This window comes from Pleuronectes platessa, chromosome 17 (assembly GCF_947347685.1).
Source record: "Pleuronectes platessa chromosome 17, fPlePla1.1, whole genome shotgun sequence".
In the NCBI taxonomy this organism is placed as follows: Eukaryota; Metazoa; Chordata; class Actinopteri; order Pleuronectiformes; family Pleuronectidae; genus Pleuronectes; species Pleuronectes platessa.
The window spans coordinates 20,871,326-20,979,106 of NC_070642.1; the positions used below are offsets into that span (position 1 = coordinate 20,871,326).

The 107,781-nt window shown below is 42.8% G+C and overlaps 10 protein-coding genes across 10 annotated transcripts; 3 read left to right on the forward strand and 7 right to left on the reverse strand.

Annotated features, from left to right (window-relative positions):
* Positions 1 to 2,852: 2,852 nt before the first annotated feature.
* arv1 (ARV1 homolog, fatty acid homeostasis modulator) lies at positions 2,853 to 9,995 on the reverse strand. Its single transcript, XM_053444846.1, has 6 exons — positions 9,825 to 9,995; positions 6,756 to 6,935; positions 6,049 to 6,168; positions 5,726 to 5,879; positions 5,261 to 5,485; positions 2,853 to 5,019 (listed from the first exon to the last, which is right to left on the reverse strand). Exons 1-6 carry the CDS (start codon positions 9,978 to 9,980, stop codon positions 4,895 to 4,897), a joined length of 960 nt encoding a protein of 319 aa, XP_053300821.1. The 5' UTR covers positions 9,981 to 9,995; the 3' UTR covers positions 2,853 to 4,894.
* On the forward strand, positions 7,587 to 20,610 carry ttc13 (tetratricopeptide repeat domain 13). The gene is made up of 23 exons (XM_053444844.1): positions 7,587 to 7,755; positions 9,212 to 9,306; positions 9,990 to 10,065; positions 10,154 to 10,224; positions 10,660 to 10,725; positions 11,052 to 11,144; positions 11,742 to 11,858; positions 11,942 to 12,052; positions 12,545 to 12,627; positions 12,775 to 12,916; positions 13,030 to 13,204; positions 13,316 to 13,472; positions 13,873 to 14,003; positions 14,087 to 14,219; positions 14,806 to 14,898; positions 15,105 to 15,188; positions 15,442 to 15,526; positions 15,680 to 15,789; positions 15,880 to 16,015; positions 16,630 to 16,709; positions 16,864 to 16,942; positions 17,057 to 17,136; positions 18,335 to 20,610. The coding sequence occupies exons 1-23, from the start codon at positions 7,587 to 7,589 to the stop codon at positions 18,447 to 18,449; spliced, it is 2,481 nt and encodes an 826-aa protein (XP_053300819.1). The 3' UTR covers positions 18,450 to 20,610.
* A 396-nt stretch (positions 20,611 to 21,006) lies between these two features.
* selenol (selenoprotein L) lies at positions 21,007 to 25,261 on the forward strand. Its single transcript, XM_053445150.1, is given in 10 exon segments — positions 21,007 to 21,239; positions 22,244 to 22,322; positions 22,473 to 22,526; positions 22,692 to 22,737; positions 22,837 to 22,964; positions 23,653 to 23,784; positions 23,878 to 23,950; positions 23,953 to 23,991; positions 24,489 to 24,643; positions 24,713 to 25,261. Coding segments are annotated over 10 exon segments (1,017 nt in total). The 5' UTR covers positions 21,007 to 21,097; the 3' UTR covers positions 24,882 to 25,261.
* Positions 25,262 to 25,383: 122 nt separating this feature from the next.
* On the reverse strand, positions 25,384 to 28,841 carry clec11a (C-type lectin domain containing 11A). Its single transcript, XM_053445497.1, is given in 10 exon segments — positions 25,384 to 25,823; positions 25,826 to 25,861; positions 25,863 to 25,952; positions 25,954 to 25,998; positions 26,000 to 26,136; positions 27,006 to 27,090; positions 27,204 to 27,263; positions 27,265 to 27,311; positions 27,442 to 27,562; positions 28,477 to 28,841. Coding segments are annotated over 10 exon segments (870 nt in total). The 5' UTR covers positions 28,570 to 28,841; the 3' UTR covers positions 25,384 to 25,667.
* A 2,733-nt stretch (positions 28,842 to 31,574) lies between these two features.
* c17h1orf198 (chromosome 17 C1orf198 homolog) lies at positions 31,575 to 36,144 on the reverse strand. Its single transcript, XM_053445304.1, has 6 exons — positions 35,798 to 36,144; positions 35,134 to 35,184; positions 34,883 to 34,993; positions 34,372 to 34,539; positions 33,763 to 34,158; positions 31,575 to 33,340 (listed from the first exon to the last, which is right to left on the reverse strand). The coding sequence occupies exons 1-6, from the start codon at positions 36,101 to 36,103 to the stop codon at positions 33,284 to 33,286; spliced, it is 1,089 nt and encodes a 362-aa protein (XP_053301279.1). The 5' UTR covers positions 36,104 to 36,144; the 3' UTR covers positions 31,575 to 33,283.
* Positions 36,145 to 36,547: 403 nt separating this feature from the next.
* LOC128460225 (gap junction Cx32.2 protein) lies at positions 36,548 to 39,259 on the reverse strand. Its single transcript, XM_053445305.1, has 3 exons — positions 39,051 to 39,259; positions 38,170 to 38,303; positions 36,548 to 37,713 (listed from the first exon to the last, which is right to left on the reverse strand). The coding sequence occupies exons 2-3, from the start codon at positions 38,296 to 38,298 to the stop codon at positions 37,066 to 37,068; spliced, it is 777 nt and encodes a 258-aa protein (XP_053301280.1). The 5' UTR covers positions 38,299 to 38,303; positions 39,051 to 39,259; the 3' UTR covers positions 36,548 to 37,065.
* Positions 39,260 to 39,889: 630 nt separating this feature from the next.
* Positions 39,890 to 42,009, reverse strand: gja13.1 (gap junction protein alpha 13.1). The gene is made up of 2 exons (XM_053445825.1): positions 41,849 to 42,009; positions 39,890 to 41,181 (listed from the first exon to the last, which is right to left on the reverse strand). Exon 2 carries the CDS (start codon positions 41,152 to 41,154, stop codon positions 40,291 to 40,293), a length of 864 nt encoding a protein of 287 aa, XP_053301800.1. The 5' UTR covers positions 41,155 to 41,181; positions 41,849 to 42,009; the 3' UTR covers positions 39,890 to 40,290.
* Positions 42,010 to 43,415: 1,406 nt separating this feature from the next.
* gja11 (gap junction protein, alpha 11) lies at positions 43,416 to 45,292 on the reverse strand. Its single transcript, XM_053445250.1, has 3 exons — positions 45,164 to 45,292; positions 44,846 to 45,031; positions 43,416 to 44,018 (listed from the first exon to the last, which is right to left on the reverse strand). The coding sequence occupies exons 1-3, from the start codon at positions 45,290 to 45,292 to the stop codon at positions 43,416 to 43,418; spliced, it is 918 nt and encodes a 305-aa protein (XP_053301225.1).
* Positions 45,293 to 47,639: 2,347 nt separating this feature from the next.
* On the reverse strand, positions 47,640 to 50,559 carry hsdl1 (hydroxysteroid dehydrogenase like 1). Its single transcript, XM_053445771.1, has 5 exons — positions 50,114 to 50,559; positions 49,040 to 49,485; positions 48,765 to 48,848; positions 48,449 to 48,595; positions 47,640 to 48,351 (listed from the first exon to the last, which is right to left on the reverse strand). Exons 1-5 carry the CDS (start codon positions 50,331 to 50,333, stop codon positions 48,280 to 48,282), a joined length of 969 nt encoding a protein of 322 aa, XP_053301746.1. The 5' UTR covers positions 50,334 to 50,559; the 3' UTR covers positions 47,640 to 48,279.
* A 419-nt stretch (positions 50,560 to 50,978) lies between these two features.
* Positions 50,979 to 98,006, forward strand: tbc1d32 (TBC1 domain family, member 32). Its single transcript, XM_053445772.1, has 34 exons — positions 50,979 to 51,073; positions 51,697 to 51,866; positions 51,942 to 52,106; positions 52,381 to 52,558; positions 52,773 to 52,844; positions 53,448 to 53,573; positions 53,983 to 54,061; positions 54,446 to 54,549; positions 54,632 to 54,693; positions 54,881 to 55,016; positions 55,136 to 55,195; positions 55,824 to 55,917; positions 56,678 to 56,809; positions 57,863 to 57,952; positions 58,937 to 59,079; positions 59,623 to 59,750; positions 60,789 to 60,990; positions 62,251 to 62,324; positions 63,177 to 63,315; positions 64,478 to 64,565; positions 65,363 to 65,481; positions 66,372 to 66,491; positions 66,752 to 66,840; positions 72,914 to 73,036; positions 74,613 to 74,721; positions 76,483 to 76,576; positions 76,665 to 76,790; positions 78,946 to 79,029; positions 83,911 to 83,980; positions 86,416 to 86,531; positions 87,168 to 87,322; positions 88,426 to 88,566; positions 93,582 to 93,770; positions 97,703 to 98,006. Exons 2-34 carry the CDS (start codon positions 51,712 to 51,714, stop codon positions 97,820 to 97,822), a joined length of 3,882 nt encoding a protein of 1,293 aa, XP_053301747.1. The 5' UTR covers positions 50,979 to 51,073; positions 51,697 to 51,711; the 3' UTR covers positions 97,823 to 98,006.
* Positions 98,007 to 107,781: the final 9,775 nt, after the last annotated feature.

Genomic DNA, 107,781 nt, shown 5'->3' on the forward strand with positions numbered 1-107,781 from the left:
CCCACCATCATTTTTCTCTTAAAGGTCAAACTTTCAGTGCGAGTTTCTCTAAATCAAAAAAGCGAGGGCTTCTTCTCTCTGGAGCAAAACAATCACATGGAGACATGTTCCTACTGGAGGGGCCTCGATGGACCAGAATGCATCTCCACCACAGGGACGCAGTGTGTGTACACAGCCGTGCTCTCGTGGTTGTTGGGATGCATTCTGGGAAACGTGAAGGTTGTTAAAGTGGCTGCACCAAAAATAGCAAATGGAGACACTTAATCAAAGTTGATGATATTTAACGAGTGGGGTGTCGGGGGGGGGGGGGGCGGGGGGGTTCATCCCTGTAACGTGTGGATCTGTTATGATGGAAGTCGTATTCTGTTGCTTGAAAAACTTGATTTTTATTCCCTGAAAAAGCCTCAAATGTTTTAAAAACACATTCTTTGAAACACAACTTTCTTCTCCAGCTGAATGAAACTGTCCCGTGTGGAGATTTTTCTGTTAAATCAGTCGTGAAACACACAACAGACGCTAACAGATGCTTTTTTACAGCCGGTTTACCAGCATTGACTCACAGAATATACACGTAAACATCCAGCTTTGAATATGTGTGGCTTCATATTTATATACATTCATTAAGTCCGGTATAGCGACGAAAGGTTTTGATGTATTTTGTGTTGTATAAACAAACGTTGTTCAGAGAACATTGTGTGAAGCTTGTGTTGTTGTGATCCCTCATGACTCCCGCTCTTTAACCCCTGATCGACCTTACTACTGTTTCTTGGACGATATAGTCTCTCAATGCTTTCCTCTCATAGTTATTATCCTGATATTAATTTAATAAGTGGTTCCATACTTCTCAGGTCTGGAGTTTGTGTTTTTTTTGGAATAGAAACTGAACTAATTTGGTAGAAATGAGTGAAACTGGAGTGAATGAAGCTTAAATCGTCTCAGATTCTGTCTTTGATGAGAGGAACTTGCAAAATGTTTGTTTCTTTGCACATGTCTCCAACGACCGACTTGCTTAACCTGTCATTCACAAAAACATATTGGTTTTGACAGTAAAATCTTCATCTTGCTCTCTCACAGTGAAAAAAGATTCCTGAGTCCAACCATTGTCTAAAGACTGCTGAAATTGAAATGGGGGTTTTTCTTGATCCGAGTTCTGTGGAAATCCAACAGACAAATGAACAAAATATAAAATAAAACACAGAATGTTTACTATCCTCTTCATCCTCTCACAGACACATTCAACCCCTGAAAGACTCGACTCTCTCTCCATCGTCTTCCTCCTCTCTCTGCTGCCTACTTCTTCTCCTCTCCTGAATGCAGCTCTCTCTCTGACCTGCATGTAAATGCACCGATCTGCATTTTGCAGCAGAGTCGCTGCTGCAGTTCCGCTTTAATTGATCATCTCTGCAGCAGCAGCAGGATGGACGGCTTTGAAGTAGCGTCTCCTCGTGCTGAGATAAAACTGTTTATGTTTTCATATCCACAGACTCTCACAAACCTCCCAGAGAGACTGAAGAAATGGGTCAAGCCTCTATCGTACTAACAGAAATGTGCAGCTTGTTTTTCTGCTGGTTTTCTCCACTGAGATGATCAGATTTGAAGTATTCAGAGTGTTGCAGCTGCAGGAGTCAGAAATGTGTTTCTCAGAACGTGATCAACCAGTTGAGCAGACGACTGGTGAATCAGTCACTCCTGTTCTTCTCCTCTGAGCCTGTTGTCAGTAACCAGTGTACAGTTTGGTTGTTCTCTGTGTACAGAGGCCGTCACTCCTTCATGTGCAGGACTGGAATCCCATGTTGCCTCTCTCTGCTCTGAGCTCTGGTCTCATGCTGCCTGTCCGAGCGTCTGTCGGCAGATTAGAGCAGATTATCATAATCTTGACCGAGCGAGCAAATCCAAGGTGCTCTCACTCTCTCCCCGGGGGACAGATGCCACATCAGAGCCGGACTGTGACGCTCGTCCCTCTAAGCAACATGTACGGAATCTGTTATTCAGGCTGAAAGCGACAGTTTGATATTAAATTCTCTTTATAGTTTAGTTTCCTTTGGTTTGTTCTTTTCATTCCACTGAGGTCAAGTGGTGACTCACCCGTTTGTTTCCTCTTGTTACTGTGCAACATGTTATTAGAATGTTCACACGTCGTGAGGTCAGCTGCACCCAGATCAGCTTTCAATACGTTCTCCATGAGTCAATCAACACAGATTAATCTAATTGGAGGGGTGTGCGTGATAATGATGACAGTGTGGATGAGCTGGGATTATCTCTGATGGGAGAGGACATCCTTTTTAAAATCAACATTTTCATTCGCTCTACAGAGAAAGTTTACGTGTTCAAGCACGATTCTGAAAAAACTACTCGACCTATTACCATGGAACTTGGAAGGATTGGACATGGGACATTCATCTTTCATTATTTCAAGAAATAATTCATAAATCTTGATGGAAAAAAGTACATTAATTTGACTGATATTTATGAATGTGTGAAATTAGGTGCAGCTTGATTGAATTTGAGGAGAAAACCTTGGTAGACGTATCTGCTCTAGTTTCACTGTTCATTACAGATCATGCTATTTGATCGACTCTGTTTTTATTCAGGCATAAACACTGATGTCCAGTCAATGTTTTAAATCAGGCCATTCACTATGTGCACGGAGAAAAAACTGACTTCATGTTTGTTTTATCCTCCAGACCTGCAGGTAAATGACTGCAGCTGTAATCTGATTAGACTCAGATTAAACCGCTGCATGCCACAGTAATGGAACAACACTTTCCAGACTCCAGAAACTCTCTCAGAGGTTTTGTTCACAAATACAAATCACAACACTGCAGAATAAAAACACTGCTGATAACACAAAACATAATTATCATGTTTATTTACACTTGTGCATCGATTTAACGAATCCAAGCTTTAGATCTTTGTTTTTCCTCATTGAGATGTTGTTGATTTCCACAGAGACTCTGTTACAGATCCACCCAGGGCGAGGACACATTCCACGTTCATGTGCTGTATCCTCAACTATTCAGACCTGTAATAACATGTATCCATATGCAGAGGCAGCACACGCAAACACAAAATCACATCACAACCCTGAGCCGCTGTGTTAAAGTGCAAACATTTTGAATTTCTCCTTTCATATCTTGTGAGTGACAGACGGCGCCGGCTGCACATGCTGCAACATTTATCTGTTTCTCTGCAGACTGTGGAGTCGTTTTACATAATTCATCACAGGAACACGTGTCGCACCCAAATGTCGAGAGCTGGTCTTTGACAGAAAGCCACAGCTATTATAATATCATATCTCTCTGCACATTTGAAAAACAAAAAGTAGAAAAATACAAAACAATCTGGTTCTCTGCTAAATAAATTCATTGTTAAAGTATAATTCACATGAAGAAGTGAAAGACTGGCCGCCTCTTTTATTTAAAGGTCAGTTTGAGAGGATGTTATTCTTTCAGCACAGCTTTCTGACTTTATGGTTCTGGGCCCCTGAAGGGTCTCAGTTAGACATTAGACCCTTCATGGGCTCCACAGACAACATCTGAAGACTAAATGCCCAGTTCAAATAAAACTTGAATTAGATGATCCTTACTGGGGCGTCGCACTCAGAGAAGCTGAGCTGAAATACTAACGCTTCAGCCCGTAGTGTGAGGACAAGGACAATTATTAAAGTGTATGCAAAACATATTGCCCAAGGGAAGAGGAACAGCATTGTGAGGTAATAGTCATCAGTGATAATTCTCTCTGTGACCCTTCAGGGGATGAAGGACACGACTCACTCACAATCTACAGCAGCAACAGAACAGTGCATTCGTTTTTGGTCGTTAGGACAAAGTGTCAGAGTTAATGATATATCCACGACGCCTGCAGCAGATTCCACTGAATCTGTCTCTTCCTTTTATCTCCATCAGCAGCAGCAGATGTTTTTGTCCGGTAGAAATTCGGCCTCTCGTCACATGTGCCTCAGTTCATAACAACTTCATGACTCCTGCAGAGACGTGTGGGAGTCGAGACAAGCTCAGCTGTCACATTCCAGCTGAAGTGAGTAAATTCTCCTCATTCCACAAACACTTTGTGCTTCGGACATCTGTTCTGTGGACAGACACATGATCCACATTCCAGGGCTGGTGGGTGGAGACGTTTGAAGCTAATCAACATGTTTCATCATGGTTATTGTAAATCAGACGTCTGGTAAGATTCTAATCAGTTGTCAAACGTGAGGTTTTGTTGCGTGTGCCGCTTTGGCGTGTTCTTAACATGTTAATTCTAATTTATTGGCTGTTGTGTGTCCATTCTGGTGTTTGTTTTGGCTCATTAGCTCATTTACAAAAGTTAAATAAGACAAAAGTCAACAGGTTTTCTTTACTAACCCGAAGTATCAACATTTATCTTGTGTGTGTGTGAGTGAATGTGAGAATTTCACCAATGAGCTAAAGAATGTGAAGAGCGTCCTGTCCACACACAGAACTACTTAGAGTCCATTAACAACCTCAGGCTCTTTGTTTAAGTGACCCAGGAGTTAGAGCATGTTTAACAGTAATGGAGATCATGGGACGCTCCTCATGTCCTAGCTCCTCTCCACGGCTGTCCACACAAAGTAATACATAACAAACACACTGGGATCTTAATATGATTCATTGTCCGCTTAAAAACTTTAAAAACAAGATTAAGGATTCAGCACCTTTTCAGTCTGCCAGTTCAAATATCTGCACTCAATGTATCCTGAGAAATAAATATCTTCTGCTCCTCTTCATCTCCGACTGAGCAGCTTCAACCTGTCGCCACTTCATTAAGGCGTCTGCATCCGTCTCTGCTTCACAGGAACCGATGCTGAAGGTTTGTTTCATTCTGTCACAGCTCGACGATCACGTGTCCTTCCCTGAGATCATTGACTTCAGTCTCAGTCTGTCAACATCTCCTGGAGGCTCCATGAAAGCTTTTTACAGGCCTGAGCCACGCAGGTCTCTGACAGCACGCCTAAACACACAGCCATCAGTGACAGACGTCTGCTGCTGTTCAGGATCACTGCAGAAGAAAAGGAGAGAAGGACGTTAAAGACTTAAAGAAATCACATCTTTTACATATAAAGTTTGAAGTTCTTATTTGATGGATGGATGGAGAAACGCCTCATCAGCACAGTAGAGCATCTCATTGTCTGTTGCTCACAAAGAGCTGGTTTATGTGGCTAACTCCCCTGGATGTAAGTGTGAGGCTGTGTTTCTGTCATGCGGCTGAATCAGCCCTTCAGACAGATGTGTTCTCCTACCTCTGATAGCCTGCGAGTTGGAAGTGAGCACAAACAGTTTGATGAGGCCGAGGCAGAGCGGGGAGAAGTCGTGCTCCCAGATGACGGCGGGGACGAGGAGGACCTTCCCGTAGCAGGAGAGCAGCAGAGCTCGGACGAGGAGGCGCAGCTCCAGGCTCCCGCCCTGCAGACGAGTCACCACCGCCCAGAGGAAGAGCAGCACGCTGCCGCAGAACGCCGACAGCTCTACGGGAGCCACATAAAGACAAGTCACTGACTGACTTCACCGTACAACAAAGAGCAAACTGTTGCATCAACAAGAGTCGCTCTGTGTCAATGTGTCTGCTCTGTAACCCAACAAGCAAGGATTTATCATTCCTTTTCCTTAAGGCCACGTAGTCACAATTTGATGATGGTTTATGTTAAACCTCTGATTTCAGCTTCTAAAACATTATGAATCCCTACTTTTATTTTGTGAATTCTTACCGAGGGCGGCCAATCCAAACAAGCCGTAGAACTCCCACTCCTTGGTGTAGCGTATGATGTCGGCCGGGTCGCTGCTCTGCTCGGAGCCGTGGAGCTGAGACCACCGGAGGTACGCCTCACACAGCAGGCAGAACACACACAACTTCCAGTGGATCTAGAAAGGTGGAGGGGAAAGAGGCACAAACACATGACATGTTTATCAGCATCGGCCCCTAACACTCCATATGGATCGGGCTCTTGTATCTTGGAGTCGATAACAAACAGCCTGGAGCTCAAATGTCTGTGGATCAAAGGGACGTGAATGTAGATGAGGTCACACTTACGTCCAAGTTGGTGTTGAACAAAATGTGTCTGAACGCCTGCGTCTTGCACAAGATGGCGTCAATCAAGATGACGACCGGGTCATACTCTATGTACTTGTCCACTGGCTTTTTGCAGGACTCCTGGAGAGAGACAGAGAGAGAGAGAGAGAGAGAGAGAGAGAAAATTATGTTACTATTAGTGTTCAGTTAGTTCTACAAAATTCAATCTGTAAACAGTTTTGAGAAGTTTTTTAAACACGTACTATTTCGTCAGTACTTTAACTTGGTGTAGTCCTTATGTTTCCATCGTTTTTACTTGTCCTTTTAGTAGTTTTGTATTCTTCTATTGTTTGTGTTACTTCCTATTTTTGTCTCAATGTAAACAACACATTAAAAAGGTGCTTCATAAATAAAACGTCCTTCCTTATGACTATCTGCTCCGTGTGTTATTGATTGGGGTTGATGCTAATTAGCTGATTAAATGGGATGATGCTAATATTTCGTTTGTTATCTCGAATAAACGTTTGTTTTCAGTTCTTACGCTTACACTTATATATTATAAACAAACAGTCGTGTTTCCAAACACAATGACGACACGTGATACCAGTAAATAAACGGTGACATGGAATAAATCAACTAATGAAGTAGCTAGTAGCATCGCTAGCTAGTAGCATCGCGGTTACAACCTGTAGCTCCACTGAGGTTTAACACGTAAATCGTGGACGTACACATATGGTGATCTTCAGGATGCCGTTACTGTAGTCCCGGTGCAGCTCCGTCGCCCCCTCGTTACACTCCACACATCTAAACACGCGTTTCTTCATCTTCTCCTCTGGAGGTTGACTCGAGGAGATGCTAGCTGCTGGGACTGTGCAACCGGAAGTAAGGTGGCTGCACACAGCCCCCGCCTTCAAAATAAAACCACAGATTTGTCAACATGTGAGGGGTTGAGAAAAAAGTTCTATAGATTCTGTGCAATACATTTTTTCCACAGTGAATATTTATTAGAAGATATGTTATATGAAACACACTAGTTTGGGCAGCACTTTCAATGATATAAGGTAAGATAAGGGTTAGGGGTATGATAAAATAAGATAAGATCTGACTTCATTGATTCTGTTGTTGTTGATTAAGTTTATAGCAGTAGCAGTATTGGAAGTAGATGTTATAGTAGTAGTCGTAATAGTTGATGTAGTAATAATAGTAGTAATAGTTGTTATAGTAGTGATAGTAGAAGTAGTAGTAGTAGTAGTAGTAGCAGCAGTAGAAGTAGCAGTAGAAGAAGTACTAACTAAATGTTAGTGAAGGAAATATTTCAGTTCTCTACGTGGTTATGTTTATACCAGACCAAATTATACAAACACAGTATTTCACACCTATAGACCTTGACAGTCGTGTTCTTTCGGTTTTAATCTGAAAGGTTCTAGCGGAAACTGTTTTATTTATTTATGCAACGTGCTGGACCGGTCTGACAGCCGCACGGCATGCCGGGACATGTAGTCCGGTTGCGGAGGTGGGTCTGCGGAAGCTTCTGCTCGGTAGCGTCACACATGAGCAACATGGCCCCCGGTAGCCGGGCCGCCGCGGTGCTCGTCGTCTCGCTGCTGTGCCTGAGCCGCGCCTCCGTCTCCACCGAGCACTTCTCCGCGCTGACGCTGTTCAACAACGAGCTCCACCGGCAGGGCTGCAGCTCGCTGTCCGAGTGGGAGGAGTACGCCTCCGACTGCGGTAAGGTGCCTCCGCGTCGCCGCCGCTTCGCCACGTCCTCCCCGGCACTACCGCGGAGCCTCCCGGCTAGCTTAGCCCCGAGCCAACGCTAGCTAGCTAGCCAGCTAGGCTAATAACAGCTAATGTCAACAAGCGGTGACAGAGCAGAGGAGATCAGCTCGTGCTCGCGCTCTTTTAGAGGTTAAACTGGATTTAAAGCAAAAGTGCAAAAAGCAGAATATGTTAATTTGAATGTCACATGAAAGAAAACAAACCAAACTCCTGTCAAAAAACATGCAATTGTGTGTGACTTACACACACACACACACACACACACACACACATACACACCCACACACATACACACCCACACACACCCACACACAGGTATTAGTAACACCCTGCTTAGGAATGTTATGCTAGTGCAACAATCCTGCAATAAATCCTCCATTCACCGATGTAATAATGCTAATTTATTATTGTAGAGTAAATTATGATGCTGTTGAATTGTGTTACATTATTAAGTCACGCTCGTGTTGACATGTGTTGTGCTGACAGGTGGTTGTGTCTCCTTATCTGGTTCTAAATAGCAGTTACAGCTATTTAGCTTATCAGTGAGGACAGGCTATATAATAATAACTTCCCTGTGAAATACAATTACTGCAAAGAATCCTTTATAATGTCCATTTGTTATTATACAAATATAATAGGGGTTAAATTGTATGTTAATGTTTGAGGATTAAGTTTATGTTGTCTCCACAGAATGACAGATATCTGACACGATCCATAAAGATGAATCACCACCTCTCTTAAGAAACAGCCTCAGCAGGAACTAGAGTTAGAACCTCCATGACAGGAGGATTGATTACAGGATTACACTGCCATCATTTCTGCTTAGCGTTCCTAATAAACTGCCAACTGGATATTAATTATGCACAGAGATGTAGTTTCTGTCAAATCCCAGTTTTTATGGCTCCCTGTGTCGTTTACATTTTGGTGAAATAGAACTGGGAGAACAGCGACTGGTTGTACTGGACGGACGTGCTGCAGCTGATCTACTGAATGTGTGTTGAACTGCAGAGAAACTATGATTTGGTAAAATTCCACAGGAATCATACTTCTTGCGTGTTTGCACCCGAGTGGAACCTGTTTGATGATCAGTTCATCCGCTTTGTGATCTGGTTGCAGCGTCTCAAACATGATGGTCGGCTGATATCATTTATCGTATCTGATGTGAAGCTAAATGTTTGTTTTTTTTAAGCTGATAGAAAAAACCTCTCTGTAATAACTCAGTGAAGAATCTACTGATTAGCTGATGTCCCACATTTACAACAGATAAATTACCAGTTCTTTGACAGGATGGGAGAAGCTTGTAACTTCCCATTTGTTTGAAAAAGTACAAATCCATTCTCATACATACAACGGTCTGAAATATGTACATTAAGTGAAAATTGTGTTGTGAACTTTTGTCTTTCAGAGTCATCAATTTTACAGTTAGAAGACCCAGACTGTGAGGAAGGAAGCAACCCGCCCTGCGAGTCGGTCTTCTCACTTAATGCTGAGAAAATCTTGGTGAGAATACACACCCACTCACACTCACACTCACACTCACACTCACATAAATGCAAATCAAGGGACACCGTATGTTAGAGATGAATACGTTAAAAATAATTTAAATCCAAGTAGAAAAATATTGCTTCACCGGTGGAAGTTTCAACTCAGACTTGCATCATCGGTCGTTTTGTGTGATCATGAGTTTGTTGCACTTGTAGAAGCACTGGACGTCACGTGAAATCATATTTCAAATCCTGAAAGTGAATATTTCTGGAGGAAGTTGAAGTTTAGCAGGGAGAAGTGTGGAAAAGAGAAACGGACCTCGGACTTTGACTGTGGCCCAGCGTCTGAGTTTGTCAGTTTGATGATTTAGCTAGTGTAACTTGTTCTGCTCGTGCTTTCTAATCATCTACACAAAACCATAAATGCTGCCGCTGCAACATTTGCATGCTGTCTCATTTGCATCCTGTAATGGTGAACACGTTGCTCGGTGTGACCTTGAGAGACGCTGAAAAGCTCATTAAAAATCCTTTTACCTTGAAAAAATGTCCTTGATAAATGTTTCTTCCAAAGAGCCTTGAGACTTTGTGTTGTAATGTGTTTATCTTCTGATCTTTCACTTTGTCACAGTGACAGTTGTGTAGTTTCCTTCCTGTGCCGTCCCCTGATGTTTCGTGTTTTTTTTTCTCCATCTCTCACAGAACCAGGCCAAGTTGTTTATAGAGCAGAAAAAAATCCCCTTTCCTGTAGTAAACCACAACACGAATGAAGAACTTGGTAAGTTAGAGAGTTGATCACACAAAATGCATCACAAACTGTATTTATACTCAACTCATCATCATCATCCTCTGTCCTCTCGTTGCAGCTATAGGCTACGTGTTGATCGGCAACGGTCTTTATGATGAAGCCATCAAACATTTCTCCCTCCTACTACAGGTGCGTCTGCATCCAGTTACTATAGCTCTGTTTCTGTGGGCTCAAATCAAAGACTGTGTAAAAAGATGGACGACTGTGACTGTGCTTTAGTACTTGTACTATAAAGGCAAAGGATTTGTCAAATAATTGTCCATAAAGATGTTTTTTGTCATTTAATGTAGTTTTCATCATTGTTTCAAGTGTTGAAGTTTGGTTTTAATAAGTTGTTTGATGCTATAAAAAACCTGGTACCTCAGGTCCATCCCCTGATCGCCTCTGCACAGACTCCAGATCTAAATTACTTATCGGTGCCAGATGGCAGCGTGCGTGTCAGGGATCTTTTGGCTTCATCTCTAGATAGTGGGAGGAAGTGGAGATGTGTCGTCCGTCTCTATTTACAGCCGATGGGTTAAAACCAATAACATTTTTCTTAACGATGAATGTCTTTGTTTACAGGGTGACCCGGAGCTGGTCAGTGCCATTTATGGGAGAGGGATAGCTTATGGAAAGAAAAGTCTACAGGTGAGTTTCTTCAAAAGAAAACAAACATATAGTTAAGGTCTCTAGATTGTTCATCGCAGTTGACTCATACTTATTAATCTATCCTGTTATTGTTTAAAAACTTGAATTTAATTCATTTTCCTTGACTTGTTTAGTTTTGTGCCAAAATCGTCAATTTAAAAGAGGATTAAAACAATTCTACACATTTTCTGAAGGCCACAACTTTATTTGGCAGCATATGAAGGTTTTATGTAAATGTATTTAGTTTTATTTGTCTCAAAATTAAGGGATACACATAATCATTATACCAACAAAATATAACTGCCTTCGCTCTGTCCCTTTGCCAGGACATAAAGAATGCTGACTTGGCTTTGTTCGAGCTCAACAGAGTCATCACGCTGGAGCCAAACTGGCCAGAAGTCTACGAGCAGAGAGCAGAGGTAAGAGCCGACCCTGTTCTCAGCTCTGCTGCCAAAACACATCTATTCACTTTACCCTCTGAAGTTCTTCCAATATCATAAAAAGGTTTTTTTAATGCTCCAGTGGAGTTTTTAATTGACACAACACCCTTTACAGTCGTCAGCTCTTTGCATCGATGGATCTAATGAAGCTGATGAAACCATTAAACTGATTTGATTTTCTAATTAAACAGCAGAAACTATGTTGCCTCATGTTTATGGATTGTGCACAGCTTGAAGTCCAAGTCACCATCGTTCCCTCAGGGTCAGACGAGGGATGATGGGTAGACCAGTAGACGGTCTGAGGACTAGGTCAGAGGGGAGCTGTGGGCCATGTAGGGATTTTATCTGTGAGGGGGAAGATTTTGTAAAGGATGCAGAACTTGACAGGAAGCCGGTGAAGATGGATGAGGGTGGGGGGGGATGTGCTGCCAGGGCTCCCTCAGGGTGAGAACTCTGGCAGCTGAGTTCTGCACAAACTGGAGCCGGTCCACGTCCTTGCTGTCTACCTTGGACATGACACTTAATATCAGCCTCCATTACCATAATGTGTGCTGACTGGTGTGTATGTGTCCTTAGATCCTGTCTCCTCTGGGTCGGATCAGTGAGGCTCTGGGGGATCTGACCAAAGCCATCCAGCTGCAGCCGTCTGCTCGACTCTACAGACACAGAGGAACGCTGCTGTTCATTTCAGAGGTTTGGGGATTATTTTTATTCCATGTGCATGTTTGTGAACATTTACATCTGTGTGCTGACGCTGTGTTACACATTACCACCAGGACTACGTGGCAGCTATGGAGGACTTCCAACAGTCTTTAGAGCTGAAGAAGAATCAGCCCATTGCCATGCTCTATAAGGGCCTCACCTTCTTCCACAGAGGGATGCTCAAGGTGAGTTCTTCAGTGGCTCATTGTCTTTTAAATGTCTTCATTTCCTCACAAAACTTGGAATAATAGTTTTACAAGTTTGTATTTGTAGCACCAACTTTTTTTTAATCTGTCCTATGAAGAAAGGACAATCAAGTTCTCTTATATCTGTTTACGTTATCTTTCTCCTGTCATGTCATTAGATACTGTAAAAAGAAATCATCCTCACGGAAACAATGACGTCCTTGCATAATCCACATTTTATCAGCACAAACTGTGAATCTGCTCTTTGTCTGCAGAGTCAGTTCATGTCCTTTGTTCTCCTCATGAAAGCAGGGATCACGTGGTCATGCTTGTTTCTATCTTTGATGCTGCTGTATGTAAAGAGTTTGCAGTCTGTTCTAAAATAGGTCTGAACCTGCTGAGTCTCAGTTACGCTCTATCTACATGTTCCTGGTTGTGGTTTCCTGTTTGTGTCGGCAGTGTGTGAAAGGTTGCTGTGTTTTCTCTCATCAGGAAGCCATCGAGACGTTCAAAGAAGCACTGAAGTTCAAGCCTGACTTCATAGATGCCTATAAGAGCCTAGGACAGGCCTACAGGTACAGCAGTGGGGTTGTTTCTTGATATCAAACATTAATAAAACAGTTCGTCCTTTTATTTAGGAATATGAGAGTCCCCCACCTTTCCTGCTCTACTAACAACATTTCAACCCTTTTGCTCTTTTGGTGTCTTCTTCCTCTTTTCAGGGAGCTGGGGGATTTTGAGTCGGCTATGGAGAGTTTCCAGAAAGCCCTCATGTTGAACCAGAACCACATCCAGTCTCTCCAGCTCCGAGGCATGATGCTCTACCACCACGGCTCCCTGCAGGAGGCCATAGGCAACTTCAAGGTAGAGGAATTCACATGATTCATCCAAACTATCTAAACTCAAGCACCTATAATTCCAACAACAGAAGCACAGTTCACTCCTTCATGTTCTCCTCTTGTTCTGTGATTCTTCAGAGGTGTCTTCAGTTGGAGCCCTACAACGAGGTGTGTCAGTACATGAAGGGGTTGAGTCACGTGGCCATGGGGCAGTTCTACGAGGGCATCAAAGCTCAGACTAAAGTCATGTTGAACGATCCTCTGCTGGGACAGAAGGCCAGCTCCGAATACCTCAAAGTCAAATACCTCAGAGGTCGGTGTTTCCCTCACACACACACACAAACAACAAGAAAATCCCTGTTGGTTTTTATTTTAGGTGATGTCTTATATTCTCCCTCTGCCTTTCTTTTTGTTTTTCCACCAGAGTACTCTCGCTACCTGCACTCCCACCTGGACATCCCAGTGGCCGAATACAACGTGGACCAGGATTTACCAGGAAACTTCAAGAACCACTGGGCCAAGAATCTGCCTTTTCTAATAGAAGACTACGAAGAGCAGCCCGGCCTGCAGCCACATATCAAGTAGGTTGGATCAATAACACTTTAACAGAGCAACACACTGGTTTCTATCCCAAATCCTTCAGTTTGCCCTTCACTTCACCTCCAGTGTGTCGTCTGGAGGAAATCTGCTAAATCTGGTTCCATCACCACCGAAACGTCTTGAGCTGCAGTTTGTCTGAGCTCAGCGCCGAGGCAGTCAGTGTTTTGTGGTTGAAAGCAAACACCTGTGGTCTTTCCACATGACTTTAAAGCTCAAATGTTCTTATGACTCTGTCAGCAAAATGAAAATAGTTTCTCTGGTCTCATAAAGACGTTTCAGGAGTTTGACAGGCAGCCGCAGTAAATACAATCTGCCCTCTCCTCATGAAAGCTCTGATGAAGCTCATCCTCGGTGTCTTCCTCTTCTCTCTGTGGTTTGCAGGGACGTGCTGCCTCAGAACTTTGACAGCTACAGCAGTGAAGTTCAGAAGCTCATTTGCGCGGCCGACCATCTGGGGGCGCTGATGCAATATGACACTCCTGGTTTCCTACCGAACAGGCGGATACACAGAGGTACCAGTGACAACTTCTGCAGCTCATAAGGATCATTTAGGTGTTAATAACCGTAGTGAGTAGATAATGTACTTTTTTTTCAGCCATGGGTTTAGCTACGCTGGAGGTCATGCAGGCCATGCATCGAACATGGAGCAACTCCAAAGTGCGAGTCAACGGCAAAACCAGGCAGATGCAGTGGAGAGACATGTTCGATATAGCTGTTAAATGGAGAAGGTGAGAGAGAAGTATTTAACATTAATGCTTTAATCCTGTTGGTCTCTATGTTTTTCAGGAGGTCTATGATTCAGAATTATTGGAGAGAAAAGGGCAAATTAGTTTAAATAAACATGTGTGGTAGTAAACTTTATAGACTGATGTAATACAGCGACAACCGATATATTTTACTGACTAAAAATAACATTTTAGTATTAAATTACTGTTAAAGTAGTAGTTGTGCGACTGTGGTTTGGCCAGATGAGCTATTACCAATACACATAAAAATGTGTGTCCACATATTCCAGGAGACGTTCAGAAGCAACTGTTGAATCGTTATTGTCTCCAGGAAATAACCCGAGGGATTTAGGGATAAAGACAAATGTTCATTTATGATTGTTACCACTTCCTCGTGCTCCGACTTTCCATAAAAATGAATTCTAGAGTTCAGACATTGGTTTTACTTTGTAGAATCATTGCACAGTTTACTGGGGAGTTAATCTCAATAACAGTTTCATCATAGCATCATAGAAAAAGAACAAAGTAAACCTTGTACCAATGCAGTTTGCCTGTCACTAACTCAACGGGCTTCTCTCTGTGCTCGTAGGATTGCCGATCCTGACCAGCCGGTTCTTTGGTTAGACCAGATGCCTGCCAGGAGTCTCAGTCGAGGCTTCAACAATCATATCAATCTCATCAGGTAACGAGCCGAGGCCCTGAGGACGTGTTCACAGCCTCACGAGTCCCTCGAGTGACTTGAATTTCCTTTCGTCCTAGACTCTCTATCGTTTTAGTCCAAAAATATGTGTTTAACATTCAGATTCTCACTTCCTGTCGCCTTGTTGCAGACAAGTTGACTCCTGCTATTATGTTAAAATGTTCCTTTTAATCTCCTTTTATCCTCAGGGGACAGATTATCAACATCCGATACCTGGCTTACTTCGACAACATCCTGGACTTTATCAAAGACAGAATACTGGTGTACCACGGGTGAGTTACAGCTCAGCCTCTTTCCTTTGCTTCACTGAAAATACATGAAACTCAAATGCTACGACAAATCAGCCGAGCCTGAACTCTGTGATTTCACTGCCTTGAAGTTAACACACTCGCTGCAGCATCATGTAAATCATTCTGTCCTCTGGGCTTTATTCATTCTGCAGGAAAGTGCAAATATGTGTGAACGGTTCTTGTGTCTGACGTTTGTGTTTTTGTTGCTTCTTTTTAACAAGTGTGTGTTTCCCAGGGCGTACAACCCCCGAGGTTTACTAGAAGTCCGACAGGCTCTTGAAAACGTCAACAAAGTAGAAGATCTTCTGCCAATAATGAAGGTAAAGAGGAGGAGAGAACACAAATAACTTTAGCGGGAAAAATGAACTAATCCTTTTTTGCGCCTCTATATTGCAAAACCTCTGTATCGCGTCGTTCAGCATCAAAAACCCAGGAAGGTCATGTGTGTGTGCGTTTGTGTTTGTTTTCTGAAGCAGTTCAACAGTAAAACCAGAGATGGCTTCACAGTCAACTCCAAGGTCCCCAGCATGAAGGATGCTGGGAAGGAGTACGACGGTTTCACCATCACCATCACCGGAGACAGGCAAGATTCATCTTTCATTCATATGTATATAGTTTTATACACATTCTAGTGACGTGTAGTTAGTCAAACGTTTGTGTTTGTGTATCTTAGGGTGGGCAACATGTTGTTCTCAGTGGAGACGCAGACGACAGAGGAGCGGACCCAGCAGTACCAGTCAGAGATCGAGTCCATCTATAAAGACCTCACAGCCAAAGGGAAAGCTCTGATGCTGTCCACAGAACTCGGGGTAAGATTCGTCTCACTGGGAAAACTTTTCACTCTGTTTTACGTTAGTGTAAATTAAGTATTTTTTGAATTTTGGACTGTTTCTGTTAAAAGAACTTGGAAGATGTCATGTTGAAGTGTTGGAGAGAAAAAGAGTCTTTCTTCTCCTTTCCTCTGCATGAATATCACAGATTTCAGTTTTCTAGACAGGAAATTCACTCTCTGGACGATATTACAATTATTTTACAAGTAGATCACTTTACAGTATTTAGCCCGATGTATTTCCCATCTGCTTTTTACACTTTCATGTCTCATTTCAGTGAGTTACAGACATTAGAGAAACATGATCACACCCCTAGAAGAAATGACAACAGCAATGAGAAAACAACACCGCTGGGAATCGACCCTCTGTTCCTCCTATTGTCTTATTTAAACAGATAACCTGTTGTAACAAAGACACATGGACACTCACTCTGAAACCAATACTTAGAACAAAATGAACGTTCCTCTTGTCTCTTCCCATGTGTCTGCACCCTGTCTGGATGAAGTGTAAATGAAGGATGTGCCTCAGAGGAGCCGTGTCTATAGAACCTGTTTGTCTGTGACTGTTCAGCTGACCTGGATTTGTTCTGTCAGGATGCAGACGCCTTGTGTAACCTGATCCTCTCCTTGGTCTATTACTTCTGCAACCTCATGCCCCTCTCCAGAGGATCCAGGTAAACAATGATGAACGTGAACACATGTCCACGGTTGTGTGTTCAGTGAGTTTGTGTTCTGCCACGATGTGCTCAGTGACTCGGGTCTCGTATTCTGAATACACAGATAAACATGTAAATCAAAGTCCGTCATCCGTGACCTGTTTGTCCTCAGTGTGGTGGCGTACTCCGTGGTCATGGGGGCGCTGATGGCCAGTGGGAAGGAGGTGGTCGGCCGGATCCCTAAAGGAAAGGTAACGAGAAGGATCCTTCACATGAACGTCCTGTTACAGTTAGTTGTCATGTCTGAATAAACACCTGAAGCTTTCTGAACATCCTCTGAGCTGTTTGTGTTGGTTTTGTTTCAGCTGGTGGATTTTGAAGCTATGACCACACCGAGTCCAGAGAGCTTCAGTAAAACAGCAAAGATCTGGATGAATCTTAAAAGGTGGGAAGTTCTGCTTCTTACCTTTCCTTCCGTCCTTCCTTCCTTCCTGTACTGTACTTTACCTTTTAATCTCATTTCCTTATGTTAATGAACTGAATCTTTTCCATTTCCATTTCCTCTGTTTTGATTGATTCCATTTTGTTTATTACCTTGTGTTACTGTTCTTTTCTTTACCTTATCTTACTTTACCTTTCCTTGTTTTACCTTACCTCATCATCCCTTGTCTTACCTTACCTTTCCTTACTTTTCCTTTCCTTGTCTTACCTCCCCTCACCTTACCTTTCCCTTTCCTTTCCTTTCCTTTCCTTTCCTTGTCTTACCTCCCCTTACTTTTCCTTTCCTTTCCTTTCCTTTCCTTTCCTTTCCTTTCCTTTCCTTTCCTTTCCTTTCCTTTCCTTTCCTTTCCTTGTCTTACCTCCCCTCACCTTTCCTTTCCTTTCCTTTCCTTTTCTTACCTCCCCTCCCCTTTCCTTAACTCTCCTTTCCTTGTCTTACCTTACCTTACCTTTCCCTACCCTTCCTTTCCTTGTCCTACCTCCCCTCACCTTACCTTACCTTTCCTTTCCTTTCCTTTCCTTTCCTTTCCTTTCCTTTCCTTGTCTTACCTCCCCTCACCTTACCTTTCCCTTTCCTTTCCTTTCCTTTCCTTTCCTTGTCTTACCTCCCCTTACTTTTCCTTTCCTTTCCTTTCCTTTCCTTTCCTTTCCTTTCCTTTCCTTTCCTTTCCTTTCCTTTCCTTGTCTTACCTCCCCTCACCTTTCCTTTCCTTTCCTTTCCTTTTCTTACCTCCCCTTCCCTTTCCTTAACTCTCCTTTCCTTGTCTTACCTTACCTTACCTTTCCCTACCCTTCCTTTCCTTGTCCTACCTCCCCTCACCTTACCTTACCTTTCCTTTCCTTTCCTTTCCTTTCCTTTCCTTTCCTTTCCTTTCCTTGTCTTACCTCCCCTCACCTTACCTTACCTCCCCTCCCCTCCCCTCCCCTTACCTTATCTGACCTTTCCTTACCATACCTCCCCTTACCTTGTCTTATCTGACCTTTCCTTACCTTACCCTTCCTTTCCTTGTCCTACCTCCCCTCACCTCCCCTCACCTTATCTGATCTTTCCTTTCCTTACCTTACCTCCCCTTACCTTACCTTTCCTTTCCTTGTGTTACCTGACCTTTCCTTGACCTGACCTGTCTCCTCTTCCTCCTCAGTTTACCGGGCTGGTACCAGAATCTTCCATCGGTAGCGGAGACGTTTGCGTCGACCAGGACGATGATCGAGGTTCTAAACACAGACTCGTCTTCACACTGTCCCAAGAAGTCTTAACACGACTTCCCCACAGGAGACGAGTCTGTTGGATGAAGTCTTAAAGATGGAGCTTCTACACTGGGCAGAACAACGTGACTTCCTTTCTTCTTCTTCTTCTTCTTCTTCTTCTTCTTCCCCCCAAACTGAACCGGACTAAGATCAGAGTCTGTTTCCCGACAAAGCAACGGCCGTTATTTGGTTTTTCAAATTAAAACCACGATTAGTTTCATTTCAGTTTCCAAACACACTCCTGCTTTGATCTCTGTCATCTTTCCTGAAACGCTCCTCGCACACGACTCCTATCGTCACAGTTGGAAAGTTTATTTCTCCTTTTAAATGCATTGTAGTGAAATGTTAAAAAGCAGTTTACTATTATTACCTTTAATTCTATTTTAATCACCACCACAGTAAACAGCAAAGAGCCACAGCTGGTGAGACGTTTTCCTCAATTAGTCAATTAAACATCTTGGGATGGAATGAACAGAATATTTCACTTGGATCAAAATGTGGTTTTCTGTTGGAAGTTTTTTTAATACCCGCTTTTCAAAGTACATATTTTCATAGAGTTCAATAATTGTTCAGTTTTAACGAGTAGTTAGATATTTGACGTCTTTCCACACAGTTAGTGAGACATGACAGAGATCATTGCAGCAGGATGCGTCAGTAAGCAACCCTGTAACCTGATTCTCTCTATCTCTCTCTCTCTCTTTCTTTCGTTCTCTCTCTCTTTCTCTGGCTCCTTCTGGCTCTCTCTCTCTCTCGCTCTCTCTCTCTCTCACTCTCTCTTTCTCTGCGTCATCGGCCTCCCTCTCAAACGCTCAAAGCACAAAACTCATCAGCATGAACAATCTGTCCCTAGTCTTAGTTCGCCATGAATGTTAAATTTTATCTTCACGTCTGGAGATTTAAGTTCTGAATCGACAGCGTTATGTATTAAAGTTTATATTTAACATCGGAGTTTGTAATTGGCACTTTAAACTTCTTCCATGTTAAACCGCTGCTGTGCTCCGGCCCCGACAGCAGAGAAGGAGCTGAGGGATTTTAACCATATGAAACCAAACCTGAATTCTACTTTGGATCCTTGAAGCTGTTTCTCTTTTTAATTTATTTCGCTGGCAGGAAGTGTCACTTCTCTTTTCGGGGCCTGAACCCTTCATTTCTTCTAACGTGACCCATGACAGTTTGTTTAAAAGAAGAGTTGCTGACATGAAGCAAGAGGGACAGTCAGAGATTTTAGAGACACAGAAATTAGAAACAAAAACCTAAATTGACAATCAATGATTTGGTAATTTACAGACAGATATATCACTTAACTTTCATAATTAAATAGTAAATCATGGTACGATCGGCTGCAACTGTTATTCATCTTTTCCTCTGCTTAAAAATGGATGAAAATAAAAGCAATTCATTCAATATTAGTGTTGTTCTAAAGTTGCTTCTACACAAATTAACATTTACTTTTATTAAATTGTAATATCCCCTTTAAAATGTAATGAGTGACCATTGAAACTCAAGTAGAAGCTACAAAATAAGAGCTCCTGAATGTTCCCTGATATCTCTGACTGTTTTATCTTGATGAGGATTAATAACAGGTGAAATAGAAAAGCACACAACAACTGTTTACTGTTATTTCCTTTGCGATCCTCCCTTAAACCTGCGTTGAGCGACATCTCATGAGTTTTACATGTTCTTGGAATTACACTTGAGTTGTTTTATGAAGTGATGATTTAATCATGAGGCTAAATGCGGCTGCTGTCTCGTATTCCAACGACTCTTCTATCTGAGTCGAAGCACAAGCAAAATGTCAACAGGTCATTTAATAGCATCGAGTCCCTCGAACAAAATCCAGTTCATTTCTTATTTAAACGTTTTCGATTCAGAGGCCTTTAACGTATCATCCCTGAATGTGTTCAGTTCAGTCCTCTTCTCATCCGGTCTGTTCATTTCCTGCCTCACTGACAGTGGATGGCTGACACCGGTTCTGCTCTGTGTCACGTTTTCATTTTTCATATCAATGATTGTTCTGGTTTTTTTAAACATTCATTTTGTCTTTGCACCGGCTGCTCCAGTCATGAGTTAACAGCCGGGAATCTCAAAGCCTCAAACTGGAAGGAGGGAATTTCGTTTTCAATGAATGAGTGAACGAATGTTTAGTCAATAAAACTGGTTGACAATTTTATCAGCTGCCCCTGTCGTCTTTTGGAAACATTTAAGTGATTGTGTGTGTAAATGAACATATTTATGTATGTTTGTTTATAACTATGTATGTATGCAAATAACTATATTAATATAGAGTATATATATATATATATATGAATGTGTTTATATTTATCTGTGTGTATATTATAGTGTAGAAATACGTATATGTTTAGATATTAATGGTGTGTGTGTTTATAACTATGTATGTATGCAAATAACTATATAGAGTGTATATATATATATATATATATACATATGAATGTGTTTATATTTATCTTTGTGTATATTATAGTGTATAAATTCGTTTATGTTTAGATATTAAGTGTGTGTGTGTGTGTGTTTAAAATCTGCTGGCGCGCATGCGCCTCAAACACACCCACAACACACACACACACACGTCCTCTGGCACTATGAACGCGCCTCAGACTCGTGCCCCTCAGGCTGGTAACAGGTATATATAGTGTGTTATGAATGAGAGCAGCAGCAGTGATGCTCTAGTTCCAGTGGATGAAAACATGGCTGCGGATGTGGACACGGTCAAACGTGCGCTCGAACTCTTGGTGAATTTAGGTCAAGTTCTTCTCCAGGAAGCTCAACATGACGCAGCAGGTAGGAATCAGACTATAGAACCAGTCTGTGGTAGGAACCAGACTCCGTTCACAATTTACCTCTTTTAACGACTTCACTCATTGGGCGAATTTAGCGAAAACACACGTTAATCTTTGTGATTTACAAAACGTCAACCTTATTGTCACCAATTCCATGTTGTGTGTGTGTGAAGTGCGACGTGGTACCAAAGAGAAAAGCTGCACCTGCCGAATTAATGAGGAGTTTAAATTGATGCAGCATTTACCGTTAACTTTGTTGTACGATCAATGTTCTTTCCCCACGAACCATAAGAACTTTAAAATGTGTGAAAATTGAATGGAGCCTGGGACTAGATTTTCATTTTGAGGGAGTACCTGTCAAATCTCGAAAAATATGCCATGCTGCTTCTCTGCGTGTGTTTTTACTTTATGAAAGTAAAATAATGTACTTGTAGTTAAAGCCCTTGTTCGATTTAATGTGAAATATTTTATTTTGTATATGTTTAAAGAAATTAAACCACCTGGAAAGCAAACTGTTACAAACCACGTTTCAGAGTGATTTAGTGTTTAATTCTGTATATTACTTCTACTTTATGGATTTAAGTGATTTTTGGGGATGGAACCAGACAACATATCATCTAGTTGAACTTCTGAAATATTAAATTGAAGTATTGATTCAGAATTCTGACGTCAATCTTGTACAACTGTAGAAGAACAAAATGTTTGGAATTACAAATGAGCCTGGGGCCAAACACTCACTAGGTGTTATTTAAATCAAATCCAGGCCAAAAGTTAAACTGAGTGGCAGTTGCTCAATAGCCCATTTCTCCAGGCGACGTTTTGAAGTTTACACATTCTTCTTCTGAGCGTGTTCCAACCAGGTCACGGGAGAAACCTTTTGTTCCTTATTGCATCGGATCAACGTGACGAAATGTTGGAATTTAATCCCTGTCACACGTCTTTACAACCTGGGCGAAGTCTCACTAATCAGCTTTGTCCATAATGTCTCCCTTTGTCCTCTCACAGCCTCCCTGGAGACGTTTGTCCCCAGAAAGATCAGCACCTTATTCGGCCTGATCACCGCTGGATTAGACTTCTACAGAAGGTGAGGGGGGGGGGGGGGGGGGGGGTGTTCAGCTGCAACATGCGACTTCACCACTAGATGTCACTACACACTACACACTGAACCTTTAAGTGACACATCTTTTCAAATTGTTTGAGTTTTGTTGTTGTTGTTGTTGTTGTTGTTGAGCAGCCTCGGAGTGAAGAAGAGGAGTGAGGCCGAGGCCATTTGGCAGAAGTTTTATCAGTAAGTATATAATCGTGCATTTTTATCACAGATAATCAAATGTATATGTTATTGTGAGCTTCTTGCCAAGGTGCAGATACTGTGCTTGTTTACCTTCTTATTGATTATTAGTGGGAATGGCTCCACCGTGTGTTGACGCCTCTTTAAATCATATTGTTTTTGCAGCCATGCAGAAGTGAGGGAGCAGGTGGAGGAGCTGCTGCAGCTGGAGGTCTGTATGTCTGATAGTTGTTTATTTACTTCACTGTTTACTACACAGACTGATCTGAATGGAGACTTATTATCTATTGTTTGTGTTGATGGTGCGCAGAGTGAGTGGGACTCCTTCCTGCAGGGCGTGGACAGAGATCTGCACACCACAGACCGGCAGCTCTCCGGAGTGAAGAGCCCCGACAGTCTGAGTCCCGACATGACGCTCACTGACGCCCGGAGCGGAAAGTGAGCTCACACGCTACTGGTCCCAGTTTAACCCCTTGTGGACGAATGTCGCGAATTTGGCTCAAACCCCATTCCGGGTTAATATTAATGCCGCCGAGGTGACGATTGTGCCTGATGGTGCAAATACTACACATACCAAGGAAGGTATTGGAAGCACTCTGTCGCCATCTAGTGGTCGGAGTGGGAAATACATACTAGCCCCTTGGGACTGTGCAGCAAAGTAATTTTTAGGTATTAAGCTGTATTTTAAATACTGTGAGGATGGAACAGCAATGATTGGACAGAAACATATGTTGTTATTCAATTTCAATCAAAAGCAGAATCACTCTACATACCAGATACTGGAAAATTTGTTAAATTAAGGTTATGCCCCATTATGCCTAATGTCGCTAATTTGCCTCATACCTTAATTTTATATTTACTGTAAATGCTAGATTGAAATTAACAATCTCCACTTAATTTAGCATCTATATGACAGCCAAAAACACAAATAATATTTTTTTTATATAATTGGAAATTAAACACCCTCAGACTGAACCTGAGCGTCTGGTAGAGGAACAAACCAGCTCAGACCATCAGCCATTCATTGGTTTCCATTAATAAATCACAATTTCCAACAAAGTCAAACACTTGATTTCACCTTGATTGAAACCATCTTTCCTTTTGTCCGGCCTGTGTTTGGTTGAAGGAGCGTCACTCTGGGCGAGTACCGGGGTCAGAAGCTGCTGCTGGTTCTGATCAGACACTTCGGATGACTGCCGTGACGAGACCACGTGGCTGAGCTGGAGGCCCGAGAGGTCGGTTCACTCTCAGACAACCAGTCCAGCCTGGTTCTAACCCTTACCCATCACTTTATCCCCATTGGCTCGTAACCTCTGGTTTTGTTCTGGTTCTTCTTCAGGCGGACCTGGAGGCTCGCTCACTTACGGGTCCTGGTGGTTTCCTTCGGTGTCGCGGAGGGAGCTCGGCTGTGGCTCCAACAGACCGTGGTTGTAACTTTGACATGATGCTGGATCCAGAGAGAGAGGTCAGCGTGTGTTTCTTCTTCCTGATCAACTCTATGAAACATGTCATTTTAAATCCATATTCAATGCTGGTGGGCCGCTGTGATATATGGAAACTAAAGGTTGGACAATAGGCTGTATGTAAAGAAGGACGAGTAAAGACCATATCCCTGCCTCCTCCATGTTAGTGGATGGGGACATGAACCAAACTAAAAAGCCAAAATACACTTTTTTAGCATTTTGATCCAATGGGTCATGACCTTGAGGCCATGGCTCCTCCCATCGCTCCGGTGCAGCCTCACTCTCTGGATAGTGGAGACGTGTCGTCCATCTTTACAAACAGTCTGTGACCGGCCTGAAGGAACCAGACGAGCGAGCAGCTGTTGGACGATGTGTCATAAAAGTCTCTGCACGCTCCGAACCTGTTATTCAGAAACAGTCTCTAGACGTGAGCAGATGGAAACGAAGGCAACGAACCAAACATGTGGAGGACAGAAGATTTTCCACTTTTTCTTTTCAGGTCTACAGGAGCTTCGGCCTCGGCTCGTCCTACGCCAAGGTGATGAAGTTCGGCTACCTGCTGCAGGTCTCAGAGTACAGAGCTGTGGACATGGACATGCCCGACATCCCCCCCCGCCTGCTGGAGGACCTCTACCAGGTCAGAGACTGTCGGACGTCCAAAGTATTCAATATTTCAAAGCAAATCAAATAACATATTGATTTGTGTGTTTTTAACCCTTTCAGATGGGGCGGAGACTTCTTACTGGATGAAGCAGGACTCGTGATTCTTTCTCACCCGTCCAAAAACCCCATGGACCGGCCGACGGTGGAGGACATCCTGCGGGTGGTGGACGAGGCCGAGTGCTCGTCCGTCTCCGAGTTGGAACATCAGTACGTGTCCTTGAAGCTGTGAGACCCGGGGGGGGGGGGGGGGTTCTGAACACGACCCTGACACCCACAGAGCGAGAGCAGCTCTTCGTCTCACGTGAATGACGTCACGTCTCGCTCTCATGACATCATGAAGAGGCGTGGCCGATGAAAACCCGCGTGGGACAAAGACGTCTGGTCTCCTCTGTGGTGTCGGAGCTGTGAACAGTTTTAGATTCAGTAGAACGACTTGATTACAATTGAACATTGTCCCTGATTTTATATCTAAATTTTATTGTGATAGTTAGAAATGATACTGATGAAGCAAATCTGTGTTTTTACTTCCTTTTAACTAATCAGAAAATGAATCTTTAAAACACATCAACCTGTAGAAAAATGTATTAAACATTTACATTCAGACGATTATCTACATTGCAGACTTGTGATTTAATGAATTACAGGGACGCACAGTAACGAGTCATTTCTTCGGGGGGGGGGGGGGGGGGTGGGGGGGGTGGGGGGGGGGTGAAGCTCTAGAAACATCATCAGTTTTCCAGCACAGTCACGTCTGTGTCAGCGTTTATTCAAACGAGTCACAGATCCACAGTCACTGAGTCAGCTCGGCCTCATCCAGTTAAACCAGATACACACTGGTGTGTAGCTTCCAGGGGGTCACTTTGTGCTTTTCATGTTTTCCCTTCTCGGTAATTTTGCGAACAAATATTTAGAATCCTGTGCTTGAAGTGGCAGCAGGTTCCCGACTGACTGACTCACATTCACGTCACCCGCAGCTGCACCAACAACACAACATTTACATTAGTAACACAATCTCTCAAAGTCTCACTCTGACGTCCAGTAGCAGCACGCACACACGGTTCACTCTAAAGCGCCACCCCGGTTCGTCGAACTCGCACACGTAGTTCATGGTCCGGTCACAGTAGTGGTCCCACCAGTCGCCGTCGTCTGACGACATGGCCACGCAGTCTCTCCCGCCCGGCCGCCGTCCGGCTGGCTGGACAGGAAGTGCCCTGCGCCACTGGAAGTAGGAGACCCGCGTGCCGTCGTCGAACAGGTACAAGCCGTCGGAGCGCAGGTCGTTGACCCCGAGCCACACGGGGCCAGTTGCCCGGGTGGAAGAAGGACTTCACGTAGTCGGCCAGGGCCCTCCTGCTCCTTGCGGTCCCGCGGCATCGCCATGCGGCCGCCGCGCTCCAGACACTTCCTGGACGCGCCGGCGTAATCCACGTAGCTGTTGTACACCAGGTAACATTTGTATCCCATCCGGTGTCCCTTCTGACAAGCTGAGAGGAACAGGAACACAAGTCGATGCTTTATTACATGTTTATAGAGCGGCACAAGTCAATTTGACTGATGAATGAGGTCAAATCTTCTCTCCCTCTCTAGATCTGTATTTGTATCTAGGAACTTCTTCACTAGCTCGCTGTAAAGGAGTTTAGAGAACAGCCATGAAACCAAAACAACGTGCTAAAAGACACTAGAAGGGCTCTGCAGGGCCGAGGTGAACTGTGTTAGTGATGTTTAGAAGAATTAATTTCTCCTACAGTTTGTATCCAAATATTTATCAGTGCACTTTTAAGTTTTCAGTTTCTGTTCAGAACCTTTCTGGGAACTTTATCTAGAAGCTTTTCCTCCCGAGCTCCAGCCGCCGTGAGGATCTGGAGGATCAGCCGATAGGAACCTTTGAGCCATGTTGTGTTTCCCTTGGTCCGCACATGAGTCACATCATAACAACACAGTCAGACTGATGAGACCCAGATTTCCTCCTGAATGTGACTTGTTCTCACGTCACCATCCGTGTTTAATACTGAACAACTTCAACTTATCTGTGTTTGTGACTGTTTCCTCCACGTTGTGTTTCTCATAGACGGCTAAACAAGTTATTAATGTTGTATAATGTCCTGAGAGGAACATTTACATAAGCTCAGCTTTTATATTTCAAAGGTATCTTGTTTGTTTTTTTAACTTTTTGGTGATAAACTTCACATATCGACGTTCCTTATGTGAAGTTTTGGACATTTCAGTTATCGTTCTGTCTAAGAAACACAACCTAAATCTACCTTAAATAACTAATATTGCCAGAAATGTGTTTTAATTATCTATATTTATATTTGCATGAGGTGTAAGAAGGAGATAAAGTAGCCGGTGGTACCTTCCAGTCGTCCCACCTCCTTGCGGTTGTCCCTGCTGTGTTGACGAACCTCCCGGATGTCGTCCTCCAGCTCACCCCACTTTACCTGCCATGGTAATGATGAGGAACAACAGAAACTTTACTTCATGATTATGAGTCCTAAATTAAAAATAATGGTCTGTTGTAGAGGATTCTCTGGGAGTCAGTGAGCGTCTCACCGTCCATCCTGGACAGACGGTCCATCAGCTGACTGACTTTCACGTCCAGCGTGTAGTGGCCCCACGTTCAGCTTGTGGATGGCCTGGTCCATCCCGGCCAGTCTGGACACTGGGGGATGAGATGGGTTTTGTTAGGAACTGGAGACGAGGTTCTTTATTATAAAGAGCTTCTGTGGAGTCTGATAGAAATGTTGTTATGATCGACACCAACGTGATCTGAAGGATGTGAGAGGACGTACGGATGTAGTTGTATGAGTTTTCAAAGTCGGACACTGGACTCGTTGGTTCTGGTTCTGGTTCAGGCTCTGGAATAATGTCGGGGTTATCTCCTCTCGCCATCTTCACGTCTGGCAGCGACGCCTTCACACACACACACACACACACACACACACACACACACAAACACACATATACATATTACATTGTGAAATCAAAACCCAGCTTCATCAGAACTATTCAAAAGTAACTTTTTAGACACTCAGAAAATACTTTCTAAAATATTTATATCATGATCTGAGGTCAATGTCAGGATTTAACACGTTTTAAATGAAGCTTCTCTTGAGGATATATTCTCATAAAGCTGCAAAACATCTGTGTCTCCTGCTCCAGGATCTCTAAGAGGACATACAACAGGCTTTTTCCACAGCCCCCCCCCCCCCCCCCCTCCCCCCCCCCCCACACACATGTTCCAGTCACTTCACCATTTACACCAGTGACATGTTAAATAAAGGCTTTAACTTAATGTCTTTTATCATCAAAAGTTAAACCTGTTATATATAAATCCCTTCTAATCATTACTATCATCATTATTAAGTATCTTCATCAATAACACACGTCTTCACCACTGAGTCATTATCATTCTTGACATGTCTGGTGTGTGTCCACATCCATGACATCATCACTATACACAACACAACACAGGCTTCACGGATTCCTGATTTTCTTTTCTACTCCTTTATTATTCCAACTTAAAATGAATTGATTTGATTTAATTTGTTGTTTCTTTAAAGTCCTTGTTTTTTCCTGAAACAGATTTATTCCCACGTTGCTGCATTCAGCATACATATCTCCATATACCGCATATAAATAAATTCTTTTATAATTCATCGAGTCCAAATCATGCAAACATGTAGTTAGTGAACTCCTCCAGCTCCTGAGTGGGTTCAGTCTTATCCAAACACACAGCTCTGGTCGCTCCTGGTTTGGAGAATGCAGAGAACCCAACATGCAAAGTAAAGACAGATCTGAAGAGAGAAGAGACGGACGGTCCTGACCTGAGTCGCTGCAGCGTCCACCGTCCCTGTGGGGACACACACACCCAGGGAACACAGACTCAGGAGAGCGAGCGAGGTGGCGGCTGGTCCCATTTTCTGCTTCCTAACAACTCTGCTCCTTCCCTCAGCAGTGAAAACTCCCTCTGCACCTCCTCTCTCTCTCTCTCTGTCCCTCTCTCTCTCTCTCTCTCTCTCTCTCTCTCTCTCTCTCTCTCTTTCCTTCACTCCTCTTTCCCGCCTGCTTCCCTCAGTGATGTGGTCCTCAGAGCAGGAAGCAGCAGGAATCTCCCATTAGAAATGGGAATGGGAGCTGGTGTGCAACAATATAAAAAGAACACTTCACTGGTCTCGACTCCAAACAACAGGAAAGCTCTTTGTTTGTGCTCCCACCTCCAGTTTCCTCTTTGTGTAAGCACAGGACAGGGGGTGGGGGGGGGGGGACATCTCAGGTCTGTGTCCTGTGGGAACCATGTGTCTCCAGACCATCAGCTGTTTAGGGGACAACGTAAAAAAGGAACATTTGTGATCGTCAGGTTTTATTTGGTCTGTGCGTCTCCTCAGAGAAACAGAACTTCATGTTTCAGCCTTTGTCTTCTAATGGTTTAACTTGCTTCAGAAAGTTTCATAAAGGAACATCTCATCCTTCAGTTTATAAACTTTAGAAATTCACAGATTCATAGAACGGCATTTGGACCTTTTAGTTTATTCAAACTATCTTCAAGAGCGTTTACCTCGAGGCTGATTGGTCACTTGATCCCCAGAACCTCTGAAGTGTAAATTTAAAGTTAAGATTCCAGCAACAAAACTCCACATCTGCTCACTGTATTGAATTTATCACTGGATCACAGAAATGTACAGTTTCTACTGATGTGCGACTCAGCAGCTGTTCAAACATAGTCACTGGTAACGGTGAAATAAATGGAGTCTGTCGATGATCCATAAAGCGTCTGAGTCAGAACTGCACTTCCTCAGATTCTTAATAATACAGCAGCAGTTATTTATAGTTAAAAAGCACTTTTCTCTACACGATGGGACTTCTACTGAAAAGCAGACGCTGTGGCCACAAAGGAAGTTTTGTTAAACTACTTATCTCAGAGATGCAGAATGAACCTTTATGTTTAATTTAATTTAATTAAAGTTATATTACTCTGGCTCAAATTCAGCTCACTACACTGCAGCCCTGTAGTCTCAGTAAACTGGGGTCATAAACACACACACACGCTCACACAAACACACACACACACACACACAGTCCTTTTATTAATTTGGATAAATATCAGTTCTTCCTGCCAAACTTCTCTAGTGTAATTAGATAATTCGATGCCGAGCTAAATAGAGCAATGTGAAACTGTTCCAGGGAAATGATGACGTGAAGAGAGAAAGGCCTTGTGTAAATGTGTGTGTCTGTGTGTGTCTGTGTGTGTGTGTGTCTCTCTGTGGGAGGTATGCCAGTTAAAATGCCACAAGAATTCTGCAGAATTTCCAGGGGAAGCGACTGAGGCTCAGGCATGTGGAGACTGGGAGGAGCTCCTGCTGGGAATGCTGTGAGCACACTGGGACAGATGTGCTGGAGTCTGCAGCACAAGGCCGAGCACATACTCAGCTGCTCCAGAACCGGACCCGGTCCAAACCCGTCAGAGCTGCTGCAGACGGCAGCCTGGATCCTAACAAGTGTCTGGAGGAGAGTTGTGACCCTTCAAAACAAAAGTGTGGCCTGAAACTAGACTGAAAACAATCTGACAAAGCAAGTGAACTCAAAATGACTTCTTACGTTTCAATACTTTACCCTGTACGGAAAATTCTGTAGTCTGTAATTAAAGATTTATAAAGTGTACATTTTCTCAGTATTGTAATTTAAATTTTAGATTATTTAATTCTCCATTTTATACTTTCACATCTGCTCTATGTTTATTTCTAGTCTCCACCTGATGTGAAGTGCTTTTTAATAATTGATATCATGATCTGTCCATCTGCTGTTGTAGCAAGTGACTTTCCCCAGCAGGGGGATATAAAGCTAATCTTATGTTTATCTGTGTTAATTAGAAATTAAGCAAAAATATAAAATTTTGCCTCTAAAATGTGAGTTTGTTGCTTTTCTTTGTCTTTCTTGATTTTCTAATTTGGATCTAACGCTACCAGACACTGTTATTTTCATTCAGCCAAACATTTATTGAAGACGTAGCAGAGAGGGAACACAGAGCAGCCATTCAGAGTCCGGAGGTGCAGGGAGGAGGTGCAGGAGCACAGAGGGGCCTCAGTTCAGCGTGAGGGAGGATGAACACAAACAAACACAACCCTGAACACATGAATAATGTATTGTAAACATGAGATGTTCATACGATGTTTATTTCACTGAAATGTAGTTCACACGTCTTTATTACTGCAATACACAGTAAGTTGTACTAACATGTTTGTGCCTCCAGGGAGCGCTGTGTTGAACGTGACATCACTCAAGTCAGCATGAGTTATGGAGTTTCATGCTTTAGACTTAATGCTTATGACATCATGACATCATCTCTACCAGATGATAAGAAATTACAGTGAGACTAACTTGTATTGTAAACACAAACAGACAATAACAAACGACACACAGTGTAAATATCACCTATCAGAGGGACAAGGGACAGTGAGACACAACCTCCTGCTTCATGTGTGGGTCCAACTCAAGCAGACTCACAACAAACATTATCTATTTAACACTTTAGTCTTTAAATGCTTCCTTAAAGACTTAATGCAGGGCAGCTGCTTGCCCCCGGGGGAGACAGAGGTCTGATGTCTACTGGGCCAACGCAGTATTTAAGTGAACAGCGCAAAGTTTCCTCTAAGCACCGGACTTCCTCCCTCTCTCCCTCTCTCCCTCCCTCTCTCCCTCCTCTCCTGAATGGCATTTTGGATCTGGTAGAAATTACAGCTGGAGAAGTTGATGTCATGGAGCCGAGAGGAAGGTCAACAAGAATCCAAACAAGCAGGAGTAAACAATCCTTGATCCAACCTGAAACTAAATTTGTGTGTTTTAGCTTCTTTCAATTAGTTATCGACCAGTAATCACTTCTTTATTTCTCCTTCCATGAGAAAAAGAAAAAGACAAAGACAAGCGGCAAGTTCGACAATTTCGTTTATTAGCTTCTCTCGGATCTGTGACTTCAAAATGCATGAGTGCAATATACATGTGTAGCATAAAGATACAATCAGCGGATAAATATAAAATTCATTAAAATAGTACTCTAGTTGTGAAAACTGTCACAAATCACTACAAGCCTGCCCGTTGGCCTAAACACACACGTCTGGGTGCGTGTGATCTTCATACTCGGTGGAGGTCAGGGGTCAAAGCCGGGAGAGGAGGAGGGAGGGGGGGGGGGGGGGGGGGTTGAGGAAGCGTTGTCAAGTACCGTGTGTTTTCCACGACCAAAGTCCGAGCACTTCCACGGCTGCTCCTCCCTCCTGGTTCTATTTTCACTTAATGCCAAAGAGAGCAGCCGCCTGGTTTCCATCAAATGTGTGTAAATGGAAATTCATTCCACAGTATTCCTGTTACGGGACGGTGAAGATTCAACAGCCTCCTCCAGGCGTGCAAACTATTCCAGGAATCCTGTGACCTGTGGGCCGGGACTGCAGCACCGAGCACGACTAAACTCTATAGCTCTAAAAAGGTTTATAGGAATATGTATTTAGATATAAATAAAAGCACATCAGAGAGCAAACAATCTGCACAACAAAACAATCTAAAGAGTTTGCACCGACACATTAACGGTTCCATGCTCGTGGTACAAAACTGTTCTCACTTCCTGGATTAGCGTCTATAAGAAGGCGGCTGGGTAACGACATCACTGTGCATCCACACGGCGAGCGACACTATTCACCAGTTCAGAGCCATTAACGATAACCAGTAGGTTTAAAACTGGTCAGTGGCTCGTAGCAGGCGCTTTAAGTTTCCCTTTTCTAAAAGTTATAATTGAAAGATTACAGTACGGCAAAGATGACAACATCCAGTGGGGGGGGGAGCAGAAGCAACCGTCACTGGTTGTGCTGGTTAGTGATGTTAGGTTTTGGTTTCCTGCTATTTTTAAGTTCTTTTAGTAATTATGGCTCACAAGCCGGACAAGATGATTAAACCTTGCTCCGTATGAAAAGCAGAGAGAAGTTGAATCAGCAGCATGGAAACCATTTCCCACTTCAAACGTCTCGTATAAAACCCAGTTATGAAATTAGACATTTTAATAGAAAACTCTGGTATTTAAACTTTAAAAGTCGGATTGAATCCATCCGTTTATTATATTCTTTCATTTCCGTTTGAAGCCGGCTCTGAACTTTGGTAAACGATGGTTGTTTCAAACAAGCTCAATAAATAAATTTTGACTCCAACTTGAAGAAAAACTTCTGCACTTTAGCATTTGGTTTTTTTTTTGGTTTGATTTTCAACATCCGGGAAATGATTTGATCAAAATTCAATCTTCACCCGAGTGGTTCGCAGTGTGGATGCACAGTGAGGAGCAGCGTCCAGCTCCTGTGAGGTTCAATCCCGAAAACTCTACATTCTGTGGACAGAAGGTGTTCGGACAGAAGATGCAAACCTAGTCAGAGCGGAGAGAGGGAGCTCTTCTAGCGGAGGGGGAAAACCCCCCGGAGCACAGGCAGTGACATAATGTCTTAACAAGCCACTGGAGATGATTACTAGAACATAATGTGGTGGACTGTAGAGACGGGTGTGTTTCAAATCTAGATGTGGATGTCTGTAGTCATGGCAGCGTGGTCCTTTCTTCAGAGTGACGATGATTCACTCGGAGCGGTGGATGAGCTCGGCTGCGGGTTACCAGTTGTCTAGGAAGTCGAATCCGGTCTTCAGGATGTTGTTGCTTGTGTTGAACTGAAGAAACAGTTCAGGAGAGACAGAGAGAGAGAGAGAGAGAGAGAGAGAGAGAGAGAGAGAGAGACTAGAGTTAAACACTGTCAGAGGCTGGAGAAGACAGGTCCTTGCCATTGGCTATTAGAACCAGTCGATACCCAGATGTGTCTTACTATGTCTGGGATCTATCAGCGAATCCCCCCCCATTTATTTTCGTTGTATACACAAAAGTTTTTCATCAAGTTGAACTCGTCTCATTTGGTTTGTTTGTTCTCGTGTGAAGCTGTGAATCCAACGTCTGGTCCAGACTAAACAACGTCTGGTTCTGTTCTGATCTGATGCTGCATGAGAACAGTCTGACCACACATCTAAGGCAAATGCTGTGCTGAGTAACTATTCTTATTTCCCTCTGTAGTATCAACAAAGTCTGTTTAACCACTCACCTGACAGAATGTGGGGCTGAGGTCTGGGTTGGGTGGAGCTTCCACCTCTCGCTGCCTCTCCACCCGGGTGGGGATGTTGGCGGGCTTTGATATGAGGTTGGAGGAGATCATCTCATCCAGGGTGTTGCTGACCGACGGCAGGGTGCTCTGGGACCGCTCCCACCCCGCCACTGAGGAGGACACGCTGAGCGGGGGGGCGGGCTTCGACGAGATGGAGATGGACACCGGCGGGGGGGGCTTCGATGAGATGGAGATGGACACCGGCGGGGCGCTAAGGGTGATGGGGGCCGGGGGCTGGGGAGCGGGGGGCTTGGGCGCTTTCTGCTTTGCGGGTCGGGTTGGAGCTGGAGGGGGGGGCTCCACTGCCTCAGGCTCCTTGGGGGGGGCCGAGGTCTCCTGTGGAGAAACAGTGACGTTGACTTCTGGCTTTGATTGTGAGATTTAAGTTAAGTTTTGCAAAGAACAAATTGAAATGTCCAATAGATCAAAGACAGAAATTGTTGTTGAAATTCTATTGAGGCTTCTTGTATAGATAGTACAAGTGTTTTTTCGGGCTTTGCAGTAAAAGATATTAAAAGTAAAAAGAGCAGAGTGGACTTCATCTCTCACCTGTCGGAGGTAGGAGGGGAGGGGCTTCTCTCCTTTCTCGATGGACTTGATCTGACTTGGGGTCAGCGACTGGAAGTCCGCCTGCTCCCCCTCCAGCCTGGACCTCTCAGCGCTGATCTTCCAGAAAGACGACTCCTCCTCTGGCCTCCGCCCCTCGCTGACCGTCACCTTCACAAGCAAACAACTCATTCTATTAAACTGCTTTAAATATTAAAACACGTTAAATACCATGGCCCTTCCAGTAAAAATTGTTCTACATTTAAGTTAAGGCGATGATCATTGAAATAATTGAATTTCTGGAAATGAGCCTGAAGCATCAACAATGTGATGAAAATGAATTCTGGCAATTGAATTGTTTCCTTTGGTTTCATAACTCGACTATACTAAGACAAACGGAAAAATACAAATACTACTACTATGTCTTATCTCCACTAACGTATAATATGTGAGTATTTCTCTCAACCCAAACTGTACACCCCAGTGACCTCTGACCCCAGAGGGCTCCTCGTACCTTGGGTCCCATCTGGCTGGAGTGAGGAGCCTTGGCGGACTTGGGTTCTGTCTGCGAGGCGGAGACTCCCTGGTCGGCAGAGCCCGGTGTCAGGCTGAACTCCAGCTGACTCTGAAAAACGTGGGAAGTAAATTATATAACTATTAAAAAAAAAGAACCTGTGGTTATATAATTCAAGGTATTTTAGGATCAGGGAACACGTCACAATTCTGTCTGAAACCACTTGTGAATAAATATATATTTTCTTTTACCTTTGTTTCCCATGAGAAGGGAGCTGAATGTTCATCCTGCCAGGTGATGTCCTAAACACACACAGACACACACACAAGCTGCAGTTACACACTAAACAAACTGTTAATAAACAAGGGAGTCAGTTCATGAGGAAAATAAAAAGATAATTACACAACAATGAGCCGAAACTTTATGACTCACAGATGAAGCAGGTAACACAAGTTCTCTCTTAACAGTGGTTTAAACCCAGTCTGGGAAACGCGCGCACACACACACACACACACACACACACACACACACACACACACACACACACACACACACACACACACACACACACACACACACACACACACACACACATACATACATATAAATGTATGATACACACACAAGTGTTTCACTAATCATTTTCAAAATAAGAGCACTTCAATGCGAGATGCCTCAACCATTTATGGCATTTCTATAAAATCTACAATCAATCATCCACCCCTCCCTCCATCCATCCATCCATCCATCCATCCATGTTAAAATCAGTGTGCGTAGGTTCATGACGTCACCGGGACGTCGCCCAACATATTTCAATGGCTACGTGGCTAGTTAGCATCGAAGCTAACCGGGCTACTGGGACCTCAGACCCTCTCCCCGCCCGCCCCCGGCCCTCAGACCCCCCGGTGCGAATACCTCCTCCCCGAAGTGGACCATCTTCTGCCCGGTGTGGAGCAGCAGCTTGGGGTAGCAGGCCACCTCGTCCCGCTCCACCCGGTGCATCGCGTACCGGGCTCTGATGTGCGGGTCCATCATGCAGCTGTCGATGGCGCAGTCCTGCTCCTGCGGCGACATCTTCTCCCAGGTGGAGCCGTGCTGCGCCTTGATCTTCTCCCGCTCCTGCATGATCTTCCTCGCCATGGAGTTGATGGAGGAGAAGTACTCGAACTTCTTCTCCTCCGTCCTGAGGCCCTCGAGCCCCGCTACGGTCGCGGTCGCCATCTTTGGCTGCTCCCAGCTGTTGATGTTGTGAGGAGAAGGAGGGCGGGGTCGGCCGTGGTTAGGGGGCGGGGCGTGGGCGTGGTTGGTTCTGAGCGCGTGTAAACGGCGCCCCCTTGTGGTCACTTTCCAGGCTCCTTGTTTTCACGATATTATTAATATAGTTTATAATATAATATATAATAATTAGTTTCTCCAGCATCATAGTTTTGAGTCTTTGTATCAATTTAATATGTGTTGGATGCTGATATCAAATAAAAACAACAATGTTTTATCAGTGTACCTCGATGCTAAAGTTAGCATCGCATAGGGGAATTTAATATTTATTTTTTTGTGTGTTTTGTTTTGTTAAGTAGAATTGTTTTGGACAACACTGAACTGAACACATAATTCAAAACCTAGTACAGATTTCTCCCCAATTTTTCATTTTCACAAACAGAATACCTGTTTCACAAAAGTGACTTTATTGAATTCATGAAATTCACAATTAGTTACAAGCACAATGTGCATGCAGTCATGTTTAAGTACAAAATATGTAAAAATATTGACACTTTCAAAAGCGAATCCCTGAAAACTTTAACAGTTTAGGAGAAAATAAAACATTTTATTGAAAATAGAAACCTTTACACATGAAGAAGACAGCTGGCAGTGATGTAAAAAGGCTTTTGGTCGATGTGAGTGAGCCCAGAGACAAAGGTCTGTGCAGTGATTGGTCAGGTCCCTCTGACATGCAGTCCATGTTGTCCCAGGTCACAGTGGACAGTTGCAGGTGGAAGTGTTAAAAACTGTCCAGCAACACAAGACACAATGTAAAAGCACAAAACTTAAATTGTTACATATATTATAATCTATGTCCCCAAATTACATTTTCAGGAACTTTTGAAGCCTGAAATAAATAAATAACCCTCAGTGTAGCCTTGCAGGCCACGTTCTGCTGTGAGACACATCTTTATTCACTTTGTCCCTCAGGCTTTGCTGTAAGTGGTTTCGTGGAGGCCGATCTTCTCGTTCTTCATGTCGCTGTTGAAATGGGGTTGGATCGCGATGGGAGAACGTGAAGCGAGTTTGAACTTCCGCCGGGCCGAGCGGGCACACAACAGGTAGAAGACCTCCGCCACGTTGAACACCACAGAGATACAGGACATCACCAGCATGAAGATGATGAAGATGGTCTTCTCGGTGGGACGCGACATGTAGCACTCGACGGTGAAGGGACACGGGGCCCGGGAGCAGACGATCCTCGGGTCCATGATGAAGCCGTACAGATAATACTGACCCACGATGAACGCGACCTCCAGGAGGATTCTGAAGAATATGGAGGTCATGTAGGTCCCCAGGAGGTTGCCCTTGATCTTGACGTGGCCTGCTTCATCGGAGTACTTGGGCTGTTTGAAGCCCCCCGAGTGGGCGTTGTTGTATTCTCTCAGCTTGTTCTCCTTGCTGATGACGTGGAGCACGTGGCCCAGGTAGATGAGCGTCGGGGTCGACACGAAGATAATCTGCAGGACCCAGAATCGGATGTGTGAGATGGGGAAGGCGTGGTCGTAGCAGACGTTCTTACAACCGGGCTGTTTGGTGTTGCAGATCATGTTCGACTGCTCATCGCCCCAAACCTGTAACATCACAGAAATGACTGTTACTACATGTGCATTGTAAACAACAAACAGAGTGGAAGCTTTTAGAAAGAGTTGTTTTATTGAGCTTAAACAAATCATGAAGTACCCCCTGGTGGCATCATTATGTAGGTGCACTGAAGTACTGCTGTGTGCAACTACACAAAATGATATTGTGGGCATGAAATAGATGTTTAATGATTATCTCATTTGAAAGGGCCGATTTAAATCCAAATTGATATATTATTATTGTTTTCAACATGCAAAAAGCTCAATTTGGAAAACTGCACTTGTATTAATAAAAACAATTATCTCGTCAAAAATTAAAACCTGATGAATGCAGCACTATCCTTTCTTTATGGCCACTAGAGGATGTTATTCCCTCTGCACCTGCTGCGTGCCGTTAGTCAGCGATGCACCGAAGCTACAGACGTGTGAACATACGACCGCACAGACCTTCTCTGCTCCGGCTCCGAGGATCATGATCCTGAAGATGAAGAGCACACTGAGCCACACCTTCCCGATCACCGTGGAGTGGGACTGGACCTTGTCCAGCAGAGACGAGAGAAAACCCCACTCACCCATGGTCCCTGAAAGGCAACGGGAAAAACTCTATTAATGAATTATGTGGAAACACACGCAAAAGAAAAAATGGAATGAAAATGTAATTAATCTTCCATAATAGCAGCATATCTATGTTTTTTTTCTTATTCTTAAGCAAGTATTCTTATTTTAAATGACCATGATTCTACCGCAGAGGAGAAAATTTAATAATAATAATGAAAAAACAATCGGTTAAAACGTTCTCTATAAAAAAGAAGAAAAGTTAGCTGCTGTAATAAATGATGATTAATGAACATGAACATTATTAAAAACAGCAGAGTGTCTTTTGTTTTGTAGACACGCGGACGTGTTGTAAAATCCATGATGTTCAGAACATAAAGAAGAATCAATAAAATCTGTTATATAACTAAACTTTATCACTGAAGTGTTTTTACAGACAATCGTAACTACACATCATTGCTTTATGTGATTTTAGAATTAAATTGATAATATATATGTATTTACTCTGACAGATTATGGAAAGTGCTTCAATCTGAATTATTAAAATCCTCTAAACTCTCGCTTTGTTTCACACACTCACACTGACACGTTCGCAAAACTCTACCGAGGCAGAGAACATGCTCATAGTCATAATAAAAACCAATATTCTTCTTTATATATGAGCATGAAGGAGATTATTCGATCAACCGGAAATTAAAGCATTAAATTCATGCTTGAAATAGTTTTAATTTGAATCTTAAAATGTTAAATGTAAAAGTAACGGAACAACTCACCGTTAAATGTCGCAGGTTTGGCTCCAGACGAACAGATCGGTCAGCACCTGTGGAGCCGAGTGACAGAGAGGCGGCTGAACAACACCAGATCTGCCTGTGATACCTTGAACTTTAGATTCAGGTGTTGTGCAACAGGCTGTCACGTTGTCGAGGCGTTTGTGAGATGATAAATCTCGAGTTGACCATTTTTGGGCTCAGCTCAAATAAAATATTGCACTGGTTAATAATTGGTGGGGTTTAATCCGCGTCAGGTTCATGTGTCATCGTTCCTTTCTATCACACAGCTACTGAATTAATGAAGTAAGAGGGATACGTGTGCGATCACCACACACACTAATCCAATGTTGTACAATAACCCTGCAGGAAAAACACTATGTCAACGGTCACGTTCATTTTTTAACGAAAAGTTTTTATTTCCTCCTCACAGAGAGATTTATAAGATCTCAATTAACTCATATTATTGACTTCACAAAGATTTTTTTTTTTATGAATTGAATTTGAGAAAGTCCATGTAATATTTATTCATGTATTTGTTCCCCTTTTATATAATAAAGTAGTATTTTTAAAGCTAAAGCTGCAAAACTTCTAAAATATGAATATTGACAGTTTTTCTGCCTCATTTTATGATAGTAAACTCAATATATAAGGATTTTTCATTCATAATATGATTTTGAGGAGCTGTGCCTGACATTATATGTTGTTTATTTTAATTGTTTTATCCTGATTAAAATTGTTAGACTCATAAATAATTAACTTGTCTGTTAAAGCACTATTGGAATAAATATGTGAATAGTTATTCGACGTGGAAGTGAAAAGTGTGAAAAGTGAATGAAACACAATTTGTATTCAACTTTAACCATTTATTTAAAATGAGAAAACATACAAAACATGACATCAGAGTTTCTTCACCACGATCATCCTCATCTTCATCATTGTTCAGTAAGCAAAGTAATTTCAAGTCCTAGATAATGAGCATGACAATAACTTAATAAAGGACACATGCAATAACTGGGCACAGACAACATTCTGCTCACTCACAGATAAATAAATAATTATCAGTATTGCACATTTTCATAAATCATTCGATTTCCATTAAAAAAAGTATAAAATTGGCCCCTAACTATCACTTGAGCTTTAATCATCAGGCTTCAAAACAGCTTTTATTTCATATCTTCTTTCAACCTCACAGTCTTTACATTCTGAAAACAAGACAATTCATTTTAATGAGTGTTCATTCATTTTAATGAGTGTTCATGAGCAGCCTCTCCTCCTTGGCCCCGTCCAGGCCTCCTCCGATACTGATGCTGTTCTCCATCTCCATGTTCAGCTTGTTCTGCTTCAGCGCCTCCTCCGTGGCCGCCCGCCTGTAGTTGGACAGGCTGGCCGGGTTCTCCGACGAGTTCAGGTGCCGCGCTCCCCGCTTGGACCTCCGCTTGCACCTGGAGCAGAGCAGGTAGAACACCTCCAGGACGTTGAGGAACAGGGAGACGCAGGCCACCACCAGCATGAAGATGATGAAGATGGTCTTCTCCGTGGGCCGGGACATGTAGCACTCCACGGTGAAGGGACAGGGCTTCTTGGAGCAGGGGAACATGGGGACCATGACGAAGCCGTACAGGTAGTACTGGCCCGTGATGAAGGCCGCTTCAATGATGATCTTGAAGACGAGCTGGGTCAGGTAGCTCCCCAGCAGGCTCCCCTTGATCTTCACCTTCCCCTTGTCGTCTGTGTACTTGGGCTCTTTGCTCAGCTTGGTCCCACCAGATGCCAGCTTCATCTTCTCCCTCATCTTGTTCTCGGCGTGGATGACGTGCAGAGCGTGGCCCAGGTAGATGAGCGTCGGCGTGGACACGAAGATGATCTGGAGGACCCAGAAGCGAATGTGCGAGATGGGGAAGATCCAGTCGTAGCAGACGTTCTCACAACCAGGCTGCTGAGTGTTGCACATGAAACCCGACTGCTCGTCGCCCCACACGGCCTCGGCACCGGCGCCCAAAACCATGATCCTGAACAGGAAGAGGACGCTCATCCAGATCTTCCCGACGACAGTGGAGTGGGAGTTGACCTTTTCCAGCAAAGACGACAGGAATCCCCAGTCTCCCATCTTTGAATGTGATATTCAGATACTGATCTGAGATGAAAAGAAGGAAAATACTGTAAATACTCTGCTGATCAACGGGAAAGAAATACCAATGTCTGTTCCACCTCTGCTGTGGAAAGAAGGGCTCATTGTTCTGTTTCACTAAGATGAATCACTTTTCAGTTTTTTGGCAGAGCAACACGAGAAGGAAGATGTCGTTATAAAAAAATCATTGGCTTAATAATCAACTGATGAAGAATAGTAGAGGTAGAATAAAACAGAGCTTCCCTATAGATAAAGCTTCAGTTAACACTTTCTAAAAAGATAACAATGATTTACAATTTAAATTTATAGATATCGAGAGAAAGCAATGTTGAGAACATGAGGGAATATTATCATGATAATGAAAACATTAATACTACAGCCCTTATATGAAAACAGGATTAAATCTTTTCAGGACTTAGGCAAATATGATCAGATAATACAAAAATACAGGTGTAAACTTCAGCAGTAAATGAATGGCAATAGAATTAAAATGAGAATGCATGTAAATCAGCATGTGGAGATTAACAACTCACGGTTTTTGGTGAAAAATGTCGAAAACGAATCAATATTTTCACCGGACATGTAATTCTGTGTCTTCTTTAAACAAATCTTCCTGTAAATCTATATAAAACCTCAGTTTTCTGTACAGAGAACAGAAGGTGCTGCCTCTTACCTGCTGAACTGGTCAGGGCTGGACCGTCTCTGGTCAGATCTAATCACCAACTGAAATGGACCTTGGATATTTCGCTGGGTGAGGACGGCGGGACCTGGGGAGGACTCACATTGCACAACCTGCATGTGGCTCTCGTGTCACGTTGAGCCAGTCAGCAAACCAGGGAGGAGAAAGTTGATGAAACACCCGAACAAGAGGACGGGTGTAATAATTGATAGGTGTGGTATCTTCGTTCAGGGGCCAAGATCCAGTTCTGGACTTTAAACAGGCCATAAGACCACGTAACTCTAACTTTACTTTGAAACCACACTACTACAGCTTCTCTTGTTTGGTCTTTTTAACAGTTTGAAAGTGCTCATGCTGCCCAGGAAACAAATTTTCGAGTCTTTTTACAGTTAAGTCCCAACCCCTGTCTCCTCCATGTTAGTGGACAGGGCCGGGGCCAAACTCAAAAGTCACAACACATGTCAAATAAAATTCCCCCCAAAAAGAGGGTTTCTATCATTTTATGAAGTTCTTCTCACACTGCCAAGTTTGGTTTTTAATTCGTTATTTGATGCTGTAAAATTGCGGTGAAATATCATGATTGACAGCTGAGACCGACTCACGACTGGTTGAAGACACGTATCGATACCGTGGCTCCGCCCCGCAGCACATCCAGAATCTTTTGGCTTCAATTCTGGATCGTCCATCTTTATTTTCTGTCCATTGATTTAAGGAACTGTTCAACGTTTTTGTAAAACGCTGATATATATATTTTTAAAGACAGTTGAGTGAGGAGGAAGAAGCAGGTGTAATTACCATGTCCTAGATGAGGCTATTCATTTTGCGGAAAGACCCAAGAGGTCGACACTTATTACCCCTTCTAAAGCTGTGAGCTTTTCTTTACCGGTTAAACACATATTATATAACCCATTAACTTAGGAGCTTTCGAGATGCCGGCACTGTTTTTATTTTTGTCGTCTTCGGACTAAACCGAGTTAGTCATCTCCCTTCCTGCTCAGCTGACTGTCTCCTGGCTGTAGCTTCATATTTATCATCTAATCGAACAAACCCTTTCTTTAAAATTATGGGAAATCATTGCAAAAACGTGAAAAGTCTGTTTGCTAATTAAAACTTTATCAATAAAGGTTTTTAGTTGATGGCAGCAGGTTCAAATTAGATTAATATCTTGAGATATACTCAATGCGGATCCTGAAATAATATAAACTGAAGATGATTGGTAAATGAAATGCACTGTAATTCGTTTTGCACAAAAAGAAAAAGACAACAGCATTTGATCAGATTCTGAATATGAGATGTTTATTGGATGAAAAACATGACATCACAGTTTCTCAAAATCCATCGAACACCTGATCTGCAGTCTTTTAAAACGACGGACATCTTTGCTTTTCTATTCTGTCACAAACGTCTCTGGAAGTCAATTTAAAACATTCTGCATGTGACTGAGATCTGTTTACAGAAGCTGGCCACTTCCCCTCAACCTTTATTTACTGAGCACACACACGCCCCCCCCCCCGCTGTCCCCTCTACAGCCCAACACACAGATAATCGAACCCTCCACGCTTCAGATGTGGACCTCCCCCATGTCACTCTCAGATGGTACGGTCTTCACGACCTTGCTCACTCCACCTTTGACCCCGTTCAAGCCGACCATTTGTCCCTGCAGCTCCAGCTCCAGGTTGACACAGTTCTGGATGGCCTCGTCCCGGCTTTTAAACATTTTCCTCTCGGAGCAAGGGGGCGTCACCGGGGTCACGGTGTAGTGCTGCCTCCTCGCCATGCACTCCTTCACAGCCTTCACGCACAGGTAGAGCAGCTCCACCACGCAGAGGACCAGGGACACCACCGTCGCCACCAGCATGAACCAGATGATGACCGACTTCTCCGTAGGCCGGGACAGGAAGCAGTCCACCTTGTGCGGGCAGGGGTCGGTGGCGCAGACGTAGCGCGCCTCGAGGGTGAAGCCGTACAGATAGTACTGACCCACGATAAACAAAACCTCCAGGATTATCTTGGCCACAAGATGGAAGACATAGCTGCGGAGGAGGCGGCCGCGGATGCTGATCTTGCCGGTGCTCTTTGTGTACTTGGGAACTTTGTAGGACTTGGTGAGGAACAGGCTGACCTGGGAGTCCAGCTCCGCCTGCTTCTTCATCCTCTCTTTCACCTCAGGGTGGAAGAACGAGAAGACAGAGTTAGACGTTTCACAATAATCTGGTGGAAGACAACAGAAGGTAGTTGGGGATTGACCCACTTTGTCCTGTTGGAATAATTGTATATAAATCATCATGAACTGAATATGACCTTGTGTAGGAGTTGTTATTCAGTGCTGTCTGGAAAATGGTGAAGTAAGCTGTAGGCGACATTCTTACACAAGAGTTAGCCTGACTAACCACTGCTGTGCCTTGCCTAAAGTTGATTTTTAAGGAACTGTCTGTTATGGTTATGAAACCATAAAGGTTATTTTGGGGTATTACCAGATAAAGCAACACCCCGAAGACAAGGAGTTAACAAGAAATTGAAACCCCACCCAATGATGTGTTGTAATCTTGAGCTGTGCAAATAAAAACACTGTGTTAGGGAAGTTGAAGTTTGGCTGCGACCTATTCAGAGGTCAGAAGATGTCTGGTGTTTGATTCTCACTCAGTGAGTTCTTACAGCATTGTTACATGTCTGGGTGAAATTCCCTCGACATGTCCAAACCCTTATTCCACGTCTACATGTGGTTTCCATGCTAGAATATCTGCTCCCCTGACTGAGTGAATCAATTGCTTCTGGGCAGGCAGGCATCACAAAGTGGGTTTATCAGGACCTGGAAATAAAACTACATAGATAGTACACGAACAAAGTAAATGTACCTTCCTCTGATTCAAAGATCTAAGGTCTAAAAGGATCCTAGTATAATGTTTGGAAACCAGCTGATGATCCATTCCCCTTGGAACTGTACTATCTATGGAAATACCTGACACATGAAGTATTGGCTGTTATCACTACCTTCTTCTCGATGTGGATCACATGAAGGACGTGACCTAGGTAGAGCAGCTTCGGAGTGGCCACGGCAATAATCTGAAGAGCCCAGAAGCGAACGTGAGAGATGGGGAAGGCTCGGTCGTAGCAGACGTTCTCACAGCCGGGCTGCTCGGTGTTGCACACGAAGTCGGACTGCTCGTCGCCCCACACCTGAGGGAGGAGGAGGAGGAAGAGGATGTGATACAGACCTTCAGAGACATGAAGGTGGAGCTTTATTTCTCAATAAAGCAAGTCTTTTTGGCCCCTGGTGCTCAAATGAGTACATGTAGTGTATTACCAGACCTCCTCAGCACCGGTGCGCAGGACCAGGATGCGGAACACAAAGAGCACGGTGAGCCAGACCTTCCCGATCACCGTGGAGTTGCTCTGCACTTTGTCCAGCAGGCGGCCCAGCACGTCCCATTCAGCCATCTCAGGGGCCAGTGGTCTCTCTGTTCGGGGAATAAACCATTAAGAGTCAGGGACAAACCATTGAAGGAGCGTTTTTGATCATCCAAAGGAGAATATTAATATAAACACAATCTTAGTCTGGTTTTGTTAATTCAATTAGTTGCTGGGCTCTAAAAACAAAGTGCATCATGAGTCAGAACGGAGGAGAGTCTCTCACGAGGTTAAACTTTTATCGTTTCTTGTGACTTTGCTGATAAAAGCCACAGCTGCGGATTTTTAGTCTCCAAAACAAAGTTATCTGCTGGAAGCCGAGACGATATCCTTGGTTAATACCGACCACTGCAGATCCGAATTCAAAGAATGTAAAACATGGAGAACAGCAACTCGAGCCGATGAAGAATATCATCACCTTGATATTGAGATCGTAAAGATTTATTTAGACTTATATGGGTTTATGTTGCTTTGATTGAATATTTACAGGATTACAAATTACACTTCTTAGTCATAAAGGTTCTTTCTTTTATTACATGTTCATTGATTCCGTGTTGTTGATTTTCTTCAGTCCTTCGATTTGTTGGAATCAAAACAAAGACACAGGATTGTCTTTATCTCTTCTCTCCAGAATCCAAAATCTCTGACATGTTGATTTAATCCTCTAATTGATGCTACGTGGGATTCTCTGATAATTCTGAAATAATGCTGAGTCACAGTCGCACAGGATTCTCCGATTGGTCAAACTCCAAATAACTGTTGAGTCATGTCAACACGTTAGCTCTTCTTGGACAATGAGAGCTGTGCTTCCTCTGAAGGTCGAGATGATCTTCCTCATTTCTACCACTCGGTGCACTATTATGATTAAATGTACTGCAGCTATATCTAAATATTAGTAATATGCTTTATTAAATCCACATCAGACTAAATATTGATCATATGAACATTTGAGTTCCTTCAAACCGATCTGATTTTATTTTTGTTTGTTTAAAGAACTCATGCATATCACTGAGCTTCTCATAAACATGTGCATTGACAATTAGCTTGTGTATTTACTGTATTTTCAAATAGTGAATGGTACAAAACTTGCAGAACCTGGTATGACTCAAACATAATCCAACATAAATCAGATAATGTCTTCATCAAGAATTAATAACTAGATAATATTCGTACTCACCAGTCGAACGTTCCCACTGAGGAAGAAGGTGAAAGAAGCGAGCGATGCCTCAAGAGGACGATGAACAGGAGGAGTGAAGGAGAAGAAGAAGAAAAAGAAGAAGCACTCGTCCTTTCATTGTCTCTTCGGCGTGTTATCAGGAAGGACACCGTTCTAACCACAACAACAAAACCTCCAGTCCTAACAACGAATGTGAGCGGCTGGTGAAAGTAAAAAAACTTTGAGGAGCGACTGAGGAGTTTGGAGAGTTTGAACATGATGTGAATGAAACGCTGGCGGCCTCACAGCCACCAACAGGAAGCGTGTGAGGCAGGACTCTCCTCCACCTTCACCAACAACACCAGGGTAGAGAAAACCTTTCAACCATAGATTGAGATTAAAGATGGACGATGCATCTCTGCCATCATGCACCCATTACGTCATTTAGAGCCAGAGTCTGCACCGAGGGCATCAGGGGATTCAGCCACAGGAGCGAGAACCTATCGATACACACTCTCGACCAATGGCGAGGCAGTTTCAGCTGTCAATCATCACATTTCCTCCGAATATATCATAGAAAATAACTTATTTAAAATCAAATTTCACTTTACCAAACATCCATGTGATAAGAACTACCTGAAATGGCAGAAACCATCTTTGAGAAATATTTGTTCTGCCTTTTTACTTTGGTTCATGTCCCATACACTAACATGGAGTGGATATGGTGTATGTCCTTTACGGCAGCCAGCCACTAGGGGGCGATTACAATTATTTGGCTTCACTTTTGTGGAATTTCCCTAGATACAATCAGACCAAATTAATGCATTTTTAAGTCATATTTGTTGTAATTACCATTATAATTACTTCTCCATTTGAAAGCTGTTTATAATTGAATTTTCTTAAGTTTCTTTCATTTCATTAACACCGACAGTATATCCATTTATCCTGGTTTCCAGTATAAATCCAGTGAAAGCAGGTCAGGTGTGCTGAGTGTGTGTTGACAGCAAACTGCAGCTCACGCGTGATCCCCAGGTTTAAATCCAGCGTCTGACCCCGGCTGATCTCAAGAGGTCACAGGAGAAACTCTGGCACGGTGTCTGTTTGTAAACGTCAATGATTTACCCCCTCCTGGAGTTTCTAGAGAAAAACAGCTAGCGTGGCCTTCAGCACGTAGACCAGTCAACGTTTCAGATCGTAAACAAGACAACAAAAACAGAGATCCACGTTCAGAAGAAGATCTTTAATGCAAACATATGTGAATACACAACTTATTGCTGAGCTGGCCTGTTCTTCCTGTCCAACACTTCTCATTGTACCTTTGATCGTGCGTTAACTTTCTTTATCATTAATAAAGTTTAAACTTTTTAGAATGTAGGAGTGCTTCAATGTGAGACTTGTTCATATAGCTACAAAAATAAATAAAACAATTCTACAATCAGATTTGACATTTAAAATATTCTCTTATCCAACAGTTAAAGTCCTGGCACGAAACCATGGTGTGTCAGAGTGGTGTCCTCTGGCACTGTCGGGAATTAGGACAAGAATAAAAGAATAAAAGTTCAAGTTCAACTCAAACCCAGTTTCCAACCTCGAGTCTGTGCACTGCAAAGACATTTATTACATTTATTATCTGGTAAATTTACACATTTTTCACATCACCACCCAGTATTTAAGAGAATATGTGTGCACTCGCTTATTTATTTATACCACCAACGATTATCACACATTGTAACGAGAGGAGAGATTCCTGAAAACCACAGTCTCCTCAAACAGAGCTACTCTTTAGTGAACTTAAATAAAACCACATGACTCCAGTAACAGCAACAGGTCCAGTGAGTGAGTCTGAGTGAGGAGAGGAGATCTAGTTTATACTGATGAGGACACGAGATCCCAGAACCCAGATCCACTCTGGAACACACCTCATCAGTCCATACTGTGAAGAAGCAGAACAGGGGAGGGAAACCGATCAAACACAAATTCATTTTTAACAAGAACCCGTTTCCACAAATTTCATTTCCACGTGAACCGACCTGCAGCGTGTGAGGCCAGTATCCTGTGGTCCGAGTGGACACGCCCAAGGTGGAGATGGCGTGGTGAGCGTAGACGGCTGGATCCGGCTCAAACCAGCCTTCACACGATGAGGTCGATGTTGTCGGTCGCTGCTTGCTTGAGGCAATCTGGTTACACAAACACACAAACACAAACAGTGGACGTCAGAATGTGTGACACAAGCAGTTATTGTATTTGTGAGATCAGTTCTCAGGTACATGCACAAAACATCCTGGTCAGTACCAAACAAATCCTCCAGCTGCTTATACTATGTGATGGTCATGTTAGGTGTCTTACCTGGAAGGGAATCAGACTTTGAACAAAGATCCCTTTGCCACTGTACTCGAGGTGAAGAGCTCTTGAGAAATGATCCAGGTAGCCCTGAGGTGTCACGAGGAGAAAGGTGTTATTGTCTGGTTTGTGTTATTGTTTTCACTTAGTGCACAGAAGAAGAAAAATGTAAGTTAAGGCATTGAACTTAGACCTAGACTAAAACTTAGATTGAAAAGTGTCTCCAGGGGCTGTGAACGTGTTTCCATGCAGAAGAGGCTGATATCAGTGTTGTGACTCACAGTGGAGGCCGTGAGGGCCACTCGTCCAGGCAGAGGTCTGCAGCAGGCCCCTGATGATATATTGACCACAGCCCCTCTGCTGCGCTCCACCATCCCCGGCAGCACCAGCCGAGCCATCAGCGTAGCCACCGCCACATTCTTATTCACCAGGTCCAGCAGGCTCTGCTCAGGGATTTCAATCAGGCTCTGGGAGGAAGCCAGAGCCTCGTCCACACAGGTCACCAGGAAGCCGATGTCTTTGCCCCTCATGGCGTCTTTAATGGTGTCACTGGCCGCCTGGTCCAGAGAGAAGTCGGCGAGGACGACGAGGGTTTCCACTCCGTAGCTCTGGGAGAGGCAGGCGGCGGCGTCTCTGACCGACGTCTGGTCCTGAGTGACGAAGATGATGCTGACACCGTTCTTCGCCAGCTCCTCTGCGTACGCTCCGGCCACCGGCTCGGACGCTCCTGAGAGAAGAGAGGATTTATCAATGATACAGTAAACAACAACAAAAACATCACTATGGCCTCAGAAGAAAAGACAATATAATCCTTTATAAGTCCCACTAGATACCAGTGTAAGAACTGTATAACACTGAGGTTTGTATTGCAGTCAGGCCTCTGGGATGCTCTGGTTTTTGCTGGTGACCCTCTACGTGTTTGTGTGAAAGTCTCCTGGTTCTATCCGTGCCAAGCATTGAACCACACACTGTGGATTCAGATGTGTGGTTGTGCAGCAAGTGTTTTGCAAATGACATTTCCCACCGGCTGCCTTATCTTCCAATGTGAGAGCCAAGAGGCAAATAAACCATCACATATCAAGCACACTGGCTTCGGCTTCTTCTCCTAAATCTGATTTTTGAGGTTATAAAGTGTAAATAATGATCTGTGGCTGTTTTACCTCAACGTTTTGAGAGTGTTTATGTATTTATGCACCTTTATATTTAAGGTAATAGTTTTTCAGAGTTGTGCACAAGCTATATTGATTGATTTAGTCTATAATGCATTAAAAATGTTCCTCTTTATCACTCCCTGACACTGTCTGGTCCCACAGACTGAGGTACCACGGCCCAGCCTCCCTGCGGTGCGTCCTCACCATAGATCACGGCCCAGTCTCCATATCTGCGGGTCAGCTTCTGGCTCGGCAGGACCCGGGGCAGGAAGTGGACCCGGACCACGGAGCAGCAGCCCCGCAGCAGGACCACCGCCCTGCTGGCCGCGTACACCGCTCCCACCAGGGCCAGGGTGTCACAGTAGGACCTGCACCAGCGGGACATCTCCCGCAGCAGGAACTGGAAGCTGTCCACCGCCGCCATGCTTCCACACGGCCCCACGGATTGCTAAGGGGCTAGTTTAGCTAGCTGCTGCTGGTTCCAGTCCACTTTAACGCGGTGGTTTCCTGCGGAGTAACGCGAGCTAACAGGTCTGGGATCGGTTCTACGTGACACGGTTCTGGTGGAACGGAGAGGTTTCACTTCACGGGGAGAGAGAAGGTGTCAGCTGAGCGTGGAGCCGGGATCACAACATTGAGCCACGTGACGAGCTGCGTAAACCGGGATGCGTTCAAAACTCCGGAGAGAACACGACTGCAGCCAAACTACACGTTAAGATAAGACACAAATCTAGTATCTTGTTTTACATCGTGTTCATAATTAATGAATCTGCCTCATTTGAAAAGCTGTCGTTGTTTTTATCTGTTTACATTCTTTATTTGTCCACATTTGAGTTAAGTTCATCTCTTTTTCTTTGCTGCATCTTTCTGTTACTCTTTTCATCTGCTGTTTTTTGTTGGGGGGGGGGTGTGGAAGTGTGAAAAGCTGCAGAATATTAACAACCTGCTCAAATTTTAAACATTTGCTTTATCTCAATATGTATTTATTGCATAAATCGCGTTTTTCCGATGTTTATTGAACGCGGCGTCTCGTTTCTGCCTCCTTCCCACAATGCACCTGCAGTCGACGCTGGGCTGTTGCCATAGAGACGCGGCTGACAGGATGCTAGCTTGATGGACGTCTTCTTCATAATGTCACAATAATAATAATGATGTGACTCGACGGTAAATATCTCACACTCACGTGGTTACACAACCGGAAGGAAGGTTTGTGTCGCGCGGTCAAACTTCTGCTCTTTACTTCTCACTCACGGTTTGTCTTTGCCAAATGTCTGTTAGCTTAGTTGTTAGCTTTGTTGTTAGCATTGCTAGCTGTGCAACATGTTAGCCAGAGGGAGCAGAGAGTGAAAACACCAAACATCACAATCTCCTCTTCATCATCGTGTCCTCAGGTGTTCTGTTGGATACACTTGTTTGCTATTACGTTTAAAAGTGATAGTTCAACCCAAACAAATGGAAATTCACTCTTTATCTCTCCACTGTGTTGATGGGGGGGTGATAACCGCCAAATAACACAATAAATAGTTTGTAACATGAATTAAAAGAGGGATTGAGATGTGTATTCGGACTGTAGCTCTCATTTCTACCTGTTAGCAAAGTTAAACTACCTTTTGTGTTGCTCCAAGCCGCTCCATTGAACATCATTTTATAATTCTGCTCATCTTCTAATGGCTCCAGATATGAAGAAACTATACTGATTCATCCTCCTTCTTAAACTGAAGTCATATGAAGCCTCCACCTCACAAGGAAGTCCCAAACAAGTGACCCTGTATTCTGTTCTGTTCCAGCGAGCAGCTGTCGGGATGTCTCAGTTGTCCGCTGAAGAGGAGCTGGAGCTGCAGTCTCTGCTCAAGCAGCTCCTGATCAGCGTCAACGAAAAGATCTCTGGAGCGCCCTCGACCGAATGCGCTGAGGAGATCCTCCTCCACCTGGAGGAGACCGACAAGAACTTCCACAAGTAAGGCCACCGGACACAGTGGGGTGTCAACTTTAAAACTGTCTAGGTCTAATTCTGTCGTTGCTCTCCTTTCAGTTATGAGTTTGTCAAGTACCTCCGTCAGTATGTGGAAAGCTCTCTGGGGACAGTGGTGGAGGAGGAGACCAAGAGCTTGACCAGAGGAGAGGGACAACATGCAATCGGCTCAGGGCACGACACCCTGATCCACGCCATCACCCGCAGGACCAGGGACTCAGCTGAGTGAGTGTAGCACAGAAACATGAGAGGGGCTTAGAAAGACTTCCAGAGAGGCCAAAAAGGCGGAAAATATTACCTTCTTAATAAAAAAATGCAAATAAATACTGATTCTGCAGGATTTCAGCTCCATTGTTTTCTAAGAAAGTTGCATACTTGCAGCTTATTCTGTAATAAACAAACAGAAGATCAGATGGACATCCACAGTATATTTCTTGTTTTGGACTCAAGCTGAATGTTTTTAAACTGAACTCAAAAGCACTTTATCTCTCTGTGACAGGTACCAGCAGATGATGCAGCCCTTAAAAAACACCATGATCATCATCGTTGAGTCTCTGATCAACAAGTTTGAGGAGGACCAGATGAGGAAGGAGGAGATGCACAGAGAGAGGCAGCACAGTCAGTCAAACAGCCAATACCATGACAACTGCTCCGATAGCGACTCCTCCTTCAACCAGGTCAGAGACACAATATTTACACATACCATCTACCATCCCATATTATTTAATTATTGCATTAAAAGATTGTAAATGATTTCATAAGAAAGATAAGAAAGTTTACTCCTAGTACTAGCTCCACAAACTGCTTGTGTCATGCTAGCAAACAATAAGAGCTCTTTTAAATTTAGTTTTATGATGCATCATAATTCTTATCTCTCCTCTTCCTTTGTAGAGTTATGCATTCATCAGACAAGAGCAGCTGCAGGTCTTGGCTGAGAAACTCGACTCCAGCCAACCCAAAGAGGTACAAGGGCTCACTTCCATATAAACATGGATAACCACATAAACATTATTTCATGCCCTCTGTCGATACACTGGAGGGTCATTTGTAGCATGGGGCCATAGATCAGGTTCAAACCTGAGGGGTCAGGAGATTGTTTTAACTTCATTCAATTGATCTGACATTGTGTTATATATAAATCTGCTGAAAATCTGTATTCTGGTCTGTTATTCATACCTGTCGTCACCTTTTAAAGATATTTCTTTGTCACTTTTCTTTTTTTTCCCACACAACATGAATAGAAAATACATAAATGAAATGTACAAGTAAGTCTGGGAAGTGGTAGAAACTAGTAATGGACCAGAATATAGAGCCACTAGGGGGCGATTACAATTATTTGGCATAGAATATACACACTTGAAGTGTGAAGAAGAAAACACTTCCATTCCCAACCTTGTCTATACTCTGCTGCATTGATTGTTTCAACTACTGTTGAAAATATCCATCACGGGCACAGAACCAGAACTAAATGTAAAACTGACCAAACCTAACACGCAAGCAAAGATTCAAAGCCGTACGTGTCATAGATGTTCATTTTATTAACATCTGGAGTTACTTTGTGTGTAGGTGCGCTGGCAGGCTCTTCAGGTCCTGTGCTGTGCCCCCCCCTCTGACGTGCTGAGCTGTGAGAGCTGGAGCAGCCTGCGCAGGAAGCTCTGTGCGGCTCTGACTGAGCCCGACCCAGATCTCAGTGTGAGTCCCCATCTACTCAATGTGCTCACTGCAACCCGTGTCTTCACATTTCATTCATTTAATAATCCATAACCATATGGAGAATTTCAAGCTTTTATAGTTGGTGATATTAAACTCACTTTGGGTCCATCCCCACATCTCCACAAACCTTCAGGGGAATTGGTTTGTTAGTTTTTGAATAAATCTGCTGACAGAGAAACAAACGGCAATGAAAACATAATCTCCTTGACTGAGGCAATAAAAACAAGATAACACTGTTTTTCCATGATGATGAAATAACTGCTAGCTAATATACTGCCCAGTCTTTTTCGGCTTAATTTCTTCATTATTTTTATAACCTGCCATTAATGTGTCATTGATTATATAGACTATGATTAATGTATGTCTCTCCCCCCCCCACCTCCTTCAGGATAACGTGCTGCAGTTCTTTGCTAAAAGCTTCTCCTCCTCTCCACTGAATGTGACTCGTGAGATCTACACCAGTCTGGGTACGCCGCTCCCACTGGGAAACCACTGGGGCTTGTTGTGCATGTGCAGCTTTGAACAAAGAAAAGTATTGGTATTTGTGAAAATGTCCATTTCAAAGGGTGAGCTTGTCTTTGTGTACAGTCCCAACACAAGACAACGCATTGTCTCACTTACTGTTGGTAGCTGGAGTGTTTTCTATCCCAGTGGAGTGAAGGTGAAGCCACAGATCTCACTGACAGCAGGAACCATTGGACTTACTGAAAGAATAATTCATAGGTCTCAATGTAGACAGGTTCTATGGGGGCTAGCTAGTTAGTTTATAATGTCAATGTCTAATGAAAATATGGAGTGTAAGTTGTTTTTGCTACATCATGTAAATAAACAGCAATATTTAATCTTTTCAGCTAAAAGTGTGGAGGCGAGTTTTGAGTCTCAAAAGCTGAGTTTCCCAACGGGCTCAGCCGACCTGGACATCAACAGACCTGAAGTCAGTCGTCTTCTCAAACAGGTATCAGCCTCCCGTCCTTTAAACAACATCACTGGTCAGCACAGAAACACATCACAGCTTCTCCTCCTCTGTCTTGTCTCAGATTCGATTGATGAATGACTTTCAAAAGGAGGTGACGACTTTTTGGATCCGTCATCCAGAGAAGTAAGTGGCCGTTGTCACTAATGGACTTGTAACAAAACTAGATTAACAATTATATTCTTTTAATCTAGAGCCACATGGGATTTGTTGCACATATTTTGGTCCACACTCTACAAATGTAGAGTCTGTTGAAACAATTAACTTCATGGTTTATTCGAATCCAAATATACTTCTCTTTACCCTGCTGTAGGTATATGGAGGAAATTATAGAGAGCACTTTCTCCCTGTTGTCCCTCCATCATGAACATGGGACAGAGAAAGTTCTGGAACCAATTCATCTACTGGCTTTACTGGATATCAAAGCTACCTGGTTTAATAAGTGGATGGTGGGTATCAGTGTTGAACTGCATTTTTTGTTTATGCATCACTCAACTGGGACATTATTTTTCTCTCTCGCTCATCTGCTCTCTGCTGCTTATTCAATCATTTACCTCTTTTCTCTCAGCATGGCTACTACAGCAGGACGGTGGTTCTCAGACTCCTGGAGAGAAAATACAAATCTCTGGTGAGTGATTCACATCTTTATCTCTCATAAACTCCTTGTACGTGCAGCCTCGCAAAGAAACGCCCGAGCAACTGAAACCTCAGACCATCAGCTGTGTTTAATTCATGTCTGCTTTGAAATGATATGATCTATTGGTGGGATTATTAATTAAAGCAGCTTAACTGTGCAGGTCATTGTTGGAGTCTTTAAGACAAAGGGGCCCAATGGTTTTAAGAGGATCGACATTTAAGAATTGATTGTTTAATCCTAACCCTCCCTCTCAACTCTTACTCTGACTTCAGAGGGGATTACTGTGGGATCGCCCCTGAAACTTTCTCTAAAGTTCTCTTAAAACTCTCGACTACAAGGTTTGATAAAAGGTTGTGGAGCGGTTAAGAGATGTGAACACTGATGTGATGAACCTCCACTTCCCATTCACTCCGGTTAACTTCCAATCACTCATGTGTGACTTGGCCCTTATAGTGTAAAAGCTCTTTGAGTTGCTCTATAATTGGAGTCTATTAACTTTTCTGACTTCATTCTTACGTCTGTGTGTTCACTGGAGCATGTAAGTTCGGCTCCACAGATGAGGAGCTGTAAATTCAGTTAGAGAATCTAACGTGCAGTTGAATGTCTTTGTTCTTTCCAGATTGTCGCAGCTCTTCAGCGATGCATCCATTACAGTGAATCCTGCTTCGCCAATGACACAACTGATCCCCAATCAGCAGAGCAGCAGAGCAATGGTAAATAACAACTCAGGATTTCCTCAGCAGGCTGATAAACTCTCTTCACCCGGCGTCTCGTTCTTTGTGGTAAACTCAAGCACATTGGCAGTAATGCTGATTTAATGTATCCTGTGAAAACAAACCCAGAATACGTGGAGCCATGAGTAAAACCTAACGAGAAAGCAATGCTTCATTTCAGGCCTCTGGGTGTTTAGTGCATTTGTATAAGAATGAGAACACATGACCAAATCATGAAGGTCAAGAAATAAACCATCACGCTTCAGGAAGAGAACTGTCTCACTCCATTTGTTCGGGGCCAGGAAGTCATTTATCAAAAGCTTGGAATGCACCTTTACCTTAGTTAAGTTCAGAAATAATTAGAATAACAATTAATTACAAGATGACATTGTGGACATTGCTGTAATCAGTCCTTAATTGGTATTAATTTGGACCACATATATCCCATAAACCCCTCTACTTTCTTTACACTATTTAATCCAGTTAGCATTTAGAGTTATGATAAACAGTTCTGTGCTGCACATTTAACTGTGGAAACTCTATATAGTTGTCACAGGGTTGTCATTCGGGTTTTTGTACTTCTCAATCTCAATCTCACAGAAGCTTTAGTTATGAGATGTTTCCACTATAACATCACAACAAGGGCAGTCACTGTAGTAAGTTGACTAGACCCAATCACAATCAGTAATACTTGAACATGATGGACACTGGAAATGTTGATTAAAGCAAAATTCAAGACAATCTTTATTTTGTGTTTCAGTCCAAAGGAGCGTTTATTCGGGAGAGGAGCTGGAATACGCCGTCTTCGTCCACTCCCTGTGTTTCCTGGGAAAACTCCTCATCTACACCAATGGAAGAAGTCTCTTCCCGGTCAAAGTGAAGAAGCGCAAAGGTGCAAAAACGAGTCCTTTAAACACTTTGGAACGTCTGTCACTGCGTCTGTGTTGTACCCAAACATTACATAAAGCCTCACAGAGTTATGTTTATTTTCCACTGGTGTCAGCTGCTGGTCTCAAAAACATTCCCTTGGGGTTTCTTCGGAGGACCTGGAGTTAAAGCCACAAACACATGTGTTGATTGCCCTGTTCTGATTTTCACCTCTAACATAGTGATGTATTTGCAACATAGCTGTAAAATCCAATCTTTACAGCAGATAATCTCGAGTAGGAATGTATGTGATCAGCTTCCACATGGCGCCACTCCCTCCACTTCTACTCAGCAGTGATTACGCCCCACTCGACCCCATCTTAATCACCGATAAAGTTATGTAACCTGATTAAATTGTCCTCAGACTCATCGTCTGCTGCCCCTGCACCTTATTTCACCCATGTTCACTCTCCTTCCAAATCGGATAAAATGTCTAAGTGTTTTATAGCATGAGGCCGCTCTCTAGGTGGAGCTGAGCTGACTGGTCGCTCCACACCTTGAAGGTCAGCTTGTGACGTGGGCGTCCACGTATCGGTCACTCCCTGCAGCTCATAGTAAAAATTCTCTCCCCTCTATTTTAATTGATGAACTTTTTATTCCTCCTCGCCATTGACAGTCAGAGTGGAAACTTTATGTTTTCAGGGTTGCTGTTTATTTTCATATTTTTATCAGCGTCCTTCCTCTTGACACACATCAAGCAAGTTAAAAGGAAATAACAATGTGTTACCACAGTCCCTGAATTTCGAGACCATTTATGTGGAATATTGCAATAAATACTTCATTATATTAGCTATTACTTTTTTGCGATTCGTCGATTCATCATTTAGGTTCTAAATATCCAGATAACAGGCTCATAGAGGTTAGAGAAAACAAGTTGGCTGTGACCTAGAACCAAAGTTATGATCTTTCTTGGGATTGACACACCTGACCCTCGTCACCAGGCCACCAACACATGGAAGGACTCATAGTGTCTGATTCACTGGACTCTTTGACTTATTTACTCATGACTGTGTTTCAGACCCCGTCAGCCTGATAGAGCTCGTCGTCATCCTGATTCACATCATGTACCAACACCCCGAGCCTCCTCTCAGTGACTCCTCAAAAACAGGTGGGTCCCACACACTCATGCACGTACGTAAAAGTTCGTGGCCCAGTTTCATCATCCTCCCCACTATCTTCTTTCCAGACTCAAAGTCTGGAAACCAGGGGAACATAGTGACTCTCCCTGTTAGGCACAACAGGATTCCTCAGAGCATATCTTTTATCTCTTAACCTTGTGCTGAGTCATGCGGCACTACGGTTGTCTCCAGGAAGACCTTGCTTTATTGCCCCATTCATTCTGGTGAATTACTGCAGCAACTCTGCTGCCAGTGATCAATAGTGCTCCCCACCTTGACTTTGTCAGAGGAGCATTTCTTTTGGGTGCTGCAGGGCAAGTCATCTTGGGCAAGGCATTGATTTTAATTAATATTTTACTTTTTAGTCTGATTAAGATCCCACGTACCTCCCGAGCGGGTTTGTCACGAGTATCATGATACTGCAGAATAAAGTCGGAAGTAAAAGCTAAATTTATGAATGTTTGTTCTGTAATTTTTTCAAACACAAACACAAACAGACACTTATGTAATGTCATAATCGGGGATGAACAGCAAAACAACATCAAGTTGTTGTTTTAATAATCTTTGAACTTGAGAAAGAGAATTATAGTGATAATCATTGATACTGACTGATATGAAATATTGGTATAGCTGTTTCATTCCAGTCATGTCATGATAAACATACCCAAAATAACTTTAGACGTAAATTAAAAAGTAAGAGTATCTTGGTCTCCAGAGCTTTTTTTATGGCCCTGTAAACACCTCTATAAATCTCTCTTGAGTCATAAAGTGTAAATCATAAAAATCTAAACTTTCACTCCACGTCTGTATGAATCTAAAATACATAGATCCAACTGGGCCAAGTCACAAGCATCCAGATGGGGGAACAAGCAGGAAAAATGTGTTTACTCTCAGTGGTAAAAGATGGAAATATTATCCAATGAAGATACATGTGTGTGAGGAAAGAAGTTATAATTCCTTGTTTGTGTATCCAGACTCCCTGTGGCCCGGCGGCCTGGTGATGGACGTGCTGTGGACGGTGTGTGAGAGGACAGAGTGTGCTGCAGAGTGTCTCTACCAGCCGGCTGTCATAGAGACACTACTGGCTCCTGTCATAGCTCTGCTCAACGGACAGCAGGTCATACACACATACACACACACACACACACACATACTCTGACACACACACACATACATGCTAGTATGAGCCGGGGAAATTGATTGCATTTACTTATTTATTAATATAAAGTAGTCTTATAATCATTGACCCCAGAATGTAATTACTCTGAGTTTTGTGTGTGAGCTTTCTAACAGTCTAAATTATATTTCAGGGACTTTTACACGCTGCTATGATTCCAGTTAAGCCACCAACTACTTTATTATTTGGTTGTGGTGAAATGGTCAAATTTAAAGACGTCTGACTGTCACTCAAAATATTGTGAATCTGGCAACTTCAGCCATAACTAGACTGTCCCTCAGTTGAGCGCGTACATGTACCTCCGTCAAATTCATAAAACACAGGTTATGAAAATGTAACAGCTTCCCTCCCCCCCTCTTCCATCATTGTCAAAGTTAATGATGCTGTTCCAGTTTTTCTGATATCTATTCATCCCTCCTGGGACTCCACTTGTGTCTGAAGCTGTCGGATTAATTTGGTCTGTTTATTCTCTTGGCTTCGCAGTGCAAACTAAAGTCTCCTGCAGCAACACTGACGCTCATCGCTGACATTCTGGCTCGCATCGCAAACACCGACAGAGGATTAGCTCTCTTCTTACACGAGAAGAACCTGCTGGTGGCGCACAGCGAGAGGTGAGGCCGTGTGATTGACTTGCAATTTGTCATTTTGTATTTTTGATGCTGATGAATAAATTACCATTCCCTGACTTCAGCAGAGGTTTTGGGTTCTGAATGGAAAACAGATTACACCCGAGGATGTCTGTGTCTATCACACAGAACAAGTATCTCTTTGATCAGCAGGAGTGTAGCGACAGGAAACACAAAGTTCTTCAGGTTCACTTTGGGGCAACATGTTAGTTCAGTATCCTGTTTTAATTTAATTTGGGGACCGTGACAATGACCTCAGCAGGTTCGGTCTGTTCCAAGGTCGCTGCCAAGTTTAAGTATTTTATCAATTCACTGCAGAGAGCCATACATTTTTTGAAGTTTGCAGCCTCATCTTATAATATTGTGTAAATGAATTCAGTCAGAATCTCGATCCCTGTATTAGTATTCAAGGAATTAAGATATTGAGTCCAGCCGTAGACTGTAAACAGTATAAAGATGGATAACGTCTCTCCACTTCCCTTCATGCATAAAGTCAAAATATATCTCAAATGAACACGGCCATCTTGCACCAATGATGTTATATATACAATCAGGGGATAGAGCCTCAGTGTTGATGTCCCACCAATACATGCAAGTCAGTTTCAGCTGTAAATCAAGATGTTTCCCCTCATTTTAAGCTTTAGATAAATAATTAAAATCAAACTTATCAGGATCCTGATCACTTGAACAAGCATAAATAAATAAGAACTAGCTAAAGTGACATAAACCATTATATTTTGACTTTTTGGTCTGGTCCAAGTCTCATCCACCAACATGGAGGAGGCAGGGTTTCAGACCCATACTGCAGCTAGCCACTAGGGGGTGATTGAGATGCTTGGGCTCCACTTCTCTATGAGCAGTCACGTTGTCCATCAGACTTTTCTCTATTAGAATAAAACTTGGTAAGGGAAAGCTCTTAAAAAGACCAAACCTCCACAAACATACACATTAAATGTCACAGATTTTTATTATGGCCTCAAACACAAATCTCTCTCTTCTTCCGTTCGTCTCTCTCCTCTGCAGAACCAGTGCCGCTCTTGTCGTTGTGCAGTTCACCCTGAGGCTGCTGAATAAGGATGTGTCATCGCTAAGTGAATGTGATGCATCCCATGCATTGTGTGGAGCTTTTATCTTTGTGTGTAGGCAGATATACAACACCTGTGAGGGTCTGCAGGTCCTGCGACCTCACGGCCTGCACACGGCTGTGGCCGCTGCATGGAAAAAGGTACGTGGACTCTGGTATACACATACTTAATAACCTTCATCGATTTTCCATCTGATTTTAGTGGTTAAAGAATAGACTTAATGGATTTAGTATTAAAAACATTTTGTTCATTAAACTCTTTGTTTCTGTCAATGCAGAAAGACGTTAATTCAGTCGAATCCTTTTTTCTAGGACGTCTAATGGAGGGTTGTCCGTGTCTAATGATCAGTTTCTCTGGCTGGAATACTCCTGTCATGATTCATTTGCTTGATGAATCCACTGTTCCCTCTTTATTCATTCTCCACAGAGGGAATCAACATTCTAGGGGGAAATTAACCAACCGCTGTAATCTGCCTCCTGCAGCTCAGACGACTGCTTCTGTCAAAACAAAGCATCAAAATAAGAATAACTTCAGAATTATGATCTTTTCATCGAAAAATAAAACTGAAAATCAACTCCCAACCACTTCTCCCACAGTGCAACTGGAGGAATCATAGAGAAAACCTGCAGAGACACTGCTCCCACTAAGTTTGAGATATCATTAATATGTCAGTGTTAGAGATTTGTCAGTTTAACAGTCCTCACTTCTTACCTCCTTGAATTTCAAAGCATGCACATAAAAAAAACAACTTTTTGACCTCTGTCCAAAACAATACTCCACTCACTTCCTTCTGACTTTACCTAGTCTGTGTTAAATATTAATAAACTACACTGTCACACTGGACATTGTGTACTACATGATGTCTCACATCCAAGCCCACACCTTTTTTCACTGTGTCACAACAGTGACGCCCGACCAGTTCCTATGAACTGACCCCGACGTGAGCCCTAAAAGTGTTCTAAGGAAGCATGACAGTGTAATTGGTCATAAAGGAAAGCAGTTAAACAGTTAAATGTTTGATGGACTAGAATGACCTAATTAATCCTGATTTCTACTGGTGTTAGATGGGTTATAAACCTTAAAATGGTCCAAGTATCAGTAATGGAAGATCATCCAGTCAGTGCACTTATTGTTTGTTAAAGACATTAAATCAATTATACAAGCTTGAATAAATTCTTGAATCAAGTGAACTTTCCAGAATCTGTCTATCAACTCAGAGACTGATATGAATCTGTGACTTGATTTCATTTTGGATAAAACAAACAAAGGAAACATTTTATGAGTCTGAGACTGAATAGTTCTGGTGAAATTCTTCCGATGTGCCTCCACACCCATACACATGGATAAAAAGATAAGAAGTAATACTTTAACTAAAAAACATTTTCCTTCCTTACTGCCAGACAAGAACCTCGTCAGAGAGGGAACCGACCCCGGAACCGGAGGCTGGAGCCTCCACCCAGGACCTGCAGAACATGTGAGGTTACACACGCACACACACACACACACGAACGCACGCACACACATACACACACACACACACACACACACACACACACACACACACACACACACACACACACACAATATTTTGTATAGAATATATAGATCCATAATCAACCTTGTATAATCGAGCAGTGTTCTTCCTTATCTTGTTTGTTCTGGCCCTTTGCCCAGATGAACTGAACTGAACTGATGTTGTGATCTGATGTATCTGTTCGTGTCTTCACCCACTGGAAGGAACACTTCAAAAATTCAAGAGCAAAACAACTGATTTGTCTCCTAAACTGGATTTGATCAGTATTTCATTTTGGCGTCTGATTTATTTCAGAATAAAGTTGATTTATTGAACTAGACAAACTTGTTTTATTTTATGCAGCAGAGGAAACTCGACACTGTAGCATGACATAGCTTATTCTTTAACTAGATTCAAATATTATATTTGTTGCTTTTATCATTAGTGTATTTAAATTAATGTTGCTAATAATTGTCCCTTTACACAAAGGAGCTTGTAAAGAACCCAGAACCCGATTTACTTAATTTCACATGCATCTGTATCCTCATTGTGATGTGGTGGATGAACTGGTGAACACTTTGAATCCCAGTCTAAGCTAAAGACAAAAGAAAACTGTCTCTGGAACAAAGTGCTGCAGCTGCTGAAGTCGCAGTCAGCAGTTTCCCAGCCCAGAAGCACATCCACCACTTGCACATTCTCCCTCCGTTATCCCGGCTGCTCACTGGTGTAATGAACTGACTTCCTCGCCTTGCACACTGTGTTGAATACGTTGCACTGCAGCTCCCTCTGTCTTTCTCTGTGACTGTGGAGCAGACTCATGTGGGAGGAGACCCTGTTGGACAGCCTGCTGAATTTCACTGCGACTCCCAAAGGCCTGCTGCTGCTCCAGCAGACGGGGGCCATCAATGAATGTGTCTCCCACATGTTCTCTCGCTTTACTAAAAAACTACAGGTAATAACAAATACTCATCTCTGCACTGCTACACGCACAGAACCGAGGTCCTTGTCGTGTTTGCCTCTTCCATCCTAAAAGGTTTCCTCCTTCAACTCCTTTTATTAATAGTCCAATCGTTTGCTGGGCACAGTGCCAGTTCGCAGCAGCACAGCCACTGCTGGAAACGTCCCAAACCACAGTGACTGCATGTGGCCAGTCCCACTGTGGAGAGGACTGGGGGTTAAGTGATTTGCACTGGGGCATCTCCAATGTGCTAATGAGGGAGCAGCACTTCACATATTCTCATCCATCTAATTCCCAGTCCGCAAACCAAACAGTACAGAGTGCGCAGCAGCTTAAAAGCACTGGTAGCACTTAACTCCTTGTACTTCTATAAAGCATCGGACTTGTAGAAATGCTGATCAAGCACCGCTGCTCGATTTGTTTCATGGTCCCATTTCATCACCTTTACGGCCCTGAGAGACTAAACTTTTGGCAGTGGCTCGATTTTAATCCTCCTTGATGTGCCCAAATATATATTATGTTCAAGGGATTCACATTGAGTTGAGTTACTGCAGGTCAACGCCAACGACCTCGGCACATTTTCAAAAGAGAAATCAGTAGTTTCAAACAGATTGTGACATTTAAAACTATAAATATCTGAAGTGATCATTTGGCTCCGAGAACCGAACTGTTTTGAAACTCGTTTTCTACTCAAACTGAACTTGCTATTTACAATAACCCCTCTAGACTATTTGTATTTCATAATGTTGCCTTCATCAGAGCATAATCTATTTAAAAACTCTTGCATGGCCCATGACATCGGCGTATCTCTAATTCAATCTGCGGTCATCTGGTCATTTGTCGGCCCGCTCTTCCTCAAAGACCCTTTAATACTCACCAGAAGCTCAAAGGCTGTGACTGCTTCCACACTGGTTTTGATTTATTCATCTCCAGACCCTTCATATCCTCTATTCTCCATAATTCATATTGTAAACCCACAAACATCCAGATTGAAACCTCAGCTAATCCCCTGCAGGCCTCATTTACTGTTGTGCACGTTTGGGAATTCTTCTCTCGTTTCACTTGGAATGTCATTAAATTGTGTTTATTTTTAGATGAGATGTTGTGTTGTATGATGTTTGGGATTATCAATTTTTTTTTGTGTGTTTCTCTGCAGGTGAGCCGCTGTGAGAAGTTCGGCTATGGGGTGATGGTGACGCAGGTGGCAGCAACCGCTCCTGGGGTGGCGGCTCTGCATCGTTCAGGTTCTTATGCACTCGCTCGCGCAACAATTACACTTTCCATCTGAATGTGATGCTTAGAGCTAGTACTTACAGATGTTGTGTAGTCAACATAAAGCAGACATCGAGAAGCCCGGAGAGAAAACGTCTTTGTGAAATTGTCTTTCAGGGTAAATGGATGAAAAATGAACGAGAGACGATATCAAAGTGCCCATATTATGCATTTTTCCCATTTTCCCTTAGCGTCATGGCTTTTTCTGTGCATGTAAGTGCACAAAGTCCTTCTCTGCTTCAGAAATTGCTGCTCAACTGCCTGAATTGCCTCGTTTGCATTCCTGGCTTCTTCTTTTGTCACTGAGTAACATGTAACATGCAATTACCGGCTAGTTGGACTTTAATAGTGTCGTTTACAGCTGATCAAGATGCCTTTGGCTGAGAGGTCTTACATTCCTGTCACATGCTTTAAGCGGTTGACCAAGAGTGTTCCACTTGACCTGATCAGTGCACACTGGGCTTTTTATGACTCGGGTCAAGAGCTCAAATGGAGCATTTCACACAGAGGGTGACAAATTATGCATATTTTGAATGTTAAGCATGTAAACTTTACCAAGTTTTAAATATATGAGAAAGACGAGGACTTTTCTGTATAAGGACATGTAAACATTAAGAATATACAGGTTTTAGATCTTAAATGATTAAAATCAACTACACTCCTGGTTTGTAAAAAACAATAATTCCAAGTTTACTTATTAAAATTGTTATTTTAGAGTTTCTTCTTACAAAATCCAAATTGAAACCACTGGTTGGATGTTGTGTCTCAGGCTTCGTGCGGGCGCTGGTGCTTGAGCTGTGGTCGGCACTGGAATGTGGAAGTGAAGACGTGAGGGTGGTGCGTCCCAGACCGACGCCCATGGACCCCATCGACAGGAGCTGCGTTAAGGTAGAACCGTAGTCAGAGTTTATTCTTTTGTTATTGATAGAAATCTATAAATTGCTGTGAACCAGACTCCTTCTTGCATGAGGCTGCATTTTTTGACATGGTACAAGTTTGGGCAGAGTTTCCAGGCTCAGTCCAGGACTGCTCAACATTAAATTCAAAGCACAAGAACATTGTGTGCGTGTGTGTGTGTGTGTGTGTGAGTGTGTGTGTGTGTTGCTGGCGTCTTGACAGGAGCCAGGTCTTCTCTCCCTCTCAATGAAACTAGCCAAGTGAATAGGAATAACCAGTGAAGTGTCACCGGGGCCCTGCCACTGGTGACACTTCAGAGCCGGCCTTACCAGTCTGGTCCGCTGCCAGGTCACATGCAGGCGGCCCGACCGCCCTGTCCATCGCTGTCAGCACACGGCAGCACAGACCTGAGCCTCTGCTGAAAACACACACAGTGTCCTCAGACATGTGTGGGATGACACAGACTGAATATACAGCACAGACTTTTTCTACAAAGGTTTTTGGCAAATAAGTTCTAAGTTTTGCAGACCAGTATTCCATGTCTGAAGCTATTTCATGTAGTGTAACAACCAGACAAAATAATAACTGGAATTGCCCTCAATAGAGCTTTTGTTTTTTATCAAGATAGATTAATTATTCTTTGGGAAACTGGTGAAGAAGAATAGTGTTAAAGAAAAACATCCTGGATCTGGTTCCCAGTTAAAAAGGTTTTTTCTCAACCCTCATGCCTCATCCTTCCCCCTGGATTTGTGAAAATCTGTTTTGTAGTAAAAGTTTGGCATAAATCACAATAAAGGTAGATTAAAATCATCTGATCAATGACGATGAAATGTTTTTTTGCCTCTTTGTAAAACCCTGTCTGTGTCTTTTTGTCTCCCCAGTCCTTCCTGGCCTTGGTCAACCTGCTCTCGTCCTCCCAGTCCGTATGGGAACTGGTGGCTCGACAGCCTCTAGCCAACAAGAGTGAATACACCCTGAGAGAAATGCCAACCTCCATTCCTGTGAGTGGCTTCCACACTGTGCCACTCAGATCTCATGCAATGCCTCTTTCTTCCATTTGAGGGCATGTTTGCACTTTTCATTTTGCCTTCACCCTCCACCCGTGTGTTTGTTACATCACAGAAAGGCTCTCCTCCTAAACCCCCGATGCACCGAGGCTGATGCTCATTTTTCACCTTCCCCGTTGTAAATATCAGCTCTGTTTTCGTTTTGCACCATAACTGCGACATTGTGTTTCACAGCCTCTCATTGCTCTCCGTAGGATTTGATTGACAGGCTGATTGCTGTGAATTCAGAAGCAAAGATTCATTCGCTGTTCCACTATGAGCAGTCTCACACGTTTGGCCTGAGGTGAGATTTTCTTTTTATCCCCTTCTCCATATTACTTAATGTTGTCGGGGAAGCACACAGCATCGGATTAGAACACACACACACACACACACACACACACTTGAGCCGCTGGCAATAACAGCCTGACATGGTTCTTTATACTTTGATTACCCAGCATTGAAAGGCTGATGAAAGGATTTCTGTGGATAAGAGAGAAATAAGCTCGGCTGCGTGGGTGTGAATGCAGGTGAATATGTAGGTGCGTGTATTTCTATATTTATGAAGAACTGACATCCCAACAGGTGAGGGGGGGGGGGGGGGGGAGAAGGTCCCTCTGTAATGAGGAGCTTTTCTAGTGCTGATTAGGTTTAGATTAGGGGTAGAGTTATACTAAATACAGGTCACACTGTAATGCTTTCATGTAAAAATGGCATTTTAATAATATCTGTTTGACAAATAATCATGTGTCTTCGAGCTTAAAGATCAATCTTCAATCAAAAGACCTCGTTAGTGAAGCAGGATCATGTTCACCAATGATGTAGGAACCCTAACCCTAGCTAACCCTAACCCTTTTCTTACTGCTATGCAGCAAACAGCAATGAATAATCGTGATTTAGAAAGAAAAAGCAAACGACTGACTAACAGTGTGTTGTTGGCCCCGACAGTTACAGCACAGACGGGCACAGACTCAGGTAAAGTAGATGTGAAGCAATTAAAAGGCGACTGAAACATCCTGTTACCTTGATAATAAACAACAACATGGATTTCTCTGGGTATGAACATTGTCAGAAACATTTTGAATAAATTAAGTGCACAAGTCAACAAAATACATGTGACATGGGTCTCGTAGACATTTAAATGAAGACCTGTAACTTTACTTTCCATTCTAAAAAGAGCTCCGTGTTAAGGAGAGAGATGATCATGCGACGAACATGACAAACATTGTGTCTTCGTTGTGTCTTCATTGTGTCTTCGCTGTGCGTGCAAAGCTCTGGCGGCTGCAGTGCGTCCCCCGTCCCCGTCTTGAAAGGCTTTCAGAATCACAATAGCTCTGAGTTGTGAGGAGCCACGCTGAGTCACTCTGTCTGTGCCTGTCAGTCAGCCCACTCCTATTAGAATCCAGTCTCTGCTCATCTACCTCCCGGACTGATGGATTCACTGACACACTCAAGTTCATTTGTCATTTTTGTTGCTCGGGAAATTGTTCATCTAACACGAAAAAGCATAAAAACAAATCAGAAAAAGGTCAAAACATTTGTGAATTCATTTTTCTTTTTACTTATTATTACAACATTATTTTGTGTCTGCCATCGTGACGACTGACTGAATTCTGCTGCAGAGTTTTACATAGGGCTCAGTTATACACGATACACACGCATGTGGCCTCACATGTACACAATCAGTTGTTTAAACCATATCCTTTTAACTCTGCTTCACCCACAATGCAATGCTGCTTGTTTTGATTTCAATTTTCTGATTATCTTGTGCCTGGAGGTACAGCACAACATGGTATAGGGATGGAACTCTATTGATTCCAAAGGGGGAAATAACATCATTACAGCAGCTACTACACACAAGGACGTGGTGGTTAATTAGCAACGTGTTGGTTATTTGACTTGACTTCAAAGCAGTGGAGTGGAAGTTAATAACTGCAGTTTTTATTAAACTCAGTCGCTAGGAAGGGAGGGAATGTATTCAAACTACTTTTAAAAGGCAGTGTCCATAACCAACACTTCAAAAATGAAACACTGATCATCACCTTATTGAATTAACTCGGAAAATGAATACAGTTGCTCACATTTTGTTTTCTAGATATATATCTATACAGACTTGTTTTTTACTTTTCTGAATGTTTGCATTTAATAACGACCAAAACCAAGGACATTGTGTTTTCATCTTGTTTTTCTCCTCCATCACCAAGGAGGTTGTTTTATCACCGGTATCTTTGTGTTTATTTGTCGGCAGGATGAGACAAAAAATAATTGTAAGATCTTTGGATCATTGTCTTAAATTCACTTTCTTTCTCTTGACTTTCCAAACTTTTGCATACAATTCTGATTAATAAAAAAGAAGAAGAAAAAACACAAGAAACTAACCACAGAACGACCAAACCAGAGTCAGTTCCAGGAAGATCTTATTCTATCGTAAACCCTTAATTCTCTAGTTTGTATATTTAATACTTGATCATTTGTTTTGAATTGAATGAAATTTGACTCTAAAACCTGAATATACAGATAATGTCTCTGCGTTCACCTTTAGTCGAGAGACAGAAACCTCAGCTGAGGAAAGACGACCAGACTCACCTTGTTAGTTGTTTTGTGACCACGGGGGAACGAGGGAGCTCAGCCTCGGTACAATCAGGTGTGGATCCATCAGATATGCTACATAATTAATTATGGATTACCGCTCCAGGTTGGTCTCCTGCTGGAATGTGTTACTCTTAGTCTTGAATGTCTGTTTCCTCATCGAAAGAGCAAAACATTATAAAGGGAATATATTGTTTCCATGTGTGTTGTCGTCAGATTTTCATATTGGTGCAGAATCATCCTGTAATTGGGCGAAACGTGCTCATTGGTGTATTGTCATTGTTTTTTGTAGCTGCTTGTTTGTCCTTTTCCAACCAGGTACATGGTTGGTGCTTATTGAAATAATGATAGCAGAGTTATCAGTATTTTTCAACTCTCGTCCTCAGTCAGTGTCACACAGCTCCGAGCCCATCGGGTCCAAATGAAGGTATCCATTTTAAAAACAGATCCTGAAAACACATAGTGCCAAAGTTATTTTCCTAAAACAGCTGGGCACCGTGGTACTCAGCAAATTACTCGAGCAGGAGAATATGCTTTTGATGGGCACGCTGGCAGCTGCAGATTTATGTTTATTTAATGCACTCTAAGCCTTTATGGCAGCATGACGGTGAGTCTGGAACTGGATCAAAATAAAGAGCCAGTGTTTGTTATTTGGACGACAACAAACCACTTTGTCTCTCGTCAGAATAAAGTCATGGCCGGTTCTGGGGGATTTGATGACAGAAAACTGTAAAAATCTAAGCCCTGTGTTGCTGAGTCCTATCTTTTGGAAAGTGAAACCTCTGGAGTTGGTTTGCACTGTTTGCAGTTTTCATGACCAATTGACCACATGTCTCTCTGGTGCATGAAGCTCTCACACGGCAGCGTTTTTTGAAAATCGGCCTCAAACATCACTCTTGCGTGTTCGTGTGTCACAACATCTTTGACCTTTTTCTATCGTATTCAAAAACCAAATCGAATCACGAGCGCCACTGAGCATTCCTCCAGTGGAGCAGCGGCTCCCGTGGAAAAAAAAGAAGAAGAGAAGAGCCCCCCCCCCCTCTCTCTCTATTCCACCGCCCTCCATCTTCACAGGCTAATGAGCTGAAATCCCTCAGCCCCTCTTCTCCTGTTGCTAAAAGCCGCTTTGTTGTCATGGCAACCACCGCTCTCCTCCCAGTGCCCCCCCCCCCCCCCCGTCTGAATTGTTTGGATGCCTCTAATCTACTCTCTCTCTCTCTGTGTGTGTGCCGGTGCAGAACCGTTTGTGAAAGAACGTGATCACACAACCTTTTTTCAAAACAAAAAAAACACAGCATTGAAGGGAAACACCTGCAATGATGTTCGTCTGAATCTTAACAGTGATGTGCATTGCATTGTGGGTGCAGCAGGAAACATTTAAAAGGTCTTTATTGTATGTAGAATGCAGAGGATTGTATTGTAGGAAGACCCTGAGGTGCCACCTGTGCACACGGGTGGAATCCTAGTGTTGTGTCCTCACTGTAATCATAGACTGTTTGTGCACCTATTCAGAAATTAAACCAAAAGTCAGTCTCATAGCATCAAATAAATAGTTTAAACCAAATGTAGTTTTTCTGACGTATAATTTGACTTGTTGGTTTGGCCCATATCCCTGTTTATGACCTCCACAGCCACCAGGGGGCTATCATGCTACAATGTACCAGTCTTTAAATTCAGCCTATGGTTGCCAAGGGAAGGAACTGCTCTTAAAAACCGACATTTAATACTATTTGACATTCCAACAAACTTCCTGGAAGTTTCATGAACAGTATGAAAGTCATAGAAAATGACTTCTAATCGGTTATTAACTTTTTGTGTAACATTCAAATGATCACCAGCGTGTATATCGGATGCTTTCGATAATTTCATTTAAACGTCTTCTGACTGCTCGCTATAAGTCGAGCAAATTGCTGACCATCTGCATCTCACATCATCGGTGACCAATCAATCACCAGTATGATCGTCTGTCACCCTGGCAAGCAGATTACTCTGGGGTTTTAATTGGTTTATACATTAGTCTTCTGGTGCATGCGGGCGCATAATCAAGAGAGTAATCATCTGTCGTAAGTGGATGTTTCAATGCAAGTCTCCCAGCGTTCAATAAAGTGAAGCATATTCCCTTTCAGCAGGAATGAAAACCAGAATCAGGTTTTAGATTAGATCAGTTGTAGTGTTTCAATAACCTCAAACATCCATTGTAACATTTTGATAAATGAATCGCTGAAGTATTTGTCTTTAATATTTGTTTTTGACGGCTGCTTAGACTCAATAATTTGTTATCATCAGCTTGTTGTTCTCTGGGAAACCGTGGAGGCAGTTTTCACTATTTCCTCTTGGTTCACGGACCAGGAGATTAATCAGAAGGATAATCAGCCGTAACTGGTAATAGAGATAACCATTAGTTGCAGCCCTGGAATGAAAAGTCCAGCGGGCAGCAAGGTGGGAACACGGCGTGGTGCTGTAGCTTCTTTGTGTCCAGCAGTGAGAGGTTAGGAGGCCACGCTGATCCTCAGCCTCTTACTGCTGCCACTGTCAGAATGAGTGAGTGGAGCTGTCGGTGCAACAGGGGTTCAGCTAACTGCCCAGCAGGAAATGAATCAGCGGCTTGAGAGGAGAGAACTCTCACTGCAAACGTGCAAAGTGAAATCCTACTTCACCTCTTTTATGTAAAAGAAAACTGCACCCGAGTCATGAGATGATGTCGGGATCCAGTTAAATTTAAACTGCTTCTTAAACTTTCAAACATTCAAGGATTCATTACTTAAGGTTGTTATTGATTGAGCCTAAACAGAAGTAATCAAATATTCCTATAAGTACGTTCCTTTGCTTTGCTGCTCCTTGTTTTAATCTATATGATTCAAATCATGGGTTTCTATGGATTTGGTCAGTTAAGAAATGTGTCTCTTCAGATGGTCTTTCATTGAAAATTAACATTAATCGTTGGGCGAAGACAAATCAACATAATTTATGATCCTCACATAATATTCCTGAATAAAGTCTCTATCAAGCAAATCTATCTAGCAAAGATTTCCCCCGAAAAGTGCTTAGTTTGATCAGAAGTGGTTTGGATGGGTTTAAATGAGAGGGACACTCGTCCACCTGGCACCTCCTGACATAATGAGGAGGCCGATCTGATAGAAACCTGATATACAAGACCAATTAAGAATTAATTAATTGCGGGGGTAGTCTGGGGAGAAGGGAGACAATAAACCTTAACTGGATTGTTGTGATTAACGCTGCACAGAGGTGACACTTATGAGATCTTTTCATTAAGCACTCAAACAAAGTCTGAATGGAGATAAGCCGTAATAGATTTATATCTATATCAATTTAAATTCCTTTTATAGGTTAAATCATTGAGGCGTGTGTTAAACGATGTTCTGAAGCGCCTCCTCTCTCCAGGTTATCGGACCACATCAAACAGACTGCGTTCTCAGGCCCTTGGTTTCCTTTCCCACTTTAATGTCCCAAAATGCCACTGGAGCTTAACAGCCTGCTCAAGCCTGGTGTCATTACCAGCAACACAAAATCAACCATGAAGCTTTTCCCCCTCAAGGGCTCCCACTTAACAAAGCTTACGATTGGCCACGGCAAAGCTGGTGGAGAGAAATTGTGTTGACTGATACAGGAGCTGTGGAGATACGAGGCCGGAGGAAACAGACGACGTCCAAACTGTGGTTTCACAGTATGAGCTGCATCCCGGCCTGTGACGGCTCTGCAGTATCAGTATAGGCCAGTCCTCTCTGTGTTTTTAATGTCTTTTGTCTTGTTTGATTGTGCTGCTGTAGACTGCTCAGCGTGCTGTGCTGTAATCTGGACTCCTTCCTGCTGCTGGAGAGCCAATACAACATCTGCTCCATGCTGCTGCACAGTCAGAGGGACAACATGACCGAGCCAGACGCCAGCCACGGGTAGGGACTGATTCATGCTCTGCTTTTTGAGGTATTAGTTTTAATTGTTGAGAGTTAAGCCCTTTTTAAAACCTGCAAAAACCTCATATGAATGAATAATATGATGCTGTTACACCAGAGCCAGGTGTATGTGGATAAATGATGCGTTAACAGCTCCTCTGCTTTTATTTCTCTCATCTAAAATCAGGGATTGCCGTTGTTTTATCCAGGTTTCAGACAAATAAGATTCAATATGTTAATTCTGAGTTTTATAAGTGTAACTGTGCTTTGCTCTTAAAACACAGGCTGGAGGGATTTAATTCTTCTAATCAGATTTTTCAGAGGAAAGCAAATAATTGTCTTTCCCAAAATGTCAACCTACCCCCATGACTTGTCTCGACTTTTCAGCCCAAGCAAGAAGTTAACTTTATTCCAGCCACAGCAGGTTGAGCTAAAGGGAGTGGTATCAAACATTAAGACATTTCAATAGCTTCCATATCGGGCTTGTTAAACTCTTAACATAGTCATTCACTGTCGTTCCCGTTCAGAAAAGGCTTTTTGCTCCTGAGCATCGCTCTGAAAGGACAGAACATTCAATCATAGCTCGGCAGGAGAAATTGTTTGTTTGCCTTGTCAGAGTGAAAATGAAATACGGGAAGAAGAAGAAAGCGAAAAGGCCATTTCCCGAAAGTGGGCGTTCAAGAGGCCCCTCTCTCTCTCTTGTAATGTGTGGCAGAGTTTGGTTATGAATGGAAATGGCCTTGAAATGCCAACTCTCAGTGCTGGCTCCGTTTTTAGTAGAATGATGATTTGTTAATTTATCGTTTCCATCTCCCTCTTCCCTTCCCTCTTCCCTTCATGCTGCCATAATCATCGTGGACATCATTTCGCTCTTTCTCTTCCTCCTCCTCCTCTTTTCTCTCCTCCACTGTGTCATCTTAACTTTTTACTTTTTGAAATACTAACGTTGATTTCACCGACTATTTTTTCGTACATTCTTTGCTCCTACATGTCTTTATTTGACCTTTTCAATATCAATGAAATCCAAATTCAGGAAACCTACATTTGTAAGGGGCAGTATGCACATTTTATTTTACTCCCTCAGTTTGAGCCACGAGTGATTTTTGTCTCCTAAAAAATATATGCAAATTACACTTTGTGGTTCGACGTGGAAAGAGCACTGTGCAAGAATATGGTCCCATTTTATTACCAATTTCAAGCCCAAATTGCCTCCGCTATCAGAACTACCCACCAAGCCAGAATCCCTTCATCCCCAACAGTGCTTTTATAATTGCAATACTCTGATCCTATCTGAAATTCAACATGGAAACCTTCTCTCTTTCTCTTCTAACCCACCTTGCAGCACTGATACAGTCACACTCATTCGGAGGCTTTATTCAAAGTTCAATACCACTTGTTAGAGAATCTTGTCTGAGCGGCACTAAATTGAGGAGGTCTGGCTGCCATATTAACTCCCCTGACCTTCTCTACCCCAACTATTAGGGGGGTTTAAAAGTGTATTGTGTTATGCTGTTATCTGCACATTATTTTGCATCCATACGTTAACACTCTGTCGATTTCCCTTCATCCTTCTCAGGGAGTTCATCATCGACAGTCTCTCAGTGGAGAGGAATCACGTGCTGGTCCGTGTCAGTGTGGTCGGGGGTCCCGCTGAGAGGAGGCTTCCTCCCCGAGCTCTGCAAGAGGTCAGCTTTCTCTTTTACACATTATTGTGGTTCCCTTCTACCTGCGGGTGCATTGATCCTGGGAAATTTAAGTCTTGAGGTTTTGCATAAATGACAGCCTGTGAATCAGAAAATGCAGCAGCAAGTGGGTTTGGGGTGGATGCAATTCATTTTTCTTCATTGTCAGCTGTAAATAGATTTTTATAAGTTCCACACAACCACAGAAATAGCTTCTGTGAAACTGAATATCACAGATGTTTGTGTTTTCGACATTTCCCTGTGCAAATAGTCTAAAATAACCATCTATTATCTTTCAGGGAAAACAAAGATATGAGCTTCTCAACAATATTTGTCTTTGACAGAAAAGGAAAAAAAAACACTTCCACTAGCGACTTCGATTTTAATACAAATGAAGTTGCTGTTTGCAGCCTAACCTCTTTAAGTCAGACATGTTGATATCAATTATTTAGGTGTTGTTCACGCTGAACGCAAAACAGAAACCTTTTTTTCTATTTTCTCACTGAGGGAAAGGAAAGTGTTTGAAAGAGATTTCTAAAGGGAAAGTGTAAATTAGCTCGGTGAGTGTTTCCTCCATGTTTCACAGATCTGTGTTTTATCATCTCTCCTGTGACACAAGGAGAACAGAAGGAGCGGATGAAGAAATGCAGATTTTGTGTGAAATGTTCAAGACGAATTAAATATATTGAAACTTATATTCAGACCTTAACATCACACCAATTCAAATATTTGTGAATTAATACTTCACTAGCGTCAAATTGTGAAATGAGAGGAGAATTATAGCTTTAACACACAAGGTCATGTGGAATATGAACATTTGTGTGTTGTTTATACCCTGTGATTCAAGGTGTAATACATTGCTGTGTATATTCAAGGTTGTTAATAGGCGTTAGGTTTGGTTATTGTTCAGTATTATGATGTTTTTATCAAGGCTGATTCTAGTTTTTGCCTGAATGTCTGTTTAAAAGAAAACTAAATAAAATGAGGAAGAGGATTCAGAGTTCTCTGTGAATTAAAATAAAAATGTTGACCTTTATGTAGTGAGATAAACATTGACCTGAGATGTAGTTGAAAACTAAGACATGGTTTGTGATGTTCTTTCTGTAATTTCTTCTGATGAGAATTCAAATACCAGCAGGAATCCACAGGAGCGCAGACATCTGGTTAAAAAGACCTGTTTTCTAAACCCTGTTAACATTCAGAGCACGTTGTTTTGGCAAGTCACATGCTGAGTTATGACTCCAAAGTTATGGTTCTAAAAAATGAAGTCGTGACAGGCGTAATGAAGGCAATGCTAAACAGCGGGTTCCAAAGACGAGAGGAGGAAAACAATGAATAGTCGTGAATAACTGATGGAGAACAAATACAAATAAACACATGATGTGATGAACTGCTATTAGCCTGGCACTAAATAACGACTGTGTAATGAATTAATCCACAGAACAAGTTTCCAGTGTTTTAAAATGGTGATGAGTTTTCAGTGAATTCAATTACAAACAAATGTTAACAAATCCGACATAATCACCATAAATAAATACCAACGCAAACTCACACACACAACTGGAGCAGAGCAGAAATGAATCAAAGAGATTAATGCTAATGTGGAACATGTAGGTTTGAAAAGGACCAATCATCTTAATCACCACCACAGAGTCACGTGTGGTATTTAATCTCATGTTTCATGTTATAAATATGTTTTAATTCCACGAGTGAAATATCGTCAATCATAAATAACACTGAGGTTTTTTAATCTACTCATTCCAGGGTGATGATCCTTATCCCTGGCCCATGTTCTCAAGCTGCCCTCCACCTCGCTGCTACTCCTCAGACCCACCGAGGATCCTCCAGCACTCACTGGGTAACACACATGTTCACGATGCCGATATTAACGTTATGTGCATCGTGAATATTCTTTCTCACCTTTTAGTTTTATTCTCCGTTCACAGACTCTGAGATCGGTGCATTCCTGGCATCACCAGTAGAACCAGAGAGTGAGGAGAGCTGGATGGAGACCTGCCGTCGTCACTACTGCAGAGTCATGACCTCCGATCCCAGCATCGTGACTGGAAAGGGTGAGCTTCCTGTTTACTGGGCAGCTGTGGATTAGCCTTGCAGCCGGGATTTCCAACCTTCTGCTTGCAATCACAACAATGGTTCTATAATGGCAGCTTTCTACAGAATAGATGTTACACAAAAAAAGCAAACAACATCAGGCCTGTTTAATTAGTATGGAAGCTATTCCATTTTCATTTTCAAGAATATGCAGAATAGTGCAAACTGTGAAATAACTGTCATGTAACGATATAGATGCTTTATCACCTTATTCTTAAATAAAAACATATTTTTATTTGCAATATAAAAAAAACACTTGTAATAATGTGTGTAGGAATAACAATGGGAGGTACAAAAACAATTATTGCACGTGTGATTCTGTTGCTGAGTTCTATGGTCCTGCAGGTGCACCATCTGCACCTCCTCACCAAGAGGACGTTCATATAACCATTCACAATTCATCACTGCTATTGACAGCCGCTATAAAACGGCACTAATGTCTACTTTTCCGCGTGGGAGTAAATGGCTTTGATTCAAAGGGGTGAAAAATACATCTAAATGAAGGCGGCACGACGTTCTTGTCATTAATGCATTGCACTGTGCAGTGATTGCTTCCTTTCATCAGCACAGTGTGGAACTCAGCCCGTGAAAGCCTCCGTACTCTGCACAGCTCATTTACAGCTTTTCACACGAAGGCTATGATCAAGATTTATTTACTCGGCACATCATTAATTACGCAAAAAACCCCGGCACTCTACTTTTTAAGAAACATTCACAGGAGGAAATTGTAGCATTTATAGACTCACGACTAAATTAACCTAACTTCCTCTGCGGTTTATTGGACTTTTACTTTAGTCTGGCTCTGCGGAGGAAGATGCTGTGATTAACACTTGTGTCTTCCATTCAGCTGCAAGACAAAAAAATGATTAACTATAGTATCTCCTCATCCAAACACTCGTGATTAGAACTGTGTGCGTGTTCAATACCTCCTATCTCATCAGCCTATTGATTGGTTAATTGGTCTCCCTCAACAGCAAGTCAATGGGATGCTTCCACTGGAGCCCAGACTCACACAGTTGCATCCTGGGTCCTGCTGGAAGTTGTGATCAGCACATTGTGTTTTATAAACCGACGCCTTGTGAAATGATTGTACGTCGGCTCTGGTGTGTCTCTACAGGGATTCATTACTTTATTGCATGTGCAGCACTTGCATGAACAGGACTTCAAACATCCTATTTCACTTAGCTTATCTCCCCCTGGTGACAGTGGAGCCCATCGACTGCAGGGATAGATAAGATCCTATTTAATCAGCCTGTAACTGTGTCGGAGCCGAGGGCCGCTGCTGAGCAGGACGAGGATATCAATGGACACTGATGAGCAGCTACACATGAATGAAATAATTCAACATACTACAATTTACAGATATTAGAAGTAAGGAAACTTAGAGGGCTTCAAGCTGTCACTCTACATGTGAGCATGATAGAAAGAGAAAGGTGAGGGACACTTAGATATGCAATATATATATTCAAGAGACTGCAAACCATCAGGAGGACACTGAATATGTTTTGTGGTAATCACAGCTAAATTACATTAAATCATAATACCACGCAAAAATATTTTTGTGTTTGGGATATAACTCTAAAGAAGTAAATTCAGCTACAAACTTTACTATAAACTTTAATTCATTTTACACATTATACGGGACATCAGTAAAGAAAATACTTATTCAATTGGTTTTTCAAATATCCATTAAAGAAAATGATATTAATATCGACTGTTGACTGTCTATGAAATGAAGCTCAAGTCAATATTAATGTAAGAGGCAGACTCTTTCAAACAGGTCCTGCAGAGTCTCTCCTCTCTCTGGGTCACTGGAGAGTGAGAGCAGTGTATTATATTTAATACCTTTACAGGCACCCGAGGGTTTCAATCCATTTCCACAATCAGGTGTACGGTGACCGCGGGTTGTTTCTCTGCATAGCAATGTGACACCACACTAAAAGCATGGCTGTCAGCGTTTACTCAAGCTTCTTGCAGCCGAGCCAGGATCCTTTGCATCAGAGACTTCGCCGTCCAGGAAGTGGCTTGATGTATTTGTAAATTGGTTCTACCTTGGACACAGTTATTTACTGCAGCATAAAAGTTTAACGCATGTGTCTTGTTTTTTCCCCTCAGTGCTGGCTGACCTTCTGGACAAGGTGGTCGTCCATCTATCCAGCTCCGCCACAGAGCGCTTCTTCTCTGCAGCTCAGTACAAAGGTCAGTGGAGGAGAGCAGCACGCGCAGTTTTTCCATTAAGAATTTAGACGTACAAAGGCTGTGCACTGGCTCAGTGGAAGAAGCCACATGCTTTCTGTTTGGAAAATAAATCTAACTTCAGTTTTTTCTTCTGTTTTGCTATATACTGGACCATAAAAGTACCAGTAAAATAGTTATATGTCAGTTTAAGTGTGGAAGGTGAAGACAAGGTTCATAAGTGAACTGAAACCCGGCTGTGATTCTAGATGATTCAATTCCTGACGAGAGGTCGAAGGAGACAGACATGATATCAGAGGACAAAGATCAGGACGCAGCCTCGAAGCTCCATCGATAGAATTGAGCCCGAAGCGTCTCGGACACAGAAGGTCTTGACGTCGAGGGAGGTTGACCCAACAGGTCTTTACTCACAGTTTCACAAGAAAAGCTCCAACAGGCATCACCATGGTACAAACAAACAGCCCATTTCCAAACAGGCAGGTTTTAAAGCAGTTCCTGCAAAAGTCAAAATAACAACATGTACTTGAGAACATCTGCTGGAGCTGTGCAGGTACAACATTGTCCCATAAGACCTGAATGGAGAATCTGAGGATAAGGGCTAAACTTTATTTCACAGATTGTTAAACCCTCCAGAGGAAACTGTGTGGTTTGCAAGTTTTATCCATAAAAACAGATTTGAGTAACACGACTTGACCCTGACTTGCACGGTCCTTAACTCTACCTACAGAGGAAGTTTTCCTGCACTGCAAGGTTAAGGTTAGTCGAGCCGTTCCAGCTCCGTCAGCTCCAGGGACTCCTGAATCAGCACAGTGCTATCGGGGGGGTCTGAAGGACTTAAAGCTTCTGGCAGAATGTCAGAAAGGAAGTTTTTTTTTGGCAGGAGAAGAAACCTGTTGCCTGTAGCGGTGGATATCTCTGGTGGCGGTCATTGAGGTGGTTTTTAAAGCTCAGCATATCAGCACAGAGGCTGGTGGAGGGTTGTTGAAGCGGCTGGATACTGTTGGGCTGTTTTCTTGTTGACACTACTTCAGTGTTATGTGGAGGTTGGATATCGTCTCTGTGGACAGGCTGAAAACTTTAAATCAGATCTTTTACCGCAGGATAGAAATTTGTTATGTCTCCCAAATCGAGCAGGTTAATAATTTAAGACGGCCGGCTTGTTTGGTAGCCAGTGGGCTACAGAGCCTGAGCCTCAGTGGCAGCAGCTGGAGAGAAATGCTGCTCATTAGTGAACATCCACCTTGTGAATCCTCCTAAAGGTAATGAAGTGCTAATAGTTAACACACTTTCTACTCACTGCAGTTACGACTTATTAGTGTCTTTTACCTGGAAAAATATTCAGAAGTCGAAGTTGAACAGTAAAGATACAATATTTTTTTGCTGTTGGCTAAACAACCGGAATATTAAGATGCAACAGTGGAATGAAAATAGCGCTCTTTGTTTTCGAGCCACACAATTTGCTCCGGCAGGTTAAATAATAAACGAGATGGAGCTGGACACTTGACTTCTGGTGAGGAGATACAACGGAGAACCCCGAGCTGAACAGAGGCTGATGCTCTTCAAACGAGTCGACTCTCTCCGTTCAGTGGGAGCAGTCGAGTAGGCAGAGAGACTGAAGGCTGCGTCAAAATGTCAATCAAACAAACACACACACACATAGACAGACACACACACACACACACTGCATGTAACTGGCAGAATGTAGAATAGAACAAGAGCTATGACAGCTCCCTGGTCTCCTCACTGGCTGTTAGGTGGGAGGAATATTAGATGGCATTGTAATAGCTGTGTGTGTGTTTGTGTGTGTATGTGTGTGTGTGTGTGTGTGTGTGTGTGTGTGTGTGTGTTTTTGCGTGTGTGTGTGTGTGTGAGAAATAGAAAGGACACTGGAGAACCTTCATCATAAAGCAAGAGAGAGACCTATGATGTTGTGTGACGTTGGAGCATCGGGTGCTGGAACATTATCAAACTGCAAACTGCACAAAGTGAACTTGATGAACTGTAGGAAGTGGTTGGATCATTTAGGATCTTTAGTCCATTGTGCATCGTGTCTGTGTGTAAAGACGTAAGAAGGGCGATACATCCTTTTGCAGTTATCTATAAAAGTCGACAGTTAGTCGAGGGATAATAAAGGATATCAAATATATCAAAATATTGAATAAACTATAATCTCAAGAGGAACGAGGAATCAATTCATCTGTCTAAGATTTGAGCTGATGCATGAATCTGCTCAGATGAGATGTCATAAGCTTTATTCTAGTTTAACTTGGTGCTCAGACAATATTATGAGTTTTAATAACGAGACAGGAAACTGGTGGCATCTTTAAAAGTGACAGAGTCCGTCACAATCAGCTGATCTTTTATCATCCCTACGTTTTGTTTGATCGCTTGTAAATACACAAATTATGAGTCTTTCATAATGGTTATGCCGTGTGTGTGTGTGTGTGTGTGTGTGTGTGTGTGTGTGTGGATTTGTGAATAGGTACATGCCATGTAGTTATTGAGTGGTCCATTAGTCTAGAAAAGCTTTAAATAGAAGCAGTCTGCTGGCCATTTACTGTAAGTGCACTTGCTGGTCACAATTAATTTCCCAAGCCTGGTGATTGAACTCTCTGATTAACTGTCTGTGTGTGATTTGCCAGGTACTTTAGACTCATGCACTTTCTGTTGTGTAATATGAAAAACCTACATGGCTTCAATATAATTATATTTTTCTGCTTGAGCAAAACTTTTGAAATGTATTTACATCTGGATTGAAAAACATCTTGTTTTTTTTTTTTTACACTAATAATATTGTCATCATGCTGGAAACCATCTATTACCACAGGGCAGGCATTTGCATAAAAGTCCATTAAATGGACGGAGTCAAATTTAATTTAATGTGCCACAGCAATTCCTGTAATGTGGTTAGTGCTGAGCAAGCTGCTTCTCTTCAGAGAGCGAAGGTGACGAGACAGGAAAGCCCCAGTGATATGGACTTTAGGTGCTGATGCCTGTATATATTAAAAACAAGAGGTTTCTGAGTTTTTATTATTTAACCCTTATGACAAAGAAATGTTAGTACGGTTTGATATTCATAATTTAGCCACACTTCATTATATATGAAAGACTTTAAGAAAGTATTGCTTGTCATCTTCCCTGAGCGTGTTTGAGGTTATGACTGAATGGTTCGTGGGTAATGAGCAGTTATAAAAACCCGATGCAGTGTTTTCTCCGGCCTGCAGCTGAACAGTTGTTGCATCATGTTGTGATGAAGTTTGTTCGGAGGCGCCTGGTCGTCCTGAATCATGAAGCTGAACATGAGCTGAGTGGAGAAGTGGGTTTTCTTCAGGAAGTGGAGTCTTCTGTGTCTTATCTAGCACAGAGGAGGTGTTAATGGACTAAGATGTGGAAACCCAGCAGCTGTGGACTCGGTGCAGCGTGATCATCATTAAGGATCAAACCCTGTATTGTCGTTGTGCCCGGACTGAGCAGACTCCCTGCAGACGTGGGCTCATCTTAAAGGATTTCCTCTAAATGTGTCTGATACTAATCACTCGCTCTCCTATAATCCCCTTAATTCTGCAGGCTTCTTCACTCTTCAAGATTTTCTGTTCCTCTCATTAATCCCCCGCACAGAGGACTATAAAGATTCTGGAAGCCGGAAATCGACTCAGAGCTGCAGATTCACGATATTACACCTTTCAACACTGGCTCTTTTCAAACAAAAGTTAAATGGCCGCGATTATAGTTATTACAAACTGTAAAATAGACTCTGGAGGCAGGGGAAGACAGGAAGAGAGAGGAAAGGGGGGGGGAGGCGTGAAATAAATACAACAAGAAGGCATTCATCTTCATCAGACAGTAATTGCCATCAGCGAGAGGTTTTTAGAGATGTTAATATGTGAGGAGAGAAGGGCGAGAGAGGAAAGACACAGCTACTGGTCCTGCTGGGGCTTCATGCTCTCACCAGAAGCTATTTTCTCTCAATTAATATGAGATTGGATGCCTGGTTATTTATCTGAATTGCCCAGCTTTGATTTTCCAAAGCTAACAATGTTGAATTATCACCTCGATGTGTAGATTCCAGCGAGAGCATTATCATCTCCCCTCGCACATTTCTGCTCCATTAGTCTGTAAATTGGATTTGAAGTTTTCCCAGCCACAGAAGCTGCCTGGATATAATACTTCTCCTCGTAATCTCAACACAAACTGTCTGAAGCAGGAGATCCATTACACAAAATATAATAACACTCTGTCTCCCCCAAAGCCAGTAAGCAGCAGAAACATGTCCCAAAACAAAATATCACTCCTCCCGCAGTTATTGCTTCATTCATCGTTGTCTCCACACAATTACAACTGGAAACTCGAAAAGCTAATATATTTTTATGATTCTTCACACACTTAATGGTGCTAAGTAAGAGCCCATGAGAGCAGCTGGAGAGGGATGGCTCCGCAGTCTTTACAAAGCTTTGGCATGTGGTTCTAAAGCTGCACTGCTCCAGCGCAGTCGGACCCCAGCTGCACAGGCCTTAAGCCCGGAGATAAAGAGCTTTCTCACAAGGCTCAAAAGTTCATACTGTCATTTTTTTTCCTCTCATTCTTTCCAAAAACTCAGAATGCCCCTAAAATCCTGAGCTACGACTCCACAAAACCACGGCTGTGAAATGACTAATGTACGAGCATTAGTGAAATTAGCACCTTGACACCACGCCGCCCTGCAAACATCACAATTAACTGCCGAGCAACTGTTAATTGGCGCCACATCACATCTGTTGTTCCCTGGAAGTCGTGATGTGTTGACATGTTTCTCCGACTCTCCACGGTTGTAACGGGTCCCTTCGCTGAAACCTCCATGTTTCTGGATAATAACTACCTCTCACTTCTAATTGCCTTGTTTTACAGGAGAGGAGAAGAGTGTGAAGAGCGCGGTGTTATCGTCCGTGGAGCAGCTGGGGATCAACACGTGTGTCAGGTATGTGAAGTATCTGATGCTCATAAAGTAATATTTATTAACACAGTTTTCTTACTGGGAGAGCCGGGGATCTGGTGACTGGCCGAGAGATTTGGAAGCTCCTTCATTCAACTGGTTTTGTAAATAAGTGCAGGGCCTATGATTTCTTGAGTTACCTCTGATACAGACGTTATGTTTTCACCTCTGTCTGTTTGATTGTATTTTTGATTTTAAGCAAGATAACACAAATATGACTGAACGGATTTCCATGAAACTTGTTGGAATGAAGTGTTTTGGGTCGAGGAACAATATCAAACTTTGGTGTGGATCCAGTTTTCTTTTTACACTTTCTTTAACAAATTCAAAATTGGGCAATTTACATTTTCAAGTTCAAGTTCCCAGTGAATAATTCATGGATCTTGATGAAAAGTGTGTGAAATCTGGTGCAGCCTGATGGAATTTGAAGGGGACTGTCTACCGAGTGCCATTCTAGTTGGTGATGCATTTTTCATGTTTCATTTTCATGCATTTGTTGATAATCTCTTTGGCTACAGTTTGATGCTGGAACAAATTATGTAAAATGTGTATTTGCATGCAGCTGCAGCATATTTATGATCCAGATTTGTCTTCACATTGATTTCTGTTTCATAATTAGGCATTGATCAGTGTAGATGCAGCTTTAATCGGTTGTTTTCAAACCTGCGTCTCCTCCACTCGTGTCTGAGTGAAGACGAGAGTCGGTCGTCATGCAACATGCTCACAGTCACAACTAACAGGTGTAATGTTTACAGTCCTCTCCATCTTAGTTTAGCGTGTTAGCGTGATAACATTTTGTGATTAGCATCAAACACAAAGTGCAGTCACTGGTGATTACAGCAACATTTACAAATCTGATTACACTCAAAGAGATTCTGAATACACATTTACAGTTTTAAATCTAATTACACACCCGCGGTTTCTTCAACACATTTTATAATCTGATTACGAACACACACAGATTGAGATCATGAGATACACAAACAAAAAAGAATGGGACAATATTGGCACATAACTGTCACTTAAGTGCACGTAAATCTGCTACTTAAAGTCATATTTCCACTGTTTCCATATTATGGTTATGTTTAAAACTTTTTCTGACCATCTGAGTCTGTTCTCTGCTTAATTCTGTGAGAGTTTCCTGAATCTAATCCAGCATTCATCACAGAGCCGCGGCGATGCTCCACCATTAACCTAGATCTAAACCTCGGCTTCCATTTCTCAGTCAGCTCATGAGCTCAAGTTGAAAAGGGGGAAGGTCATTGTCTAAGAAATAGAGAAAAGTCTTCTCCCACAGGGACGGGAAACTAAAAAGCAAGAAGTGGTGTTCGCTGTTTTTCTTAAAATCAGCCGTTGGAGCCTCTGAAGGACACAGAGACTTGTCCTCTCTGTCCTCCCTCCAGCTGCTGAAAGCCCAGATGTTGTTCTGTCAACACCTCGTGGACGTTTAAGTCCACATTGACTGTAGCTGCTGAATGACATCAGAAAACCATAATCGTGCACGGTTATTATTCCCCTCTGCTCCGAGTGTGTAGACCCTCACACCTGACAGAGGTGCAGTAATGAAGCCACTGTGCGTAATCCTCTCCTCTGTCTCTTCACCCTGTTTGTGTAAGTAGGCCCCCTGACTGGTGTTACTGGTCTCACTCTGCTCGTTCCTGTCTTGAAGGACCCCCTGCTGCTACATTACATCGTGGATAGAACTCCACAGCCGCCTTCCCCTGGAGGAGCTTTGTAGCTGAACAGTTTCAGGACGTGCTCATACAAAGTGTCATGTTTGCAGTTTTGTGCGTCAATAAAACACAGCACGAGAGCGTTACACTCAAAAGCACCGTGTCTTTCTGGATTCAATGTTGTAAAGACATAAATCTGTAGTTAATCCACGACTTTACAAGTGTCAGATTTGTTCAGCTGAATGCGACTTGTTGAATATAGTTTTTGACAACTGCTTCTGGGTAGTGGCACGAGGCCTCAGTATTTCTCAGTTATATAAACTCAACACACACGTTTCTGGTCCATGTTGAGCTCAGTGTCGTGTTCATGGGACGAGTCTGAGGAAAGGTTTGTGTCATGGAGCTTAATCGTGGAGGTGGCCGTTAGAAGACCGGGAACTGGAGCTCAAATGCCAAATTCTGACCCAGCCACCTGCAGCCTCATCCAAAATTCAGGTTAATCAGACCAGGCTACTCTTCTATGGTCCAGTTTTCAAGGTTGGACGTGCTGTACGTCCTGAGAAGCTTCTCTGCTCATCACAGTGGTAAAGAGTGACCTGATGTTTCTGTGAGCTCCAACCAGTCTGACCAGTCTCACCAGTCGCTCACTGCCAGTCTGATGCCAACAGTCAGTCCATTAAATCCCATTTTACCTCTTCTTATTGTTTGAAGTTAAATGTAAAGTATAGTTGTGTCTCGTGTCCACAGGTACAGCCGACACCTCAAGCTACTGGAGGATGACGCTGAGCACGACTTGACGCTGCTCATGAAGAACCTGAAGATCTTCTTGTCCTCTCAGAGAGTTAAATCTTCCTCAGAGCTCAGTATCCTTTTCAGAGACCAGGTCTGCATCATACCAGCGCTGCAGTCACGTCTTAACATTCTGCTTCCTGTCATTAAGTCCCCTCTGGGTTTGGGTTATCAAATTGATGGTAGGGGGTCTCACTATTAACAGCAAAATTGAATTTGCAATCCAAGATAATTGTTCTACATAATATTGTATTATGTTGTTCAACCCAATTAAATCCATAAACAACTTAAGTAGTTCACAGTTAAAGTCAGTTTACTTTTGTCTCTACTTTCAGATCCAGTTTTTCGGCGACGCTAAATGAAAACACTCTCATTCTGCTTTATTTATAATTCCTAATCATTAGCAGTGATGTGTTGACAGAGCGTGTTATTAATAGATGAGGCTCGTCTGTCAATCAGATTCAAAGAGCACGTGTGTGATGTTGCTCTGGATGTGTTTGTTATTGAGGGTTCATGCCGTTGTCATATCAAGCCTCTCAGACTCTTCAGCACTCCTCTTTAAACCTGGGGTCCTTTCAGGTAAGATGAAAATAGTTCACAGTCCACACGTGTCTGTTTTATTTTGATTGCCAATGAACCACTTTCATGTTTATTTAACGTTGTTGTGCGTCTGAATCGTTCCCCTTCGGCTCTTTAACTCCGACCGCCAGTCACTCAGCAGGATGGTTATCCGGGCCACGACTGGCTGGCCTCCACGGTGTTCCTCATCATGGCTGGAGATCCGGAGAGATCTCTGCGTTGGCTGCTCGGCCTCTCCTCTCTGCTCACCTCCGCATTCATCTGGCCTGCAGGGATACACGCATCTGTGAGTATAATGACATGCAAATACACAAAAACAGCACAATGAGTTCAGACACAGACACAAACAAGGACTTAGCGAGGGTTTGAAATTTGCAGGAATGTTGCAGCATAGAGGGAAAAATGAGATGGTGGCAGAGTTTAGGTTTAAAAGACGTTAATACCCAGAGTGTCCTTAATACATACAGTCACATATCAATCTATTGAATCCTAATATTGACACACAATGCCACTTTGATCTAAATTGTAACTCTTGAACCCGTCAAATGTTTAAAAAGCCATATTTTCAATGCAGTGCTTCATATATTGATGTAAACCTCCTTAAATTAAAGATGAGAATTGGACTTTGATGCTGTATCCATGATTTTTTATCTCAAAGGGCCTGAAGGGTGCAAAACTAAAACTTAAAAACCTGTGACATCTAAAGAGGGCCTCCCTTTAAAAGTCCTCGTTTGACTCCCACCTTTTCTCATAGTCAGCATTTCAACTATCACTGCAAAGCAAACACAGACGAATGGAGATGGTGATGAATCATAACAATATTTATTCGCACGACTCGACGCCGAGGTTCCATTTTTCAATAGTTATTTGCTGAGCCGAGCGAGACTGAGATGGAGACAAATGAGCGGCGGGGGTGAAGAAGTCCAAAATGAAGTCTTCTTTCAATTGGTCCAGATTGCAGGGGGAGAGCCGAGGTGCTGAGATGAAGTTTTACAGTCATTATCCCCACCTCTGTCATCTTGTCGTCTCTCTAGTCTCTGAATCAATTACGGCTCAATTGGACTGAGCGTGTGTTACCTGCTCTGTGTTCCTGATGCTGCTGCTGAATTTCTCCTCACGCCAGTTACCCTCCGTCTGCGCCGTGTGGTCGATTTAGTCAATAGCTCGGAAAAACAGACACACAAACACACAAACACCTGTACGTGCACACAGAGCTGGTTCTGTTTGCATCACTCAGAACGAAGTCCCGGGCCGTTTCATCTTTATTTCATGTTTTTTTCCTCTTCGTCAACTAAGAATCCACAGATATCAAAACATCAATTTAAGGAGATTTATCTCAATGTTGTTTCCAGGATCGAGATGAAAGGCCTTTTGTGTTTATGGTGACAGGTGCACGTGGCTGTGGAAGCAGCCGAGTCAGGAATCCCCCCCGTCTACTGGTGTACGGCTCATTACGTGGAGATGCTGCTGAAGGTCGAGGTTCCTCTGGTCCACTCGGCGTTCAGGATGTCGGGTTTCACTCCCTCACAGGTAGAGAATAACACAAACGCCTCAATGAACCATGTGGGGTGTTTCCTTTGTCTATAACACAAGATATAATGTGTAAAAATGAGTTCTACCAGTGTTTGAGAAGTTCCACTCTGTCGTCACACTTTCTGAATTCGTTTGAAAAACCACTTTGGGACTCACAGAGGATTTTAATTGTGTCCATGAAGATTTGTCTCTGCTGTATTGTGTTAAGCTTTGCACGAATCATGCATTATTCAAACAGGAATCCAAGCCCACGGAAAGTTAAGGGCTGAAGTTTGAAGTCAATAGTTTGTGTCTGGACTGCTTTGCTTTAATCAAATATTTAAATCTAAGTGTCTTTTTTATTATAATTTCCATTTTTCTGAGCCTCTTGGATCAACACAGCACAGAGATGACTGCTAATGGAGGGAATAAAGAGAATGAACATTTCATCAGCTACAACACAAAGACGTGACATCAGTGTTTCTGTTTGAATATTCAATCGATGGCATCAACGAGAAACCAAGAGCAGGTTGAACGACCTCTATTAGCGAAGGGTTTGAAGTAATTCCCTTTTTTATTCTGCTTTGAATTCATTTCAATGTTAAAAAAAATACAAAATCCAGCCTTGACAGCTGCAGTTAGATATCTGCACCTCTGCAGTTTAAATTCTTTTCTCACATGGAGGCAGAGGAAAACGTTTTTCACCTTGAATCCTCTTACGCCTCATCCTGTCTTCCGCGTGTCGGCTCTTGACAGTTGAGGCTGGCGCTTTGTGCGGCGGCGAGGACGCTCGCACGACTCGCCGCATTAGCATCAAAGATCTGAACTCGGCGTCTCGGGGGCGTGGAGATAAGTTAACATTCAGCTCAGCACTTTGCTCTTCAAGGAGATAATCGACACCTGGTCTTCAAGTCGGTAAAAAAGAGAAATATCTCTTCTGAAGGTTTTGAAAGTCTCACAAAGGGGCAGAGAAGAAATGGAGCGTTATTCACCAGATGTTCAAACAGCCGAGACAGTGAGACTCCCTGACAATAGGAGTGTGTGACAGGAAGGATAAATAAGCTGAAGCTCGGGAACAACCCTGTGTGCAGCTCGGGTGTTGAATAGGAAAACACTTTGTGGTCCTCGTTCTCCACACGGAGCTTCACAAACACTTCATGTCACTGAACAGTCACTGGTTTTCATCCACTGGTTCAACGGGTTTATCAGAATCCACCCAATGAAGGAGCTGAGGGATGTGAATGAAGATTTGAACTCCTGATTACTCTGCTATTTATTCTATAAGATAACGTAGAGAAATCTTTATGTATGTTCTATGAAGTGCAGCTTAAAGTATGAATACTTGTTGCCCTAGTATTTATAGTAGCACAGGGCATTGGAATACAACGTCAAGACATGAATAATGTTAAAACAGGTCTCAGTATTGGTATATGTTGAAGTACAGTAAATCAACTGTGTCTAAAACTATTAATTATTCCAAAAATGTGATGTTTAGTGCAAATATTTAATCTCAACATCTAACAAAACCAAAATTAAATACAAAAACTTCAACATGTATATTATAACTTTTATAAATTTGTATTTTTAGTGCATACATGATCACATGACAACAATATTAAACTGAAAGCCTCTGAATATCAGGATTGAATTATGTGTGAGAACATTCAGTGTTTGAGTCTCAGATTCTCTGGCTGCTGTGACCCGACCTCCTCAGATGAGTCACAGCTCCATCGCCTGTTTATAAAGATACAGTGAGGAACACACAGTCACACTCACCTTTGACCTCTGAGCTTTAACTCAATGGAACAACAACAACAACAACAGAGAGAAGCACATTCAGAAAAGAGCTGCAGTTAGAAATCCCCTCGGGGGGGGGGGGGGGGGGGGGGGGGGTTTACAGTCACAGAAAGTCCAGTGTGGTTCCTCTTGTTTCTGCCCGAGGGTTTCTGCCCGAGGGACCCAGTCGTTCCCTGTTTTTAATACAACACACAAATTAAGATGTTGGTATTTTCATAATAGTTGAGCCGAGGAGGGGGGGGGGGGTAATCAAATATGTTTACGGTGCCTAAGTGCTGCTTGTTTGTATGTGTGAGCAGACGTGTGTCGTTAGGCAACACAGTGGCTAATTATTTCCATTACAATTAGTTAAAACCCAGCGTGTGCACTGTGTGTTGAGTGATTAGAAAGCAGAATCTGAAGGGAGGGGGGGGGGCAACTTCCACCACGTTGTCTGTTTACTACACTTTCTACCTGCACAGCTTTAATTTGTTGCCCCCCCCCCACCCACACACACACAATTTTGACCAGTCTAAATATATTTCACCAGCTACAGTGCCTTGCATAAGTATTCACCCCCCTTGGACTTTTTCCCATTATGTACTGTTACTAACTGGAATTCAAATAGACTTAAATAAACTTTTTCCCGTTTGATCAACAAAACATGCATAGTACTTTGGAGGTGCAAAATAAATTTTATTGTGACACAAACAATAATGAGAACAAAAAAGTTGACATCTGTTGGGTGCATAAGTATTCACCCCCCTGTGTCAATACTTGGTAGAACCCCCTTTCGCTGCAATTACAGCTGCAAGTCTTTTGGGGTATGTCTCTACCAGCTTTGCACATCTAGAGATGGAAAGGTTTGTCCATTCTTCTTGGCAAAAAAGATGAAGCTCAGTCAGATTGGATGGAGACCGTCTGTGAACCGCAATCTTCAAGTCTTGCCATAGATTCTCTATTGGATTGAGGTCTGGGCTTTGACTGGGCCATTTTAAGACATTAACATTCTTTAATCCAAACCATTCCTTTGTAGCTCTGGCTGTATGTTTAGGGTCATTGTCCTGCTGGAAGATGAACCTCCGCCCCAGTCTCATGTCTTTTGCAGACTGCATCAGATTTTCTTCAAGGATTTCCCTGTATTTGGCTCCATCCATCTTTCCCTCTATTCTGACCAGTTTCCCTGTACCTGCTGAAGAGAAGCATCCCCACAGCATGATGCTACCACCACCATGTTTCACTGTTGGGATGGTGTGCTCAGGGTGATGGGCAGTGTTGGGTTTTCGCCACACATAGCGCTTTGCATTGAGGCCAAAAAGTTCATTTTGGTCTCATCTGACCAGAGCACCTTCTTCCACATGTTTGCTGTGTCTCCCACATGGCTTCTGGCAAACTCCAAACGGGATTTTGTATGGATCCCTTTCAACAATGGCTTTCTTCTTGCCACTCTTCCATAAAGGCCAGATTTGTGGAGTAGACGACTAATAGTTGTCCTGTGGACAGATTCTCCCACCTCAGCTGTGGATCTCTGCAACTCCTCCAGAGTAACCATGGGCCTCCTGGTTGCTTCTCTGATTAATTTTCTCCTTGTCCGACTCTTCAGTTTGGGTGGACGGCCTCCTCTTGGTAGGTTTGCGGTTGTGCCATATTCTTTCTATTTTCTTATGATGGATTTTATGGTGCTCAGAGAGATGTTCAAAGCTCTGGATATTTTTTTATAACCTAACCCTGCTTCATATTTCTCCACAACTTTATCCCTGACCTGTTTGGTGAGCTCCTTGGTCTTCATGATGCTGTTTGTTCAGTAATGATCTTCAACAAACTCTGAGTCCGTCACAGAACAGGTGTATTTATACTGAGATTAAATTGCAGACAGGTGGACCCTATTTACTAATTATGTGACTTGCAAATGTGACTTGTGAATGCAATTGGTCGCACCAGATCTTTGTTAGGGGTTTCACAGTAAAGGGGGTGAATACATATGCACTCAACACTTTTCAGATTTTTATTTGTAAATAATTGTGAAATCCATGTAATATTTCCCCCCACTTCCAAATGATGCACTATTTTGTGTTGGTCAATTACATAAACTCACGATGAAATAAATTTGAATCTGTGGTTATACCATGACAAAATGTAGAAAAGTCCAAAGGGGGTGAATACTTATGCAAGGCACTGTATTCGAGAACCCTCCATGAACATTTATCCCTGTGCATGTTCCCAGAAGGAAGAACAACGGTGACTGAACCGGCCTGTTTGCCCCGAGTCTCACCCCAACCTGAAGCCATGTGACTTATCTCCACGTGTTTGCAGAGAGATGGTTTCAGAGGAGCTGACGAGGCAGAGCCGGCAGATTGACTGAATCAATTCTAAACCTCAGACGCACTCTTAAAGGAGAACGGAGCATCACCGGTGTTATTGTAATTGAACCATTCTTTCATCTGGCAGCTTTATTAGCAACTCAGTCTGGTCCATAAAGCTTTAATGTGGAAATGTATACATAAGTAAAACTTGACATGAAGTTCACTTTATAAAACAAGCTGTGTTATATCATGTTTCCATGTGGACGAGGACGATTAACACAACGCTGCTAATGAGGGATGGAGGTTTTTCTTTAAAGTCCGACATCTAATTGGTTCTCAGTGAAATATACAATTTAAAAACTGAACTATATGTGTGTGTGTGTGTGTGTGTGTGTGTGTGTCTGTGTGTGTGTGTCCACCAAGTCTTAGTTCCTTTCCCCTGCTCGACTATCTTAACGCACCAGGTCGACTTCTCTGGTGCGACTTGTGTCTCTGAAGCATGAAATTCACTTGTGAATGTATTCAAAAATTCCCTTATTTACTGCCAGTTGACTTGCAATGAATTTTTAATGATGCATTTCATTAGTTTTCTCTGAATACAAGGGCGATGCACAAGTCGCCGAGCTGCAGATTCAATGGTTTTATGAACACGACACAAAAAGAGGAAAATACACATCATGAAATCGATTAAACTGAGGAGTGAGACAGAGAAAGTTCAGAAGCAACAAACCAGAGCTTCACTTCCTACATATTAAAAAGATGTAAATGTGTATTAATGTTTGTTAAACATGCAAAAATGTCAGGAAGACGCTTCAAGCTTTATTAGAAATATGACGACTGAACAAAAAACTTATTCTGAGTCATCAGTTCTTTGCCCTGTAGATGTAACTTATTGAGACTCGGCCACAGAGAAGTTTGTAATGAGTTTAAACATGTTCATCCTTCTTTCCACAGATGTGCCTCCACTGGCTGACGCAGTGTTTCTGGAACTACCTGGACTGGTCAGAGATCTGCCACTACGTCTCCACCTGTGTGGTGATGGGTCCCGACTACCAGGTGTATCTGTGCGTCGCCATTTTCAAACACCTGCAGCCGGAGATTCTGCAGCACACACAGTCCCAGGAGCTGCAGATCTTCCTCAAGGTGAGGTTTTAATACAGAGCATCCTCATCCACCCAAAAGTAAACCTTCAATCTCAAAATTCAGATTTGTCTCTGTACATGGGGACAATGTGCAGGTGCATGAATGATTTTGACTGAAAGGCCCAGAAAACCTTAGTAACTGCTAAAAAAGAAACTTCTGCAAATTTGAATGCAACTCCTCCACCAGGTTAACAGGCGTCAAAACTTCTCAATGCATTCACCTCAGTTTAACATTTACAACTTCACTGGTGACGTGATTTGTCTGCAGCACAAAGAGAAATCTAAATGCAGCGAGCGCAGGTCGGCAGTGAAAGTGTTGAGGCTTTCATCCAGGTTCTTTCAGATGCTACCTCTGAATGGCCTCTTGTCCTGAACCATCTCCTCTGCAGCTACTTTGTTATTTGGGCTCAAAACACAGTCTACGGCTCAAACCTCTTTATATGTGAAGAGTTCAGCAAAAAAAAAACTCTTTTATATTCGTCATTCATCCTTGATTCACATCCATTATGAATACCCCCCAGAAGTACACGTCTCCCTGAAATAAGTTTTGCTCGGTGAATCGGGTGAAAGCTGAAGCGTCGAGTGGCCTCAAGGCTTTCACAAGAGGTCTAAAGTCAAAGTCTGATAGATGTCCTCTGCTGCTGAGGTCCCAGGCAGCATCACAGGGCAGGACTGTGAGTGAGACGCGTCCTGACATGAAGCGCTCATCGTCATTACTCATTAAGCATCTCCGACTGTCTCGTCTCCGCCTGATAGCTCTGGTATTAACATCGCCACGAGCCGCCACTGACAGCGTCTGTGAATAAAAGATCAGTTATTGAGGCTTTATCTGAGGAAGTTCTTCTAATGAGCCGTAGCATCAGATACTGCAGCAAGAGACAGCTGTGAGACAGAGTGTGTGTGTGTGTCTGTGTGTGTGTGTGTGTGTGAGAGAGAGAGGAACTTGCACCATCCTCGTCCTGAGATGAACTGTTAAAAGTTTTAAACACGCCAGTTTCACCTCATTGTCCTCTCAATGTGTCTCTGTGTGGGAACAATCAAGTGTTTTAATCAGACAGATGTGGTGATAGAGGCTTTTTTAAACATTCACACACACACACACAATCACACACACACACTCTCTCTCACCCCTAGAGAGTTCAAAGTGTGAGGAGAGTTTCAGGGAAGTGAGCTTCAAGTGGTGAGATGGAAGTTGTCAGACAAACAGAAGAGTTGAATAACGACAACTGGTTAAAAGAAAACACACAATTGAGGATTGATGTTTCACAATTCAACCATAAACCTAAATATAAATATCTATAAATACATAAACTTTCAACTGATAAAAAGAAAACACACATACAACCAAATATAAAGAGCTTGAATTAAGAACATAAACATCAGCACATATCAACAAACTTTAACGCTGATACTTATTTGTGTTTATGTTTGTGAAACCCTCATACTCTTCTTTTAAATGTTAGTTTTTATATCACTTATTAGGAACATACAGCATAACTTTGGTTTGGATGATTCTTCAGGATTAATCTTGAATAAAGAATCTGAAAGTCCACTTAGTGTCCAGTGGGAGGCTTTGTGTAGTTCCTGTGTGTTCACATGGAGGAAGAGTGTTACATGAATAAAATATGGATTTAATAGCTTTAGAGTTAAGTCGCTGGTTCATGTTGACGACAAACCCAGACTTTATTAACTGCAGTAGATCAAACTAGTATCACTCGGCAAATCTGTAATTTATATCATGAAATCATAATTAAAAGATGATTTTTGTCAATAGAAGTGTGTTTTTTGTGGTAAGTTATTGTTGCTTGACATTAGGGGCTTCGCTCTGAATGATCCACACTCTATTTACAACCTTTAAATAATAATTTCTCTAAATCTATTGCTTGTCTGTGCACTGAAAAAAATCGGAACTGTAAAAATCCCTTTTTGATTGAACACATTTTTTTACAGATTCCCTTCTATTAAGGGATCCACTGATCTAACAAGCTTTAGTAACTCACTCTGGAAGAAACTGTGAATCCAGTTCATGGCTCCCAACTGGTTTTGTCTGTGTCCATTTTAAAAAGATGACTCACTTTCCTCAGATTCATCATTTTATTCTCTGTTATTACTTGAAGGTTTGAATTCTCCAATGTTCAGAACGACACTTTCCTCAAACTGTCGCTGCAGCTCACAAAAACACAAAGCTGAGTTTCCCACATCGTGTCTCCTTGAAGAGGAAGAGGAGGTTAGTGTGACTCTCAGCTCAGTTTATTAAAACCCTCCAGTGAACTCTCCGTGACGCTGCACCGCGGCAAACTGGTGTCTGCTGCTGTTATTGTGGACGAGCAGCAGAAAGTGTTGTGTGTTTAAATTACACTCAAACTATTGACAGTGTTCTCGTGGCACCGTGTCCTTGTCAGTGTTATTTACCTGCTGAAATTAGATTCCCCCCCGAAACACACACTCTGCAAAGTGATGTGAGAAAATGAGGGGAGTGCTGACAGGTTGCAGGAGTCATTAAACCGTGGTGTGTTTCTTTAAGGTCTGGAGAGCGACTGTTGGTGAAATCATGTTTTTTGTTGTGTTGTTGTTGTTATTGTGAATGAATCAGTGTGTGTCCTCTGCGTGCATCGTTTCTCAGGCTGCTTATGGATTTTGCCACTCACACCGATCCCAGTTGTTCGCTCTGCTGCCGTGTTTTCATTTGCCCACGAGGTCGGAGGCTCTCACCACAGACGCTCAGATGCTCGGGAAGCAATTATTACGGCTGAAATTAAAATCCTAACCGAGCAAATTAAACAAATAAAGTATTTTAGTTTGGTCTGATGCGTCCCTCACACAGTTAAGATGAGATATGTCATAAATCTACAATTCAGATCGTTCCCCTTTTCCCCGACACGTGAAACTTGATTAGCCGAATGCTAAACAAGGATGTTGTTTACTGGCGTTCGATCGCGGAGATTCAATTAGATTTTCCGTGACTTTGAAATAGATTGAATGCAAAATACTATAATGAAAAGGGCGATATTGAATTATTCACACCTCCTAACAAAGTGAACGATGAGACCGAACGCCACCTTCTTCCTCAACGGCTCAAACTCTGATGTGTGGAGAACTCCTGTCGTCACATCTCGGGACACGGAGTTCAGTTTCCTCCCAGCTGTGATAACAGGAGCTTCTTTTTTAATCAAAACTAATGAGCTGATGAAAGTTGCGGCAACAAGGTGACAGAAAGTACAGAAAGTTTCCAGAGTACTTTGTAAAGTGGTTCTACGGCAGTTTGGTATCGCACTCCCCTTGAATCACAGACACACACGGGAGACACAGACTGAAATCACTCCTCCACTTGTTCACAACTCCCTGTGTGCGACAGATGAGCTGTAGTTTCTAACATTTCTATATGGTCTCAATTTCCACTTGCACGTCTTCTTCAATACAGCTCGATGTTCATTTCGTTAATTATGGTCAGAGTCAAATAGACGATGAGGAACCGTCAAAAAACCAAGATACCAAAGCTTCTTCCACTTGGCTGGAGATGAAGGTGAAGGGGTGAATTCAGTTTTTAGGGCACTAAGTATAGAACACGTTTAGAAGGTCCCTCTGGGAATTTCCCTATCTCACCACGTGATAAAGAATGTCAAGATAACCCTTATTCCCCTTAATGCCACATGTGCCACCTTCTGGTTACACCCTCTCTTCCACAGTAGATCTTTCAAACTCCTTTGCACAACCCTCCACTGTCGTAACCTTCAGATGGGGGTCAGAGGTCATTCTCTCACACCTCTGGAGCCACAGATGACATTATACAACTGCCCACAGAGCCTGAGTAGCAAACTGACCTTTATGTGTGAAAAAAAACAAATACAAATATCGGTGGAAAGCTCATTTTTTATTTGGGCCAGTGTTGACCTTTCCTTCTCCCCCCCCCCACCCCACCCCACCCCACTGCAGGAGGAGCCGATTCGAGGCTTCAAGTTCAGCAACTACCTGGAGTTCATGGAGCGACTGGAGAGAAGCTACAGAGACATCGTCCTCACCGACATGAAAACTCTCCGAGGCTCTGTAGGGTAGGAACACGTAGAGACACTCTGCACAGAGAGAACTTTGTGTAAAGCTGCGTCTGAACTTCCCTGACGAAGAACCTGTGAGACAGGAAACGCTGAATAACTCATCTTATTGTGAATCGTGTAAATGCTTTGTTTTGAATTCTGTGTTTAGTCTCCTCTACGATTTAAACATCTCAATTTCTACCTAAGATTCTACGAGTCCTTTCTTGTTCCGAGTATTAAAACGAGTTCACGGTGACAAATGTGAATAGATTTTTTATAACCTGTGAATCCGTGGGTTCCACAATGGATGATTTATATCGTGTCTCCGGACCCATGACAGGATGTTCTGTCGCTCTGCTCCAGTATTAGATCCTGTGGAGGCTCAAGGTCTCGTGGTCGTGTCACAGATCATTAATGCGGCTGCACGCACACCGATGCATCACGCAGCCTCCTGTGTTTGTGTACTCGTGCAGGCCTTTGTATGAAAGATGCATGAGGAAGCTTGTATCATTGTGATAAACTCTCATTAGTAACCAAGGCCTCCCCCCCGTCCTGTTGTCCCCTCTTCCGACACGCCGAGGACTGAATAATAAATGAAGTCAGCAGATCACTCATCCATCTCTGCCCCACAACTGCTGCAGTTAGGCAGCTGTGCACAGCAGAGGTGGAGGCTCACAGTTACAGGAAGTGATCACGTGTTTACTCTTTGAAACATTTCACCACGGCGGTTGTTTAACGTCGAGTCCACAGTCAGGGTATCGAACCTAAAACTGATTCATGAAGCTGCATCGATCGGTGCTTCTCTGCCACTCCCCAAGAAGCTGAATATCACAAACTTGTTTTATATATCACGGCCTTGTAGAGTTGGCAAAAGGTTTTTAAGACCAGAGATACTTAACATCAGAATCTGGCGTAGCTTTAAAAACCCCATCACAAGTGAGATTTCTACAGTTAAACCATAAAACAATTTTGAAAAATAATCATACAAGAGAGATATTAAAAAAGCAGGTTGATCCATCCCAGGGGCTGAAAGTCTCCTTGTGCTGTTTGTGTTTCTAACTAAAATATCTCATATGAAACAATCCTGTCAGATAAACATGCAGATGTCAGGCAGATAAAAAGCAATAAACAAAATTCTAAATTTGATTCTTGAGCCGACTGATGATTTGACAGAGAAACAAAAACCCTCGAGGCGAAGACACGAGATGGTCTCCTGTCGATTTACAGTAAATATAGTAAATATGTTTTATTTGTGTGTTTTCATGTGTAATCAAAGTGACTTGGACACTTTAATTAAAACCATCTTATAGGTTTTCCAGCTCGAGTTCAGCTCCAGCGCTCGTGTCAGTAATCAGAGAGTAGAAGAACTTTCTGTCTTTAAACTCTTATCGATCACAGTGAAGCACGTCTCTCATCTGTCAGTGTTCAGGCTGTTCCCAGATGTTTGCTCTAGTTTTCTGAGTTTGATGTGAGAAGGAGGGGGGGGGGATGGAGATATGAATCTGTGGTGATGCCGTGATGTGCCTCATATAAGACACGTCTGTCAGCCGTGCACAGCTTCTTCTTTTTTTGTTGTTCATCAGCAGAATCCACATGGAAGCTGCCTCCATTGAGCCGAGTGGCTGCGAGCGGCAGATTGATTTAGTGCAGAGAGACAGTGGTGGGCTGTGATCTGTCAGAGCCGCACAGATCTGGAAGCTTCCTGGGTTTTTTTCATATCTCTTCAGGACACTGAGGGAGAACTCGACTTTGCTGAGAGAGAAATGAATGTTCCCAGCTGCTGGATGGATGACACGACAACACGCTTAGCACTTCACCAACTAGACTGCAGCAACTTCTGTGGAGTGAGGGGACGTCTGACCTCCTTCCATCACACCATCACACAGGAGACGCCTGGCAGTGCACAGCCCCAGAGGCAGGGGGGGGCAGATAACCTTTTAAGAAAAGACAGACCAAAGAAAAGAGACAAAAAGATCCAGGGACAGTAAATGGAAAGATTCATCAGAGTGAAATATGGATATTAAAATGTGATCTTATTTAGAATTAACACAAAGTTCTGCTTCTAGTTTCTTACAGTTACGTCTTCTTTGGAAAGAGCAGAGCAGAGACACGTCCTCTAAGGCTGCAGAGACTTATCTCATCATATTAGAGAAAGTGAAAGAACAAGACCTACTCCTGGTTCTCTGTTGGGTCGAGTCCCCTCCGCTCCACGCTTACTGGAAACTGGTTCTCTAGTTTTTGAGTCATCCAGATAAAGAGCGTATCCCTCAGCCAAAGCCAACCCTCATCGATATCATTCCTATAATTGTACCTGATTTATTTATTTTATTATTTATTTACAAAGATCCACAAACTTGTCAAAAGAAGCAAACTTTCTTGCAAAAAGAACAATTCCTGGAGTTAATGTTTTCTTCCTCTTCTGCCCTCCGATGAGTTTCATTATATTTTTGTTGGTAGTTTTTGTGTAATCCTCCTGACAGACACACAAACAGCCATGAAGACCTGACCTCCTCGGTGGAGCTACAAGGTCAACTTCAGGAAAACTCTTAAAACTACTTCACCAGCAGATCAGACACTTCTTTGAAGATCACTCGTATAAATCACAGTTTCTTCTTCTGATGCTCGTCTCGTTTTTTTAAAGATGCACCGACGACTTGAGAATAATAAACTAGCTTCAAAACTATCAAAGCTTCTGTTTCTACACTAATAAGAAATAGAGAAGATTAAAGCTTTGAGTTTGAGTTGTTATTACCTGAAGTTAGAAATAAACAGATTAGATGAAGGATTTAAATGAACTTGATTTATATATCTCAGAAGATTCAGATTTAATATTTTATATAAAGGTATAAAAACCCTAATTACAGCTCATCAAAGGGATTTACCTGTGTGTCCATGTGAGCTTCTTCTAACTTTAAAATCAACTGCTTTGATTGTAATTAGACAGAATGAGGTGAAGTGAACTGGTCGGAGTTTCTGAGGAGCTCTGACCTCTGAAGTGGCTCCTCGGCCTGTGTGAGGAGGAGAACCAGGTCGACTGGGATTGCAGCTTAATGCTGGACCATCATATATTTCCATAAAGCACTTGGTTCACTAGCAGGAGTCGACTGGGATGTGGAATCCGAGAGATGAAAACCACGTAATCGTGCCACAGATGAGCGGACACGTAGTTTTCCTCCCCATGAAATCTGCCAGCGTGCAGATGGAGCTGCAGGAGAACGAAGAGGAACCGGAACTAACGCTGGAATTAACTCAAGCCTGAAATTAAACTCCTTTCTGATCCGATAGTTAACGTCTAAGTCGTGAGTGACATTTAAAAAGGATTGATGGCATTTTCAGTCCCTGACATGAATAGCGTTGTGTATCGGGATGTCGGTATTTCTGATTTGAATATGTTTACATTTATGATGTGAAGGCACCAGGAGAGTTGAGCACAGACGTTCAGGTTCCCCACAGGATACATTCAAATATCTCTGGTGATCAAATCCCTTTATGATCGAGTAGAAGCAGAACGAACCACTTTCCCATCGGCCTCATTCTGAACAGACACAAGTTTAAAAAGCTCAGAGAACAATGAGAGCCTCTTTCACCGGCACGTTCACCACACAACCAGCCGCTCCACTCACTTCCACCTAATGGGCTGTTTATTTCCATTAGCAGCTGAAAAGCTCGTTAGCGGCGCAGGAGGCGACTCGACCTCGGAAGGGGATCGAGTGCCGAGATGATGATGATGATGATGATGATGATGATGAGGCTCTACTGTATAATCATCTGTTGTGGTGTTGATCTTGATTGTGGACTCATCAGATTGACAGCAAAGCAATTTGAAACAGATAATTGTTGATAATTAGGCTGTGAGCGGAGCCCCCCCCCCCCTCTCTCTCTCTCTCTCTGCTCTGAACCTTTCCTCTTTTATCTCGATTGTCTTTATCGGCTCTGAACTCATTTGTAGATTCACTGATTCCTTGATTCCACTAAACTGTTTCCATCACGTCTCCCTCCTCTGATTTAATCTTATCTTCTCATCTTTTCTCCCGTTCTTCGGCTTCACTCTTTGCTTCGTCTTCCCAGCGTCTGTGTGAAGCTTTGTGTTTGCAGATTGTGTGCAGGAAGCCGGAGACGACACATTGTGATCATTGCGTATGCACACGCTGCCACGGAGGAACCAGCTCTGTACTTAAGGGAGTCTGGTATTAGCATTTCTATTTTCAACGGTCAATATTTCCCACGATGGAGTGTGTTGTTCATTGTGTGCATGAGAATCACTCGACTTGGGGGATTTACAGTGATACGGTGTTGAACACGGTTTATTGAGGAACATGCAGAGGAGGTCACCGGCCGGTCTAATTAAGATCTTATTCCAGACTTCCATCTTCAAACTGCAGAGAGATCAGATGGAGGCTCTTCACCTCCTTTTCGTTGTGCTCTGTCTCCTGGCGCTTTGCCGGCTCTGTCTTTAATTTAAAGTGCAGCCCCGGCCTTGTTTGAAGTGCGTGCTTCAGGCGCTCCCCGAGTCGCTCTCTGCCCAAAACCCTCTGCTATCAACTCCACTGCCTGTCCACAGTCTGAGAGACACGGCTCGGAGACGTGGAGAATTTTAATTCCTTGTTCTCGCTCCTCATCGCAGACGGAGAGCCGGGCACAGACACAGGTTCGGCTTCTCCCCTCTGAGTTAGCTCTGTAATCCCAGTAAGACCATTAATATCTGAGGCACACTGGTATTTTAAGTTGCCTCCGGGCATCGAGCAAAGGCCCCGGCTGCTTGAGGAAGTGACTCCGGTCTGGAAACGTCTCCAGTCTCAACATTACCATGAAATTCAGACTAAAAAATGGACTTTGTCAAAGATTCAGTAGTAATAAGTGCAGTAATACTTCAACAACAATGACCAGAATAATAACTTTGCATCAATTTCTATAATTACCATCTTACTTATACTAGAAACAGAACAGTTGAAGTTTAGTTACCTCGACTGGCTGAGAACACGTGAACAGTTTCTGGTGTCGTGTTAATTGAACTCTTGGTTTTTCCTCTAATGTTTTCAGCAAATACTGGAAACTAATCAAACACTCGCATAAAAATCGGATGTTTCATGTTTAAGCCACGAGTTACACAGGCTAAATATTCATATAACAAAAACGTTTAATCTGCCAAACACGACGATGTTGACACAGCAAAGTAAATATTAGCAATGAAGAGAGAATTAAGATGCAATAAAATCTATAAGAAATGTGAAAAGAATATGAAAATCTCCTTGAATCTGATGATTGTGACAATTGAACGAGAAACGGAACTAAAACAGTTCTAAAACTAAACCAGAGTCCTGTGGAGTGAAACATTAGTTATTCATTATTACATAAGCAAGTTATTAATAATGAGAGGAATCTGATTTAAAGATGTGTTTCACAGTCACAGTAGATATTTTTTTGTTTCCCTCATTCAGAAACGAATAAAACTTCTCTTATCTGTAATTTGTTGTAATGTGAAGTGATGTTAAACTTTAATATTAGAATAATTATGATCTCCCAGACGTCCAGTTTCAATGGGACCTTTTCAAACCTCAAGCTCCTACTGTATCCTCACCTTCTATTGGCCGATCAACCCACTTTCACAGGTATTATGACTAATCTGAGTTAATCCTCTTTACGGCTAAGCTGCCAATTAGAGGAGAGACGGCCAGAGACACTCGGTCGGGAGCTGAGAGACTTTCCACTGATTGAGTTCTGACTTACTGATTTACTTACACGTGATAAGTTCATCCAACGACACATTAGGAGACTTTAAAAAAGCTCAGCTGCTGTGGAAATTGATTCAATGATCAACAGCACCTACTTATAAAGAGATGGTAGATTTAAACATGTCGTTTTACAAAGTTGGCAAATGTTTAAATGTTGAACCGACAACCCTTTTCATGTGATCTAACCCTTTTCCCTGAGGAGAAGGAAACCTGTAAAACATGTGGTGGTCACACTGGTTTCCCAGAAGCAGCAGCAGCAGGGTTTAGAGTCGGTGTCGAGGCCTGACGTTCCCCCGGCGGCCTCCCAGCCTCCACGTCTCTGCCCACTGGAGGAGGGAAATGGAAAGGTGGCGAGGTAGGACGACCCGCGGGGGGGGGGGGGGGGGGGGGGGGGGGGGGGGGGGGCTGCAGCGACACATCACACACTCTCACACCGAGGTGGTTCCACCGTCAGGACGCGTGGGAGGAATCTGATTGTATCGCTGGGGACTGAGGACACAGAGATGTATTTCCAGAGTGTTGGAAGGAACTTAGTGATTCTCTCCACACTCTCCTCTCTCTCTCTCTCTCTCTCTCTCTCTCTCTGTGCCGGTCCGAGCCAGAAAAGCCATTTTGTTAATAGAGAGCAACAACAGTTTACAGCTGAACGTCTGCTGCTGTGTTCAGATGGACGGAGCAAAAATGCTAAGCAGGAGCAAAACGCAATTACTGTTTGACTCCAGCTCCATTAATTAAACCTTTCAGAGTCGCACTGTGCATAACAAGTAGGAAATAACACTGGAGACACAACGCAGGCTTATAACACTGCTACTACACGTCAGTCAGGAGTCAAGGTTATTGACCATTTAGTCAATAAGAGATTGTGTTTATGGATGAAAATCTAAATAGTGAGACAAAATAAACCTTATCTAGAAAATACCTGGTATAAATAATCTTTGTACATATTTTATTTCAGCAAAAAGCAAAACTTTCACTGGATTTATAGATTTATAGATGAATCACTAATAGAAAATAATTGATTGCTACTTAATCAAAAGATCCCCAGCATGTATGTTTATTGAAGATTTTAATTCAATACAACTCCACAAAGGTGTGTCGTGTTGTGTAGTGTTGTGTTGAACTGTGAGTCAGTGAAAATCAGCAGATATGACTGTGCAGAAATTCAACCAGTGAACTCTGACCCGGTCGTTTGCGTGCGTGAGTGAGTGCGTGTGTGTGATTGTGTGTGTCTGTGTGCATGCATATGTGTGTGTGTCTGTGTGCGTGCATGTGTGTGTCTGATATATATGTCAACCTGTCAGCCGCTCGTTGGTTCTGCAGCGACAAAGGTCAGTGAGAAGAAAAGCATCATTAGCCGAGCACAGACTTCCCCACGACGGAGAATAAACTCTGAGATAATGACGGAGGGATGGTGGTGAAATGATGGATGGAGGAAGATGAGAAAATAATGAGCGGTGTGTGACACCAGAGCCGTTCTCTCAGCCTCCCTCCTCCTCGTGGGTTAACAGGCTCCTCAGTCTGCATCGATTGACTTTCTTTAAAATGCTTATTTAGGAACAGAGGAGTTTTCAGAAACACAGACATCAGCCGCTGTGCCTCCTCTTCCTCGCTTCCATCACGACCTTCATCCCGTCACATGAGCTTCTGCTGGTTGAGTGATACTGGGAGGAAAGAGAAAACTAACACAACACTGAAATCACAGCGTTGTTTAACTTTTAACTGAAGTTCCACAAACAATAATGAGACTTTTTTCCTCAGAGCAAAAATTCACTTCCTACAGAAGAAGAAACAGTCGGACGATGTTTAAATACAAATGAAGAGTTATGTGATTTCCATTCAAGAACAATACTTAAGCCATATACTTTCCATGACATGATTATATATATATATATATATATATATATATATATATACATGTGTGTTAATTAATTGTATTGTTGTTTTAAAAACACAATTTTTATTTAATTGATAAAGTTGCTTTGTGTTTGCTGCAGGTGTAAAACATAAAAATAAAGAATTGTTTACACTTTTACCAAAAATAAATCCTCAATGTTGTGTTCACTGTTCTGTCTACTGCCCCCAAGTGGCCACAAAGTGCATAGATTATCCTTAAGCAGGCTACAACATTAAAGAATATGGAAAGATGAAGCCATCTGATATGAAACTTTCTTATTTTAAGAAATTATTCCGAAGCCAGTTCTGTTTTTTAGCAGCCTAAAAAAAGCTCTCTATGAAACCTGCATTCTCTCACATGACCAGCAGAGGGCGACTCCACTACTTCTCACTTAATGTAAAACGTCAGTAAACAAGGAGGAGTTTATGTCTCAATCTCTAGTTTAAAGTCTTCATATAGCATCATGTTCATTTTTGGCTTTAAACAACCAACTCAAGACGTTTATGAGCAAACAACACGTTTCTAAAAACTTGCTGAACCGAACAGCAAAGAAACAAATCGAGGAAAAGTTGAAGATTTCCTCTCATAACATCATCGGAGCCCTTTGACATCGTGGGAAGTGTCACACTGACTCACTGCACTGTTAAAGTTGAACCTTCTCTATATGTAGTAAGTTGCCCCCACAGTTGCACCATAAATGTACTTATGCATTATTAACACAGGAGCAGCATAAATAATTCAGCTCAATGAATCTGTGTGAAGAAAAGTCGTTTGTAGGCAGAATGTGAGCAGCTGACCAACGACTGCCTGAGTCCACGAGTCAGGAAACTATCCAACCAGATTCTGTTTCTGTGGAAGAGTCGGAGGAGGTGGAGTCAAAGTTTGACAACAACACACAACCAGTCGGAAGTGAACACAACCTGCAGGTGTCGGAGGAGGAGTCACATTTTGGTTTCACAGCCTCTCTGGTTCCTCTGTATATTTGAAGTCTTTAGAAATCAAAGGTCCAACGTCTGTCCCCTTGTCCTTTTCTATTCAAACTCAGAAAATACACTGGACAGAAATGAGCAGCTCAGATTCAGGCCTCACACTCCAGGTCCTCAGTTTATTGGAGTAGATGTAATTTCCCTGAGCTCCTCCAGTTTCCAGTTGGATCCACAGGCTGATCTCATGTCCCCCGGACTCGAACCACGACCTCCCTGAGCAAACCAGGTCCTGATGCGCCTGGAAACCCACAACTTCCCCAGGACTTAGTACGAGTCCCATCCCCAGTTCAGCTCAGCTCAGTGAATCTAAGATTCATCTCTGCGAGGCTACGTGGGGCCACACTCCGCTGGACCACCCTGTCGCCTCCTGAGACTGGACGGAGCCCCGAGTGTCTCTGAAGGACACAACTGCTCAGGTTTCTGGTAAGTTTGTTTTTTAATTAGCTATTTAATTACAGGATTGACACCTGAGGCCGACACATGATTGGCTGAGTGCATGTGTGTGGGCGTGGCCTTGATTCGCAGCTGTGACTCTGACGCCACACAAGATGGCAGCGTTCATGTTTCCCTGATATTCTGGCTTCATTTCATACCAACATGTTTTCATTGTTTTAAAGTGACTTCATTGACGGTCAGTACCAGTGTTGTGTGTGTGTGACAGATGCTGACAATACACACCACACACACACACAGACACACACACACTGACCTCATAGATTCCCCACCTGGCCTCTCCTGCACCGTCACAAATGAAGAACTAACCCCTAAAACCAAGTCATAACCCACCAGCAGATCTATGACGTTGTGAGATCTCATTAAAATGTCCTAACAACATGGGTTAGAAATCAAAATTCACACACACTCTCACACAATGACACACACGCACACTCAGACATTAACACACACACCCAAAGGCTAAGCAAACAGGCTGCAGGAGCCAGCGGGAGGGAAATGTCAGCACAATATCACGGTGTTAGCTTGGCATGGCACGGCTGGCTCGCTTTCGAATGTCACCGCCCTGGAGACCAGAGCAGCTCTGTGTCTGACACACACACACACACACACACGCACACACACACACACACACACACACACACACACACACACACACACACACACACACACACACACACACACAAGAGAAGAGCAAGGTCTGTGTCGCCCTGCAGCAGCGAACCTGTCGAGAGAGAACAGCCAACAATGACACATCCCTCTCTCTCTCTCTCTCTCTCTTTCTCTCTCTCTCTTCCTTTATAAGATCATATCTGAATGTGACCTATGATTATTAAACAGTAAAAATGTTTAAGTGTTCATGTGAAGTAAAAACACAGCGCAGTGTTCTCTTCACTGGGGTTTGAACCTTTTAAAA

Excerpts from the sequence above, each read along its gene's own strand:
- tbc1d32 (XM_053445772.1), top strand. The coding sequence starts at position 51,712 with ATGTCTCAGTTGTCCGCTGAAGAGGAGCTGGAGCTGCAGTCTCTGCTC. Across the intron at positions 53,574-53,982 it reads AGCCCGACCCAGATCTCAGT|GATAACGTGCTGCAGTTCTT; the intron begins GTGAGTCCCCAT and ends CACCTCCTTCAG. Across the intron at positions 62,325-63,176 it reads ACCCAGGACCTGCAGAACAT|ACTCATGTGGGAGGAGACCC; the intron begins GTGAGGTTACAC and ends ACTGTGGAGCAG.
- gja13.1 (XM_053445825.1), bottom strand. The coding sequence starts at position 41,154 with ATGGGAGACTGGGGATTCCTGTCGTCTTTGCTGGAAAAGGTCAACTCC.
- LOC128460225 (XM_053445305.1), bottom strand. The coding sequence starts at position 38,298 with ATGGGTGAGTGGGGTTTTCTCTCGTCTCTGCTGGACAAGGTCCAGTCC. Across the intron at positions 37,714-38,169 it reads TCGGAGCCGGAGCAGAGAAG|GTTTGGGGCGATGAGCAGTC; the intron begins GTCTGTGCGGTC and ends GTGATGTTACAG.
- ttc13 (XM_053444844.1), top strand. The coding sequence starts at position 7,587 with ATGGCCCCCGGTAGCCGGGCCGCCGCGGTGCTCGTCGTCTCGCTGCTG. Across the intron at positions 14,899-15,104 it reads AATCATATCAATCTCATCAG|GGGACAGATTATCAACATCC; the intron begins GTAACGAGCCGA and ends TTTTATCCTCAG. Across the intron at positions 17,137-18,334 it reads ATCTGGATGAATCTTAAAAG|TTTACCGGGCTGGTACCAGA; the intron begins GTGGGAAGTTCT and ends CTTCCTCCTCAG.
- gja11 (XM_053445250.1), bottom strand. The coding sequence starts at position 45,292 with ATGGCTGAATGGGACGTGCTGGGCCGCCTGCTGGACAAAGTGCAGAGC. Across the intron at positions 45,032-45,163 it reads TGCGCACCGGTGCTGAGGAG|GTGTGGGGCGACGAGCAGTC; the intron begins GTCTGGTAATAC and ends CTCCTCCCTCAG. Across the intron at positions 44,019-44,845 it reads TGATCCACATCGAGAAGAAG|GTGAAAGAGAGGATGAAGAA; the intron begins GTAGTGATAACA and ends TTCCACCCTGAG.
- hsdl1 (XM_053445771.1), bottom strand. The coding sequence starts at position 50,333 with ATGGCGGCGGTGGACAGCTTCCAGTTCCTGCTGCGGGAGATGTCCCGC. Across the intron at positions 48,596-48,764 it reads AAAGTCTGATTCCCTTCCAG|ATTGCCTCAAGCAAGCAGCG; the intron begins GTAAGACACCTA and ends TTGTGTAACCAG. Across the intron at positions 48,352-48,448 it reads ACTGGCCTCACACGCTGCAG|TATGGACTGATGAGGTGTGT; the intron begins GTCGGTTCACGT and ends GCTTCTTCACAG.
- arv1 (XM_053444846.1), bottom strand. The coding sequence starts at position 9,980 with ATGGAGAAAAAAAAACACGAAACATCAGGGGACGGCACAGGAAGGAAA. Across the intron at positions 6,936-9,824 it reads ATCAAGGACATTTTTTCAAG|GCGGGGGCTGTGTGCAGCCA; the intron begins GTAAAAGGATTT and ends TTTATTTTGAAG. Across the intron at positions 6,169-6,755 it reads TCCTGAAGATCACCATATGT|GAGTCCTGCAAAAAGCCAGT; the intron begins GTACGTCCACGA and ends GTCTCTCTCCAG.
- c17h1orf198 (XM_053445304.1), bottom strand. The coding sequence starts at position 36,103 with ATGGCGACCGCGACCGTAGCGGGGCTCGAGGGCCTCAGGACGGAGGAG. Across the intron at positions 34,540-34,882 it reads CCAGCCAGATGGGACCCAAG|GTGACGGTCAGCGAGGGGCG; the intron begins GTACGAGGAGCC and ends TTGCTTGTGAAG. Across the intron at positions 34,159-34,371 it reads TCCCCTCCTACCTCCGACAG|GAGACCTCGGCCCCCCCCAA; the intron begins GTGAGAGATGAA and ends GTTTCTCCACAG.